The sequence below is a fragment of the Vicugna pacos genome, chromosome 31, assembly GCF_048564905.1.
Source record: "Vicugna pacos chromosome 31, VicPac4, whole genome shotgun sequence".
Lineage (NCBI taxonomy): Eukaryota > Metazoa > Chordata > Mammalia > Artiodactyla > Camelidae > Vicugna > Vicugna pacos.
The window spans coordinates 14,981,737-15,125,010 of NC_133017.1; the positions used below are offsets into that span (position 1 = coordinate 14,981,737).

A 143,274-nucleotide genomic window follows, 5' to 3' on the forward strand; every position below is an offset into this window, starting at 1 on the left:
TTCCCAGCTTTTTACATATACTGCCTCATTACTAGCTGTGGCAAGGCAAGCAAGTCACAATATCTCTGAATCTGTTCAGGTATGAAGTGGGATATCTATTTCCTGGAGGTATTATGGAAATAGTATTAAGCAAGACTTCTCCAACCCTCATGTGCATACGAGTCACCTGGGAATCTTGTTTAAATGCAGATTCTGACTCAGATGTGTAGCAGGGCCCAAGATTTTGCCTTTCCAACAAGCTCCCGACTGATGCTGCTGCTGGTCCAGGGACACAGGTGGAGCAGCAAGGACTTGGAGCATAGAGTTTGGCAGTTGGTGGGCACTTAATAAATATTCACTGAATGAATGTTTAACCTGGATATTAAATATGAAACTCATCAACTGTGAAGTGTGGTGCAGATGTATGCTGTCACCATTCTAAGGCCATAAAGCTGGGGAATCTGCCTGCAAAAGGGCAGACTCCCGGAAGAGCAGCTCTACAGAACAGCAGCGAAGAACACTATTCCTGTGTCAGACCACCTCAGTCCAAATCCCATCCCTCTGCAGGCAGAGCCTGAGCAAGTAATTTAATCTTTCTGGACCTCAGTTTCCTCATCTGCAAAATGCCTACCTCACGGGGCCATGGTGGCATTTACTGAGATGATTCATATAACTCATTTAGCGCTGGGCCTGGCCTGTAGCAGTATCTCCGTAAGTTTTACGTTTTAGTTATTTTCAGTTGCCCCCTGGACTGGGGGCGGCCCCAGAGCCCGCAGGAGCCTGGCCTCAGCACGATGGGGGTCAGCACCCAGTTTTCTAAGGGCCATGCAGCCAATTCCTCCTTCTACCTTTGTGCCCTGTGACTTCTCCAACAGGGTTAAAGTTATAATACACGTGAACATCGATTAAAATGCAGCTGTCTCAAGGACAGCAAGAAAGGGAGTGAAGGAGAAAAGCAGTGAGGTCGGGTGAGGAATCAAATTGCCAGTGAAAGAGCTCGGGGTCCTGGACCACACTGCGGGGGGGTTCATGTATCCCCGAGGCACCAGGGGAGCGTGGAGGGCTGAGAGGGAGGCTCCTGGGTCTATTCCAGGTGCCCCGTTTTGGACCTGTGACTGTGGACGGTAAGCCCTATTCTGCAGTGGTTCTAGGCCCTTCTTTCAATCATGTCTAAATTGGAGAATTTGAAACCAAGGATTCTCCCCAACTTCTAGAAAGACGTTTAAAGTCTTCATCTTGGAGTGGGATCTAGACCCAGGCTGGGCAGGGTTTCCAGCTTTTAGGTTTCCACGCTTTAGGAGAGGCAGGGATGGAGGGTAAAAGCCCAGATTCTGGAGTCAAATAGACATGGTTAAATCCTGGTTCTGCCTGTACTGGTTTCTGCAGCTTCAGCGAGTTATTTAAAACCCATGGGCTGTATCTTCTTGCCATGCATAATGAGGATATAGGAATGTTTTAAGTGAATATCTAAAACTACCAGCGCGTCTGACGTGCAGGAGTGCTCAGGACATGGTAGATACTTTTTTAAAGCATAATTTCTGGGCTGATTTCAGATTGAACGCTTGACAATCGGGCGGTTCCATTCTGGAGGCCACAAGGGAGAACACCGGCGCCCCCACATGGTGAGCGCGTTCACTGCAGGGACCGGACATTTTTGCCGACCTCCGCGCCCCAGAGAGGGTAGGTGCTCAGTAGGTGCCCCTCTTCCTCTCTCCAGCTCTGTGATCTTGGGCAAGTATCCTCAACGATGGTAGGACAAGAAGGTTTGGACCAGATGATCTCCAAGGCCCCTCATGATCTGTGAGTGAGTCAGGCATGGTCTCCCAATCCAGGCATCCTTTTCCATAGCGGGGTTCTTCCCATTCCATTGGCTCCAGCCAGCTACTGGGAAGAAAGCTCACCGATGCCACCCCCAGTCCTTAGCAGCTTGTGTCCCACAGGCCCTAGACTCATACCCTTCTCTAAGGAAGGGGCTACCAGGAATTCTTCAGCCCTGTCCTTGTGCAAACGGCTAGATTTTAGGCACAGGACCTCCTGGGGGACCCAGAACAGCTCCAGGGGTCTTGACAATTGCCCTGGGACCCTTTGACTGCTTGACTTTACAGCCAAACGGCAAGGTTTGCTGTGGCCAAGCCTGGAGTAGAATTCTGAGACCTCAGAATCCTGTTTTGGGGCTCCTACCTCACTTTTCAAGGAAGCAGAAGCTCGGGTAGATGTGGGTGTGTGACAGTGTCCCTTCCTAGAGCCCCTGGAACCCAGAGATGCAGCCAGTAGCACCCCATGAGCCATTTTTAAATAGTCAGAAAGGATTGCCCAGCTAGTCAGTTGGTAGAGCAAGAGACTCTTAGTCAAAAAGCCCCAAGGTAACCGTCTGTCTAGTAGCCGCACCAAGATTGCAGAACAACCAAAACCGAGTGTCTTGGCATTTGACAGGAATTCAGTCGGCTTAGTGTTATCAACTATCTGGTGGTACTTGTTAGCAGAGATTAGCAGTTATGCCTTTTGTTCTCTTTAAAATTGAAGAGCAATGTATATGTGGTTATGTTTTCAATCTATAGAAAATGAAGAAAAGCCCAAATCATTACATAAACATGACAATTTCAAACATGAGCACTATGGCAGGGGTGGGGTGTATAAAGGGGAACTTTGGCTGTGATAAGGCTGGAAGCCACATTAAGGAAATCTGCAAGGATGTGGTGGGGGTGAGGGGACAGGATGCCTTCCTGAAAGTGTTTCCAACGCCCAACCCTACAGCAAAGCCTGGGGGAGTCTTTGAATAACACTGCAATGACTTTACATCAAAAAGCACATTAGATGGCATCACTCATTACTTTGTTCAACAGAGTCCTGGTTGCGGGGGGGGGGGGCTATTTAGGATTCTGTTATTTCAGTCTTAACCACATTTGTCCCCAGCCCAGCCCAAAAGTCTCAGATAATCAAGAACCCTAGAAATAATGGATATTTTCAGCTTTTTATTTTCATGAGTTCTAAAGGAGAAGGACAGAGGAGTGATAAATCTAAATGTTTTACATCTCTAATTACAACCCATTTCATCTGAGTCACTCCGTCTTCAAGAAGAGGCAGCACGAGAGAGCACACTGTCTTCGTTGTAAGAGGGGTCGGTGGTATCCCTTCCTAGTACTGCGCTTCATCTGAATTAACTCCTTGCAATCAGAGAGCCACTGATTGGGAACCTGCAACTGCCCAGTGATTTGAGCTCTTAAGTGCATCTGATTAAAAGCCTCTGATAAACCGGGGGGGGGTGTCACATGTTAGTTTCTCAGGTGAAGCAGGGCCACCACAGCTGCGGGACAGAAGGCATCACTGCAGAGCCGGGAAGGAATGGAGTTGGGGGGGTTGGTGGCGGCAGGGGTCTCACATATCACCCTTGGCTCAAGAGGAGAAGCCCCTCACTGGGTCAGGCTGAAGATCTCCCCAGGGAGGACCTGCCACCACCGGGTGCCTCACAGGTTTTTTATAATCCAGCTCTTCCTGGTAACTCATAGCACAGCTGTGGGGTCGCCTCTCTCTGCAAAACCAAACCCATAATCTCCCAGCCGGAAGAATGAGCTAGCCACGCCCTGACCAAAATAAAACTGGACTTTGGGGAACTAGGTGCTTTTTAATGTCATCTTTGCTTAGATTATTTAGTTCTTGTTACTGAAATCTTTTTGCCAATGTCCCTGCCACAGCTCCCGGAGGGGACATAAAAAGTCACACGGGAGCCATGGTGGCAGAGAGCAGCAGTGCTCCCCTGGGAGGCTGTGGGAAAACACAGGTCCGGGACAGGGAGCCCTCGGGAGGACGGACTCCCCCGCCCAGCTAAGCCTGGAGGCTTTGAGGCTGGTCCTTGGTAACAAGAAGGCACATATTTGTGTTCTTAAGGGATGAAGGCAGTTTGTGTTCTAGCTTCAAGCAAGGCAAGGATACAGTTTGAAGAGTAATTTCCAATGTCAAAAATGATTTAAAAAACTGGAAGAAAACCAACCATCTCCACTACAAAAGCCGCTTTCCAAATGGCTGTTTTTCATGCAGCAGGAACCAGGTCAGTACGTCAAGTTCTGGGGGCTCGGAGTGGGGTGGCATCAAAGAACCCCCAGCCCAGCCCCATTTGGTGAGTGTTCAGTGACTACCAACTTATTTTCACAGCTACGTCTGCCACTACGGACCCCCTGTAGGTGCATGAGGGGGGCTTTCTTGGAAGAAAGCAATGTAAACAATGATTAAAACAGAACCTAGGTTTAAAGATACTCTCCAAAAGTCAAATATTAAGGATTAATGCTCTCCGACTGTTAAAATGATTTGACTTGTGCTTCAAAATTTTTGTCACAGCAAGAGGTGAGCCTCAAAGTGGACATGAAGGATTTCTGAGCCTGGACACATGCACACTGGCTGCTGCAATCACCCTCTTCGGCCACACATTGGCTCTAACGAGACCATCCCTGCTAGCCCACCTCCCCATCCTTCCTTCAGCCACTGCCCCACCATCTGGGAACTGCGTGCTTTTGAGGATCTTGATTGGGAGCAACTTGACCTCCTCCGAGGACACATCTGATTTGGGAAAACAACCAAGTCTGGTGAGCAGGGAGGCTGAATCAAGCTGGGTTTTAGCATCTGGGGTGAAGCATAAGTTATGACCATATAAGGAATGAGGCCAAGCTTCTGGTATTGTGTGTATGTATGTGTGTATATATATCTATCTATCTATCTCCATCTGAAAGCCATTCCTAAGGGGAAGAGGCAAAAATGTTTTCAGCAGACTTCACCCTCAGAAAACATGTATTCCCCAAGGCCAGCACAAATCCTAGGAGGTTTTATTTCTGTTTCTGACTCTCTTTGTTAGTCTTAGTTGCTAGAGTTATCTGTTACTCATCCTTCTGGATGGTAGCTGTTTCACAGGTTTGGCCACTGCTCAGCCAATTTGAAGTCTTTTCTGATCTTACATAGAAGAATGGTTGTTTTCATTTTTTTTTAACCTACTCAAAAATAACAAGGGTGTTATGGAAGGTCAAAGGTCACCAGTCCATCCCCCCCACCCCGGGGTTTGTGATAAGCCAGCCAAGAGGCAGGAAGCCACTGCGAACAGTTCTGAATGGGGGCAGATCTGCTCCTCTGGGTCCCCTTCCACAGGCCTCAGGACCACTCCCAGCGCCATCCCACCTTTAAGATGAAATAATTAAACAATTCTGTAGCCTACGAAGTTGAAGGCAACATAGACAAAGGAGAAGTTTTCACCTCCTCTCCCACTGGTCTCAGAGGCATCCCCAGCCCCTCTAGGGGCTTGTTTGGACCAAACCATAAAAGAGAAGACAGCAGAATGTGTGACCCTCCACGCTGGCGAGATCACTGCCTGGAGCTCTGCCTCATGTGCCAGCCCCTGATGTCCCCAAGCGGAGCTCTAAAATGCCCCCCTCCATCGGGCAGCAATTTCGGGGCCACAGGAACTTCAGTTAAGGGCTGGTCCATCCCTCTCCTGGGAAGCCAGACCTAGAGGTTACCTGTCAAGGTGGAACACTAGTCAGTAGCAGGGCCGGGCTGCGTGTCCTTGTCACTAGCCCCATCGCATACAGAGGAAGTCTCGGCCAACTGCCAAAAGGAATGGAAGGAGAAGTGACTCAGATGCAGCCCATGAGCAGATGGGCAGAGGGCCTCAGTGGCTCCAGACTGCCTTGCAGAGTGCAGCATCGACCTCCCAGGAAAGACCTCGGAGGGAGGAGAAGGGAAAGAGGAATACAGATAAATTTATTAGTTAAATACTGATTTTACAGCCATTTCACCTTAAGACAATGTTAGCAGGTTTGTGGGTTAGGGAAGGTACATGAGGGGGCTTTCTTGGAAGAAAGCAATGATGTAAATGATCATTAAAACAGAATCTGGGTGTAAAGATACTCTCTGCTACAGCCAGGAGGATTTGGGGGTGGGGGCTGGGTGGCTGGGGTGGCACTTGGGAAAGCCAGCTAGCTCCTCTCTGGTGGCAGCAAGGGCACAGAAGGCGGTGTCTTGGTCTTCGTGAGCCAGGTGCCTCCCGCAGGAACAGCACCGTGGAGAGGCGGCCAATTCCCTAACAGGGGGAGCGGGAGAGCCCTCGGCCCATCCTCAGCATCCGTCCTCTCTCATCATTCTTCCGTGAGTGCTGTTGCACTGTTTGTTTGTATTTATGGTGAGAAATCCTGAGCTCTTTGCCTCCTGGACAAAAGATTTCTGCTGGAGAAAGGATGTAGGTGCAGGTGCTTTGCGCCTGCCCCGTGGAAGGGCTCGGCCTGCTTTTTGGACAACAGGCTCTTCCCCGCAGAACAGCGAGTTCACCTCGGCCAGATCCAAGCGGAAAACCCCGCCCCCCGCAGTGCACCCAGCCCCGGGGATGGTGTCCCCCAGACCCCTCTCCAGAAGGATCTCAAGTCTCAGATGAATGCAGGTCAAACTTGCTTTGGCAGAACCTTTTTTGTTCTTACTCAGCACCCCCTGTGCATGATGGGGTGTAAGAAGGATCTGGGGGTCAGGCTTAGGGGAGCTCCTGTTTTGCTGAGGAAGAGACACTTTCAAGCTGCAGGCAGAGCTGAATCACAGAGCAGCAGAGGGAAATTCATTCAGAGGCCTTGGTGGGGTGGAGAGAAGGAGCGATTTTAGCCATAGAAGGAACTTGCGGAGAGGAGAGGCTACCCGGTGGAGAGTCTGCCAAAGCCACTCTGTGGCGGACGGAGCTGTCCCCTCTCCGTCTCCCCACGGAGCATCCGGGGACGCTGGCCCTACACCCAGGGTTTTTGGAGTCAAGAGTCAGTATTGGATCTGCAGGTGTGCTGAATGAGGGGGAGTGTTGGGAAAGGGCAGGAGCCACCCAAGGGGCCACCGCATCCAAACGCACCTCAGACAGATGCCCGGATTCAGGCCGGAGCTGGGGCCCCAGCACCCTGCCCTCTCCACCTGCCCTCAGGTCCCAGGTGCAAGGAACACCACGGAAGAACCACCGTCTCGGGCCACAGCGGTGGAAAGACGGGGAGAAGGACATCTTGTCTCTCGTCCGGGGTGGGGCGGGGCAGGAAAGGAGAAGGAACGCTCCAACTCCGCGGAAGGGTCTGAGGTGTGCTCCCAGTGAAGGGGGGCCTCTTCTGGATCAGAGTCTGGGCTCTTTCCAGCCCCCTACCTGGAAAGGTATCCGAGAAAATCCAGCACCCACTTCCCCTAACCAAATCATAGACTTCAAGTTTCTTCCCAGTTGTTGTCTGGAGTCATTCCCAGACAGAGCAGGCTGGCCCCTGGGAGCCCAGAGCCTCATCCCTGCTGTCCTCCGAGTCCCAAGTCCATGCAGGAATCTGAGGAGGGGAGGAGGTGACATTACGCAGTGATTATGTCCCCATGACTGTCAGCTAAGGCCAGGCTGTTCCAAGGGTCCTGCTTGGAGCTGGCCTGTGGTGACTGGCTGACAGAGGATGCGTAGCCTTGAGGGGAGAGCTTCAGGGCCGAGAGGACCGGGTGGATGGAGGGCCCGTGGCCAGACATCGCACTGACTGAGAACGTCTGAAAGCAAAGAGGACAAGATGCAGTCAGTGGAATCCCTCCTGGGGCTTGGGAGGGGGTCTGGGCTGGAGAGGGGAGCCCTATCCTACAGCTGTGCCCAGGCTGACTCCCACCCCAGAAAGGGGACGAGAGGAGAGGGTCAAAGGACAAGGGCAGGAAAGGCACTAAGCTGCACTTCTGTCCTCCTGACCCCTGTGCTGTGGGGGCAAGGGGTGTGTGTGACTCGTGAGCTCCTTCTGAGCACTGACCCAGTAGGTCTGGTTTCTCAGAAGCCTCTGATGGCTACATGAGACATTTTCTACAGTCTTATCGCCATCAACCTCCACCTTCAAACAGAAGCCAGCCTCCCTGCTTAGAAGGGGCTCCTGGCTCTCCTGGTCCTATGGGACCGGCTTCCCTTCACCCTGACAGGTGAAGGCTCATTAGGACACGCCTCCCTCAAGTACAGCCAGACAAGAGATCACAGGGAATGGGAGACCATGACCAAGCTTGGGGGCATCCTGAGCCCACACAGGGGGAACCACAGAGGGAACGGGGTGGATGGGCAGGGATGCCATCTTATCTGAAAGAGGGATGTGCGGGTACTGCTGGCCCATGTTTTGGACACACATATGAAGCTGGACCTGCAGCCCACCCTCATTAAAATGGCATCTTGCCTGTGACCTCTCCCCCTCATCCTGGACTCACCCACCCTGTCCTCTGCAGTTTCTACACTTTTGCCCAGGCCAGGAAGGACCTCCTCCTCTCCTTCCTCCTGTTAAAATCTACCACCCTCAAGGCCAAGGCCAAGTCACCCTCACTTAGGAGACCAAAAAAAGCCCCCGGTCTGCCTCCCCCAAGGCATGCAGTCTGACTCAGGTTGTAGTCATGCTGTGTCCCAGCCCTGAACTCCCCTCCCCTGTCTCCACAGGTCCTGGCACAGAGGAACTGCTCAACGTTTGTGTATCACAGTTGTGTGTCCAAATTGCTGTAGCTTGATCAGATGTGCTGGAACATTTCCTTGTGCAGACAGACCCTCACCTTGGGTGAGGGCCTGGCTGGAGTTCGTGCTCCAGCGCCGGCCTGGCCACCTGGCATTGGGGTGTGCTCCCCCATGGGCAGTACCTGGGACATGGAGCTGCCGTGCCCATAGTGGGACGACAGCCCAGGCTCTGTCTTGATGGGACGCATCTCTTCGCTGCTGCTGGTGGCGGCGCTGCTGGAGTTGCTGGAAGCACTGGTGGTGGGAGGAAGGCTCTCACTGCCCGAGGGACCTGGAACAAGGCAGAGTCAGGACACCCAGACCAAGGACAAACGGATGGCGGTCCTTTGAGACAGCCAGAGTAGATCCGAGCTAATGGCTTTATCTACGTTGGGTGGGGAGAGAAGCAGGGTCGTCCATCAGTGCAGGGCAACAGCTCTCACAATGAAGCAGAACTATCAGAATTTCAGGGGAACTTTTTCAAATGATGGGCTCTCCACCCCTTATCCCCAGATCCTTGAGGCCACAAGGGTCTCAGGACTCAAAACTTTCGGATTTTAAAAAGGGCAAAAACTTAATACTGTAGAAGACCCTCCAGCACGGTCTGGGACAACACTCTGTAATTAAATACATTAATCTTTCTACAGCAAAACACCTGAATATTCGCCTGTGGGGTAAATAAGACTATAAATAGCCTGTGGTTGTTCCGATTAGGTTTTGCTGCCAAATCTAGCTCCCTGGACTTTGAATTTCAGATAGGGGGTTGTACACCAGAACCCATCCCTGCTCTCCCTGTGACTCCAATACAAAAAGAGATGAAGTTCCCCAGGAGAAGGTGCTGTGCCGCTAAACAACGTAGAAGCAGGGGAGAAGGCTGAGGACCTGGTGCGAGACACTGGAAATTCTAAAAAGGCGTGACTGCCAGAAGGGGCGAGCCACTATTTAATCTGGAAAAGGAGAACTTTTTTTTTTTCTCAGCAGTGGAACAGGGAAATGTGTCTGTCTTTGTAATGCCTTAGATCAGAAGATAAACTTGCCATTATTTTCTCTGCAACTGCAGCATTGCCCAGGGAAACCTTTAAAGTGGTGGCAGTATCAAGGAGGGAGTGCTCTTGGGAGGGGACCCAAGTAGTCCTCATTCTTAAGTCTAGAAACTGAGAAGGCAGAGTGTATATTGAACAGAATATGGACCCTGAAGTATAAAAACTTGGGTTTTAATTCCAGATCTACCCATTCACAGCTGTCTGACCCCAGTTAAGTTATCCCATCTCCAAGCCTCAGTTTGCTCATTAGTAAGAGGAGGATAATAAATGGGGTCTCCTTGGGGTCTTTAAGGATCAGTGAGATGGTATTTGTCAAGGAGATTTCTAAAGCACAAAGTACTGTGTGATGCTACTTATACAATGACTTACACATCCATCTGTAATGAACATGACTAGTGGATAGACTTGTCCTGTCTTCTTAGATCCCAGAGAGAACTGAAAGGACTTAAGTCTTTGAGTGGCTGCAGCACCAAAGATGGGGGACTGAGTAATGTTCCTTTTCCTTCAGGCCCTCAACCAGTCCAGCTGACCCACTGCCATCTTTGCAACAAGCAAAAACTCAGGCCACAACTTGAGCTAAGCCTGCTTCAAAAGTCCCCAGTATGTTCCATGGTGATGAGACTCTTGTACTGGGTCATTTTTCCTGTCCTGAGTGGCCGGAGATGGATGACGCCACCATCATACCTCGGCAGCCTGGGCTGGCCCGCCTGAGAATACACGATTCGCACACACTCTGCGGGCTACTGAGTTACCACACGTGGGTCTCTTCCTCACCTGCTGGTGTCTTCGATTTGTTAAGGTTCTTGGGCTTCCGTTTTCTGGTTTGAATCCCCTCTTTCCGCATCGCAAGAGGCCTGGGAACCTACGGGGTCACAAGTCAATATACACGGTTTTCCATTTGTACATGATCTGCGACAGAATTTACAGACACAGACACAGACACACACACACACACACACACACACACACAGGGAAGGCACACGTACACAGGGGAGGCCAGATCTGTGCAATTCCTCTACAAGCTTTGGGGCTGAGACTAAGTAGATCAGGTCCAGAACTCCTGCTGAGCAAGAAATCAATTCTTCTAAAAATACATGTTGAGCTCCTATATTCAGTGCCAAGTATTCACTAGACCCTGGAGAAACAGACTTAAAGACACAGTTCCTTCCCTCCAGAGGTTCACAGTTTATGGGCAAAGACAAACAGAAAATAACCAGACTCATAGGTGATGTGGGAGAACAGAGAAGCAGCACTGAACTCTGTGCTGGGTTGGGGGAGGGAAAGTGGCACACGGGCACTTCAAGGAAGCCTTCCCTGAGGAGGTGACACCTGAGCTGTAGGAGGCTGTCGAGCAGACAAGGGATGAGCGTTTCAGGTAGCAAATGTGCCAAAGCCTTTAACTGATCAGCCACACCCGGACATTGTGAAACTGCAAGGGGGGCACTGTTAATAATTATGCGAAGCAATGGGCACAGTCTGGGACAGTCCCAGCGAGTGGAGAGTGAAGTCCCTCTGCTTGGAGCAGCCCTGCACTGTGCTCAGCCTGCGGGGGCAGGCAGTGGTTTCCATGGATGGTGGGAGCTGGAGAGGCTGCCTGGCGGCCAGGGCCTGAGAGGACCTGTCCATGGGCAGTATTTTATGGCATCTGACTTCTCACAGACCAGCAGTGACCGCCGGGCATCCCGCTCCTGAGCCACTCAAGTTCCCTGAACAAGGGTGGGGGAGCAGGCCTGCACAGTCATCTTTCTAGTATTTTAAAATAGTGTGCCTTCCCCACATCCGGTTTCTTTCAGGCCTGGCCAGCCGACCCTGTTAGCCCCCTGGTCTACGCTTGTCTCCCCTATGACACTAATAAAGGTCACAGCTGCAAATATGGAAGGAAAAGCAGTGACCACCTCTGAGATGTGAACACGGAATTGTTAAGGACAGCAGCGTACATGAACTTGGACTGTCTTCTAGTTAACCAAGAGATGAGACAGCATCCCCACCCCTTCCCTCTCCACTCCACCCTTCCTCTTCTTTTTCGGAGGGTTACTTATTTTTTAAATGATGGTACCAGGGATTGAACCCAGGACCTTGTACACGCTCTACCACTGAGTTATACCCTCCCCTCCTCAACTCAGGCCTTCTTGAAGACCATCCTGACTTCAGAAGACTCCTGCCCTCATGTTTCATAACCCCACCCAACTTAAAACTTTTTTGTTAATTGTGGTAAAGTGCACATAGCATAAATTTACCATCTTAACCATTTTTAAGTGTACAGTTCAGTAGTGTCAAGAATATTCACATTGCTATGCAACCATCGCCACCATCCATCTCTAGAATAATTTTCATCTTGCAAAACTGAACTCTGTGCCTCATTTCCCGCTCCCCTCAGCCCCTGGCAACCACTACTCTACTTTCTGTCTCTAGGAACTTGACTACTCTAGGACCTCCTGTAAGTGGGGTCATACAGTGTTCTTTTGTGACTGGCTTCTTCCACTTGGCATAAGGACTTCAAGATTCATCCATTCATGTTGTACCATGTGTCAGAATTTCCTTCCTCTTAAAGACCGAATAATATTCCACATGTTGCTTTTCCATCCATCCATTGATGGACATATGCATTGCTTCCATCTTTTAGCTGTTGTAAATAATGCTGCTATAAACACTGGTATACAAAATCTGTTTGGGATCTGCTTTTAATTCTTTTTGGATATATATCCAGAAATAAGGTTGCTGTATCATATGGTAATTCTATGCCTAATTTTATACAGATAGAATCTTTTTAATACCTGCATAATATTCCTCTATCAGTTTTGTTTATCATTCCCCTATTGAAGAACAACAGTTTCTTTAACCATTTTCCTCCCAAAGGTTTTTTCCCTCTATTTTCATTATTATGGTGATTCAACAAACATCCTTATACATACTTCTTGCAAAAAGAAGGGTCCAGTTGACCCTTGAACAACATGGTTTTGAACTACATGGATCCACTTATATGTGAATTTTTTTTTCAGTAGTAAATACTCCAGTACTACCTGATCGTGGTTGGTTCAGTTCACATATGCTGAACCCCAGATATAGGGAAATTGTGTGTACAAAGGGCTGACTATAGCTTATAAATGGATTTCTGACTGCACCCCATCCCCCACATTGTTCACAGGTCAATGGATTTCCTCATGAGTATTTGTAACTATATTTTAAGCCACTCATTAGCTCATTATAACAAGAAAACATGAAAAGATGCATGAGATTAACTTAACAACCCCTCCACCCCACTACCATCAATCTTGTTCCCACGAGGCAACTGGAGTAGCAGCCTGTTATGTTTCTTGCATTAAAAAAATTCTCAAACCTGTGCACATGTACGTATCCATACAGGCATATGTGTATGTATGTGTGTTGCATCCATCCAGAGGTGTTTTTTGCATATATGAGCAGCTACATATAAATGATGTTCGTCCTCTTTTTTTATAAAAATGGCGCCATGCTTGTCGAATGTTCTGCACTGACCTTTTTCTGAAGCACTACATAATGGAGATTGTTCTAAATGAGAAGATAAAGAGCTTTGTAGAAGCTCTGTGTATTCTGGAAATATTAACTAACCTGTTTGCTCATTTATGTGCATTTTGTTTTTTACTATCCTTGGGTATTTTTTTTTTGGAGGGGGGTATCTTTTTCCATATACTAACATGAAATGTTATACAAATCTAACTTTTCTTTTATGGCTTAAGAGTTTTGAAAACTTGCTTTAGAAGTCCTCCTCCCATCCCTCAGGTTGGATAAATCCACCCCCTCTAAATTTTCTTCTAATATTTTCATTGTCCCTAGTTTAGAATGTTTTACATTTCACATCTTTAATTCACCCAAGCTTTTTTTTGGCTTTGGTAGGAGACAGAGACCAAGCTTCGGTCGTCTTCCGGATTATGTCAACACAACCATCCTTTAAAAGCTGTCCTTCATCCACTGAACTGCTACCTTTGTTACCTGACCTACTCCCACACACATGGGCTATTCTGGAGTCTCCTCATCTGTCACATGGGAGCTGGACTTATATAGTGTTAAAGATGGAAGTGATGCTCCACAGCAGTGTCTCTGCTATGGTCTGAATGTCTGCATCCCCCCAAGATTCACATGTCCACAAACCTAACCTCCAACGTGATGGTGTCAGGAGGTAAGGCCTTTCCGAGGTGCTCAGTCATGAGCCGGGAGGCCCCCTAGCCACCTCTGCCCCTTCCCCCACATGGGGGCACAGCGAGCCTGCCAGGAACGGGAGCCCTCCCTGACCGCGCTGGCCCTGAGCTCGTCCTCCAGACTCTAGAACCTGGAGCTTAATTTTTGTTGTTTATCATTCTGTGATATTCTGTTACAGCAGCTCCAACAGACTAAGGCAGTTTGTAAGGTGCCTTCCAGATCCAAGTTATCTGTTAAGAAGGAAAGGATGGACTCTGCTCTGCAGGGAGGAGGGCGGACGAGCCCCGGGGGGAGGAGGGCGCGCAGGCGCCGCAGGGACCCTTACTCCGTGGAGCTTCATGTAGAGGCCGCAGGCGTTGCACACCGGCTCGCCCTCGGCGTTGCGGCGCCACAGCGTGGTGGTGGTGGTCTGGCAGTTGGCACAGGAGAGGCCCACCCGGCGGGATGCAGACTGCAACACAGGAGAACAGACACTCAGGTCCGTGGAGAGGGCAGGCGCGGGGCATCTGCTTCACCGGGAGTGAGCGCGGGGCTGGGCGGCGCGAGAACCGCGGACTGGCCACCGCATGGGATGCCCGGAACCTCGGCCACTCCTGGGTGCGGGGACTGAGGGCCGTGTGCCCGAGACAGTGCATCCTGGTCTTAACTGCGGCATCAGGGACATGATCCTCCCCTCAGACGAGAAGCCCGGCCAGCATGGGCACTGTGGGTGGAAAGCTCCTCCCCAGAGAAGAATTCACCTGGGCTTCAGGGGCCGGGCGAGTGGGGGTGAGGAATGACTGTATCTGAGTGTCATCAAAGACTGGCCTCCAGAAAGGGAAGCACCAGGGTTCATTCCCCCGTTCCTCGCTCCCTGATAACTGTGAAAGCTAGTCTGTATTGGTCAAAATCAAATTATAGTAGAAAAGACCACGGAACCAGGAGCCAAAAACTCGGTTCCAAACTCTCCCCCAGCCGCAGGGCCAGCACACACCACTTAATCTCCTTGGTCCTTGGGTTTTATCAACTGATCAACTGAAAACAGGGTAAGTCTGTTTTCATACGTGTAAAGGAAGCATTAACCTTTGTCGTGGGGCCACTGTGAACACTGGAGACACACCAGACAATGCTGGGTCTGGAAGCAGAAGTCTGGACTCTGGTGCCTGAGGGGTGTCTAAGTGACTATCAGCAAGGTCATGAGCTTTTCTGAGCCTCACTCTTCACTTCTGCATAATTGAAGGGTTGAACTAACTGGTCTGGAACATCCTTGGAGCTGCGCTGACTCTGGAGGTGTAAGAAATGACGACTTGCCACCCACCCAACTCTTCACCTGCACCTTCGTCGAAAGATGACTCGAAGCCCCAAATTCAGAACCAGGGATTTCCCTCCAAGACCAAGCCCTGAAGTGGGGTGCTGAGAGGGAAGAAGGATGCCCCCCACCCACACCAGGGCTGCTGGATGGTCGTACGCGCTTACCAGCCGGCGCTGAGGCTTGATGAGCGGCCGGTTGATGCCATTCATCTTGTGGTAGAGGCCGCAGGCGTTGCACAGATAGTGTCCCGTCCCGTCCCGCCGCCACAGTGGGGTGGACATGGCCCCACAGTTGACACACTCTCTGCCTTCCGAGAAGTCATCAAACATATCTACTGGGTGGGAAACAATACAGAGGGTTAATGCTCTGTCTATGCCCAGAAACCTCACATTGGAGAATCTGGAGACCAAAGAAATCCTGCCCTTTCTTTGCAAGGAGTGGATGAGGATCATGTGGGGCTGCCTGGCTCCTCCTCACCTTGACCTCAGCCCCTGGGGAATTAGCTTGGAGGGCTGTCCTGGGAGGTGGACAGGGTACTCCCGGCATCCCAGACACAGAGGGCTCTCCCCATCGTGAGAAAAGGGAGTCTGGCAGGGACCGCCATCGCCTGGAGTTAGCGCTTCCCTCTCCTGCAGAGCCTGCAGCCCTGAGGTCCTCACCTAACACTGGGTTCAGCCCCGACCTTCTTTCTCTTTTTCCCTTTCAAAATTGAGATTCCATTTCCCTTTGAATGAAAATATAATAAATATTTACTTTGGGAAAATTTAAAAAGCACTGAAATGTATAAAAAAATATAGAAACCGTACATAATCCTGTAATTCAAAGATCAACACATGTAACATTTTGTTTTATTATATACTTTGTGGTATTTATATGTTGACATATTTTGGCCTACTTGAGGTCAAGCTATATAATTTTGAGCCTGTTTTTTTTCACTTCATAGGAAAGCATTTTCCCATGTTAGAAATTCTTCATAAACTCGTTTTAGTGCAGTGTATCGTCCCATCACAGAATTGTGCCATCCTTTAAACAGTATCATTGAAATTTCACTTAGTCATTACCCAGCTTCTGACTTTTGTTTTTAAAATACTGTCATTTTATACAGTAGTCTTAGCATTTCTGGTTACTCCTTGGATACTCCCAAGGAATTACTGAGCCAAAGGGACTATCTTTTTTGAAAGTTCTTGAAATTTTTAAACTTTCCTACCAAAAAGGCTGTAATTCACTTTTCCCATTTCAACATATCTTTTTTTTTAACTTTCATTTTTTTCACTTAAGTACAGTTGATTTACAATGTTGCAGGTGTACAGTAAAGTGATTCAGTTATACATACATATGTATTATTTTTCAGATCCTTTTTCATTATAGGTTATTACAGGATATTGAATATAGCTCCCTGTATATCTACTTTATATGCAGCAGTGCATATGTTAATCCCAACTCCTAGTTTACCCCTCCCTCCTACTGTGTCTGACATTTTTTCTTGCTTACAGGAATATAAAATACAGGTGCATATTATGAGTAACAGGGCCTTAGAGTGGGACATGTCCACAGGATCATGACTGTCCTGGTCACTCTCCTGCACTCACTCACATGGCACCTCCATCACCCTTATCGTCCACATCTATAGAATTTGACAACTGACAAACTACACTCCATTCCAGTTGCCCTGCTGAGATATGCTGGGCCAGTTTCCTTATTCCCCGATCTACATAAAGCCTGGCTCAGAACTTCCAGAAGTCTGTCCAAGTATTCTGCTTCCTATTTTGAAATTTTAAAATATTCTTTCTAAATGGTCTGTCCCTAAGTACAGCCACGCTGGTGTCCAGATTGTCTGTCCTACCAGCAGAGGCAGGAGTTAAGAGGAGAGGGGAAAAGCTCTCCCTTCCGGGGATCTAGCCCCCTGTCCGCAGGACCTAGCCTTGAGGTTTAAGGTCACACATTCTGCTAGCTCTGTGGCCCCGCTACCGCTCTAAGGGAATGCGGGCTGGAGGAGAGGATGGTGGGGAGCCCTCCCCTCAACTCTGGGTACACAAACAGTCATTTGCACCTGCAAACAAGTAGCAGTGAGTCAACAGTGTGCAGGTGTGAGGGGCTGTTTGCTCAGGCCAGGGAGCGGAGCACACACTGGTCACGAGAGGCTATTTTTGCACCTGGGTCACACTGAGAGCCTTCCAGCAAGGTCACCTGCCTTCAGAGCCACACATGACCTGACAACGCCTGTTCTCGGCCTGTTTCCCTACACCCATGGTGGGGGGCGTGGTGGGAGCGACAACCGGCACCCCACCCTCAACCCATCCTCGCCACCTGCACCCCACCCCATCCTTGTCCGGGGCAGTCACCCTCATCCCATACCCTAGGAGTTCACAAAAGGACCTCAGACCCAAGGAGGGGCGCTTGCAAGGCCCTCATTTTGTTGGTGCTTGCAATCAACACTAGAGGGCACTGCAGCCTCAAAACCGACACACTGCCACAGCCAAAGAGAATGTGACAATGAATGTATGTGTGTTCTTGTACAAGTGAAAAATTGTGCTCTACACTGGAATTTGACAACATTGTAAAATGACTATAACTCAATAAAAAATGTTTATATAAAAAAAACAAACTGACACACTGCACTCTTGTCTCAATCATGGTGGAGCACTTTTTAGATCCCCTTTCCAGTCCACACTGAGCACAAGCCTCTTATTCTATATTTTTTAAAATCACATTAAATTTCAAACATATTTAAAAGTGGCCAGAATATCAAAATGAACTCTTATTTAATAGCCATCCAGCTTCCAACAACCGGTGCTCAATCCTGCCTGATACATACCTCTACCCACTTTCCCCATCCCAATTTTTTTTTTGAAGAAAATCTATACATGCTGTCATTTCATTCATAAATATTTTGGTATCTATGCGACTCTCACAAATAAAGATTCACATTCTCTTCCTTTTAAAGAGAAGCAAACCAACTTCTTTCATCACAAGAAGGCTCCGCAGACAAAGATCTCACGATCCATTCGTCTTTTTCTGGAGGGGAGGTTCATTCCCTTTTCTCCCACACTTAATTTACATCCAGGACATACTCTCACCCCAGGAGCTTCCCTAGCGGTCCTGTCTCTCTGCTGGGTACCGGCCTTACACTGCCTTGAGACCCCAACACAAGGCTTGCCTTAGAAACTCCTCACTTGCCGCACTGAATGGGCTACGCAGTCAAGCAGCTGACTGTGCAGGCCAGGGAAAGGCACTGGAGGTCGGCTAGTGTGTATTTTTCGCCGATAAATATTTACTGAGCACCTGCTGTTTAAGCACTTGGAGAGATGTCACAGGAGCTAGGTGAAGTCTTACTCTCAGAATGCTAATGACCTGCTTGGGCAGACCGGGCCAGAGTATCAGTCATGGGTAGCAACGTTACTCAGTTCACCTGGGGCACACATCTTAACCGAGCTGGGTATTCAAGTGGCAGGGACTTCTTGTCTAAGGTAGTAAGTGCAGAAGTCTGACCCAGATTGAAGGGCCGGGTGTTACAACAGCAGCTGAAGGAAGGATGGGGAGGGCAAGGCCATGCTTCCTAGGACACCCCTCAGACACGCCATGTTTCCCTAAAACCCACCCCCACCTCCAAATGGACAGCTTCCGTATTTTCTACCAGAATATCTGGCCATCCATCCCACTCGGTGAAACGTTACATAATTGTAAATGATTATGACACGGACAATGTAACAGCAGCGAAAAATGCTTACCTCTCAAGTTAAATGAAAAACACAACACACAGAACACCAGTGTAAATGGTGTTTACCCTGTGATGGCCGCTGAGCCCACCAGGAAGGGGCTTCTACCAGGCTAATCAAATTGTGTGGACTTTTCTTTTTTTAAAGACACCATTCTGTAATGTTATAATTGCCTATTTTAAAAAAACTCCGATAAAAAAGTAAAAACAAGGCAAAAAAAGTTTTGATCACCTCAAGCAACGCCCAGGACACTGCGGGGGGGGGGCTATTTTTCTCTCTTACACCTGATGCAAATATGTATTTTCCTCTTGGACTGAAGAAAGGGAGAAAGAAGGTCAAACCCTGCTGCTTAGCAGCCACTCTGGGGGAGTGAGAGGCGACAGGCTGGAGCCCCACACCGGCATCACACCTGGCACTCACACCTGGCGGTGTGAGCCTGGTAACAACCATCTCATTACCAGCATGCTGGGTCAAACTTCCTGGGCTGGTGGGCAGCAGCCTGAAGCCAGTTTCTAAGCTTGACTTCTAATGAGGAAGGGCCCCAGGATGCGGACGCCCTTGACCTATGAAAGTCCCGCCCGCCCAAGGCTGGGCATCGGGGAACTAGACCAACTACCTAGAAGGCAGTGGGAACACAGCTCTTGGAAGTGGGTCAGTGTTACCCCCACATTCAGAGGAAAGACTTGTAATAATAGTTGTAAAGTACTTTGCAAATAAGAGGAAAAACTCACAACAATGGCTGTAAAGTGCTTTGCAAACACCAAATGAGATAACAGTGATGGGTTATTGTTAGGGTTGGAGGGGTTGGGAGGGAGTAGGGAAGACCTGGGAGAACCTTGGTGGTGGGGGCGCAGGGATATGGAGGTGGGGGCAGAGATAAAAGAGCTAGGAGATTTGGGAACCTGACCTTCTCTCAGAATTGTGGATTGTGTCTCACTCTCAGACTTGGCCAAGTTTGAGACTTGTGGGCGGGGAGTGAACTGCGGATACTTACAAGGTCTCGGAGCTGCTGCTTATGGGAAATATTAATTCACACTCATTTTAGCAATCAAAGGCTCAAAGTGAACTGCACCCTCACCCCAAGAACGGGGATCTAGCTCCTCACTTCTACTCATGCACCACTTAAAACAATTTTTTAAAATTGTATTATTTAATTATTTTATTTTGGCAGGGGGGAGGTAATTAGGTTTATTTATTTTTGGAGGAGGTACTGGGGATTGAACCCAGGACCTCATGCATGCTAAGCATGCGCCCTACCACTTGAGATATAACCTCCCCTCTCCTAAAACAATTTTTCTTTTAAAGAGGGGAACAAACCCAGACTGATTTCTTCAGCATCCAATTTAGTTTGGATATTGCTAGGAACTAAAGCAGACTACTCCCACCCACGTGCCTGAAGAAAAATGTGGGCCAGGAGGTTGAAGGATCCCACCCTGACTTCCCCACGGAGAACTGACGCAATCACAGGCAGGGACCTGACCTCTCCTGACCACTCCATCCATCTCAGGGAACCCACCCACAGGCCGGCCAGCAAGTCAGGGCTGAGAGGAAGAGAGGGGAGGTGGAGTGGAGAAGGGAGAGGACTCAGAGGCCAGGAGGGATCATGGATGGCAACACGCTCTGGGCAAAGCTGGCTTGTCTCCTGACTGCTGGAGGGAGAGCCCTCGCTGCTGGACACTGTTCTGCGCGCGCCAACCCGCTAGGTCAGTGCCACAGAGCCTGACCGCCTACCATGCCTTCCACTTGCTAGGGAAGCTGGGTCCTGAGCCAGAGCCCTTGCTGGAGAGACCCTCCTCTCCTCAGCCCCCAGTGCAGAGCCCAGGTGGTGTCTGGGTTTCTGCAAGGTGGGGGCACTGGAGCTCAAACATTCACCGCGTGTCTGCTCTGCTTGCCTTCGCACCCAGTGCTGCACGTAGAGATACATTAGGCAAAACTGGGGCAAAATCCCTGCCTCAAGTCGTTTTGGTCTAGCCGGGAATACACAACTTAGAGCAAGCCATTACATCAAACGTGGCAAATTGCACTGGTGCCTGGGCTGCATCGCTACCCGCCCCCCCCCCCCCGCTTCCCTGCACCCCCCCCCCCGCTTCCTGGCCCCCTGCTGCACATCCTAGCTGTCCGACATCCCTTGGCAATCTATCTGGGGAGGGAGGACGGGTAAACACAATGGAAATTACCCCTGCCCAGGGCAGGGATTCCATGGTACAGAACCCAGGCCAGAAGGGATCTGGACTCGGGCAGAGAGAGGGGAGGGGCCGCCCGAGACCTCCCGGAGCCAAAGGGGCTTCAGGAACAAAGTCCCTGGCCCCACCCCGATGTCCCTTGCTGAACCCCAGCCCCGAGTCCCATCCAAAGTTCAGCAGAGATTGTGCTTGGATTTCCTGACAGGCCAGCTCTGTCCCCGGGGCTGGCGCCTGGGTCCGGGGCACGAGGGGAACAAACAAACGCGAGATTTTCGGGCAGCTCCGGAGCCTTCGGTCTTCTGGGCTTTGTCAGGCCCGGCCTGTGACAGGCGGCGCCCGCGGGGAGGGCGGACACAGATCAGGCAGCGGCCAGGCTGGCGGGATTGCAGCACCAATTTTGGAAGCTCCTGCTGAACAGAAGCGGCTCCCGCCAGGCCGGGCCAGAGCCGCCCCGCGGAGCCCGGGCCCTGCTTCTGAGCGCCCAGAGCAGAACGTGTGGTTCCTGCAGAGCACCCACTGCGTGCAGACCCTGGGCCCGCGGGGGCGGAGCTTCTTTAGAAATTTACAAACCAGGAAACTGAGAATAAGCCATATGAAACAGTTAGCACACCGCATTTCTGAATAGCCACCAAATTATAGGAGAGACCTTTAAACTTTTCTCCAGGTGAACATCGTAATTGTACTGGAGATAGATTTCCACCCCCTTCCCCAGCACACATGTTAACAATAACAAAAAATGCACAACCTAAAAGCTGAGAATTATGTTTTACCTGGCAGACATTCTGAGGGCTTCAAGCCCGGGAGACACTCTCAGATTGCTCTGAGGGACTGCTCTGAAGAGATAAGGGGGGAGCCCAGGATATAAAGGAGTTTTGAACAAAAACCAGGTAGTGGGAACATGAAAAGGTTACTGTTCATTAAAGAAAACCATACATCTCAAGTTAATGAATTTTGCGCTTTTCTATGTATGGGAAGATGCAAAAGTCTGGGCTCACTGAAATAAATCCTTTGATGTGCACCTTAGCTCCCTAGGGCTGGTATCCGGTATCCGGTGCTTTCCCGTCTTGAGTCTCCCCTGAGTCTCCCCCGGACACCACGGTGAGGAGGCTGAGGGCTTGATGGTGGGCATCCTGCTTCATCCTGAGCTCCCGCAGGGCTCATGGCGGGGTGGAGGGCAGCTATAAGATCCTTTGTTTACTGATGTGGCAGGCAACATCTTTTATTCACACACACAAACAAATAAGCAACACTTGGAGCCTGGCTTCAGGCTTGAGGTGAGAGTTAAAGATGGGTCGGGTCCAAAAAATAAAAAAAAATCACAAAGAAGCAAGGACATTCTGAAAGGAAAGAACAATAGCACCAAGAACACGGAGGGAGGGAGGGAGGGAGAGACAGAGAAAGAGGGAAAGGAAGGAAGGAGGAGAGAAGAGGGCAAAGAACTACCTCTTGTGACCACAGACTGGAGGAAAATATTTACAGCGTGTGGCCAAGAGTTAACACCCCTAACACGCTAAGAGCATGCAGAAAGCATGCACACATCACATGCAGAAAGATGAGAGGTAGACTCCACTGGGCAGCCAGTGCCAGTTGCCGCAGGAGCTGTGCAAAGAGCCAAGCCTCTGTCCTTCCGTTCTGTGGACGGACTGCTCCTCCCCTGAAGATCTACATGCCCCCAAGTATCCACCTCCATTCCTCCCTGGTCTGTGCTCACAGCAGGGGCAGAGTGGGAGGCTGGCTGGGAGGGCAGGTGGGAGGACTGCTAACCGGGTTCCAAGATGTGAAGTCTTGCCCAGCAAGCAGCGGAGCTGGGATCTGAACGCAGACGGACTGAGCAGTCTCTTAACCGTGGGCCCAGAGTTCCTCCGGCTCCTGCCTGCCGACCGATGGCTTGACCATCCTGTCGGGGACCCAGTCCTTTCCCCAGCGGCAGACAGTGTCAACAGGAACAGCTCAAAAATCAGTCCATGAGAGACAGTTTAGGGTCACAACACAACATGTTTGCGGCCAGGGCCATAAGAAGTCCAGGACCTGTGTAAACTCTGTTTACCCAGCTCATCTGACCACAAGAGCGTCTCAAGGCACATCTGTTTCCCCGCCCTTCAGCACGCCAGCTTGGGAAATGCCTCCAGCCTTCATCTCTGTGACCTTTAAGAAACCCCACATGTAGGGATAGAACTACAGCATGAAGACTTCCCTGTGATGCAAAGGGTCACTCACTAGCCCAGGAGAAATTTCTCTGCGCTTTCTTAATTCAAAGTCAGTGATGATGTCCTGAGCCTTCTGCACGGAGCAAAGTCAAGTCCGTGAAGGGTGGAGAAACCACACAGCTATTAAGGTTCCATGATGTTAGGTTCGTTGCTGTTCTGCAACCCTCCCTAATTTGGAGCTTTGTCCTTCTAACAACAGGTGTTTTCACAAACACTGTTCTCCTCAGCCTCTCTGGGCTTCCCTGCCCCTGCCTCCTGTCCATTAACCCCCCTAGTGACTGAGCTGTCCCAGGTCTTCCCTGAGGGGCCTGGGGACCAGCCCTGCAGAGCGCAAGCCAGTGCACAGAGCCTGGGTCTCTCAGGCTGCGGCGTCCAGCAGGCACCCTGCCCTGCAGTCCCCTCCCTCCTAAACCTGGAGCCACCGGCTACCCTCTTGTCTGCCACCCCTCGGGGCTGACGAGGATGCCACATAACCCGTCATGCAGAATGGGACACTGTTGAGGGAATGGGTGCTTATTACTAATTATTCTGGGACAACAGGCTTAAAATCAGATGTATGGCCGCTCCTGGCGGAACTCCAGGTATGAGACCTATAACCCCGACACATTTACACCCTCCCACCTTGGTCCCCTGCGCACCTGATTCTCCCGTGTCACCATCTGACCTACAACTGGGCTGAGTCACCACCTCCCAGACAAGATGCAGGCAGAATGCAAGGAAACAGGTGCCTAAAATCGCTTTCAGTGTTGGGTTCCCAAAGTGCCCCGACCTCTCCGTGCTCCCTAGGGTCCAGCTGGGCTCGGCCTGAGCTCAGCTGCAGCCACGGGAGCCCTGACTGGGCACCAGCAACTGTTTGCTCCTCTCTGGACTCCGGGTACTGAGCCCAAACTGTACCCTTTCGTCTTTTTTTTTTAAGTATATAAATTTTATAACACTCACTCACCAGGATTTTTCAAAGTGCATCATTTTAGCTTTTCCAATAGTGTAGAGATTTTTTTTTACATATATCTTTTTTCAGATTCTTTTCCATTACAGCACATTACAAGAAACTGAATGTAGCTCCCTGTGTTGTACAGTAGGTCCTTCTTGTCTCTATTCATCCCGCACTCCTAACTAATCTATCCCTCCAGCCCATTTTCCCCCTTGGTAACCACGGTTTGTTTTCTACGTCTGTGAGTCTATTTCTGCAAACTGCACCCTTTCTTCTCTGGACCTGGTCAGCTTGCAACAACCCCACGCCATCGGTCCTGCTGTGCTGGCTCTAAGGCTCCCAGAGGGCAGGCAGCACACAGTCCTGAACACTGGAAGGGGTGTTTGGGTGACTCTGTGAACATTCAGTGGAAGAAAACCAAGGTCCAGAGAAGGTGGGTGACTCACCTAAGTTTCCAGAACATTTCGTGACTTGATCTTCGCCCTCCCCGGTACCACGCTGCTCTCAGGCTGGGTCACTCCATCAGCAGCGCTCCGCACACAGCAGAAACTCAGTGCACCCTGGCCAATCAGATTTCAACAGAATCCAGGGCCCTAAAGCGTCTAATGAGGCAGCAGCCATGCCAGCAGGTTGGTGTAAATCGAAAGGATCTGCTCCCAGCCTGCTCGACCGCCTGGCCACTGAGATGCACGCTTCTGGGCAGGCACTACAACTCAGCTGCGAGAATTATCTACACGGGGCCAGAGGTTTCCCTATGTGTATAATATGTGCACAGAAAGTTACATACACAGATGGATAGATAAATGGATGTGGAAAAGTACCCCATGATGCATTAAAAACCATCCACTCTCACTAGTGATAAAACTGCTCTAATTCTCCATCAGAATACATCAGAAGGACACCCCCACCCCAGGCCAAAAAAAGAGAGAGAAAAAGAAATGTTCATTTTTAAGCTGTTCATGGCAAAATACTAGAAAGAACCCAAATATCCACTGATGGGGGAATGGAAAAGAAAACTAAGCCGCAGTGAAAATACACAAAAATATGAGTTGATTTTTTTATATGACAATTATATGGACTATGTTAAGATTTTCTTTCCCTGTAACACAGTTCAAATTCATTATGTAAGTAGTTAAACAAGCATCTCTGGATCTGGGGAACAGGGCTGGAGGCAGAGGTCACAGCAGTGCCCTGAGCTCGGGGGGAAACAAACAGTTAAAAATAACATGATGTACTGTGAAAAGCAGCTGGTCACGAAAGACCACTGAGTGTGTGGTTCCATTTCTATGAAATGTCCAGAACGGGCAAATCCACGAGACAGAAACCAGGTCCCTGGTTGCCAGAGGTGGAGGGAGAGGGAACAGGAGTGACTGGCCATGGGGACAGGGTTCTCCTCGGAGTGATGGAAATGTTCTCAAGTTGACTGTGAGGTGGATGCACAACTCGGTGAACGTACTAAAATCCTCTGAATTGTACACCTTCAATGAGTGGACTTTACAGAATGTAAATTACACATTCATAAGGCTGTTTCTAAATAACTAGTAAAATTTTTAATTTAATTTTAAAAAGCATCTCTGCCTAGCAGTCAGAGGATTGGAGATGTCTACTTTATTTCTTGTTTCCTGGGAGCCTCTCATCCCGCTGACAAAGTGCCTTCTTCACTGCGGGCCCAGGTGCCTCCCCTCCCACGGGGGTGGCCGTCTCCGGGCTCAGGCAGCCACCATGGCACTGACTAGTGGTCCCACCCCACGGGAGGAAAGAGGAAGGTCCTTTCCACAGGGGGCAGGACGGCAAGTGTGGGCATGTGCGTGACAAGCTAAGCAAAAGCCGCCTGCCAGTCTCACCGTGGACAAAGTCCGGCGCTGGGCCCGGCTCCTGCAAGTCCAGGCCTCCTGCCAGCCTGCCTCAGCCATCTAGGGATGCCCTGGCGGGGGGCGTGGGGAGACCCCAGCCGGGACATCCATGGAGAGCACGACACGGTCCTGCCTGGGGTGGGGGTGGGCAACAGGACAACGTCTTAGCAAAAGTACAAACACGCGCACTCGATCCAGGAATTCCACTCCCAGGAATTTCTCCCGCGGACCCACTGGCCCTCGCGTAAAAGGGCTCACGCACAAGGAGAGTCAGTGTGGCACTTTTCCTGCAGTAGCAGAGGACTGGGGAAAACAACTCACAGGTTCATCAGTGTGGAACTGCTGTTCACTCGGAGCACACTGTGTAGCCACAAAGAATGAAAATCTTTTATGCACTGATATGGAACCCTCCCTGAAACATGCTGTGAAATATCAGAGTACAGGACACTGCATGTGACCCTCTCTTAAAAAAGAAGGGGAGAAGAGGCTACACACAGACTCGCTTGCATACATAGTGTGTGTGTGTGTGTGTGTGTGTGTGTGTGTGTGTGTGTGTGTGTGTACCATCCATATGTTTACACAGGAGGACAGACAAGTAACTGAAAACAGTGACTGCTTTGAGGGAGGCTGAACCTGGCGGCTCAGGAATACCTTTCACTGTATGCTCCTTTTGAAAACTGAACTATATTAACTATTTCCTAATTATAGTAAATAACACTTCTTTCATAGGTTAAATAAAGTAATAAAGCAAATTAATATGGCCTGCCTAGCATCACCACTGTTTCATGCAGTAACAGTTTTAATTCAGAGCAGGGGAGGTCCCACTTTTCTGACCTCCTGACTTCCCATAAAAGCATCTCATCCCCCACCACTTTTCAGGCGGGGTCTCAGCCTGGCCGACCAGCTGCCCCCTCTCTCAGCGCCCTGGTCCTGCTGGGTCTGGCTGGGCTTCTCATGCTCAGTTCTACCTGTGCACACGGCCTGTTTAGATGGGGTTCCTTCTACGAACTAGGAAGCTTGAGGGGGAGTTGCGGTCGGGCCCTTTTATGAGAGCCATTGGAGGAGACTCACACCAAGGCAGTCGGAGCCCATCTGACTCTGCAGGCCCTCTCCAGCTTGTGACTAGCTGGCAGGAGGGAAAGGAAACACTGAACAAATTGCCAGACCAACTCCCTCAGGGATCGAGACAATGGGTCTGGAGGGAAAAGGCTTTTCCTTCCAGCCCAGCGGCCGTCAGAAGGAAACAACTTCCCTTTCACCCCTGGAATGGCAGCAGCCAGCCAGCCAGCTGGGAGATTTATGGAGATATAAGGTGACCTCTTTATTGCTCTGCATGCTAGGGAGGCATTTCAGGGGAGATTTACGCCTTCCAGAAGGGGAGGGGGGCCAAGGTGTAGAACCATATACAAGAACCTGTATTTCCCTCTGGGGGTTTCTTGGGGGTTATTTAATCAAACCCAGGTTAAACGCCATCACCAGCACTTTCTTTCTTTTTCTCCTGCTGACCCACCTAGCCACCCTACAAGCTCTTTGAACGAAATGTGGATTCTAAGGAGAGTCAGGAGGGCTTTTTTAGCTTTTAAGTTTAGCTAACATAAAACAAAACAAAAAATAAGGATGAAGATCACGGTCAGCAGGGCCAGGAGACTGTGCCTCCCTGGCGCTGGAGCCGAGAGGTGCACGTTTTACTTGCCTAAAAATGAAGGTGTTAGACCAGATGATCTCAGTCCTTTCTCGTTTGAAAATTATCCAGATTAACAGCCGATCAAGTGTATAAATTACTCTGCACCAGTGATTTTTCTGTCACTTGTTTTGTCCTGTTTTGTTTTAAGCTGCAGAACCCCTTCTTCAAAGAAAATCTTATTTAGGAAGCTTAACATAAAAAGACAGAGAAGTACAGCTGATTGGGAGAAAGGATGGCCCAGACTCCACCCAAATCCCCCTCTGTGCATCTACACCACACAGTGATCGCGAGGAGGGTCCTCCAACCACGAGAGGGCGCCAGAGTGCAGAGTGCAGGAGTGTGACTCAGGACTCTACTAATAACGTGAAAGGGGTCCAGCCTCTGCTTCAGTTGTCAAAAACTACATTGACCAAACTAGGTGGGAGCAATGAGAAGCAATTCTAGAAACAGTCAGAGGCCAAAATGTTCACCCACAGTAATTTCACCTCCCTTGCTCTGGTCTCCACAACTCAAAATATGAAATATTTGGAAAAGCTGATTTCTAGCTCCCTTCTTTTTGAATCATCTAACCTGGCACTACAGTATCACTCTTGTTATTCACATATATAATGAGATTATGTATAAAATTTCCCCCTAATTTGTGTTTAAATTGTATAAATCATAGTTGCTATAAGAATTCAAACAGTACAGAAAGAGGTCACATGAAACATAAAAGTCTTCACCGTTACCATTACCCAACTCTGCCGAGGAAATGGTGGCTAACAATTTTTCTACTTCCAGATATTTTCTATGTTACTATAATTTTTATTTTTAGAAATGTATAAGTTACAGAAACATACCAAAAATAATATAACAATCTCTTTTATTCCCTATCACCACCTCTTATCCAACCACTATTTTGAATTTAGTATATAGCCTTCCAATTCATTTTTATACTCTTATACATATATGCACCTCTGAACATGATAAGTATGGCTTTGTGTAAATTAAATGTTTAATTTACATGAATGTCTTCACACTGTACATCATATCACATTCACAAACTTTTTTTTTAATATGAAATATTTCAAGAACTGAGGGAGAAGAATATAAAAGCACCCCTGAAGCTGCCACCGAGCTTTGTTAAATCTTAACATTTTACCATATTTGCTTCAGATTTTCTAAAGAACTGAAACCCTGCAGATACAGTAGATTCCTGTGTATTCATCCATTATCGCTGTCTCCTCCTTTCCTCAGCAGGAAAAAACCTCTGTCTTGAATGTGATGTTTGATTCATGTGAATGATTTTAGTCTTGTAATATATGTGCATACTTTTTCAAAACAATACATAATATTTTTGCATGTTTTAAACTTCACAGAAATAACACAATTTGTATCCACCTGTGTTCTATTTTTGCCTATTAATATGTTTTTGAGTTTTAATTATGTTGATACATGTGGAGCTACTTTATTTGAGTTGCTTTATAGTTTTTTCACTATAGTAACACATCATATTTAATTTGTCCATTTCCTTTTTGATGTATATTCAGGTTGTTTTCAATTTTTGCTGTAAAAAATGCTGCAACAGGCATCCTTGTGCATATCTCTGGGATATATTAGGCATGCTACAGACATGATCAAAATTTAAAAAAAAACACTTATGTTTGGTTTTGGTGCTGTTTAACAATGTATCAGTCAGCTTTTGTTAGGTTATGCTGTGACAAAAAAAAACCCAGAATCTCAGTGGCTTACTATACTAAGGATTTGTTTTCTTCCATCACATTACATGTCAGTTGCAAGTTGGCTGAAGTTTACGTGTGTTATTCACTCTGGGATCCAGGCTGAAGGTGCAACCTCTATCTGGGTCACGCCAGCCTCTTGGCAGGGGGCTAAAAGTGATGTCACAATCACATAACGCTCTTAAAGCCTGTGCATGGAAGTTGCACAAGTGACTTCTAGTCCCATGTCACTGATCGAAGCAAGTCTCACAGGCAAGCCTATGTTATTGGAGGTGGGGATATAATTCTCCCCCAGGGAGGGGCACCTGGAAGAACAGTGCCACCTGCCCTGAACACAAATGGGATCACACCGTGCAGACTCTTCTGCAGCTTGGTTTCTTCGTGGAAGCACACACATTTGGACATTTTCCCATATCAGCACAGATCTACCTCACTCTTTTAAGATGATTTATTAGTTTTACATTGTAAAGAACGTTTACGTTCCAATCCATAATCCCCACAGTCGTTAAGCTCTACTTAGATACTGGAAAGAATCCACTGCTTAATGCCCGTCTTTTGATACGATGGCTTCCCCTTTCCTAATGCCTTGGCTGTATTTCAGCAAGTAATTGTTCACTACTACACACAGCAGGGCTGTAATGAACATCACTGCATTAATTTCTGTGCCAGTACCTGTTTATTTTCATTTGTTATGGATTTCTGATAGGACAAGTTCTCCCTTCTTAAGCCTTCTTTATAAAAATTATCTTGGCTATTCTTGTACAATAACTCTTCCATATAAACTCTATAATCAGCTTGACAAGTTGCATTTAACAAATCCTGTTGGGATGTTTCCTGGGACTGCATTAAATTTATACGTTTGGGGGTGCTGGGAAGAAAGAATACTGTTCAGTTTTCCAATCCAAGAACATAGTGTCTTTTCCCATTTATTCATGTCTTCTTTTATGTCTCTAAGTTTTATAGCTTTCTCCATAGTGACCTTACGTATTTGTTTACCAAAGGTGACCACTCTTTCATCTGCAAATAATGAAAACATTGCCTCTTCCTTTCCAATCTCATTTACTTTATTACCAGGTAAATTTACACTCAGCTGGAGATCTGACAGGTATGGGCAGCCCTCAAAGTCTTTCCTTCACTGTCCTTTGTATTTCCATTCTGTTTGAGACTATTTCTGCAGTTAGGGGAATGAGTTTTTCCCTAAGTTTCACTGGAGATGAAACTTTTATTTTATTTTGAGGGTTCTTTTCATCTGATTTGTGGCTGCTGAGGGAGGAAGGAGAGAAAGCACACCTTACTCTTTCACAGAAAGTCTCCACCTGCTTCTTTGCAATACATGCGGCCCCTTCGCATCTTATCACCTGTCCTTCCTAACACTAGCCTTCCTGGACTAACTGACGTTTCCATGGGTTTATCTGGCCATTAACCACATTGATCTTGAGTTACCTGTTTTTCCCCTTGTCTTGAAGTGTCCTTTAGAATTTTTGGTGTTAATTCATTCTTTTCTCCCAAACTATATTTGTTCCTAAGCCAAGTTATAAACAAATGGAGGGCAGGGTATATGTCATGCCTTGTTTATTGGGTTAGTTTTACTTTCTTTCTCCTTTTTTCAGTCTAGCCTCAGAACTCTGAGACCTAGCAGACATTTGTATACAAAGGAGCCGAGTTTTGTGGGGCAGGTTAACAGCTCAGTGGTAGAGCACGCGCTTAGCATGCACAAGGTCCTGGGTTCCATCCCCACTACCTCCATTAAAATAAAAAAAAAAAAAGAGAGGCGGAGCTTCTCCACAGTGGGGGCTGCTGCGGGCCCAGCTCTCAGCCTCCTTCTCCCATGTGAAGTGCAGCAGCCAGGATTCCTGGACCATATTTGATGACAAAGGTCTAGTAGCTCAGTCCACCCTTTTAGAACTTTCACGTGATTGGCTGATATCTTTGGAAAAGTGTGAAGCTGCTACAGAAAAGTCACCTTATAAAGCAAATTTAGGAGGGAGAGTACCCCCAACTCGTACGTGAATGCTGCTTAGACCTCTGGGTGGGGGGGGACAGAATGCAGCGTGGTGAAAGGGTTTTTACAGTTTACTTTCTACTTAATAAGTTTTTGCTTTGTTTCCCTCTCTTTTTTTTTTCTAATTTTTATTACTGGTAAAATACATATAACATAAAATTACCATTTAAATCTTACGGTTACAGGGCAAAGGGGGTGGGAAGGGATGAATTTAGGACTTTGAGATTTGCAAATGTTGACCACTATATGTAAAAATAAATAAGAAACAAATTTCTTCTCTAGAGCATAGAGAACTACATTCAACATCTTGTAATAATCTTTCATGAACAGTATGAAAAAGAATATATGTATGTATATGCATGACTGGGACATTGTGCTGCACACCAGAAACTGACACACTGTAACGGCCTGTCCTTCAATTAAAAATAAATAAATAAATATACAAATAAAAATGGAATAACATAAAATTACTGTTGAACCGTTTTTGAGTGTACAGTTCAGTAGGGTTAAGCATATTCATATAGAACTCCTCTTCTTGCTAAACTGAGACTCTGCTCTCATAAAACACCAACTCCCCTCTCCCCGCAGCCCCTCACAGCCACCATTCTCCTTTCTGTCTCTATGAGTTTGACTCCTCTAGGCACCTCACGTAAATGGAATTACAGTGTTTTTTGGTGACTGGCTTATTTCACTGAGCATAATGTCCTCAAGGTTCACCCACAATTTAGCACATGTCAGAATTTCCACATTTTGTGTATGTATATGTATATATATACACACACACATATGCTCTGTTTATCCACTCATCTGTCTTTGGACACTCGGGTTGCTTCCACCTTCTGGTCATTGTGTCTCTCTTTCTTAAATCAGTAATGTATTCATCGTCACAGAAAGACTAAAAATCAGCAGCAAATGCAGAGCTGTGCACTGAACAGCCAGATAAATCCATGAGACCTTGACCACTAGGACTCCCGTTTGCTGACCCAGCTGGGGAGACTCCTCATGGGTCTTCCTTAAACTTGTTCTTCCAGAAAGAAACTCAGGGTATTGAGGTAGCTTCCGAAAGGCCAGGACAAAAAGAAAAGCCCGTGGCAGCAAGATTCCAAGGGGAGGAGGAGTGTGCAAGCAGTCCAGCCCCGATGGAGGTGGCCAGGCACACGTGTGGCGGCCTCAGCTCACACAAATCTCTGAGATGGGAGGGTGTATGCCACCCACACTGGCGACCCAGGGGCAGAAAGGGCCCGGGAAGTCAGGATGACCTGAGTCCCTAGACATCCTGCAGCTTCGGTTTCTTCACCTGCCAATGGACACTGTCCTGCCCACAAGACAGTTTTTTTTGATAAATAAAACAAGGCCAGAGGAGCATGGGGAGTGCTGGAAGCTCTCAGAGCCAGGCCTCGGGGCTGCGGCAGAGTGCCACGTTCCTCCAATGGCTCATCAGCTGGGCAGGGTGGTTGTGGCCTAGGACGGGGACCCAGGTTCCATCCTCCTCTTTGCTGCCTGGACCTCTGCCCAGTTGCTGTCCGTCCTCACATCCTAGGGGAGGAGCGAGACAAAGGCCCAAGCTCCGGACAGTAAGTGCACACACCATCCATCTCAAGTTCCTATTTTCCACCTTCTATTCCTGTTTGTGGTGGAGTCATTAAAATCCCCCCCTACACACACACACCCCAGGTCTCCATCCTCATGGACTCTCAGGTGGTCAGAGCCGGAAGGGCCCACGGAAATTAGAGGCACCTGGTTCCAATTCACCGGTTTTTACAAAGGTGTCAGAAGCTGAGGAACGCCCATATGGATGGCGCAGTTTCCACTAATACTCCTTGAAGACGGCTTGAGCACCTCCTGAGGTGGACACCACGCCGTTCCTGGTGTGCACATCATTCCTGCAGTAGAGACGGAGGCATGGGGAACCCTGGACCCTGACTCCAGCCCACAAAACCACAGAACCAGTCAGATGTGGGGATGCTCAGGAGGGCGCATCTATCGGGTTATTTAAGTAAATCAAAAAAACCCTAATAAGCAGCTTCTCTTTTTCATATTCTTCTCCAAACCTGCTGAGAATCCAGTGGCCACCAAGGGCTGGACTCAGTTCCTGGCAGAAACCCACCATTTGGCAGCCTGCCCCCTGCTTTAAGGCACACGCGATTTAGCATCGTGTTAATGTTAACCAAGTGATGTTGGATTTGGACCCAGGGAAAGACTCTACTGAAGCAACTCAAGGTGGAAGGGGCCTCCCTTACTCCCAGGTTCCCAGAGACAGAGGCTGCCAGGCCCTCTCAGGACACACACCCTCCACAGCCGCACCACACGAGCCTTCTTCCTTCTGATGCAACCCAAGTGGTTTCTTTGTTTTTTCCCTTTGGTTCTCCTCCCGCTGCAGGCAGGCACTGGCTCCAACCCCCTTAGAAGGATTTTTTAAATATTCTAAAGTGATAACAAAAGTCACTCTTCAAGTACCCACAACCCCCATGAGCCTCCACTTGTGTAAATGTGCCCCCATATGAAGAAGAGATTACAGACATCAAGTTGGATTATGGGGTCTGAGTCCCCAAAAGTAGACTAATACTGAGCACGAAGGTGACCTCTAACAACAAAACCCTCGTTTAATTCAACTTGGCAACCTAACTTTTCATCGGTGGAACTGAAAAATCCTGTTTAAAGTAGTATCTGCTGGGGGTGAGGAGGGTACAGCTCAAGTGGTAGAGCGTATGCTTAGCAGGCACGAGGTCCTGGGTTCAATCCCCAGTACCTCCTCCAAAAAGAAATAAATAAACATAATTACCCTCCGCAAAAAAAGTAGAAATAAATTAAAAAAAAACATGCTTTTCAGCAACAGCAATTGTGTACTAACAGTTGACTACTGACACTTAAGGACACTTACTATGCCAGTACTGCGCTCCATGAATGTCATTTCCTGTTACTCACAAAAACCCTGTGAAGTTGCTTCTATTCAATTTTTCTGGACGTGAAAACTGGGGACTCAGTCGCAGAGCTGAATTTTAAATCAGGTGTCTGACTCCAGACCCGCTCCCTTAACCACAAGCCTCTTCTGCTTCTCCTTTGTCAGCTGCCGAACAGTGAAAAGATGGAGGTCCCAAGCAGACATATAAGCCAGAGTTCTGAAAACGACGGGAAGAAGTCTGGCCAGCGGGCTCCGCCTCCCCCGGGCACAGCCGGCTGGATGGGGCGCCCGGCCAGCTCTCCTGCCCGCAGACCCGCCTTCCCGGTCCTTTGCCCACATTGCCCTTTCTGCCTCGTCTCGGGAAAAGGGTCCCCGTTATTAATGCCGTTCCCGGAGATGTGTTTACACAGAGCAGGAAACTTAATATCAACATTCCCTGAGGAGAGTGTCTTGTCACTTCTGTGAAGCACTTTAGGCAGGCAGAGACCAGCCTCCCAAATCAACAGGCACTTACGCCCTCTAAACAGTCTGACGGAGAGCTTGTTTCTACAGATGATCTCTGAGTTCCTGAGCCAGTCTGTTATGATGAGGCTGAGAGGCGGTTACCCGTATACACAAAACTCTCCCTGGTGCCTTAAGAGGCTCGCCAAGAAGGATCTCAAGGAATATGTGCACGGCGAGAAGGAGGGAAAACAGTGGATTCAGGCACTCAACGGGTTGGAAAGGACAAACTTGATGAGCAACATTCTGCAAGTCTCCACACAAACTGGCCAGGGAAGGTTATAACGATCTGGCTTCAAAGCCAGAACTCTGACAGCATGTGAAGACTCTGGGGGCCTCAGGAAGCCCAAGGGGCACCGTCAGGGCCCAGCAGAGCATCACAGGATCAAGGGATGATCTCAGGTAGATATTACAAGGTGAAAGTGGAGGACACCTAACTATGGATTTTTCAGCATCCTTTCTGGGCTCTTCTTACCAAACATCTCTCTTACTTGTACCCCCTCCCACCTTCACTAGAGGCCAATGCTGCAGCGTCTCCCCACTACCCTAGGGGATCTCTCCTGTTCTCAAGGCTTCAAGAGTGATGATCCCAGACTCCACCCCACACCACCCACCTCCTGGACATCTCACCTGCGTCTCCCTTCCCCATGCCTCCAACCCACCATAGCCAATATGTTGGCGGGTGCCCTGTTTCCTTGTTGTCACCTTTGACAATACAGCTCTGGAGTTATCTAAGCTCTCCTCTTTCCTTCTCGCCCTCTAGGTTTGGGCTGCCAGTGCAAGATTCTTACAGCTCTTCAATCTCCTCACCCTCCAGTTCCCTCTCCTTGTAAAGCTCATCATGGGTGGTTCCTTTCACAAGGATTATCCTTCCAGTCAAGGTCGCGAACCAAAGGGCCCAAGTGAATTCCAGATTTTATCTTTTCAGACAATGAACGTTTACTTAGTGTTTACGGTGTAATTGTACCAAGGACCACCCCCACCCCCAAGTGAATAAGATTTAATTCTTGCCCTGGAAACACTTCCAGTCTGGTAGAACTATAATCCAAGGAAAGGAATAGCCCCACAGGAACGGTGAGAGTGAGGGCTGTGCACGGTTCCCGGGAACTCTGCCTGCAGACGAGCCCACGCAGAGCCTCCCGCCCCAGACCCCACCCCCGCTCTCACGCACCCACGACAAGATCCACTCCTGCTCCTTCTTGGCTGCGGAGAGGAGAGGCCGTGTGAAACTGTCCTCTTTGGTTTTCCTTGTTTGCTTCTGGTTCTTCAGCAGTCAGGTGAGTGAGAATAAGAGACAAACACTGTCTGCATTAAAAGACACTGTGGAATTATTAGAGTAGAAGGAAAAATGAGACCATAGGATAGCAGACAGCTTGGCGTCTGGCTAGCCGAAGTGCGGAGTTAATATCCGCTGACACCCCCACGTGCGTCCTCGCTCATCACCACGACGGACCACGGCAAGCCTGCCCCTCTGGACCATGGCAAGCCTGCCCCTCTGGAGTGCAGAGCTAAGCTCAGAAGCCCCGAACCATCATTCCCGCCTTGCCAGGACTCACCAGGTCTAAGCAGTAAAACCCGAGGGGCTCCCGAGAAATATGGTGGAATTCACACTTCTCTCCACAGGAAAGCAAATGACAGCCTCCTGGGTCTTGCCCGGGGCTCCCCCGGGACACGCCATTTCGTTCCCAGGCTGTCTCAGCAGCCCGAGGCTGCCTAGCAGAGGGGGGCGTGATTAATCCGACTCCCCAGGCCTTAAATGGGTAAGAAATTCTACTCAACAATTTACTCAACTCCGGATTTAAAAGTTCATTTAGACCTTATCAATCTGGCAAATGAGGGTACTGGGGAGATGGGTGTGAGTCCCTGAGGTGGAACCCCAGAGAAGGGAAGAAAAGATGCTAGCCTGGTTCACGTGATGGGCCAGCGACGCAAAGCCTCAAATCCAGGATTCCTGCCTGTCCCATTTGCCACCACGGGCCCCCTCTTTCTCACCCCCACCCCCACCGGGGGCTACCAGCCAAGCAGGAGGGCTGCACAGAGGAAGGGGGGCTCCCCGTGACCATGTGGAAGAACAGCACAGATTCCCAGAGAAGTACAGCCAACTCAAGCGCCACCACTGGGATGACCCACCCTCTAGCCCAGGTAAACCGGGGGACGCACAGTGCATGGAGGTCGTCTTGCACATACCCTCTGCAGCTCTTCCTCCTCCGACTGCAGCTGCAGGGACTCAAGACAAAGAGCATGGTGGATAATGACCACTGTCTTCACCCATGCCCTTCCCGGGCCAGTGTGGCCTGGTGACTTCCCATGTCCTCTGCCACTACTCATCGAATGCTCCAAGCTAGACAGAGCCTCTGACGGCCTCTCACTGAACCACATGCCTTCTGTCTCCACACCAGCGTCTCCCTCCCTCCCTCTCTCTGTCCCTCTCTCTCTTTCACACACACACACACACACACACACACACCACAAACCCCTCTGTGCGTACACTTCCCAATTTACCAGTTTACTGCTCCAATCACGTCTGCCTTCTATTCATAAAGCCCCAAACTCCTCCTCCTGATTTTCAAGGTCCTCCACATCTGGCCCCACCTGTGCCAACCGTGCCAATCCCTAAAGGAGAAGCAGGCACCTGGGGCACTAGGACAAGGTCCAAGATGCCCAAGGTGGCATCTGGGGTTGGGGTGGGCACTGCATCAGGGAGCGAGAGGCGGGGGGAGTCGCCATGAGCAACCAGCTCGTGTAGCAGCAGGGGAGCTCAAAGCCAAGAGTGGAAACACTGAGGCAAACCCGAAGTCAGGAGGCAAGGACTGACCGCAGACAGGCGGTAATGCTGGCACTGCTTTTCTCCGCCTCTGTGGGTGTTACAGCATAAAGCTGTTGAGAATGAGATATTTGGTGTGGACGAAAAAATTTAAAGATGCGTGAAAGATGTAAAATGGTGCAGTGGCCGTGGAAAACAGTATGGTGGTTCCTCAAAACCGCACAAAATGACCACATGATCCAGCAAGTCCACTGCTGGGTATATTCCCAAAAGGAATGAAAGCAGGGACTCGAACAGACATTTGTAGACGTGTGTACAAACAGCATTATTCACAATAGCCAAAAGCAACCCAAGTGCCCATCAACAGATAAGTGGATACACAAAAATGTGATTTATCCATACAGCGGAATATTATTTAGCCTTTAAAAGGATGGGAATTCTGACAAATTCTACAAGATGGATGAACCTGGAGAACACTGTGCTCAATGAAATAAGCCAGACACAAAAGGACAGACACTGTATGATTCCACTTCCATGAGGTAACCAGAATAGTCAAATTCCTAGAGACAAGGGAGAAGGGTGGTTGCCAGGGGCTGGGGAGAGGAGGAAATGGATACAGAATTTCATTTGGGAGAGATGAAAACGTTCTGGAGATGGATGGTGGTGACAGACATACAAAAATGTAGATGTACTTAATGCTGCTGAAATAACATGTAAAAATTCCTTAAAATTGTCAATTTTATGTTGTGTATATTTTACAACAGTTTAAAAAAAAAAAAGATGCACGAGGGGAAGTGAAAGCCTTTTAGTCCTAAATTTGAATTGCAAGTATTGGTATCAACAGATGATGTATTTCATCTTATCTTCAGGTGGGACAGGAGAAGTATTTCCTAACTCTCTACATTGAACAACTAACTCAATAGCAAACAGGACAGCCAGCAGAGACGGCTCTAAGAGTGGTGTCCAAATACCATTTCTCACTAAAAGGAGTCAGGGCTTTTTGGAGAGATAGCCAAACCCAGGTCTGGGAGGAGAAAGTGCACGAGGAGAGCTTGGAACGTCTTGCAGTGTGGAAAGCAGGAAAGGATCAAACTAAGGTTTTTGTCAGAAGACCTCAGGAGCCAATTTGAACAAGTTCCCACTGGCAAAGCTGAGACAGTGTGAGCGTCAGTTAGGATAATAAGGACATGGGATAAAACACATCCTATCTGTTTAAATCCATGAGTTCTTAATGATACTAAAGAACATTGATTTCATTAGTAATCCTGGAAGGACGCTAGGGAACTCATTCATTATGTTGAACACTGAAAAGAGGCCAATGAGAGAAGCAAGCATTCATCCTGCCTTTCCTAACAAACTGTATCTCAGGGTAACCAAATATTTGATAAACTAATTTTTTTTTACTGTTACAGATGTATTTCAGCTAATAAATGAAGAAGGAACGAGAACATTAGAACATCACCATGTGCATCCTCTGATGAAATAATGGATCCAGGCAGTGGTCATTCATGACGCTGAACACGATGGAGCCTATTCTTCCAACCACAGATTTACACGAAAAACAGGGGACAGAGGAACATGTTAAATGAAGGAAATGCAATCAACAGAGTCCAGGCTGTGGGAAACCCACAGGAAACGGTTTACCCCGCTCCAGCTCTCCATACACTGGGGCTCCCTCTTTTTACCTCCCCAGCCAGACCGTGAGCTGCTCGGAAGCAGGAACCACCTTGTTCATTTTCAATCTCCAAAGCCTAACAGGTGCTCAGCTCACCAGAAGCAGGAAAAAATATTTGTTGGCTTGGTTGGCTGATGAGGCAAATGATGCGTCTGGTACTGGTGTCTGGTTTGGTTTGGACAACAACAAGACCAAGTTGTCCGAAGTCACACAGCAGGAAAATGAGAGCAGAATCTCAGCGACCCTCGGGGCCAGACGGAGGCTCTCTCACCGCCTGGATCTCCCCTGCTAAAAAGTGGGTTGAAAGCTACCTGCTTACATTTCCCAGCAAACTGGAGCCTCACAAATGAACACATCCTGCAGCTGGTCACCTCACTTCAAGGGGGCAACCACTTGAAACTTACAAACATGCTCTAGCTTTAACATGGCTGTATACAATATGAGATTGGAAAACGTTTTTACACACAACTCTCCCATTTGATTGGCTATTTATTGATGGCAGTTTTTTCCGACAAGTTTCTCATTTTTGCTCTGTTTAAGGGATCAGTCTTTAGGAGCCAGTCTGGGTCACTAATCTTATAAAAAAAAAAACTTTCCTCCATGCTGAAATAACTAAACAGTAACTTTTATGACTGTTTAAATATATAGAGATACACATACCTCATGCCTGCACACGTATGGTAACTAAGAAGTCAAGGATTAATGCCTAACAGTGGTTATCTTTGGATGGTAAGATTACAAACTCTGTGCATTGGTTTATATGAGTTTTCATTTCTCTATAGTAAATACACATTGAGTTTAATAAAAGAAAAATAATTAAGTTTTACTGATACTATTTGGGGGAAAAAAACAATTTGTTTGTTTTTCTGAAGCCATCTTTCACCTGGAAAGCATTTTCTTTCTTTCACATAAGCAGTATTTTCCTATTAAGTGTCTCATGCTTCGTGAGACCCACATTCCTTATTTAGGGTCAAGTTAAGTTCTCGCCACACGCTGGAGAAAGGTTTTATTTGTTGTTTGTCTTCCCCCGCCCACTCGAATTTGATGGGTAACCTGTATTATTGCCTCTCTTTACCTGGTTTGATTTATGATCTTGGAGTCAGGTCATTCTCTGTCAGGTCGAAGAAAGAAAGGGAAGAAAAATGGTTTCCCCACCTAATACCTGATAAAATATCTGAAAAGGTCACTGCAGACCTTGACAGAAACACATACAATTTCAACCCAATCTGATAAAACAGCAGCTAGAAACTTTTATCAGAAGAAAATGTAACTTGCCATTTCCCAGCTCAATTGACTAAACTTTTTTTTTTATCTGTAATGACAGACATCATAAGATAGGAAAAGCTGTAGATAAGAAACCAAATTGAGTTGTCTTGAATCAGATCCGATTGTCTGCCCGGGGGTTCAAACTCCCACACCTGCTCTGGATGTGTCAATGAGAGTCTCTTGGCATGGTCTCCGAGGGGTTTGGAAACATTGCAAAAGTGGTGAACTTTGAGACTGCAGCGTTTATTCTGCGATTATAATTAACCTGCTCACCAGTTGCTATCGATCGATGCTGAATGGAGGTGATAAAGTCTGACCGGATTTCTAAAAGTAGAAATGGAGATTTTAACTGGGAAGAAGAAAGGAAGATACAAAAAATACTTGAAGGACCAAATTCAGTTTTAAGAAGCAAAACTGGATCTGTGACTGGGGAATCCCAAAGCACGTGGCCATCAAATTCTGGTGGTAACGCCTTGATTTCTTTTCCTCCGAAATAAAGTACACCTGCAACTCCACACAGGGTGGAAGACAACCCCATATTCAGTCTGCTCACAGAGGCTGAAACACACGCAATGGCTCACCTGTCTGGATTGTGGCCCTCCTTTGGGGGGAAAAAGGTATTTAAAGACAAGAAGGCAACCTGGGGTCTCCTGCAAAGTGCCAAAGGCTAGAAAAACCAAATTCCCTTCATTCAGATAAGAGGCTTGAATATCCTGGCTCAGTTCTGATTACAGAGCAGTAACAGATAAAACCACAGGCCCCCTGCCAGAAATGAGAAAGCTTCCTCCGCTGGCTTCTGTGATCAGCTCAGGCCAACTCCCCGGGGCTCTCCTGGGATGGGGCTTTCTTCACTGTCATGATCCATGCCCCTGTTCTCATTTTCACTAAATAACATAATTACTGTGACTTCTCCTCCTTTCTCAGCTTCAACTTCAGAGAAAATGGAATACAGAGAAGATGGTTCTAGTTTTCTTTAAGGAAAAGGATTTTGAGAGCCGTATGGTGTGTTTGTTTGTTTGTTTGTTTGTTGTTTGTTTTTAATGGAGGTTCTGAGGATCGCACCCAGGACCTCGTGCTAAGCATGCACTCTACCACTGAGCTATATATACTCCCCCCTACCCGGACGGCCATATGGTTCTGCTCTTCTGTGCAGCCAGCAGTCCCCTCAGAGTAAGAAGCCTCTACTTTGGAGGGTCTGAATGCTGGAAAATCTCTAAGTCTCCGCACACCCGTATCAGGATGCTGAGAGGAAGTTTGTGTGAGGGAGAGATCCCCGACACTGGGCTCCCCATTCTGCTGGAAGGTTACTTGGTAAGACATGGAACCTGGAGGGACACTGGTGGGAAACGGGGAATCATGAAGAGAAGCTACATCAGGGACAGGGAGCAGGTGGAGAGCAAAGTAGAAGTTTCTCAAGTTTTCTTGAGTCCCTCAACCACGCTCACCTTCTGGATGGGAAGGGATAAATGCCCTCAGATTTGGCAAATGCAAAGTGTGGTAAGAGGGGAGAAAGCCTGGTCCTGAAGTGGGACTTATCCGGGTTCTAAGACAGACCTGCTGTTCACTACCGGCGGGAACTGGGGCGATCATTTCATCTGAGCGTCAGTTTCCTTTCCTGCAAAATGCAGATCCTAGTATCTACTTCTCACGAAGGACTTTTTAGTCCCTGTCACCTGACAACTTCCTCATCGCCCCTTGAGAAAGAATCCAACTTACTTGCATATATACCTAGTGCACAGCACAAGAATATACACATACATATGTACACACACAGTGCAAGGCACAGGCGACTAGCCCTAAACTGTTGTTAACTAGTTTCCAAACATTAATGTACCCAAACTCATAATTCATTGTGTATAAATTACAACAGATCAGAGGTTATTCCTATTATAACTCCACTGATGTTATCTTCCCATACCTTCTTAGAAGGAGACAAAGGAATAGCTCTGTAGTAGCCAATAAAATGTTTAAATAATCCTTCACGGAGTATGTTACGTGAGATCATGTCATGGGCCACAGAAGGTCAATGTAACAGGGTGATACACATTCCCAGGCCACGAGAGAGCCTTGTCACCTGCACCTTACTCAGGACTGCAGGTCAGAGAAGTCATCTGCACACAAATGCTTGCAGATGTCAAAAAGGCCCTTTTAAGCTCTTAAAACAGCAGCATCCCCTGGCCTGCAAGAACCGCCCACTTCTAAAGCAAGGCAATGTTAAACCAGTCCTTCTCTTCTGCAAACAGAAGCAGCGCTGCTTGCAACCTGCTTCAGCTCTAAATTCAGTACAACACAAAGGTCTTAAAAGGACAGGCTGAAAAGAATTGGTTAAAAGACTCACCCTGCCCTGGAGGGAGGGAATAGGATTTCTAACACAACCCCCTCACTGCGCTAGGTTAGCGGGTTTCCGGTGCTGGCCCCAGTACAACCTGAGGGAGAAAGGCCCACACCAGGGAAGGTCGCAGTGCGTGTGCTCACGAGGGCACGTTAGGAAGCCACTTCAGTGAGAGGGGTGGGCACCTGACAACTGGTGACTCAGATCTGCTACCAGATAACATAACTGAGAGTAGGATAAGGGTTTTTGGTCCCCTCAGTAAAGCAATCTCCAGCTGGATAAGCAAAAATCAAAAGCCAAATTCAATAAACAACAATTCATGTTTTAAATTACCTTTCCTGTGCATCCATAAACTCTAAATATAGAAACTTATTTTTTTTTAAAAAGGAGGGAGACTTTCAGGAAATTAATTCATGAATAGTTATGTCTCTTTAAATATTTAATTGGTGTAATATTTTAAAATTGGTAATATATTCACATGGTTCAAAATTCAAAAGATTCCATTTGCATACCCATGTCCACAGCAGCCTTATTCACAAGTCATCAGGTGGAAACAACTCAAATGTCCATGATGGATGAATAAACAAAATGCAGAATACACATACAATGGAATATTATTCAGCATTTAAAACAGGAAGGAAATCAGATCATAGGCTACCACATGGATGAACCCCGAGGACATGATGCTAAGTGAAACCAGCCAGTCACAGAAAGATGAACACTGTATGATTGCCACTTACATGAGCTTATATGTGAGTTGTCAGATTCACAGAGAACAGTGGTTACCCAGGGCTGGGCAGAGGGTGAAATCAGGAGTTGTTGTTTAATGGGTGTAGAGGTCCAGTTTTACAAGACAAAAACGTTCCGAAAATCTGTTTTCCAACATTGTGAATATACTTAACGTTGCTGAACTGGACACTTAAAAATGGTTAAGATGGTTAAAAAAATAAAGTAAATCTTAACTTTAACCTTCCAGTATTTTAAATGTATTTTCTTGTCATTTAATGGATTAATAAGGAAGCATGGGAAGGACTATGAAAAATGGTTAAGATGGTTAAAAATTCAAAAAATTCCGAGGCATACATGGTAAAAAGTCCTTTATCCCTCACCTCTCCAGTTATTTCCAATGGGCAATCAATGTTAAAAAGTTCTTGCTAATATTTCCAGAGAGAAATTAAGTATTTTCAAATGCACATCATCTTCTCTTTTTTTAAACACAATTATCATGCTACACACACACATCTTGCAGTTATAAATGTCTCAGAGAGGATTCCATCCCATTACATAAGAAATTTCCTAATATTTCATGCCCACATGATGTCCTGTTGTTTGCATGCACCACAAGTATACAAGCAGTCCCTTAATAATGCACATTTAGATTATTTCTAATTTTTGTTGGAATAATTATTTTCAGTTACAAACAGTGCTGCAACTAATACGTGCCAGTATATTTGTAGAATAAATTCCTAGAAGTTGAATTTCTGGGTCAAGGGTATCTCCTGTGTAATTTGCCAGATATCACAAAGGGCTCTCCACAAAAGTTGTACCAATTTACACTCCCACCCACAGGTATCAGACTTCCTGTTTCCCCACACCCCAGAGTATGTTTGTTTTCTTAGCTCATTTAAGTAAAAAAAAAAAAAAATAGGGAGGGATACCGAAGAAAGTGTTATCTAAAACTGTCTCCTGTGCATCACTCCACCTGAGTGCTTAGAAAGTTCCTTGCAAATGTGGCTTGACCTTTCGATGGGACACAATTGGGCAGGTGACAGATCTCACTAGAAGCAGTGACACACCCCTGGCTACCCCCACACACCTTCCCCATTTAATTGGTTCTCAACTTAGCACCACAGACCAGCCCCAAATCCAACTGACTTGCTCAGGGTGGTAACCGGAAAGTTAAACAAGTTGGTTTTCTCAAAGAATCATTCTCTAGCCAAACAAGCTACTTAAGAGTTGATCTCACAAGGTTCCCTACAGAAATGAACTGGCTTTGAAAGCAACCAGCTTAATTGATAAGCAGTCCCCTAAAGATCCAGAAAACACTTCAGAGTTTTCCACCGACCTGCACCATAAACAAAGTCTTAGAACATCGTGAATGAGGCAAAGCTTTCAAAGAAAACATCTGGTCAACCCTGAGAGTGATATACATACATTTCATTGTGTCATTATTTTTTTAATTAATATTTAAAATGATTCAAAATTTTTGAGATCCTTTGAAAATATAATTGCTGGCTTTTCTACTATACAAAAGAATAGTTATTCCAAAATAAAATGTATTTTCATAGCTTTTCCAATAACATCCACCATGATGCTATTTAAGGCACAGTCACATATAATTTCGAGTTTCCTTTTCAGCCTTAAGTATTTGCAAGCATTAATTGGTACAAAAATCCACTTTATTGTGGTGTAATGTACACACAATGAAATATTCCCATTTTAATCATACATTTCCACGAGCTCTGACAAACCCATATGGCTGTGCAACACTCGTGACTGGGTTCCTTAGCAGGAAACAGCTGTGTTAACCTGCCACGGCTGTCTCATGTGCACAGGAAGCAACGGGACCCTCATCCTTGAAATGCAAGAATCCCCTGCCCCGCTCCACTGGCATCTCCGGAGGTGCTCTCAGTGCCCAGGGGCTTAGTGAGACAAGCCAGACCCCGTATTCCATTTCAACAATGGCCACCCCGTGTGTGAAAGGGCTCTTCTCAAACCCAGCCTCTGCTCACCTGGAGAAACACAAAAGGGCCATAGACTTTTGCCTTTAGCTATCTGTACCCATCTCTCACCCACCCTGCGGCTTCTCCAACCAAAACTGTTTCAGTGGTTTCCCAAGGTTTCCAGAATCCTCTCCCACCTGGCTCACCCTCCCCCGAGGTCCTCCAGTTGACCTCTTGAGCAGCCGTGGTGTGTGTCCCACCCAGGCGGGCAGAGGACTGCGGTAACACCCTCCTGGATCTCTGCTAAAATATTTGCTAAGTGCCCAGTGTGTGCCAGGCACTTAAGTGAGTGAGATTCTGTACCTGCCCCAGTAAGGTCACAAAATTCCATTAGTGAGGCCTAATTAGCAAATTCAACATTGTTTCAGGGCTCATATTGAACTTGGAATGAATTGAAGTTTATATACATTGCAGTCAAAGCAGAGTAATTCCTCCCAACCTAAGTGCAGAGCTTGACAGACACCCCTGCTCACTTTTATTACTTTGATTTTTGCCTTATTTCAATAACCAACAAAAGAACTCTGACAAGATGTTAAGTATTATTAATACCAACAGTGAATGCTTCATAGAAAAATAAAGGTGTTCTTATTTCTCGTCATTAAAGCTAAAAATAGTTTCTAAGTTTAGGGTGAGTTAGTCTGTGTTGTTTTACCTGCGGTGACAAATACATTATTTAGATAAAAGCCATGCTGTGTTGTATTATTTCATGGGACCAGAGAATAAATGAAGGCACAAGTTTTCTTTTCCTTTTTTTTTTCAAATTGTAGGTACTTTTCCTGGCAAACTTCTACTCACCCTTCAAGACCAAATAAATGCAGAGGCACCACTGAGGCAACGACCTCCAGATTCCTGCCAAGGGGAGGAAGCACCACCTCTGGGTGCTCTCAGACCATCTCTGCAGCACACTGCGGGCTCACGGACACATCTTCGTGTCTGTTCAGGGTGCCCCACCATCCCCGTTTGTGGGGGACTGTCCTAGGTTTAGCCCTAAAACCCTCAAATCCTAAAAAGCTCCTCAGTCTTGAGAAAATCAGAAAAATTGGTCACTCTGCATGGTGACTCCTTAAAAAGATACCATTACTTATGAGGTGCCAGAGCCAAGCACTTGACAAATATTACTTCATGTTTCTAATTTAAGGCACTAAAGGCAGTTATGACAATCCCATTTTATAGAAAGAGAGGAGACTGAAAAAGATAAGTAACTTGCCCAAGATCACAAGGGCACCTGGAATTGAATCTAGGTTTGCCCACGTCACACCCCCACATTGTACTGCCATTGTAGGGCCGGGTGGCAGCTCCACACAGCAAGCTCTCAGAAAATATCATGGAAACAGTCATCACTTATCAGCATCCTTCTATCACTCAGCATCAGTGAATGTGGCTGCGATGGTCCTCCAGGAAGCTACCAGGCATTCACAGGAGTGTCCATGTGACAGGAGCAACATATAAAAAGCATGCTTATATGCACAGCTCTCAACTTGCCTTTATGTAACTGACACCTGCAGAACGTGCTGGAAGTGCGAACGCCAACAAATTCCACCTGCCTCCTGTCCCCTTACATAGGTCACATGGAATAACTTTCATAACTGGACCATTTAAAACACCTGGCTGTGTACAGAAGAGAAAATCCAACTGTTCGGCCGGAGCCAAGGGCTGTCTTCAGGTGGGACTTCCTGCTCGAGTGGGACACAGCACAGAGCACCCAAAAGACAGACCATACTTGCCATTTGTTGACACTGGCATGTGGGAAACACCCTCCTTCCTGGTATGGGTTACATCTGAGAATTTAAATACTGTGTGGACTCCTCACACAGTATCTTTCTTTTTACATTGTTGCGGCTGTAACTCTGGTGACCCCAAAGTATCCCCCATCTTTGGATTCTGAACTTCTCTTTTTTCCCTAACCAAACACCAAATTCTCAGCCCAGGATTATACGGGTTAGGAAGCAACCTCCCCACCCCATCTCCAAGTTAAAAGAAATGGAAGTATATGGACCATTCCTCCTTCTGTTAAAACAGAAATTCAGGAGAGTTCGAAGAATGCGGGGGCCGGAGCGCCCCACCCCCAACACGCCCACCTCCAGCTGCCATTGTATGGAGATGCTGCCTGCGCTATCTCTCCCAGGTCCTCCCGAGGTGCTCCGGAGTCGGGGCCCCTCCTCCCCCGTGGGTGCCGTCTGGCTCCCCCGTGATGGGGAGAGGGAAACTGGGAGCCCTAGCCCCAGCCCCAGCCCCGGCGCCACATCCACGGTTAATCAGTTTACCTGAGATGTGTATTTGGCTGGACACCCCTGGGGAGCTTCCCTGGCCACCCAGGGTCAGGGGATAATTTAAAAGCTCTTCAAAGCCCTGACCGTTCTCGGAGTCAGCCCAAGAATGGAAACCTGGGAGGCATAGGCTTTACTCTTCAAAGTGAGAACAAATGCGAAAGGATTTAGCACTTAGTAGGTAGTCAATAAATGTTAACTTTGTTTCTCCAGTCTGGGCTTCCCCTCCCCCACAAGAGCAGTCTCACCGTCCAAACCCGATCCGTCCCTTCCTGAAATTCCACAGGACCAGAGGGCGTTTGCATTTTGAACTAGTGCTGCCACTTCCCTTTCTCTCTCAGCACGAGGCTCAGAAGCCCTTCTTCGGACTTCATTTGGTTCATGTGTTAATCGAGGAAGGGGCACACGTTTGCCTTGCCCAGCATCTCGGGTCTGGCATTCAAAGGAGACACACCATTGTGCCCATTACGATTGTTACTTCTAACCCTAGCCCTCGGGAAGAGAGGGGGCTCGACACATGGACCTGCAGCAAAGTCTCGATTTCAGTAGAGCATTATAAAGAAGCACCTCTGGGCTTCGAGTAGTCTCGGACACCCCCCAGGGGGGCCATACCAACGCAGCCCTGCCCGCCAATTCAGCACGAGGTCACAACATGCCCTGGCCCTGAGGCACCCGCCTGGTGCCGACCCCAGTTCAACTCATCTCCATTAGCTGGGGTCCCTCGTTTGTTCCCGATGTGAAATCTCCGACAGGAAAATCTTCTGCCACCTCGAGGGATCCTCCAACTGGGCCGCCAAATGGCCCAGAAAGCCTTGGGCCCAAGTCATGTAATCAGTTCCCCGCGGAGGACTGAGCGAGGGCTGGGAGGAAGCGGCAGCAGGAGCCCAGTGGTCCCAGCTCCCGGGGCGCCGCCGGCCTCGGCGGTCCCCTGCAGCTGGGCGCTGCCCGGGCGCACGGCGGCTCACTCAGACCCCGCCACCCCGCCGTCTTCTCTCTCTTTCATAAAAGGATCTAGAGGGCTGGTTCGCCCCGATGTAACAGAATCTGGGCTCCTTGGGGCTGTGAACTTTACCGCCACCATCACCCCGGCCTCCAGGTTCTGTCTTCCAGTTGGCTTTCCTTGGAAACTCACATACCCCCTCCGTCCCCCTCCGTCCCCCTCCCACCCCACCCCGCCCCCGCATACTTGTGAGAAATTAAACGTCCCAACGGGGCTCAGGACAGCCTCCGTTCCGACCCTGCCCCGCCCCGGGACTCGCGCTCAGCACTCACCGAGGTTGGGGTGTCGGGCGGCGGGGTTGGCCCGGCCGGGCAGGCTGTGCAGGACCGGGCTGTCGAAGGGGCCCGCGGAGGCGGCGGCGGCCGCAGCCCAGGACGCGCCCACGTCGGCCATGTAGGCGGGGTAGGGGCTGGAGTAGGACCCCGCGAAGCCGGCTCGCCCATACTGCTCGCGGCCGGCCAGGCCCGCGCCCGCCGCCCCGCCGCTGCTGCTGTAGGCCGCGGCTTCCCGGGCGGCGGCGGCCGCGGCGGCGGCGGCCAGGGACCCGGTGGTGCCCGGGAAGGAGAAGCGCGGCGACACGGGCGGCGGGGTGTAGGCGGCTCCCTCGGCTCCCGCCTGGCTCCAGCCGGGGCTGGCCTGCTGGGTCCCGGGCCCCGCGGCCGACGGCGCCGCACCCGCCGTGCCGCCCGAGGCGGCTCCGGACGCGGCGCCCCCGCCTCCGCCCTGGAGGTAGGACAGGCCGAGCACCGAGGACGGCACGCGCGGCGTGGGCACGTAGACCGGCGAGGACGCGGCGCCTGCGCCGTGCATGAAGGCGCCCGGGCCGCCCGCCTCGTAGGGCCCGGGAGGGGGGCCGTGGTTGGCGGCCATGGCCAGGCTCTGGTACATCGCCCCGCGCGCTCGCAGCCTCCGAGTCCTCGGGCCAAGAAGCAGTGCGGGGCGAGGCAATAACAACAGTACAAAAATAAAAATACCAATAATGCAGAGTGAGGGGCTGTCACAAAAAACGAAGATCAAAAGTCAAAGGTTAAAAAAAAAGCCAGATCCTTCAAAAACATGCACTGATTAAATCCAGCATTGAGCAAAAGACTCTATGCTCTGCTCTGGTTTACTCAGGAAAATTCCAAATTGAATTTGTGGTTGTTCCCAGAGGTGGTGGAGGAGGGGCCAAATCCACTGCAGGGCCTGGCGTCCCGAAGACGAGGGGGCGCGCCTGGGCCGGGGCCTGGGGCTCCGTGTCTTCAGGACACCTCGGCCTGGGGCGCAGGGCGCGGCAGTCTGACTCCAAGGCCGAGGGCCGGGCAGGCTCCCTTCCTCCGTGATGCAGCCGCGGTAGGTCCTAAAGGGGGAACGACAAAGGGGGGAAAAAGTTCATCCGGAGTTTTCAGAGCCCACTTTCCCATAGCTTGGTTGCTTGTCCCGCCCTGCAAACAAAATCGCTACTCTTGGGGCCCACGGATGCCACGCGGTTCCACGGGAAACTGCTCTGCAGAGGCCGTGGGGTCTGGCTGCCGGAGGGAAGCCTCGAGGAGGAGCGCCTTAGAGGAGTGGGGCTTCCCGGTTACTGGACATGTAATTAATTACTGGTTGTGATCTTGGTCAATTTTTTTGGTTTTGCTTGTCAGAAAGGACTTTAATTTTACCGTACTTCTAGAATATTCTTGTCACAATGTTTTAAAAATCCAAGGGTTTCGGGTTTCCGTGCAGTGCCTAGGACCCAAGAAATCTCACCCTCATCTTCTCTGTTCCCCTACCTATTTCCAACTCATCCTAGCCATGAAAAAACTTTAGATTGCCCATGGAAAACAAAGACAAACTTTATAAAATACCAGCAAACTAAGAGATTTTTGTTTGCAATTTTTTAAAACTATTGGCAGAGTCTAAATATTTATAAATGAGCACAGTGTCTGCTAAATCTCAGTGAAAAGGTTTGTGGAAGCTCTTACCCATACGCTAGACTGTGTGGACATCAAATCAGACAAGATATACATTTCTTGCAAATAGTTTTATTTTGGAGAGTTTGCAGATTGGATATTAAGATGAGAAACGTCAGGGGAATGTACGAAGTCACTTTACAGAACTACAGGACTCACTGGACCATTCCAATTCGTTTAATGGATTTTTCATAGGAGTCACTAGTCCACCCTTGGATAGAATCAGAACACCAATGACACTGCTAGGGGGAAGAACAGTTTGTAGGACTTGATTATATCCTTGTATCCCGTGTTTTGATTTCACCAGGCAATTTCTCTGATAAAACTAAGAGCTCCATGTCCTGAAGAACAGAATACCTGCTCTGTTCCAGGTAATTTTCTTCACACCTCCACTAAGTAAAAGTGTCTCTCTTCACTTTACAAAAGAGGGAACTGAAGCATTGGAAAGTTTTGAAACTCCTCTAAGATCGAAGTACAATTCAAGGGAGTGGGAGACAGGATCTGTAGGACTGCAGGGGTTTAAGTATGTCCAGTCCATGCCCACTTTTCTCCTTAAGAAAAAGCAGCTGCTCTTAACAGTGGTTTCTTTTTGATTAATAGTAGAATTACAGAGCTATTAACTGAACTATGTACTAAATTCAGGCTCTGCCACTTACTGAATGAATGACTTTAGACACATTACTTAACCCTCTCTGGGCCTCACTTTCCTCATTTATAAAAATTCAAATATTAAAGGTAACTATCTTGTAGGATCATTGTCAGGATAATAAATTGATATCTGTAAAGCACTTACAACAGGGTCTTATAAAACTTTTATAACAGGCACAAGAAAGTTCTACATAATTGTTGGCTATTACTGTTATTACATATTTCTAAGGTATCATAAGAAAGCACTTCAGATGTATTATGTACTCTAATAAATGGTCATCTTCATTCATGTAAAAAATTCTGGAAATGGAATCTCTAATACACACTATATCATGCTTTTCACCATTTTTGCAACATCACTAATAATAATGAATTAATAACACTATATTATATAGTCATATGTTAACTTTTAAATGGCTTATTACTTATTTTCAAAACTATACAATAAAGTATTGGTTTGGTAAACATTTCTTTCCAATAAGAAGTCTGATTAGAGGGTAGATATAAAAAATATTTGACCCGAGATCACCAACTTTCCCCTTGAGAATGAAGACAAAATACTTATACCTATAGGAATCTCTGGGCTTCAATAAACAAATACATAGGTTTACCTTAATAAAACATTCAGTATTTAATTTTAAAGTCAAATAATTGACCTATTTCATTGTATTTTCTTGTATACTCCTGCAGTGCTAAAACAAATATTGTAAGTTTCTTTTCTCACATAGCTGCAGGAAAGGAAGATTTATAATTCTGTAATTCAACTTCCAATACACTTACAGATGATAACTTAACAATCTTTAAAAATGTAAATACTAAAAATGCCATAAACTTAACATTTGTCTCTATTACAGCCTCTGCCTTTTAAAATGACTGTTACATTACCTGGAATTGGATTACTGAACAATAGAAGGTGGAGAAAATACCACTCTATACCTTTCTGTTAAGATGCAAAATTAACTACTCCCTTTAAAGGACTCTCACTTGTTTCTGTAATTAAGCCTCCAGGCAGATCACCTCAGAGGGAGCAGAGCGAGCTCCTGAGAATGATGGAAGAGGTCTGGCCTCTCTATGGGACCCAGGCTTGTGCCCCAGTCTTCCCTCCCTTCCTGATCACTCACACCAGTTCACTCACCCCAAATTCACAGGCTAGCCATCATGCTTTCTTCCCTCCTGACTTAGCCCTTTTCTGAACTATTTCTGAGAAAGCACGCCCTGAAGTTCCCGTCCATTTACAGGTCACTCCTGCTCTTTCGGCTCAGCTAGCGCCTTCGCCCTCGGCCTGCTGCATAGAAAACTGTCACCCACGAATGCGCACACTAGCCAGCAATAATGAAGCTGGCTGCTTCCGGGGATGTGGAGATTCAGAAGTGTGTGTGTCTGCATCACCCCGTCGCCCCAATGCAACCTTTCGCTCTTTAAAAGCCTGAAACCTGCTCTTGCCTGCAGTTCCTTTTCTGAGAAACACAGGAAACACTTCCCCGAGGCGCTTCCCCAACCTTACCGGCAGCGCCGGCTCGGGCTCCCACCGGCCCTGGGTCCCTCACACCCCCTTCCCCCCAATCTCTAGGCCCCTCATTCTCTCAACCTGGTGGCAGTTCACCGCCTGGACATCCTCCTCTCCCCTGGGTCACCTTCCAGCCCAAAGCCAAGCGACATATTTAGTGTACCGGGGTAGCTCCCGTGGCCAGCGGAGGGACCACGCTGCTCTCCACCGGGTTCCTGCACTCAGTTAATTTCACCCAAAGCAGGGTGGGTGGCTGGGATCGCTAGCTTAGTGAGGGGAAGACTGAAAAGCCGGCCAGAAAGATATAAAAAGTGCCGGCGCTCAGCAGACATTCCCGACTTCGGAGCGCCTCCCGGGGCCCAAGGCCCAGTTGCGCCGCCTCCCGCCGCCACTCTGTGGCCCACGGACGACACTCCTCCGTCTGAGTCCCTGCGTGTTCGAGCCGCGGCGCGGCCTGTCTCGGGTCAGTTGATCCGGGTGACTACTCACGGCCATCATCATCACCCAGGCCCTGGCCTGTTAGGTGCAAACAAGGGCTGGGGAATCTGCACGCGAGGGCAGCGATTAGAAACGTTCAAATTCACACAAAAAGAATTCAGAAGCACTTCTAATATCTCTCTTCGCTTCCCCGCCCCCCAAATCTTCCTTTGCTTTAAAGAAGCTGCTCAGACAAAGTAGAATAGGCAATGGCCAAGGTTAGGGAGGGGGGAGTGACCAATGTCTCTTTTCCACCCGCTAGTTACCTCTCTACTCCTGGGCAAACAAACGCAGAGGAGATCAGGGCTCCGCTGCTAGTGGGAAGGAGAAAGGAGAGGGATGAAAAACGCCATACCTGCCGAGGCTCGAGCTTCCTGGAGGCCGGCGCGCGTTCCCCCGGCGCGGCGGGAGCTTTGGCGGCGGCGGCGCCTCTCGCAGCCTCCCGGCCGGCCGCCTCGGAGTCCCCCAGCTCACCGCGCGGATCCCCTGGCCCCTGAGCTCCCGCTCGCGGGCGCTGACTGGCCGGAGGGAGTCACGTGCAAGGGTAGGGGGCGGGGGCGCGCCGCAGCCGCTGCACCTCCGCCGGGCGCCGGGCTGCGGGGCTGTTCAAAAAACTCCCCTAGCAGGCAAAGTCCAGGCGCAGGGATCTCCTCGGAACAGGCCACAGTGCTACCGCTGGGGCGCGGGGCTTCACCCACCGAGATCAATTCGGTTTGCGGTTTGCCCAGGGGCAACTTTATTAATGAATCCTCTCTCTCCCGCCGCCTTCTCTTCTTTTCCACCTCCTCCCTCCCCCTCCCGCCTCCTGGTGGTCGGTACCTTCCGCGGCCCAGGACGCGGTGGGCGAGGGGCGGGGCTGATAGAGGGGAAGGTGACCTCTTGGGCGCGACCCCGGATCCGGAGTGGAGCAGTGAGTCACCAGGGGTGCCCGGCTGGCTGCAGGCCTCCGGGTGACAGTGAGTAGTGGGTAGTGGGGATCCTCCTAGCCCCGGACTCTGGGAAGAGACGCCAAATTTGGGATTTGCCCCCCCCCCCCCCCCGTCAGAGCTCAGAGACCGAAACCTCCCTTTCACCTTCGCAGCAGCCCAGGGAGTCCGCAAGGCGCCGGCTCCTGCCCACAGTTTTATATATTCATGTATAATGTGCACCCTTCCATGGCGAAGCTTCCCAGTTCCTGCGGCCTCCTCCCTTCAGATCTTTCCGTTTTCTCTGCAGCCTGTGGCGCCGCCGCACCAATCCAAGGGACTTGGCGAGGGCGTAGGGAGCTCGGCAGCCCAGCGGGGCTTCTCGGCCCAGAAGGCTCCTCCAGTGGCCTCAAGCCCCCCCTCCCTAGAGCGACGGCGGGGAGGGTGGCAGGTCTGAGTTTGGAGTCGGCGTCAGTGCCTAGAGGCCCCAGCGCAGCGGGGCTTCGAGCCGGAGAGTCCCTCAGACAGGTCTAAAGGTTAATAGAGCAATCACAGGGCCCTATTACCGCGTAAAAATAACCCATCGATTACCGCAGCCTTCAGCTCCAGATAACAGCCGGCCGGTGGCTCTCAAGCTTTCGGTTCAGTTCCCCCCAACCCCCCCGCCCCCGCCCCAGGCAGTGTTTCTCTCCCTAGCCCAGGCTTCTCACAGCAGATTGGAGGGGTAGGGAGGGGGCCGGGATACCACCCTGCAAGAAACCTGTGCGCCTCCGAAGTAAGGGTAGGGGCGACACCCGCTTCCGCAGTCGGTAACCGGTCGTGGATTCCCGGCCTGCGCGAGGGCAATCCGGGCGCTGAGGACGAGGCTAGGACGCGGGGCTGATTGGAAGGAAACCCCCAAAGGGATCGTGGCCAATTCGTGGGGATTCTCAGGAAAATCCCGGAGGAAGGACTGAGCGCGGCTGCGCGGGGAATTCTCTTCCCTGAGCTAAAGGTGCGGAGGTCCAGATGGGCCCAAGCCGTGGAGAGAAAACTGAGGTGCCTGGCAGAGCGGCGGAAGGGCTGCGCACGGGCTGGACGCGCGGACCGCGCTCCCCAGGCCGCTGCCCGCCTGGGCCCCTTCGCGCCCCAGAAGCTGAGGGCGGAGTGCTTGGGGTCCCTTCTCCAACTTCCCCCAACTCTGCAGAACTTGGCGCTGCAGATCCTAGCCCTGGGATCTCAAGAGGGACGAGGTCCTGAGAATCCCGGAGGCTGGTCCCGGGGAAAGGCGGTTTCTTTGGGACACTCTGATCGGTGCACTTTCAGATGCAGCCTAGAAGGGGACGGGACCCCTGCGCTGTTTGAAACCGGTCCTCATTCGCTTTGGGGCGAACGAGACAGAGCCAGGAAGCCAAAGGTCTGCTCAGGGACCTACGAGGGCTTTCTGAAGGCTTGAAAGGCAGAGCTTGGAGGAGCTGGAAGCTGCCCAGCCATCTCTCTTCTCCCTGGGAATTTATGGCTACAGCGATGCCCCACATCTCAGAGCTGCCTCCCACGCGCGACCTCCAGAGGGCAAAAAGTGCTGAACCTGGGCACCGGGCCTTGGGGCTTAGCACGGGGGAAGGGAGAGGCCATCTGAGCGTCCTCACCAAAGCTAAGGACACAGGCTGCTCCCACGCTAGCTACCTCGGTAGTGCCTGGTTGGCCGCAGCGCGAGTATTGAGGGTCGCATTAACCGAGTGACAAGGGGCGAGCTTCGCCCTACTCCCCGCACCTCCTACCCCCAGTCTTCACCTCCTACCCTCAGACTTCAGTTTCCTCCTCTGTACAGTGGTGGGGGTCCTGGTCTATGTGAATGTTGTGAGACCCCCGATGGAAGGGCCTGCCTTTTCTAAGCGCTGGCTGGCAAGGAACCCCGGATTTGCTGGGGGGCGGCTCCTGCCCAGGATTGTGACAGAGCTCATTTACCCCACTCCTGTCTCCTGGTGGGCTGAAGCCTGGGAGCCCGTGACAGATCCGTTGCTTCTGGGAAGGCGCTTGGAACCGAGAACTTTGTGTCTTGTTTCCCCGTGTGTTTTTCCCCCTGTGGGCCAGCGCCCCAACTTTCTCCCCAAAGGGCTCAGCTCAAGGACCGTCCAGGGGGTGGTTGGTGAGCAGCCTGCTCTTTTAGGGTGTTTCGTTTGTCCTCGCCCCCTCCCTCCCTTGGGCGAGGCGGGAGCCGCCGTGGCGGCCCCGCCGCCGCCGCCGTTGCCAGGAGCAGAGAGCATTTCAAGGCCTCGCTGGCCCGCCGGCTGGAGGAGGTTTATCGGCTGCCGCTGAATTCCCAGGCTTCTCCCTCGCTCAGGAGGCAGCTGGGAAGGGGTGGGGGGTGCTTTGAGGTTCGGACTGCTGGCTATTTTTAAGGAGATGTCTCTGGGCTGGCCTGAGATGTGGCCCAACCCCATTCACATTTTTCCGCTTTTCTTTCCCATAATCTACAAGGAAAATTTAATACTGTGAGTCTTTGTCCTCTTTTTGCTAATGGCCTGGATCTAATGAGTCAAGATGTGAGATTATAGACAAATAAGAATTATTAAGATGTACTATAAGCTTTAAAAAAAACTCTCCAGAACACAAAGATGAGTTGCCTTTTCTTGCTCCATTAAGGCCTCTGGGACTTGAGTATGTCCCTCCTTCAGTAAGAGACGCATTTGTAGGCAGAACATGGTGTACAGAGGAATCTGAACTCTAGTTTCTGGGGAAAAAAGAAGTTAATAAACAGTGGAAGATGGAATTCACAGTGACACCAGCGAGGGTCTCCCTGTGCGGGGTTCCCTGTATTTCCTGGCGGGACCCAGAGCGCAGCAAAGGTGCCACATTGTCCATTCCGGCTGGTGCGGCCGCTGGGCATTCTGCGGAAATCAGCCTTGCCGGCCGCGGGCCCAGAACACCAGCGACGCCTGAAAGGACGCCAGGCCCCCAAGGTCTTACCATCGGGAACAAAAAACCTGCAGTTAGAATTAGGGAGGGGAGTAGGGAAGTCACCCCTCGCCCTGTGTAACGAATTCCTCCGAGATGTAGGTGCTTCTCGGCGGCTCTGTGCACAAGGGCTCCGGGACAGACAAAGGGACCCGCGCGGAACGTTTGCCGGCTTCTGTCCCCACACGGCCCTCAATTCCCCCGCCGGGCCTGGCGCCGCCAGTGCGATTCCTCCTCTCTCGGCCACACTCGGTCTCCGCTCGCGGGGCCCGCACTGAGCCCTGCACAACCCGCAGCGCGGGTCCCCGCCGACGGAAAAATGGAGAACGAAATAAGCTGTGCCGCTCTGAAAACTTCCTTCCCTCCGTGAGCCCCGTGCCTTGGCACCGGGAATTCTTTGGTGGAGGAGGAGGAGTATAGAGACCCCCGCCCTGTTCGCCCGGGAACCGAGCTCTGCACCCCAGGAAGCGACTATCAGCCTCCGGCCCGGCCCGCAGTGAGGCGAGCGGGCAGCTATCCTTTTCAATTCTGGATTGCTTGTAAAAATACTACTTGGTGTTGCAAAGCACAGCCATGATCTCGCTCACAGACCACAAACGCTTCCTGCTGCTTCCGGCCCTGAGGACCGGTTTTTGGCACACTATTTTATAGCCATTTCCAGATTACAGAACACTTTCAAATTCCCTTTTTCTCTAGGAAACAACAACATTGCTGCGGTAGAGGGAGGGAGAGAAGGGGTTCCCATCCTCATACAAACTGGAGCTGGGAGACCCAGAGAGGTTAAGACACTTGTCAGAGGTGGCAAAGCCCGTGCGTTCCGTGATAAGTCTCAAAACTAGATTTGAGTCTTAGTCCTCTGATCATTCTATTTATTATCGAGTTTCTATAATGGTATGCTTTTTAAAACCCTTGTTTTGCTTTTCGAGTATTTCTAAATTTCCTTTAATGAGTACGTCTGACATTTAAAAATTAAAATCAATTAAAAATAAAACAGTTCGAAAAAAATAAAAATAAAACAGTTCGTGTCGCATAATCTAAGAGCCTGTGGGAAGGGAAAGAAAACCGAAAAGGAATCTCCACGTTTTCATTAAGTTCGGGAAGAACGCCAGAAGCTTTTTGAATGGGGAGGGCGCTCCTCAGGTCCCGGGGCAGCGGAGGCCAGAACTGAAAGCCGGTCCCGGCGCCCGGGAGTCCGGGCACTGCCGCCAGCGGGTCGCGGGGAGAGAAGCACCCGGAGCGCTGCGGCCAGGCTGACGCCCTCGCGTGCGTGCGCCCCTCTTCCTGCCCCCCTCCCCAGCCTGGCCTCCTCTCCTCCTCCTCCTCATCTGAGGACCTCAGCAAGCGGGAGCTTCTGGCACTCACTGCCCAGGCTGCACAGAGACCATCTCTGGCCCTGTAGCATCTTTGGGCTGTCTGGAGGGGCCCTACTCTTCAGGACCGAAGCTGCCGCCTCCGGGATCTCCCTTGATGATATAGGCCCCACTTTTTTTCCACTTGTGGGTCCTCCTTCCTTCCTCCTCTGTCAGGGAATTTTGAAGCTGCACCACTGGTGTGGTCCAGTACAGAGCAACAACACGATAAATATTCTTGGAATACATAAAATGTGAATTTGCTTAATTCCTGGGTCTTATGTTCTCCAGACTTATAAATTAGTTTATCTGTGGTTCCCCTTTCCTCTCCCCCACCCACACACACCCCAGAAGATAAGCTCTTTGAGGACAGCTGCCTGGGCTGGCACATAGTACATGCCCAGTACTTGCTGAATGATTACAATTACAAAAGTAATTGTTAATAGCATCTCTTAGGGCTGCTGGGAGATGGAGAATACAACGCTCTCCTCAAAGGAGAATGTGTCCCCTGGCACACAGTAGGTGCCCAGAGTCACCATCATTTCTCAAAGTAGGATGCAGAAGTCCAGGCTAGATTTGGAGAGAGGCCCAGTCTGGGTGGCTGGGGAGCATTTACCTGCCTGGCCACCTACAAATCTCCTGCCCAAATCTAGGCTGCCTCTAAGGAGACCGTGGAGTCCCTGGACTCTGGGGTCTGCAGGAAGAAGGGGTTTCCAGGGGTCACAGTAAGGATTTTGGAAGTGGAGTTCAGCTAGGGAAACTGCCTGGGCACTGAAGCTGCGGCGGTTGGTGAGGGAGGCTGCCGGGCTTCCTGGGACAAAGAATGGACAAAGATGCCCAGGGTACTGACTTCCTGCCGAGGGCGCAGGTCCGTACATTTTTTAAAGATAGAGAGATCTTGTCAAACACCAGGATCGAGAGAATAATGAGGGAAGGATAGATAGACACAGAAACAAGAGAAAGGAGAGGAAAAGGGGAGAGACAGGAAGGCAGACAGAAAGGACAAAGAAAAGACTGGCCTGAGAACCCGGAGGGATGGGATTCGTTCATTAATTAATTAACGTGTTCACGCAGTCATTCAGTCCATTTTTTATTGAGCACCTACTCGGTGCCAGGAACTGGGATTCAGCATAGAACAAAATAGAAAAAAAATCTGTTTCAGGGACCTTAGAACATTCTATAAGAGGAAGACGGAGAATAAGTCAACTGTTAGATGGTGTAAAGTGTCATGGATAAAACGGAGCAGAGAAAGGACAGAGAGAACAGAGACCAGAGAAAAGAGAGTGAAGGGACGACAGGAGAGGGAAACACAGATCCATAGAAAGAGGACGAGATTGGAGTCAAGAGACCAGGTGATAGAAATAGACATGGAGACCCCCCGGGAGAGGGGAAGCTAGCAGAGAGCTGGGAAGGAAAAGGCCGCCCAATGGAGGAGGGGGACCAGACAGAGCGAGGACCCTCCCGAGTCGCCCGGGAGGGCAGCAGTGGTGACGGAGATACCAGCGGCTGGAGCGCTGCCAGTCCAAGACCCCGACGCACATCTCGGGGACTTGCGGGGTCACCGAAGACGCGGTGTTCCCAGCGCCAGCCTGGGCCGGTTTCCGCACGGGCGGCCCCGGCACCCTTCCCCTGGCCGCCGGGCCCGCGGTGACCCGGAGTTGGAGAAGACGCCCAGGCAGGCGCCGCGACCTGGCGCGGCGAGCGAGAGACAGGAAAGTGTCAAGGAAGCGCGAAGCCCAAGTGCTAAAACAGCATCATCCGCCGCCGCCGCCACCCCCACCCCGCCACCCACCGCAAGCAGCGCCGCCGCCCTGAGCAGCGCCCAAAGCCCGGCTGCGGGAACGGCGGTGAGATGGGGGAGGGCTGATGGGGGGCTGGCGGCTGGGACCCCCTTGGCACAGGCCTGGGATTCCCTGTAACCGACAGTCATGTTGCCAACAGGCCACCACCCCTCAGGGGCAGCAGGTGCCCAAAGAGAGTGGGCTAGTCTCTCTCTCTCACACCCCTGGGCGCTTGGAAGCATTTATTCATTATTTGGAAATTAATGGTTTCTTGAGACATCAGAAGGAGAAAATGGGAGGCATGATGCTTCCAAGAGCTGCACCTACCTATTTCTCTCAAAAGGGTAGCTACTGCATTTTGACCTGAGTGCAGAAGGACTGGCAGGTCCCTGGCGTGCCATTTCTCTGGGCGACTTTCAATGTCTCCCTACATTCTGGATCAGCGAGCTTGACTGAAGGACGAGGATGCTCTGCCTTTAAAGTCTGCTTCTTCCACAGCCCCAGGCCCTCTTCAGCAGAGATGCTAATTGACAGCAAATTGCCGAAGTGTGAGGAACTAAAGGGGGCAAAACCAAGAATTGAAGGGTTTGAGGGAAAGAGAACACCTAGTCAGGGAAGGTCTGGCGGGTTTCACCGACTGGGGTGCAGAGCTAATCCAGGAGCTTCTGCAAACTGCGCCCGCCCTGCCCCCACATCTCACACCACCTCTCACAGGGATGGGGACCTTTCCCCTGTCAGGGGAAGAATCCTTGCATCCTCCACCCCAGGAGGTCTCTGGAGAGGCCAGTTTCCATAGCCCACACCCTGCCTGGGGTTGGGGTAGGGATTGAGTGGAGAGCTCAGAGCACAGAGAATGAGACGCAGATTTATCAGTCCAGAGTGATCAATTTCCCAATCACTGTGTAAGAAGTTTGTCTCTATTCCACTTCAAAAGCCAAGAATTCTCATCTCTCTCCCCCTCTCTTCCTTCTCCCCCACCCCACTCCTCCACACCCTATGTTTTTCAGGGACTGTGACATCCTCTCTACAAACTCTGAACATATTTGCTTCAGCAGATGAATTGTGCTTTGCCTCAGGATAAGAAAAGCTAAATGTAAGTTATGTTTTAACCTATAAAAGAGCATTGCTGGTATCTTCAAAACTTACAGTTTTATTCATAATTGACCCAAACCACTCAAATGATCCTTGACTGGGAAACAGATGGAGGGACATGCAGACACAGGACTACTACTCAGGAACAAAAAAGAATGAACTACAAAGACACCCAACACCAAGAATGGATCTCACGTGCCCTAGGGCCGCATGAAAGAGGCCGGACTCAAAAGACTAAAGGAACAAATTTATATGACGTTTTCACAAAACCAGAGGGAGAGAAAACAGAGGTTGCCAGGGACAGGGGTTTAGGGGAGAGGTGACTACAAAGGGGATGGAGGGAATCTGGGAGAGTGCTGGAACTATTCTGTATCTTGATTATGGTGGTGGTTACACCATTTGTGTGTTTGTCAAAACTCACAGAACTATACACAAAAAGGGTGAATTTACTGTATGTAAATTCCATAAATCAGACTTTTTAAAAAGTGCGGTGATAAGACAGATTGCTGGGGCAGGAAAAGATTCTTCAATCCCTATTCTCTTTCTCTCTGCCTCTCTCCACACACACACACACACACACACACACACACACACACACACACCCAGTCCTCAGTCTTTAGTGAGATTTCACATCCCGGGCACATGTTCCACTCCCACCTAAAATACTTCAGAAATGTAATTTGCATACAAAAGAAAGCCTTACATCTCTTTTAAAAGGATCCAGCACTCAAGGTTGGCCCTCCCTATTGCAGGGAGGGTGACATGCCAGAAGGGTGACTCTTCTCTCATCCTGAGAGTCCTAGAACCAGGTGGCAGAAGCTCAGAAATTTCTAAGTCATTTTCAACCACACTGCTGCTCCCCAAGGCAACCCGCTGGCAGGGAATGGAGAGTGGCCAGCTGGCCAGAACCTAGTCAGTTGGGAGAGACTGGGTTTATTCCCGCTAGTCCCATGAGGCAATAGAAAGCCAGGCCCTGGCCTTGAAGGAATGAGTTTGCCCCTGAGAGTAGAACTGCATTTCACTTAGCCCATTTAGTAAAACACGGCCTTTCCTGTACATGACTGTATTCAACCTTCACAACAGTTCTGCAGGACAACTTGTTTTAACTCTGATTCTTACATCGATTTTCATTACACTCAGTCACAGTTCATGATGTGCACATGGATGGGTGGATTGTAACCCGGAAAAAGTGTGTCTTGCGCCAGATAAAACCACACTTTGTACCTGTGTTTACAGAAGTCTCAGTCTAATGGACATCACAAGGGAGCCCAAAGCCACTGACGACCTGGGCCATAGGATGGCTCTGCTATCTTTTCTATGCAATAAAAGTGGGGTGTGTGTGTTCATTTCTACCCTTTCCAAGAGTTGTGGATAATATTGTTTCTAACTCCCGTCACAGCACTGTGGTAATGGAGGGAAAACGAATGTTAAGGTTAACAGACACTCATTGGTCATTGGCTTTTATCTCATCCTGTTCACTTGAATTTAAAAACCAACATTACCAACAATCACAAGACACCACCATCAACAACAACAACAAAAAAACCAGAACAAAACCCTACAAAATACTGTTTCCTGTTAGAAATAAAGCAAACAGATTGGCTTCATCAATTGATTTCCCTGTTACTCTCCTCCTCATCCTTGGAGAGCTTGCTAATTAAGTAGGGGAAGAACCAAAAGGTGGGAAGGAAAGGAAAAAAGTAAAAAGTATGCAGGAATCCACAACTGGGAGTTTGTGGCAGGCATCCTTCTAGGGGGAAAAGGAGGGCACCCGGGAGGCCAGGAGGGGTCTGACCTTACCCCCTGGGAGGCCTGGGGTAAATCAAGGGTCCGGCTCTCTCTGATGAAATGAGACTGGACACCAGGATCTGAGAGTCGTTGCAGCCGCAGTGTCCTCTGAACCTGAATAATTTAAATTCCCTTACAAATATTGTAATTCATATAGCAAACATTTATTGAAAGCTTACTATGTGCTAAGCACCACCCAAATTTTGGAGATCTAAGGATGAACACAAGTCCCTACTTCCGAACTGGTTCAAACCAACGAGGAAAAGAGTCCTTTAAACAGGCAACAGAGAGAAAGTGCTGGAACCAATAAGTTAGAAGAAAAACCATATTAACTTCTTGGGCGGGGGAGTAGGTGGCAAGAGGAAGTAAATGAATTCTTCAAGGAACTGTATTATTTGTATATGTAGGTGCCCCCCCCCATACTTTCGCCTCATTTACTGTTCTCTTTCGGGACCTGAGCACGCGCGCTCGGGCGCCCGCGCGCGCACACCGAGGCGGCGACCTGACTTAGGGGCAGGAATTGTGCGGACTCCGAGGGCCCACAACATGCAGGTCCATTTCACATATTTGATGCCAAACACGCATGTGAGTCAGGCGTCCTGCAGGATGCCAGAGTGGCCGGCGCAGGAGCTCGGAATCAGGAGTCAGGAGACGCGGACTCTCGTTTTCCCTCGCCACCTGGATGTGCGACCTCAGGCAGGCCCAGCCCCGACTCTGTCTCAGTTTCCTCATCCGTGAAATGTGGGGGTTGTGCTCGATCATGTCTGAGCTCCCTTACAGCTCTTTAAAAGCAAATGAACACATCCTTACAAGACACTGGGATTAAGAGGTGGAATAAAGTCAAATATTTGTTGATCGATAGAAAACGCTGCCCCTGAGACGCGCGGGTCTGTTTTCGGGCTTAGGTGCAGTCGCCCCGGCTCCCCGTGGCCACGGGTCCGGCTCTCTCGAGGCCCGCCGGCTCCCGGGCCCGCGCCCGCCCCCCGCGCGGGATGCCCCGCGCCTCCGGCCGCGCGGGCGGGTGATGGATGGCCGCGGAGCCGGCGGCCTGTCAGGCCTTATTGATGAGGTGCGCGCCGACGGCCGCCGCGTCACCCGAGGCGGCGGGCGGCGAGCGCGGGGCGGCGGGCGGGCGCAGACTCGGCGGCGCTCGGGGTCAGCCCCCGGCCGGCCGCCCCCGCCCCCAGCCCCGGCGCTCCCCGGCCCGGCCCCGCGGAGGGGGCCGCGGGCGCGGAAGCGCCTCCCGGCCTGGCGCCCGGTGCGCGGCCCCGCTTCCTCCCCTGGCCGCCCGGGCTTCCCGTCCCCGCTCGCCCGCGCCGCTTCCCTCCGGGCAGCAGCCTGGCCCTGGCGCCGGCGGCTCCCCTGCGGAGCCCCCGCGCCCGCTCGGCCCGGGCCCGGACCTCCGCTCTTACCCGGCGGCCACAGTCTGTGCCGGCGTCCGAGGCCGGGGCGGCCGCCCTCCCGCCGCTCGCCTGGGAGAGGAGCGCCTTCCCCGAGCCGAGGGGCCGCGCCCTGCGAGGCGGGACTGGGCCGCCGCCCGCGGCACCTAATGCAACCCAGTCGAGGAGGGGAGTCGTCAGTTGCATGGGCATCCGTTCCACCGGCATCACTCACGCAAAACCGGGCCTCCGCTGAACATTATATTTGAGTTCATTCGAATTTTTATATAGTGATAGAAAAGCAGACAGGTTACAAGCACCTACATGTAAAGTTGGTAAAGTTTCAGAGTGAAGTGCCCTCCCTCCCCACCCCCCCCACCCCCCATTTTTGTGTATTCCTAATGTTCCAATTGCGCTTCTACAATAGTGAAAGCACATGACTTGCTCTGCTTGAAAAGATGCGATCCAGCTTAGCTCATGCTCAGCCTCCCTGCTTTCTCCCAATTCCACCCTCCTCCATCTTGCTTTTGCCTCGTCTTTCTTCCCATCGCCCTTTCAGAACAACAGAGCGGCTGCCCCATGCTATGTGAGCGCCAGATAGAGCCAGGGCAGCTTGCCTTAGCTCCTCTGCCTTTCTAGGGAAAGCCCCCAGGGCCAGCTTCTGTGTTGGTGACACTCATATGAGGATCACGAATATAAGACCTGCAAAGCACTTTCGATTAGTGAGAGAGTGAGTCGGCTCTGGAGACAACTTAACACGGAGTGCTAAAGGGCCCAGATTTTTACTTTTCTTTTTTCCCCCCACTTGGAGTCAAGAACTAGCCCTTAGATGTGACCTAAGAACTGGAAAACAGGTAATCTTTTCTCTGGGGCACAGTCCAGTGAGTGGAGGGAGGGGTCCCAGGTAGGTGTGGCCCAAGAGACTCACTGCGGAAGGCAGCTCAGGCCCAGGGTCGGGATCTAGGGAGCAGGGGTCGTGTTGGAAGCTCTACTGATCTGGGAGTCAAGAGTCTTGAGTTCTAGTCCTGACTCTGCCACCTGGTGAGTGGCATCACCACAGGCAAATTCCTTAACTTCTCTGCGCTTCAGTTTCCTGTCTGTAAGAGGAAGAGACTGGACACTTTCCTACACCAATGTTTTGTGACTTAAAATCTCCCCAAATGGATATAACCAAACCATGCCATTTTGTGCCTTAGAAGGTCCTATAACAGGGGGCTCATTGCTGGTCCAGCACAGTGGCAGGGTGGGAGTATCAGATGCCTACATCTGAACTCAGTCTTAGCCACAGATGATGAGTGTGTTCAGTGAAGAACCCAAAACTTGAGGCCCTTCTGCATGTATATGATAAAACGCTCGGATTGCAGATAAAACTTCACTTCATTCAGTTCATAGGCAAACGTTTATTCAGTAACAGCTGCCCCTGGGCATTCACTCTAACTCTATGGCCAGACACAGAGCCAAGTACGTTGCATGGATTATCTCATTTATCTACATAATCACTCTAGCCCCCCATTTCACAGACTAAGCAACTGAGGCACAGAGCTATTAAGTGACTTGCACTGCTTAATAGGTGGCAGAGCCAAGATTTAGAGGTAAGGCGTTTGATTCTAGAACCCAAATACTGCCACTATGAGCAAAGCATTGTTACCGTGACAGATATAAAAGCAAAAAGCCAAGGGCTTTTTTTCTTATATATTCTGCTTTAATTTAAAAAATTCTTAAACTTTAACTCCCGAAATCAATTCCTGTCCCCCATCTTTTCCACAGGCTTTAACACATTGTATTTCACTTTAATCTCTCCACCTGTCTGCCTGTCTACATAGCCCTCTCTCCCAAATTTCAGTCTTTCTGTTTTTAGTTCTTTTAAATTGAAATGTAGTTGATCTACAATGTTAGTTTCAGGTGTACAGCAGAGATTCAGTTGTACATATACAAACTCACATACATACATATATTTTCAGATTCTTTCCCATTATACGTTATTACAAGAAATTGAATATAGTTCCCTGGGCTCTGTAGTAGGTTTCAGTCTTCTTAAGGGCAGAAATCTTGTTTGATAGGTTTACATTTTCTGTAGTTTCTAACATGTAGTTGATGTTTAAAAAAGTTAATTGAGTTGAATTCAGAAAAGTGGAGTTTTCAGCTTGTCCTTGCAGTCTGAGTCTGTCCTTTACAACTGAAGATGTCGTATCAGGGATGCGGCCAAAACACATGTGCCGTGGTCCCTTCCACCGTGCAAACACAGAGAAGCTCACGTGCCAAAGACGCCACGTGACTCCTCACCAGCACCTTAGCCCTAGTGCCCCTTCTTGGGGGGATGACTGTGGCCCCAGGTACCTTTGGCCTCTCTCTAACACTGGGGCTGATATGGAAAGCTGGAGTTGCAAGGGGCCTTGGGGATTCTGGTCCAAATCCACTTATTTAGTAGATGAGGCAACGTGGACCCAGCACGGGCTGCAGACTTAACCAGAGTCACACAGCTATTTAATGGCAGGCCCAGGAGTAGGTGCCTGGAGACCTGGCCATACCTTGTTCTTCAGATTCAATATGCTGCTGTAGCAACTGCTATCTCCCCTCTATAAATCTGAATCCCAAGGCCAAGCTTTCCTCACCCCGCTGCAATCGCCAGGGTGAGAGGATTAGCGATAAGGCACACTGAGCGCTGGGGGAGCCAGGGAACCTGGTCAGCGCTGCTGCCCTCGCCCTTTGCAGCGACCTGACTCAGCCCTGATGGGGGTAGGTGGGGGGCTGGAGGCTGCGGTCCAGGGTCTGGAAGAGTCATAGACATTCAAAACTATAAGCATTCTATGTCCCTCCTAGATGGGGGATAAACCAAGCCAAAAGGGGCCCTCGGTACACAAGGTACATAATACACTTCTAGACAATACCTTTCAGCTCCCCTGTGGACTTATAAATATTTCAGGCTTCAAAATAAAGAAAATAAGGCAGCACAGTTGTGTAGGGGGAGGAGAGGGCTGATGGACAGGGTTCTGGGCTTGGGCCTTGTTCTGACCCTCCTTGTTTCCCGGGGTGATCCTGTGTCCACGTTGATGCCCCGTGTCCAGTGTAATTATTCATAGAACAGACATTCACTGATAATTTCATATAAACTTAAAGGCCACTCTTTGTCACTTGGACTCTCCAACCTTTGGTTTCCCCATCTACAAAGTAAAGGCTTTTGAATAAATATCTTGGAAAATGCTTCAATTTTATGAACGTTGGGTTCCTATGGGAGCCTCACAGAGTCTTTTGTCCCAGCAGCTGAGAGCTGATGTCACTATGAATTTGTAACTGCCCTGTTATTGACATTGAACTTTGGGCCTCGGGTTCACCATTGAGAAAACAGAGATTGATTTTTTAAAAGCAATAATAATAAAATAAACCAGCCCTTCTGAATAACACATGAGAATTCATTAGAGCTCACCTCCCAAAAAGTCAATCAACCATTGATGTTAGTCATTTTCAGCACCTGTTACAAGTATCCTAACTGCTGCTCCCACCCTGTCAGTCCCCCTCCCGCCCCTCCACCAGTTTGTTTGTATTCAACATGTAGTGAAGTGCAGGAAATGAGATTTTTGGATTTGGCTCTTAATTGGAGCCGTCAATGCACTGTCTTTTTCTCCCCTGCCTGTGACGTTTCCCAGCCTCGTTTTCATGATAAAGACATGTTGGGGACAAGAATGAGGCCAGGCCGCCTCCTCAGTGAGCTCCTTGCTGTGGCTGCCCAGGCAGTCAGGCAGCCGCCTTCAACTCTGTTCCCACGCACACACTCCCTTTACACTAACTCTGCGAGGTTCAAGTGTATGTGTGTGTGTGTGCACACGCACGCGTGCACCCTTGCTTGATTTTGTCACTTCATTAAGCTTCAAGAGTCCTTGCTGGCTGGAAGAGTACTTAATCATTCTCCAAATCACCCACAGTGCCCTGCACACAGTAGGTGTTCGATACACACTCAAAAGAATGAATTCATGGTGGAATAAATCTGGAGGTCAAATATGGCGTTCTGCATAAGGAAAGTGACTCTTTGTGAAATGCACATCTTTCTTTCTTTTTTTCACATATCAGGAGACCTGGGGGCCCAGCCACCTTGTAAGTGTATGGCTCTGTAAACCACTTTATTTTCACTGTTTTGATCTCACATGTGTGGGGGCTCTTAAACTGCAATTTGCTTCACTTTATAACGTGCACCTTGGAGAGGCTGGATGATAAATGAGAGATGAATAATTCCTTATTGCTACTTATCTGTCGAATCTATAAACTGGTGTCAGCATTACTCAGTTGGGTTTAAAGCTGCGCCTGGTATACTTATTAACCTGCTTAAAATAAGCCATAAAAATGGGCTTGGTAGGCAATTGTTTTAACTAATTTTTTAAAATGACACTGGTCATTTCCCACTAACTTGTGGGGTGACCTTTGGCAAATCACTTAACCTCCCTGGGCCTCACCTGCGAAATGAAAGGTTGAGGGGGCTTAGATCAGCTAGCTTTAAGAGCCTTGCAGCTCTGTCATTCCTTGATCTCAAGATTTTCAGATGAGTAAATTAAGGGATCCTGATAAAACCTATTAGAGCAATTACGAATCAGTTCGTATAGACCATCTCAGGAATCCTTGGCGTGTTCCTGGAGGGTGGTGGAGACAGTGCTTACTAGTTAGAGGAGGCATTTTGAGTTTTATTCTGTTACTTATTAGTGGCTTGACCTTTGGCAGTGCAACACCTCCAAGTCTCAGTTTCCTCATCTATAAAACGGGCATAAATACTCTAATAATATCCACACTGACTGCCCCAGAGAGCAATCAAATGTGAGTATCAAATATGATATGTATGTGAAAGCACTCTGATAAACGTTATTCCTTGTCCCCAATTTACAGACGAGGCGATTGATCGAGTGGGTGGTTAATTAGTTTGTAGCAGGGCCGAGGGAAGGATTGTTTGACCTCTCTAATTCTATTCTGATTATGCATGGACATTATTTTTAAATTAACAAAGGTTGAGCACTGAGGATGTGTGTGTTGAAGACAATTCCACCCCGATGAGACATTTTGGGGAACATTAAACGTGATAAGAAAACCAGCCAGTATGTCCTGGCCCACAGACCTAGGAACTCCTAGCTAGTAGGAAATAAAGCATTTTTTAGGCAGGAGAAGGCTTTGGAATTATGCACCCTTCTCAGCACTGGTTGTCCTCACTTCTCATATGCTTGCTTTGGGATGCCTCCTGGCCTTGTCAAGGATACATGTGGTCCGCCCACGGCTTTAGGTTTGTTCCCCTCAGAGACAAGTGCAGTTGTCTGCTGAGGATTTTGGCTGTGGAGAGGTCAGTCAGCAGAGATGTCTAGCACATGCTCCTGTGAGATCATTCTTCAAGACATTACCTACCGCCATGCTGCACAGGGCAGGGGATTGGCAAATGTGCCATGAAGATAAACATGGTGACTGACTGGGCCCTGCTCCCCTTGTAAATGGGGAAGGGCAGAGAGAAACTGACTCCGGGTCTACAAAAACTCAAATTCTCCTGTTCTACCAAAGTTCTATTCATATTTCTTTACCACCAACCAATAAACCAAACAACCAAACAACCAAACAACCGCTGACCTCAAAGTTAAAAAAAAAAATACAGAGCTTAGAGAGAGAGGATAGGAGTGGTATTTTAAGTCTATATCCCTTACTGTACTCAGACTACAATATTTTTTAATTGCTCAATGTTTATTTGCTAATTAGAATCAATGAAACCGGTTTTCAGCTCAATGCTACTTTTATCTTCTGTTGACCAAATGTGTTACATTAAATTAAAAAAATCTCAGTACAAGATCTTTGGAAGTTTCCCTAAGTCTTTGGTGGGATTTCGTTTCTCTTTCTTTGTGTTACCACCCTCCCTCCAAACCCATTCCACACTCCAGGTATAAAGTGGGAGGAAGGCAGCCTTCATCTTTATAAACTGCTACTATTCCTCTACAAGTGAAAACTGTTTCTGTTTCAAAAATGGTGATTGACATTCATTAATATTCATCTCATAATTCATTTGGTCCTCAGTCCTGTTCTCAGTAGTTAGCTTTCTCCCTTTCATGAAGGTCTTCCTTTCCCTTCTGAATGCCCTCTCTAGCTTTTTGGCCACCACTAAAGGTCTGTGGTCCCTCCCCTGCCCAAGTCCCCCTCCTCTTCTGCTGAGGTCAGAATAATCAGCTTTTATTTGCAGCTGGACCAGCACCTGGCCTTACATTCCACCACATCTTTCTGCCAGCAAAGGGAGTTTTGAGAGGAAGAAAAAGTTACAAGAACTGAGATTATTGTTTTCAATTTCAGAAACACTCAAGGTTGCAAGTGGAGTTCTGAGACAATCTGACGGCTGTGAAAACATTTTCCAAAGGGGGAAGGGGAATCTCTTTGTGGAAAAATCACTCCCACCGAATGTCAGTGTCTCTGGAGTTCAGGACTGTTTTTGAGTCCATTGAATTTGGGGGACTTTAAAGCTGAATTCCTTAAAATGAATGCGTTTGTCATAAGCACAGAGTCATGAGATCTTAGGAAGCAATCTTGGATTTGATAAATCACCCCCACCCCTCTCAAAATATTTCTTTTTCTAATTTCTAATTTCAAAAGAAGGAACCCATTGTAGTTCATTTGGAAAATACAGGTAAGTCTAACAAGGAAAACACAATCTGTCCTTAACCGCATCACCCAGAAAGAACCATGGAGAACACTGGCGCTCTCTCTGTCTCCCTGTCTCCCTCTCCCCACCCTAATCCCTGCCAGTTTCACGCTGTAGGAAACAGTTTGATGGCTACATGACGGTTTCTATAAATTTCTATTGTTCAGCATTTACATTATTTTCTATTCTTCACTAAGACAAATAAATATTTGACGTATCCTTATCAAACCCCCATAAGTTGTGCTAAGTAAAGCATCTTGTAAATCTCTGATTATTTCATTGGGATAAATTGCCATTACTGGGGAAAGCAAAGTTCTGGGAGTTGCCAGAATGTTCTTTGTGATGAGCTTATTGCCCAGAAGTTGCCTTTTGTAGCTTTCAAATTTTTAAACAGCAAATAAGAGTAATCTCAGATTGTTAACACAGGGGAATTTCATCTTTGAAGAAGGTGGCGTCCTTAACTACGAGGAAGCACAGTCGTGCATCTTATTTCTAGAAAATGCCGGAAATAGAAGGGGAGTAACTTGCTCCGGGTCACCCAGCTTGTAGGTGGCTGTGTTGGGACCAGAATCCAGACCTTGGAGGTCCTTTGGTTACTGCCTGTACTGTGACCTGGCAGCAGATATCCCCTATGGGCAGGCGAGGAAGGCCAGCTTGACTAAGGTCCACAGCACCTTTCTGTACCTGGAAATTCCATTCCCAGGGGAAGTCTGAAGGAGAGGTGGCCCAGACGAGTTAGCGGGGTCTCTGGGGGTCACAGCAGCATGAGGGGCTTAGCATCCTGAGCTCAGGTGTGGGCAGGCGGAGACCGAGTTCTCCCAGGGAAAGACTTGCCAGCCCTCTGAGCCAGGTTCAAGCGGGAAGCCCAGTCCAGCCTCCTCTTGGCCGGCCTTCTGGGGAGGGGATTCCTGCATTGAATGGAAGGCTGGACCAGATAACCTCGGAGGCCCTTCCAACTCCCAACGTCTCCGATTTGTATGTCTTGGGGGAAAGAAGTGAGCAGTCACCAGGCTGGAATAGTTGATTTAGGGTCCCGCCCCCGTCGCCAGCGTAGTCCTCATCTTGCGCAAATAATTTAACCTGTCAGTACAAGGCACAATGCCGGCGGAGAAAAGCTTTGTAAATGTTTGCCAAATGAATGAATGAAAGAATGGGTGGATGGTTAAGTCTCCCAAGTCCTAAGGACTACTGGTGAAAATTGGAATCTTCCAGCGCCCTTCGGTTGGTGTGTTGTTCAAATGAGACGATGTAAAATATATAGTGAACTTCTTAAAAGAAAATGTGATGCTCCAACCCAAAAGGACTCTAATTCGCCCCTGTGCCAACAATGGTAGAATGATAATTCACCAGCATCAGTAAGCGTACCACGCAGTGGTGAGTGTGATTCTACACAAAACTCTGTTTCATTAGTCCCCCCACCCCCACCCCACCCCCGCCTACAGGCCCGCTCAGCGCCTCCCGGGCCCGGGTGGGGCACGCCAGCCCCCGTCCCTCCCTCCTCCCCCGCCCCGGATAAATGCCGAGGTCTAATGGATTGTTCATGCTGCTGTCCAGATTAGATAGCGAGCCCCTCCGTTATCGCAGCTGGAGCAAACCCGAGCGGCCACCACGCTGAGAGCTTTGAGGCAGCCTCGCGCCAAGCCTGGGGAGCCCTAGAGGGCTCGGGAGAGCTGACAAATCCTGGGGCGCCCAGGCTGTTTCCTCTTAGCGCCTCATCACAGGACTTGCCCTGAACCCTAAATCCTGCCCCTACTCCTATAGCATTTAAGGTATCTGATGTGGTCGGTAGCTACTATCCGCTTAATTTTAGGGAGTAGTTCTAGGACTCATAGTATCTGCTTGTCAACTTTTCAGAAGCCAGGAACACTTTGAACAGCCGCCCCCACCCCCACCCCCATTAATACCAGAGAGATGCTTTTGCATAAACAGGGACTACTACATCTGACCAGTAGGGTAGAACCATTCCTGATTTTTTGTTGTTTCTGAATCATTGCAGAGGGGCATAGCTAACTTTCTGAACTCCGTTCTGAATTTCCCATGGCCGAATTTTTTTTATCTGTTACTAATCTTGTTTCTCTCTTTTTAAAAAAATTATTTTTTTCAATTGAGGGATAATTGACATAACATTCGTTTCAGGTATACAACATAATGATTCGATAGTTGTATATACTGCAAAATGAATGATCTTGTTCCTTAAAGAAAAGTTTCTTTTTAAAAGTTTCTCAAAGAAAGAAATATTAACAAATTTCATTTTCCTTATGAGCTAATTTTTTTGTCTCCATTCATTTTCCGAAAGCAGTATTATAGGAAACAAGATTTCCATGTATGCTCTAACAACAAGTTCCACAGAAAAGAAATAATAAATGCTCAAAATAATGATTTCTCTGCAAGGAGAGACTGATTGTTCTATCATTATTACATGAGAACTAGTCTGATATAACAGAAAGCAAATAAAATCTTAGCTGACGAACAACTGAAAGTTATCTATTTATACCATGTCAATTTCCGGCTGAATCTGAGGAGTTAGTGGAAAGCCATAATAAATGGTGTGGCAGGACAAATCATCTGGCTCAGTATTAAATGTTTCCACAACATAAAAAAAAAAACCCAACAACAACCCTGCATCATGATTTTGAGTGAATCAATCTTGTTAGACACCCATGTAGCAGCTGGAAAATAATTTTGTCGGATGCTGTTTATTCAGAGGTGGAAATTTGAGAAATTTCTTAAGGGCAGGCAAAACAGCTACCATGCAGTTTAACATTCAGAGATTAAAATAACTCGCCAACAGGAAGGTTTCTGATTCATCCAACAACACATCCTCAGATAACTTTTGAGTGCAAACTGTAAAACCAAGTTAATAAAAACCAATTTATTATGAGGGGTAAGGGTCCTGGATTGGGATGAGTAAAGATCAAGCCAGACGCAGAGGAAAATTTAAAGGGATAGCGTGTTAGTTAAGAAGACGCTAACAAAGGAATAAAGAAAATCTTTTAAGAACGGCTAGTGGATGGAGGTGGATGAGGAAGAAAACACCTTTCAATACCTAAAGAAAAAGCCGCAGCCATTCCAATCCCCCACCCCCACCTCCAACGCCAAACTCCTGCCAACGCCACGCTGGCACCTGGACATCGGCCCCCTGGTGCGGGCATCTGCGTGGGAATTGAAGCTGCTACACCCGTGCTTAGCGATGTGTGGTCTTGGAAGGGTCTGCCAGGAGGTTTTCCAAGACAAGGAGGAGGCTTGCTGGGGAACAGTCTAGTTTGGGGCGCGGGCCGAGAAGTGATTAAAAGACAGTCCTCAGCGTGCTGAGGCCTGGGGATCCTTGCTCCTTTATAATCCCCAAGCCCAGAAGCTGCGCGAAATCTCTACCTCCAACCTGTGCGCGGGTGGACGAGCCTCAAACACTAAGCCTCTTGGAGCCACGCTAAGGGAGACTCCCTGAATCCGTTGTCCGTGGCCACTAAGGCTGCAAGCCCGGAGTGCCACTCATGCCCCTCGATGACCCTCTAAACTCGGCCCAGGAAAGGACTGATCCCATGCCTTTCGGACTGGAGTCTGCGAAGGTTCGCTGCGACCTCGACTCTGCGGGAAGGGGCTCTCTGCACGGGGATACTGAGATGCAGAACAGCCTAACTGGGATGGTGTGAGTGTGAGTGTGAGTGTATGTATGTGTAAGAATAACTGTTTTGATGAAACTCCACTGTGATTCTTGTCTTGTTTAGGGACTTCACGTCGTGCAGATCCCAGGGCACAGGGCTTCGCTACACTCCCCGTTGCCCAGACCATGGGGGGACGTCAGGGCCAGTGGGTCCGGGGGCCGCCAGTGCTCTGCACACGGAGAGGGGCACGCAGAGCCCACCTTTTACTCCCTTCAACCCTGCCCCACCCTACCATCAGTGCGTCCATCATCCCACGGGCTCTGAGCTCCCCAAAGGGGTCTCCTGCGCAGTGAGCTATCCGAGTCGCGTTCTGATGAGCGCCAGGCCCAGGCCCGAGGTGGCACGACTGACGGCGCCCAGACCTCGCTGCCTGCAGCCTAGGCTTCGCTCCCCATCAGCCCTGCGCTCAGGACGTTGGTTTGCGCCGGGACCCTGGGGCCGGGGACGCAAACCTGGAGACTCGGGCGCGACTCCCATCCGGGGTGACCTGGCCTACGTGGCGCCATAGTAGTTGAAATGCATTCAAACCCATCTAGCGTCGGCCCCGCCAGGAATAGAAATAAGAGGGAGCTCGGCGGCCTCGGGGGCAGGGCGCGGGAGAGTGGAAAGAACTCCAGGGCACTGGGGTATATTTGCAAAGATCCGCCGGTTCTGGGGCGCTGGTGTCGTGTGCGCCAGCAGCGATCCTTTGAGGAGCCCCCTTCCCACCACCACCTGGTCCCCCACCCACGCTCGAGCTTTGCACTAGACTGCTCAGCTGGAAGGACCCGACTCGGGGTGCTAAACAGCCCCACAGCGCTCTTGCAGGCTTCCGTCCACTGGTTTTCTGCGGGGCTGCTTACTTCTCACCCGGGTTCTCTCCTGGGAAGCTGTCTCTGGTGAAGAGTCATTTATCAACGGGTCCGAACCCCTTTGCGGGGGACCCTGGAGACGTGCTGCAACTTTGGGCAGCGTAACTTCTCCCAGTCTTTTCTTCTCGCCAGGCGAGGAGTGGGAGGAACAAGACCTCTATGTAAAAGGAATTTGTAAACTTTTAAGCGCCATACAAAAGGGATTTAAAATGATTGCTAATGATTAATACTGTCATCCCTTTCTTAGTTTTTCTTATTTGGGGACAATTTTCTGGCTGTTTGAGGGATCCCAGAAGTTTTAGTGAATGTTCTTATCATTTGAGAGTCTCCATCTCCCCCCTCCTCCGTTCCTTAATTTTTTTAAAAATAACTTTTCGTTCTCTTCTTCAAACTCTCGGTGGAGTTAGGACTGTTCGTTCGCCCCGGACCAGGACACTGTCAAGGTCGCCGTCACTCCCTCGGGCCGCGCCGCGGGGACCCCACCCAGCCCGCCCGCTCCGCTCCGCTCCCTCCCGCGGGATGCGCGCCCCGCCCCGGGGCCCAGGCTCGGCCCCGCGTCCCCGCCGCCGGCGCCCGGGCTGGGACCTCCTCGGCCCTCCGTTCCTTTTCCTTTTGCCGACAGCCTTAAGATCGCTCTCTTCCCCTCCCGCCCCTGTCCTTTCCGACCCTCCGCCGGAGCCTGACGCCGCCTGGTTTATTGACCTTAGATCGGCTTCGGGGCTTTATCAGGCCCCGCGGGGGGCATCCCGCGGCGCAGGCCCCCCTCTCCCGGTGGCGCGGCGGGAGCTCCTTTTAAGCTTTTCTAGAAATCTCTCTTTCCTTTCCCATCCCCAACTCTGCTCCTAGAACCTAGAGAAAAATCTGCCAAATTCGCGTGATCGTGGAGGAAGCCTAGATAGGGCCTTCTGGGCCACGGACATTTTCCCGTGTCGCCCTTTTATCTAAATGATTCAGGTGAAAGTGTCCCCCCCCCCCCGCCCCCGAATTATTCGGATAATTGTCTCCACTCCCAACTTGGCGCTGTATTTAGACAGTTGGAGATTGATAGCTTGAATTTCTTCGGTCTGCCCCAGCCCTAAACCCCCTCCTCCCTGCTGTCCCCAGCCCTAAAACATCTCTGGACTTACACATGCTGAACTATAATTTTCCGTCCCATAAATCACTTGGCAAATATAACAAGGCATTAGAAAGTCGTTTGAAATGGATATTTTATTGGGCTTGAGAAATAGAACAGGGATAAAGAGCAACTTACTAATATTTCCTCAGTACCAACCACACAAAACTGTCTGAGATTCCCCCCTCCTGCCAATTGAGTTCGCAAATGCAAAATCACTTTCAGAGACAAATTTTTTAGACGAAAGAGGAAACGTCTATTTGCCTAAAAATAAACTCTAATGAGTACTGTAAAAAAAAAGTGTTCATAAAATGAAACTTTGAAATAGCCTTTTACTCTAGGCTGATTTATTCAAGTAAGACTAACAGAAACAAACAAACAAACAAAAACACAACACATTGCTACTACTAAAAAAAAACCAAACCAATTTTGTGATGATAAATCATGAGATTCTAGTCGTCTTTCACAGTAAGGTCTTCCTTCAGTTCTGAGAGGTACTTCCCTGATGTTGCCCAGCTAAAGACCTCTCAGATTCCCTCAGCTTTGAAGAACACGCGGAGGAATGAAAATATAAGCCCTGGGGGTAGGGGGGAAATGGGGAGGGGACGGATAAGTAAGGCAGATGAGGGTGAGTTTTGAGACATCTTTTGAATCACCCCACAGGAAGCCGGTGAGAGGGAAACAGACCTGAAGGAACAAGTTTCCATCCTCTGCTCTGCACAGCTAATATTTGTAGTAAGTCTCAGACACCAAGAGAACTTGCACTAAATCCTACCCAATTCCAGATGAGCACTTGCTTAGTTCTCCTAAGGCTACAGAGTTACAATACGCCATTGTCTGGTTTCAACCTTTGCACGAGGAGAAAGCTCAGACAACCTACTGGGTTTCAAACCCTCCCAGAGCCTTCTTGGTTAAGTATCGCTTCACTCTGAACTCGGGGCCGCCTCGGTCTCTTCCCACGGTCTCTCAAAGCTGCCCCTCTTTCTTTCCCTCTGTATCTCCTTTTCTTTTGGACTCAGCCCTTTTTTCAGCTACAAAGAAGAATCAAAGTTCATTTGCCCAAGCTGTGGATTTATAGGGAGCAGTGGTACTTCTGAACTGTTTGCAAAAGTACATGCAACCAAGCTCTTCACAGTGCGACGTGGGCTGGGGAAGAGAGCCGCCGTTGCTGCGGTACACCTGCAAGACCCGCCTCCCCCTCCCTTCCCATCACGTGTCTGGCTCCAGAATTAACGAAAAATCCAACCCAACACCAAGCCTGGCTGACCCTTGGCCTGCGAATAGGCAGAGAAAAGTAGCAGATCCTGGGGACTGTCAGGCCTAGTCACTAACTCACCAATGAAGCTATCCAAAAAAAAAAAAAAAAAAAAGAAAGAAAGAAACGCCAGTGAGATTTTTCTGCCCCTGAAAGCGTACCAGGGAGTGTTCCCAAGACAGAGCCTCCGCAGCAGGGACCCCAGGGGAAAGCCAGGTGACCTGGGTGTGTTGTGAGCCAGGAAAGGCAAGAGGGCCCGGGGCACCTGGTCAAACCATTTGATTTTTTCGTGGGATGGGTATTTATTTGTCTGCTTGTTTGTTTTGAGAGACTGCCCATCCCCATCAATTTCTGACTGGACCAGCTTGAGTGGGAAGCTGAACCAGGAAATAGAGAAACTAAAGTGTCACCCGATTGTAAGAAAGAGAAACAGAGAACATGAACCAGAGAGAGAAAGTGGAGGAGGGCCTGCCTCGGTGGCTTGGCCTGCAAAGAATCTCATCCTTCTTCCAGTCCCCCAGGCCGCAGATCCTCTGCACACCCTCAGTCCACACTGGCTGGTCCTCTCCCTTCCCTCTTTCCCCCCAGGGCCCTTCTCCCCTCCCCACTGTTTGGTATTCAGCGCGCTGCCCTGCCCCCCACCTCCAGCCCCCCAGCTCCTGGCCCTCCTGCCGGTCTCCCCAGCTCCCTCAGTGCATCTCCCTCCTGCCCTGATGGAGGGGTCACCAGGAAGGCCAGGAGGGGACTCACCCGAGCCGAGCCGGGTCCCTGCGGCTCCTCGCAACCTGGAGGGAGGCGGACTCTCAGGGACAGCTCAGTCCCGGGGACTCCAGGCGGTCCTCAGCCGGCGGAGGGAGGCGTTGTGAGCTGTCTCCCAGCTCCCTCAGAGCTCCCAGCTTTCCCCTCGGAATTAGATAACAGGAAAAATAGATAAGAGAAGTGGTTCATTAATTCAGCAAGACTTTTTTTTTTTTTGGTATGTGTACAAGGGGAAGGAAACACTGCTGGGGAGTGAAGCCCTGGTTGGACATTAAAAAAAAAGTCAGTGTTCACAAGGTTCCAGAGATGCTTCTGAAAGGTCACTTGGAAGGACCTGAGATCAACAGGAAAGAAACTTAAGGAATCACATTTGTGGGAAAAAATGCTGACTTCACAGAGTGTGGCTTCTTCACCCCAAATCGCTCTCAGACACTGGTCCTGCCCTTCTGACGAGAGGGGAGGCTGCCATGCAGTATCTGCTAGGGCCCTGCAGTCATCCCCTGAGGGTGGGAATAATAATACCAGCAATACTATTCTTCCTAGTATCTCAGGTTTGCAAAGCACTTGCTCACATAGTGTTTCCCAGGCTCCTCGGGACAGGAGCAGGCAGGTGGATTAATAAGAGATAATTGAGAAAATTGAGCTCAGAGAGTCCAGTCACACAACAAGGAAGGGGATGGAGCCAATCAGTTGATTCCCAATCCAGTAATAAAGAAATTGATGGCTGTAGACCTGAAACTAACACAACATAGCAAATCAACTCTACTTCAATAAAAAGAAAGAAATCAATGGAGTTTTAGAGCTGGGAGAGACCCCAGAATACCAGTCTCCTGCCCGAAGCAGGAGTTCCCTGTGAGGTGGTTATCCGTGCGCTGCTTGAATGCTCCTGGTGTTGGGGAGCTCACCACTTTGCATTGCATGGACGCTCAGCTCTACTGCCCACCACACTTCCATGTCTCCCAAATGACCCAGGATTGTGGGGCTGTGCCAGGCACCCCAAAAGAAACAGGAGGCAGCGGGTGTGGCGTGATTTGAGGACCCAAGTGGCCTGGATTGCTCTTGATCGGCCTGTTGCAGGATTCTCTCCTGTCACACTTGGCATCGTATAGGGTAAATCTCACCTGCAGAGTCAGTATCTCCCAAAGGCAGTTCTTAATCATCATAAGAGTAAACAAACACAATGCCTTTATATTTGAACATATTTCCCTCTTCCCAGTTTCCAGATTCTTCCAAAAGTCTTTGCAAGGGAAGGAAAGAATGCACACATTGTCACTTATTTCCAAAACTAGGCCAGGAACCCGAAACAGAAAAGGTAAATGAATCGCCAGAAATCCGAGAGGAAATGTGTACCAGAAAAGGCACTAGAGAGATGAAGGCCTAGGAGAAACGGGAAAACAGGGGAAAATGAGTATTTTCTCCTGCTGAGAATTTTTAGTTACGAATATTTTTGGAAGTGATAAATAAGGTGCCTGTTATGGCTATCTGTCTTTACACTCTTCCCTTGCCAAATAACTTGTAGAAACTATGCCACAGGAAGATTTTAGTGTAAAACTCCCTGTGGTGTCAGATCATTAAAATTCCTAAGGCGTGGGTTGAGTCGGAGGACGAGCGGTACATGCGGAAACCAGGCCACGCCTGCTTTCTCCAGGGGCCTTAGTCCCACCTGAGGACTGCCTGCTCCCTGGTAGCTTCCCTTCATGGAGTTGAAAACATTATTGTGGTAAAAATACATAACGTAAAATTTACCATCTTTATTTTTAAGCGTTCAGTTCAGCGACACAAAGTGTATTCACACTGCTGCACAGCTGTCACCACCATCCAGCTCCAGAACGTCGTCTTCCCGGACTGAAACTCCATCCCCATTAAGTAGCAACTCCCCGTTCCGTCCTCCCTGCAGCCCCGGCGCCCAGCGTTCTACTTCCTGTCTCTGTGATCTTGACGATTAGGAGCACCACATAAAAGTGGAATCTGCAGTATTTGTCCCTTTGTGCCTGGCTTATTTCACTTGGCACAGGGTCTTTGTGGCTCCTCCGTGGTGTAGCCTTCCTTTTGGCAGCTGAGTAGTATTCCATCGCACATTAACTCACACTTGTATACCCATCCTCCGCGGGTGGCCATCCTGGCCGCCGCGAGTGACGCTGCTGTGAACTCAGGTGGGCAAACATCTCTTCTTCCTGCTTTCAGTTCTCTCGGGGGTACTTCCCCAGGTGCAGAAATCCTGGATCACGCAGGGCAGTCTGTGTTTTATTTTTGGAGGAGCTGCCACCCCGTTTTTTCCACCCCTTGGTGGAGTTCTGATCTGAAATGCAGAGAGAAGGTCTCCCTCCCCTGAAGGCGCAAAGAGCTGGGACAGAAACACACAGGAACTCCAGCTGGGGCTCTCTCCGGGCAGAAGCTCTGAACTTCGGCTCCATCTTCCTGTCTCCGTCTTCTCCACGTGACCACAAGTCGGGGGCCAGCAGTGTCAAGGACAGTACAAGTTGTGGATGGCACATGTTTGTGTGCAGAAATTTAAGAAGGAAAAATGACCATGGGAGCATTCAGGAAACTTCACATATTTTTGTTTCTCTCTGTATTTCTGAACTGTTTTGTGAGGTGGAAGGAAGCCCATTTTTGTCCCCTGTGGTTTCAAACTTTCCAGACGTTCTGCATATTTTGGGGAACCTGAAACTCCATCATCCTGAGGCCTACCTTGGGGCTGTGTTGATCCAGCCCAGGCCAGCACCAGCCTGGGAGGGCTGGGAGCCCTCGGGCGCTCACTGGGCAGGGGTCGGGGGTCGCTGCGAGGAGCCCAGGAACCAGGTGAGGGGCGAGGTAGGGAAGCCACTTGCCAGCTGCTCCTTAGTGGGCTGGCCCCGCAAAGGGCTTTTTCAGGTACACTCCCGTCTTTGTCCTATTCAGTGAGAGGATAAACCCCAGAGATGATGAAGATGATGTAACTACTTACAAAACCGGCCAGAACTCTCTGAAAACTGCTCAGAGCCCGCCCCAAGGGAGGGCCGGAGAGACTTTCAGAGGAACACCCGCTTCAAGTCTGCCGTCCTGTCTTCAGATACACACACACACACAATTTTTATTAGTTTTTATTATCAAAGTGTTGCATATTCACAGCTAAAATTAAAAGAACTGTAGAAGGTAGAAAGTGAGGGTCTTTCTCACCACCAGCCCCTCCCCCTTCACCCGATAACTCAGAAATTCTGACATGCTGCTGAAGACTGTCCTGTCTCTGGGATTTTTGACATGGAACGTATGACCAAGAGACCGCCTCCAGAAATTGCATGTCTTACTCCTGTGCGAGCAAATTAATGTGCCTCTTTTGGCCTCGGTTTTCAAATCTGTAAAATGGGTGTAATGATAATTCTTATCTCATGGGGTTCCCGTGGAGGTTGGATGAGATGGGAATCAATGTGCTGCCTGGCACATAAGCAAATAAATAAGTGATATTCGTATTATCAGCTGTGGGTGGACAAAGAACCTTGCATTCAGCCCAGTGACCCTATTCTCGCTACCTGTGCCTACCTGTGTCCTGGCGGGAGATCCGTGGACAGCTACCTATTAAGTGTTGGCTGGCCGGCCAGGAACCCTCCAGGCCCAGGAGCTCTTGGTGTGCCCTGTTTGGCAGATGGCTCCCCCATTGTGGTGACATTACTGTTGGACCAGGAGGTGACTAACTACTGATCAGGGTGGGCACTTTATTTGGGCCTGAGTCTTCAGAAGAGCTCACGGACTGTAGGATTACCTGACATCCCTGCAGCGTGGGCAGAGGTGTGGACAGTTTGAAGACAAGAGGCCTCAGGGCCAGGCTCTGATTGACTCTGTGTGCCCCCCCTGTGTTTGAACATTTGTAAACAAAGTATAATGACAACTGTTATTGCATACTGTACACATAAATAAATTTTAGTTGGATCAAATGTATAATTAAAAAATTAAAAAAATAAAACCACAAAAATTGTAGAAAAAAATATACTGAACATTTATATACTCTCAGGGTAAGAAAGTCCATATTACACATGACATCAAAGGTAGAAACTATAAAGGAAAGTATTTATAGGTTTAAATACATAAAAATTAAAAACTCTGTGTGGCAGAATATTCCTATGAGACATAGGAAGAAGTTATTTTCAACTTACCTGTCAGAAAAGGGTCAACATTAAAAAAAAGTTTTATTTATTATTGTATTATTTAATTAGTTTATTTTAGCAAGGGGAGATAATTAGGTTTACTTATTTTTAGAGGACGTACTGGGGCTTGAACGCAGGACCTCCTGCATGCTAAGCATGTGCTCTACCACTGAGCTACACCCTCCCACCTTGGGTCAACATTTTTAATATAGAAAAAGCTCTTACAAATCAATAAGAGCAAGAAAAAGCTTCAACAGAAAATTAGGTGAAAGATATGAATAGACATTTCACACACAAAAAATAAAAATTACCAGTTTCCATGTGAAGAAAGTTAAGCTTCGCTAATAATTTATATACATGCACATTAAAACATGAATGAGATACCGTTTTTTGCTCATTGGATTAAGAAAGATGAAAGATGGTCAGTGTGGCTGGAGAGCATAGTAAGGTGGGGAGGGGTTGGACCAAGATGAGCTTGGAGAGATAGGCTTGGCAAGGATTCTGGGTTTTATCTCTAGAGAGAAAGGAAAAGGAACTCTTTGAAGAGTTTGAATCAGAAGAATTACATGATCAGGTAGATATTTTGAAAGGCTCACTTTGGTGAGGTGTACTGAATATAGAGGCTGCAGAAAGAGACCAGTTATATATCTACATATCTCTTTTTCCTCTGTCTACACATGTATTTATATAGATACGTGGATCTATGTATCTGCCTACCTGTGTCATCTACCTGTGTTGGAAAATACCTGGAAGGGGATGCAGTTAATTCTCCACTGGTTGTTTTTGGTGATGACACATCTGGTGATTTACATTTCTTCTTTTTCCATATTTTCCAGTTCTTCTGCAAAGATTATGTATTGCTAACCCACTTTTCAAAAATCAGGGATGTGCAGAGATGAAAAAGAACAGGATTTAGAATCAGGAGACCCTGGTTGAAGACCTGTTTTTCTCACTGACTCATTGTGCTTCTGTCTCACAGGATCCTTAATTCCTCAGAATTTTGGGGAATGTCCCTGTGAGTAAAAGTACAAATAAAAATAAAGTAAAGTTTTCCCACTTAAAATGGTGATGATAATAAATGCCTACCTTTCAGGGTTTTCATAAAGATTGTATTCAATTGCACAACATAATTAGAAAGTATTTTATTTTTTTTTAACATTTTTTATTGATTTATAATCATTTTACAATGTTGTGTCAAATCCTAGTGTTCAGCACAATTTTTCAGTCATTCATGGACATATACACACTCATTGTCACATTTTTTTCTCTGTGATTTATCATAACATTTTGTGTATATTTCCCTGTGCTATACAGTGTAATCTTGTTTATCTATTCTACAATTTTGAAATCCCAGTCTATCCCTTCCCACCCTCTACCCCCCTGGTAACCACAAGTCTGTATTCTCTGTCCATGAGTCTATTTCTGTCCTGTATTTATGCTTTGTTTTTGTTTGTTTGTTTTTGTTTATGTTTTTTAGATTCCACATATGAGCCATCTCATATGGTATTTTTCTTTCTCTTTCTGGCTTACTTCACTTAGAATGACATTCTCTAGGAGCATCCATGTTGCTGCAAATGGCGTTATGTTGTCGGTTTTTATGGCTGAGTAGTATTCCATTGTATAAATATACCACCTCTTCTTTATCCAGTCACCTGTTGATGGACATTTAGGCTGTTTCCATGTTTTGGCTATTGTAAATAGTGCTGCTATGAACATTGGGGTGCAGGTGTCATCCTGAAGTAGATTTCCTTCTGGATACAAGCCCAGGAGTGGGATTCCTGGGTCATATGGTAAGTCTATTCCTAGATTCATGGCATTGTGGTCAGTAAAGATGCTTGAGATAATTTCTATCTTCTTAAAATTGTTGAGGTTTCTTTTGTGCCCAAGTACATGATCGATCCTGGAAAATGTTCCATGTGCACTTGAAAAGAATGTATATCCTATTTTGGGGGGGTATAATGCTCTGAAAATATCCACCAAATCTAGTTTTTCTATTGTAGTATTTAATTTCTCTGTTTATTTTCTGTCTGGAAGATCTGTCTAGTGATGTTAATGCAGTGTTAAAATCTCCAACTATGATTGTATTCCCATCAGTATCCCCCTTTATCTCTGTTAGTAATTCTTGTATGTACTTAGGTGCTCCTATATTGGGTGCATATATATTAACGAGTGTAATATCTTCATCTTGTATCACTCCTTTAATCATTATAAAATGTCCTTCTTTATGGCCTTTGTTTTAAAGTCTATTTTGTCTGAAAAGAAAGTATTTTATGAACTACAAACTATGTAAAAGTTAGCTGAGATGACGAAGACGGCGTTATCTACAGTTATACATGTTTGAGATGTCTAAACAGAGATATATTAAGATATCTGTGTAATTTATTTCAAGAACTAAATGAGGTATTACAGCATCTTTCTGGCTAAATGTGCAAAGGAATTATTTTGAGCATGTACATTTTGACAAGAATTTACTGGATGCTTTGGGAGAAGTGGGTAGTGTCAAGATTATAATGAATTTTTGGCAGTTTCAAAAATGATTGTTTGTTATTTGTAGCAAGTATTCCTGAGGAAGCTTCCATCTCTGAGTTGGCAAATAAAATTATCAGATAAAATTATCAACTAATGTGGACAGTGGAGAGTATAGCATTTGGATACAGTTGCCAGAAAAAAATCAGGATACCCAGTTAAATCTGAATTTCAGGTAAACAAGAAGCATATTTTCGTCCAAGTATGTCCCGTGCAATATCTGGATATACTCAGACTAAAACCTGATTTGTTGTTTGTCTGAAATTCGGATTTAACTGGATACCCTGTGTTTTCATTTGCTAAATGTGGCACCTCTAAATATGGACAATCTGCATCAAGTGGTTTGGGGTCAACGGATGGGGGTGTTTGTGGGTGGGGGTGGCGTGGGATTAGGGGGTCCTTATCCTTGGGGGCACCACGTTATGAAAACACCCTGTTTCAAGGTTTGGATTGGCACGTTATGAGCCCCCAGAGTTGAGAATAAGCAAATATTTCATGAAGATGCTGTTTGAACTGGATTCTGAAAGATGGTGGATTTCCCAGGAATATTGTCCACCTGTGTATAATATGCTGGACAGAGTGCTGCCTGCCCCACCTGCTGTCCCCACAGTTCTTGTTTTATGATTTGTTTTCCTCATCACTCACGCACACTGATTCACTGATGTCTCAGCCCTTCCCTCCCTCAAGCTGGCCTCTGACTCAGCCGGCGGTGATGGCACTGGTGGCGGTGGTGGTGATGGTGGTGATGGCTGAGTCCACAGGCCAACACACTTGAGTGCTTTGGGGCTGGAAGGGGAAGGAGCAGAGCCAGGAGGAGCCAGGCTGAGTCAGTGTTTTTCTGGGAGTAAAGTCTCCCCTTAAGAAGGTGAATGAACTGTCCTCGCCTGGCCCCACAGTCACATTTTTCCTGGTCTCTGGGTGGGGAGTGCAGCCCACCCCACCCCAACCCCTCTGTTTCCCTAGGACAGGTTGTTCCTGGGGAACTACTCCTGTGGAGTAGTGAGACCTGAGAGGAACCTTTTCAATGGAAAAAAAAAAAAAACACAGCAGTACAAACATTTAGGGTCAGGTTTGTATCTCAGACAGGTCTGGAAAGACACTGTCGGTTTAAAGCTAGTTCCCCGGGGAGAACGACGGCATTAGGAGATTGGGGGGTCAGGGCTGGGGGCTCTTTTACATTGTTTACACTTCTGTATATAAAAAAAAAACTTCTACAAAGAGAGTGTCACAATTTGTTGAGACCAGTAACAAAGCAATAGCATGAGAGACTAAATTTTAAACTAAAATCCACTCCCAAACACAACTACATTCATTCGTCTGGGAACGTCGCGTCTCCCGTGCCGCACCCCACAGAGGTGCTGCCTTGGATGTGCACTGTTTTGCGTTCTGCCGGGTTGCTTAACATTTTATCACAGCTATTTCTCGGTGTTGCTAAAAATTCCAAGTGTCACTCTTCAGGGTAGAAGGGTGGACTTTGAGCTACCAGTGACTTGTGGTGCAAACTTGTCTTCCCCGGGCGACTGACCTGACCAGCTGAGGAAAGGGGTGGGGGCGGTGTCCCCCTTTTTTTCCATCTGGAAATGGAGACGCTGGAAGCAGGTTCTCTCTGGGGCCACTTCCAGGCATGATCCCTCCCCGTCACAAAGCACATCATACATAATGATCATTTGGACATAATTCTTTGTAAATCTTTATTTAATCCACCAGCCTTCCTGTTTTAAAATCACTTGGCGTAATGCAGCTCATTTATCATGACAGATACGTGGTGGTAGATACAATTTTCCCTTTCATAGATGGAGAAACTGAGTCCGGAGGTGTGGGGTGATTTACCACAGCGGCGGTCTCTTATCAGGGCAGCCCTGGGTTTTGGCTTCCCCGGGTTACGGGTGATGGATTACAGAGATCTCCGCAGAGCAGACAATACGGGGAGGCTTATGTATGAGTATTGAAGAAATCCATCATCTTCCTGCCACCTCCCTCTTTTTCCTCTTTGGATTCCAAGTCACTATTTCTCCGGGGCATTTCTTTGGGGCATATTCATGAATGGGCCCCTGGGAACACACACACACACACACACACACACACACACACACGATAATTTGGTCGCACCTACGAGGCAGATAAAGCTGAAGGGAGCCTGCAAAAGAATCTGGAGATAAAAAGTCTGGTATCTGGGCAGGTAACACCCAATTACAACAGAGCCGTGTTGACTTACACTTTTCCTTATCGGGGGAATCAGGGATTCGTGTAAATCAGAATAGGAATTGATGGATGCTCCTTCATTGGAGTTTCTAGCCGGAGGACAGGTCTGGTTAAACAAAATATATATACTCCTTATCTACAGTGGCAACTCTCATGCAACTCCCCGCCTCCCTTCTACTCCTCGAGCCTTATAAAGACCAGGGCCTTATCTAGAGCTTGTAAGAGCCTACTGTCTAGCAGGGTCTGTGCTAAAATCACTCTGACAACGCCACAACTCAGGCCCAGCCCAAGCCATTTGGGCAGACAGACGATCTTTCCTTATCTCCGATTGTCTAGGCAATAAATGTCTTTTTCTTCAGATGCGTGTTTAGACTAGCCCGGGGGAGAGGAGCAGGTACCATCTCGCTTGGTGGGAGAAGTCTTTAAGATTTGAGGGACTTAAGAACTGGCCCACTTGCTCCACGAGGCTCAAGGGCCTCGGTGGGAAAGAATAGACTCAGAGAGAGGGGAAGCTGCTGGGTCACGTGGGCAGCAAACCTGTGCAGAAAAGAGAACACCTGGACCAGTCAGGAGAGATGGGAGCCTGGGGTGGAGCGGGGAGTCCGAGTTTTGGTAATAAAGAAATAGGGGTGGGGACTGGCGCAGAGAGGTGAGGAGGGTTGAAGGAGGGAGACTGGCTTGAACTAGACGCAAGGAAGTGGCTGAGATTTTGGTGGCCTCTCAAGACCGTTGGTGTCAGAGGGCTGGGGGTGGAGAGTGGACACTGGGCGGTGGAGTCAGAGACCTGGGCGAGGCTCTGCCGCTCACCTGCTGGGAGGCCTCCCCAAGCCCCGCCCCCTCAACTCCGGAGCTGGTCCTCGGGGAGCGCGGTGGCGACTGCGCCTGTGCCTGCGCCTGCATGGGCCGGGGGCTGGGCGAACACAGCCCCCTTGAGACTTTCCACCCGTCTAACCGGGATGTGCCTTTCCTCACGCTCTTGGGTTTTCAGGTGCAAGTAATGATCTGGTCAGAGTGAAGATCCCGGGGGTGGCCCCGTGTCACCCAGGCCAACATCCAATGAGAACCTGCACATCCTCCCCAATTCCCTCCCCCCTCCGCCCCCTACCTTTGCCTCCCTTCGCAAGAAGAGTGTCTAATCTCATCCTTCAAACACCCCAACGAAACAGACGCCTCACGTTTCCTGGATAAACCGCTTCAGAATTGCAGGGCCTGTCCGCCTCTCCTCTCCCCTCATGCAGCCTAAATTTATTCCCCTTTCTTAGTTTTTACTGGCATTTCCCTAACGATTGGTGACGTGGGGCACCTTTCCTGTACTTACTGGCCCTTCATGCCTCTTTGGAGAACCATCTTTTCAAGTCCTTGGCTCGTTTTTAATGGGGTTGTTTGGTTTTGATGTTGTTGAGTTGCACAAGTTCTTGATGCAGTCTGGAAGTTAACCCCTTGTCAGATGTACGATTTGCAAATATTTTCTGCCATTCTGTAGGACGCCTTTTCACCCTGTTGACTGTGTCCTTGGGTGCATCTAAGTTTGAAATGGTCCAACTGATTTTTCCTTTTGTTGTCTGTGTTTCAGTGTCATCCTGTCTTAGTTTTAACCCGTTCTTTTATTTTAATTTTATTTTTTATTAAAGTGTAGTTGATTCACAATGTTAGTTTCAGGCGTACAGCAATTGTTAACCCATTCTTGTTGGTCTATAAGGTAAACGGGGCTTGGAGCATTGGCCCAGCGTGGAGAGAGGCCTCCTGTGAGGTATCTTTGTGACATTTACTGCAGTGTACATGCCGGGACCAGATGGTGACAACCTCGAAGGCCAGGACTGCCCTCTCTCAGCAGCCATGGGCAAAATTGAGGCTCCTTCTTGGCCTTCGTTTCTTCTTGGCCTTATTTCAATGGTATGCTGGTGTCTTTCTTCGCAAGGCCACAATTTTCTAGATTGTGGGACTTCTTGCCTCCCTGAGAGGCACACAGTACGAAGACCACACTTGTGGACAACTTCAGGGTCTTTATGGTGTCGGCTGGACAGACTGTGAGATGTGAGCTGGTCTTGGAGAGCCAGGAGCACGGGATTCCCATGAATCCTGTCCTCTCTGTGGCCCTACACCCCGTGGGGTGTGTGTATGTGTGTGTGTGTGTGTGTGTGTGTAGAGAGAGAGATACTGAGAGAGAGAGAGGTTTGTGGCTACGCAGCCCTTTCCCCTGGGGAGGAGGCGAGCCCCTCTGTCCACATCTGGGTCAGAACCCGCCTTTTCCCTGCAGGGCCGACTCTGGTGCAGACTCTCCTAACTTGTTTTCCAAGGTGACCATTTTGTTCTACTTCAGATACCAGCTTGTAATTCATTTTATTTTTATTATGAAAAATTCTATTTTAACTATGAATTTTACTCACACTCTCTGGCTAAATTTTGGAAAACATAAACATATGCAAAGAAGAGAACAGGAGGCCCCCCCCACCCCCATAGAACATTTGTTCAGACATAGCCTCTCCGGGCTCGGTAGAGGGCGAGGGGCTGGAATGTAGACAGTCAGACAGGGACGCAGAGCTACATGTAGGGATGTGTATGTTCATAGTTGATGTCATCCTGTATTTCATTCCCTGGATCTCCAACCCCACCCCCTCCTCTGTCTCAGCTTCTTATGTCGCTGAGAAAACAGAAGCCACCTGCATCTGTCTCTGAGCCTGTCTGCCCCTCCTTCCTGCCTGGGCACGACTGTGCTGTCCTGGCTGTCATAGGAGGCCACTCCCTTCTCTCCCCTGGACTGGACCCCATTCCTTCCTGATGCTCAGGGCGTGGCTCCAGCAGACCTCCCCTCTCTCCTTTGACTCATGTGTTCTTTCTCTCCTGGGTCACTCCCACCATCCCCAGACGCAGTATGATAGCTCCCTTCTTGAGAAACCAAATTCTCCCTTACTTAATTCCACATTCCCTTGAATGAAGGAAAGACCATCCCCATTCTCGGAGGGATAAGTGGGTGCTCTCGGCCGGAGCAGCAGGTACTTACACTGAGGTCACAGAGGCAGTTCTGGGAGAGGTGCCTGGGGTCAGAGTGTTCAGGGCTTTGAGCGTGTCATTCCGTGTGAGAGAGGGAATCACTCTGGGTTTCTGGGGAATGGGGCCACGGGGGCTCCTGGGGTTTCCTGGCTCAGGTTACTCTGGTAGCAGTGAGGAGAAGTTGGGGAGAGCTGTTGGGAGGCCGGTGTCCCAGCCCAGTTGGGAGGGGACACTGGCAGTGTGTCTGAATGTCTATGAAAGGGGGGTTCCCTCACTCTTTGTAAGTGGCCTGAAGAGGAAGACGAAAGGCAAGTAGTTTCTACAATGCGGAGGTGGGAAGGTGTATTGGAAGCGAGGCTTCCAGCAGGGACGGTGGTGGTGAGGTTTGTCACCTGGCTCTTTCAGGGTCTTGGCCAGGACAACTGATGGCAGGTGGTCCTCAGTGCCCCCGTGCTTGGAAGGCGGTAAGGAGGATGCTCATGGGGAAGGGCCTTTGGTTTTATTTGCCATCATTCACTAGTAAGATGAGAGGGGCCCCAAGTGTGGAGGGGATTCCTTGGGAAAGCAGGAAAGGGTTTTGGTGAGAGGAGGGCCTCGGCAGTCTGGGATCTGGGGAGGAGAACGGTGGGCGGTGAAGCCGCAGGGGGAATGGGGACATCTCTGGGCAGCTCCGAGTAACAGGGCAGCCGGGAGCTGGAAGGTGGAAGACGAGCAGGAGATGCCAAGGGGTCCTGAAGGTGATTCCGCCTGGGGAGGAAGTCTTTTCGGGAGCAGACAGGGCTGGGCTCAGAGAGGAGCCTGTCGAGCCCCGCAAGGCCACCTGGGCTCCTCTTCTTATTCAGGTGAAAGGTGACATTTTCACTTCTGAACTTGGAAAGTGGGACCCTCCCAACCTCTCCCTTGTAAAGGGAGCGCCAACGGCCAATTGGTTATTTATTTCTTTCTAATCCTGTAGTTTTATGGGGCCGTAAACGAGGACAGCAGGGAATTAATGAAAAAGGTGTAGCCAAGACAAACAGCAGAGTCCTTGCCCATGTGGCACTCACAGTCTAAAGGTGTGCGTGATGCAATCCCGGGCCCTGAGCTCCCAGGAGGCCAGGGTGGAGCTGCCGGGCCGGCTGGGCTGCCGGGAGGTGGGTGGGAGTGGCTTTGACCCTCAAGGAGTGACTGACAGAGGGTCTTCCCCAGAGCAAGAGATGGACACTGGCAGGGAGCAGGCGGTGGGGCCACTGGAGTGAGGCAGCATGGGGAGGGACCCAGAGCTCATCTTCATCTCGGAGAAGTCAAGGGAGGGTTTTGTAGCTGAATGGATGGGGAAGTGGGCAGCAGACTAGAATAAGGTCAGCTGGTGCCGGCTCTACAGCAGAAGCGACCAAGAACCTCCGGAGCCGGCGGCAGGTGCTGATTCCAGGTGCCTGCCCTGAGGGAGCCACCTGGCGTGGCTGGGGATGTGTTTAATCCTGATGCGAGTAGGGGGCCTGTGTGGCTCTCCTTCACGAGTTCATGAACAGTAATCTGGACATCTGGAGAATTTAGCAAGTTCTGGACGTGTGCAGTAGTGAGGAGATGGGCTGTCCTCATGACACAGCTTCACTGGATGCATGGTCCATGGGGAGAGGCTGGCATGGGTTCGTCGGTGGTTATCTAGTGAAATCCCTCAGCAGAGAAGGGAGACTCACCAGGATGCAACACTTTGTGCAAAGGATTCTTAAAATTCCTAAATTCAACCTTGATGACGTTAAGTGAAATAAGCCAGTCACCAAAGGACAAATGTATGATTCCTCTTATGTGAGGTTCCCGGAGTAGTCAGATTCAAAGAGACAGAAAGGAGGATGATGGTGGCCACAGCCTGGGAGTGGGGAGGGGGAGTCCAGGTTTAATGGGAATAGAGCTTCCGTTGAAGATGAAGAAGTTCTGGAGATTGGATAGTAGTGATGGTTGCACCAAAAAAACATGATCATATTTAATACCATTGACATCTGCACTTGAAAATAGTCATGATGGAGTGACATTTCTGACTCATTGGTTGTGGGCTGGGGCTGTGTGAGCGGCTGATCCTGGGCCGAGATGCTTCAAAGCCTCATTAAGAATGTTTGGATCCCCATGAAGCCCTACTATACCCAAGTTTACTGGAGATTTGGGTGGGAATGGGGTTGATGGACTTCATCTTTTATAAAATCAGGAGTGCAGATAAAAGTGCAGATACAAGAAGTAAAGGCTTGAAATCTTCCAGCCCTATGCCTGCTCATGGTCACCACTAACCAGCTTTACGTGGACGGAACGTCAGTCTGGCTGTGTTGGATGGGAACCTGGGACGTTGTGTTGGCTTATAGGAGTGCTGCTGCCTCTGCGTATATTAAAAAAAATTAGTTATGATGGTACAGATTATGTGTATTTTTTTACAGTTAAAAAATCCATTAAAAAACCCCAAATTTCACTTTGAATGGACTTCCTGCGTAGCAAACTGGCTCGCACCTTGACTTAGCTTCCTGAGCCAGTAGACAGTGGCTGACTGAGAGCGAGGCACCCTGTCACCATCTGGTCATAATAAATGGACAAACACCACCCTGACCTCAAGTCAGTCTCCTCTGAGTGGTGGCCAGACCCTCAGAGCTTGCTCACTTCTGGGGGAAAGTGAACATCCAAACGTCCAGCCCTGAGCCGGCAAAGAAGAGGCCCAGGGTCTGAAGCCCCAGCACCCAGCTACCCCTGTCCTCTCCCCCAGCCACAGCAGAGAGGCCAGGAAACAGAAATGGAACGTATTGGTTGGCAGCAGCCAGCTGTTTGGAAGAAGCGTGATTTTTAGAGGCTGATACATCTGGACTTACATCACGATCATGAATGAGCAAGTTGCTAACCGCCCCTTCCATAAGCTGTAGCTTCCAAATCTGTAAAATGGGTTCAATATTACTTATCACTTAGGATCGGGGGAGTAGCTATTCAGCTTACCTTCCATAGTCCCCCACCCCCCAACACTTTTCTTTTTTTAGTGATATGTGTCTTAGTGCGTTCAGGTGCTATGACAGAATCCCATAGACTGGGCTAGGGGGACTCAAACAACAGACATTTATTTCTCACTGTCCTGGAGGCTGAGACGTCTGAGATCACGGTGCCAGCAGGCTCGGCATCTGGTGAGAGCCCCTCCTGGAGGCTGTGTCCTCATGTGGCTGGAGGGATCAGGCAGTTCTGTTGAGTCTTTTATAAGGAACCGAATCCCATTCATGAAGACTCCATCCTCACGACCTAATCACCTCCAAAGGCCCCAGCTCCCAATACCATCACTTTGGGGGTGAAGACATCCACATAGGAATTTTAGCAGGGAGCACAAACTTTCAGGCCGTAGCAGTGTAATTTCAGAAATACACAGCAAGCTCTTTCCTTTCCATTGAGATTTGTAAGAAAAGGGCAGATGCTCTTCTGCTATGGAGTTTTGGAGGCAGAGCAGAGACATAAAATGTTCTGAGATTCCTTTGACCCTAAAATCCTGCGTTAAAGGGGTGACCCTTCTATGTGTGGTGGTTTCTTTGGGACTGTCTTTTTCTGATTAAGTTTGTGAATATCTCAGTGAAAACCCCACATTCCACCAATGAGCGGAGAGTTTTTTTAAGAAAGCTAATGAGGAGCAGAGGTGAAGATGTCTTAATGGCCTTCAGCTCACAGCCAGCCCTTTGCAGAGTCGAGGCCCAGAGTCGGTGGCCATCGGGACAGGTGCCCAGACCCACCCACATGGAGGTCAAAGTGACCTCCTTCCAGCTCCCGACCAGAGCCAAACAATATGAGGCAGGAAGTGTTGTCATCTGGATTTTAAAATATAAAGTCAAACATCTGAGCATTAGGAGCCCTCCAGAAACTGGGAGTTCTGGAGGAAAAATATATTGGAAGAGTGAACATTTCATCCTTTCACTGGCAGTAAGCAGACAGAGGCTGAGAGCTGTCATGAGGGAAAAAGAGCTGAGGAAACGGGAAGTAACAATGTGGGTGAGGATGTGGAGAGACTAGAACCCTCGGCACTGCTGGTGCGAACGTGAAATGGGGCAGCCATGTGGCCAACAGTGTGGCGGTGCCTCAAAAAATTAAACATAGAATTGCCAGAGGACCCAGTAATTCCGGTTTTGAATATGAACCCCAAAGAACTGAAAGCAGGGTTTCAGAAAAATATTTGTACGCCCACATTAATAGCAGCATTAATTACAGAAACCAAAAGGTGGAAATATGCCAAGTGTCCATCCATGGCTGAGTGGATCAACAGACTGTCTTTCCACACAACGGAGTGTTATTAAATCTTGAAAAGGAAGGAAATTCGGGCACCTGCTACAACGTGGAGGAACCTGGAGGACCTTATGCAAATGAAGGAAGCCAGACCCAAAAGGACAAATGCTGCAGACTCCACTGACGTGAAGGACCCAGAGTAGTCAGACTCTCAGGGACAGAAAGTAGAATGGGGCTGCCAGGGGTGAAAGGAGGGGAAATCGGGAGCTGTTGCTAAATGTGTAGAGGCTTTCAGTTTTGGTTACCGCAGTTAATCAGAAAAGAGAGCTGAGGACACGGATCCAGACGGAATGGACTCAGGGGATCGGGAGGGATGTGTGGCCCCTGCTCTCAAGGGATGACTGATGGGAGGGTCTGCTCTCAGAACCGCCGGACGCTACTCCTCTTCCTTGGCATCCTGAAGCCCCAAGGACGAACCACCTGTGTGTGAGGCCGACGTTTACTGAAGGCCTGGGTGACTGAGAGGGGACAGCCCTCCCTGTCTGTGCCAGCAGTGCCGTCCTGAGGGGGGACATTGCCTCCCACCCCCGGTAAGTCCAAGAGGGAGACCCCAAATCTGAATTTAAAGCCAGCATCGCGGGTTACTCTGATCTGAGGGAGCAACAGTCCATGTTCTGAGAAATGCTAAAATAGAGAGTGAATCGCAAAGCACTGGAGGTCCTTAATCTTTCCTCCTTTGGTCCCAACCATGCTAACAGTAATACCCCAGATACAGTGGTGGGGCCACAGCTGTGTGATGAGACAGGACCGGCTGACCCCAGTCTTGGGAAGTCTTGTAGGAGCGGCAGCAGCAGTCGTTGTGCTAACGGTGTTAACGGTGGTGAGAGCCGAGGCAATACTCATGGTAGTGACAGTAGCGGTAATAGTGATGGTGGCGATAGTTTGGCAGACCTGCCTCCTGCGGGCTTAGGACAGAAGGTCCCGGTGCGTGTGTGCGTGTGCCTGACTATGCGTGTACACCCCCGAGTGCGTGTGTCTGTCTGTATGGGGGGCGGCCGGAGGTGGGAGTGTGCAGGGGATGGGGTTCGGTGCTGCGAGTTGCACCCCTCGGGGACAAGGGACAATAAAGAATCATCACCATGTTTGTAGGCGGCAGCCTCCGTTTGGCCTTGGCTGCACACTGGGGAACCTTATGCGGATACTGGAGCCTGAGTCCCAGCCCCGCGACTCTCATTTCTGGGCACCAGGATTTCCAAAGCTCCCCACGGGGGTTTACTGAACAGCTGGGCTGGGAGCTGCTGCTCCCCCAGGGCCAAATAGAGGAGGCCCCGGCCCAGACTTGCCAGAGCTGGGCTCGGTCCAAGGACTGAGGGAGCTGTGTGCTGTGTGAGGGAGGCTACCTGTAAGCTATTTATGACCTGCTTGAATTACTGGGTAAATATTTACCCGAGACTCCGATGTCCCGGGAGCTACCTGTTGTTCCCACGGGCACAGCTCTGGTGAAGTGGGGGCACCTTTGTCTGGTCTGGGCTCTCCCAGCCAAGAGATGGGTGACCCAGCGGCAAAAGTTCCCCCTAAGGGACATGGTGCCAGGTTCCTGAGCAGAGACTGGCCTTGGCGATGTGTGGAAGGAGGCCTGAGCGCAATCGGGCTAACTTGCTCCTGGGAGTTAGGAGAGCTTGGCCATGTGTTTTAAGCTCCCTGGACCTCGGTCTCCTAATCTGTACAAGGATGCCTGCCTCCTACTTGAGGATGAAACGGCACACCACAGGGAACCTTCCCGTCTCACAGCAGCTGCTCAGTCAACAGGCGTTTCTGTCTTTCCCTGGACTCGAACACCTGCCGGCTGCCTGGTCCGTGGGATGCTGCTTCACTCTTCTTGATGTCGCATCAGCGTGCGTTAACCAGTGAGACTCTGATGGGGACCGGCCGGAGGAGAGGGCTCGTCTCCTCCCTGTTAGGGGCTGAAGTCTGCCCTGCCCCCAGGTTTTGTGTTGAAGTCCTAGCTCCCAGGACCTCAGAACGTGAAGAAGAATGTGAACGTATGTGAAGATCTGGTCTTTAAAGAGGTACCTGGGGTTGGCCCGGTTCCGGTATAAGAAGAGAAATTAGGATACAGACACACAGAGAGGGAAGACCCTGTGAGGACGCAGAGAAGACGTCTTGGCCTTCTACAAGCCAAGGAGAGAAGCCTCAGAAGAAACTGACCCTGCTGACACATGGATCACAGATTTCTGGCCTCCAGAGCTGGGAGAGGGTTCATTTCTGTTGTGTAAGCCCCCAGTTGTAGTGCCACGGCGACCCGAGCAGAGTGGTCCACGTCCCCATAGTAAACCCGCTCCAGACCCTCCCTGAACATCAGCCACCTTGACCTCATATTACTCAGCCATAACAAAGAATGAAATAGTGCCATTTGCAGCAAACTGGATGGACCTGGAGATGATCATATTAAGTGAAGTGAGTCAGACAGAGAAAGATAAATGTCATGTGATATCACTTATATGTGGAACCTAAAGAAAAATGATACAAATTCTATTTACAAACCAAAAACAGACTCACGGACTTAAAAAGTAACTATGGCTACCAAAGGGGGAAGGGCGGGGGAGGGGTAAATTAGGAGTTGGGAACTAACAGATACACATACTGTATATAAAAGAGATAAACAACAAGGACCTGTGGTAGAGCACAGGGAACTATATTCGAGTTCTTGTAATAACATATAATGGAAAAGAATCTGAAAAGAAAATATATACATGTATAACTGAATCATTTTGCTGTACACCTGAAACTAACACTGTAAATCAATTGTACCTCAATAAAAAATAAAATTAAAAAATATAGTCCAACCAAAAAAAAAAATCCCTGACTTCCTACTTTGCCTCCTCCAACCCTATAGGATCAATCACGACATCCTAAAATGTCCCAGCTTTTCCTGTCACTGTCACAACCCCTCAGCCAACTTCATCCTTTGCTTTTTCACCACTGCATCCTCCCTCACTGTCTCCCAGCACCAGACCATGCCCCAGTTCATTTTCAAGTTCAAATGTGATCACAGACTGGTTTCCTCTTCACCTGCCTGGTCCCTCCCATCTCCTTCACGGCAGGCTGTACTCCAGCCACACAGACCCTTCATGGTTTCTGGAATATTCTGGGTTAACTGTCACACCCCTTGGGCCTTTGAGCTTCTGGCGCACCCTTCTTTGGCTTCCCTGCCATCCAACTCCTATTCATTCTTCACAGCCCTTTTTAAGTGTTCCCTTCTTGGAAGCCCTCCTGGACCCCCTGAGAGCAGGGTTGCCCATTCTTCTTCTCCCAACCTGTGTGCACGTGTGCACAGCCCCCATGACATGCAGTTCTGAGATGCTCTGTCTCCGTGTCTTCCTTCCCACTCAGAGTGTGAGCGGGTTAAGATCAAGCACCAGGCCTGATTATCTTACAGTCCAAGCATCTAGTTCAGAGTCTGGTGTGGTTGGTGCCCAATGGCTGCTTCTCGAAGGAAGGGGTGGGGTGGCAGTTTGGGCCAGGCTCGGGGGTGCCTTGCACCTTGTAGCGTACTTAGCATCCTCCCGGGCCTCTGCCCACTGGGGGAGTAGCCCCACCCCCTCTCAGGTTGTTACAGCCCACGTGTCTCGAGACACTGCCAAATGTCTCCGGGCACAGAATCGCCCCAGTTGAGAACCACCGTTAGGCCTGCAGAGGTCTCTGAACCTCTTGAGAGAAACACTGTGGGCACATTCAAGGTTGGAAAGAAGCTGACGCTGATTGTTTTAAAAATAAATTTTATTTTATTTTTTAATAGAGAGACTAGGGATTGAACCCAGGACCACGTGCATGCTAAGCATGCGCTCTCCCAGTGAGCTGTATCCTCCCCCTGACGCTGATTCTGTTAGAGCATGAATCAGAGATAAACAGCAATTTTGGAGGCTTTGTGCTGCAGGGGGTCCTATGAGAAAGTGGCGGCCTGGCAGGGGATTCTCTCCTAGTAATACAGATGAAGGGACTCTTTTTTCCTGAAATTTTGACTTGAGTTTCCTACTGAACTGGGTACAAGCCCAGGGGGAGAGGATTCACTTTCAGCAAGTGGAGGCCCTGGCAGCATCGGGGTTATGATTTTCAGAAACTGGATTGGCAGCGGCTCCACCTCCCTCCAAATTCAGTCCCCTCTTTTCCTTTAGTGATTTTCTCCAAAATCACTTTGGCCCTGAAGCATCATCAGCGCCCCACCCCCAGTAAGTATCAGTGTCCTCTGAGCACCTTGCGTAGACCTCATTTTATTAGATTTGTCTACTAAGCATCCGGGCATCTCTCTGCGTCCCTGTCATCCACCTCTGTCCCTCTCGGGCCCAGCTTGGTGGCTTGAGGAAAAGTATGCTCCCTCCTGAGTGGACCCTGACCTGCTCTGGGGGCTTCTTTCTGGGGGGGAGAACTGTGGCTTCAGTTTCCTCTTTTGTGAAAATGGTGTCATATTATCGACCTTACAGTGCACATGAAGTGTCAGGCGCTCACTGATGTCAGCTCTTCTCGGTCCTACAAGCCAAGGCACAGAGCTGCAGGGCAGGTGACAGTTGGGCAGGCTGCTCTTTCTGAATCAAAGGAAACTCTTGGGCAAGAAATTCCTCTTACCTGGCAAACCAGTGCAAGCCCGCAGCAACCACATCATTGTCCACTCTTGTCTTTTTAAAAATCAAATTCACCTAAAAGGTAGCATGTGGGGCCTTTCCAAGTAGAGATGCAAGATAAAATACAGGACACCCCATTAAATACGAATTTCAGATTAACAATGAACAGCTTTCAGCCTGCGTGTGCTCCGAGTACAGCACAGAACGTACCTACACAGAAATTTATTCATTGCTCATCTGAAATTCAAATTTCACTAGGTGGTCTGCGTTTTTGCATGCTCAGTCTGGCACCCCTGCCTACCAGCCTCCACGTCTTGGGTAAACTCATTTGTTAGGCTGTTTTGAGAAAGCTGGTTTGGAGAGAACGGGAATGTATATCTCGTGGAACTCTTTCTTGGTGGTAACCAGTGACAAAGACTTACTTGATCAAACATTAGTCAGGCTTCTAATCTTTTCCCAGGCTCCTCTGTGTACTGGCTCGTAAAACCTAGCTTTTGCAAGAACCCTATCGAGTCAGTTTAACCAGATGCCCCCACCCTCAGTATCTGATCAAGTTCCTCGTCCCCCAATGCCCCCCAGATGATGTCTGATTGCCCACCTTGCCTTCATCCAGAATTCTGTTACGTCAGTTTAGCCAGAACCTCCCTCAGCCCTGGTACTTCCTCCCTGTAATTTTCCATCCATTGACCCCCACCGGGTTCCTTGGCTAGAAATCCCCTTGCTGCTGTGCTCAGCGCTGAGCCCACCTCTCTCTCCCATTGTGAAATCCCCTTGCAGCGGTCCTTACACCTGCTGTGATCATCCTGAGTAAAATCTCCAGCCCCCCATCTTTCTGAAGGGCCGTGGGTTATTTTTTTTTCTTTAACAGCAGGACGGTAGCCCTGATGGGTCATTGCATTTGGATCGGTTCACCAGCTGAGTTTTATCTGTCATGAAACAGCTTAAAAAAACAAGGAAGCCTCGTTCCCACTGATCTTGTGGCTTTCACATGAAACATGCATGTAAGGCTTCTGTGCTGGCCCCTTTGCTCAAAATTTTTTGGCAAAGATGACCAAAAAATAGCTTCTGGAGAAATTATTTATTTAGTATTAATGGGGCAAAGTTAGATCTTGGCTAGACATTTCAAGTAAACAGGATCACTCCACATGGGGTTGTTTGAAACCAGAGATTTCCTGTGACCCCCAGTTTTAACAAGCGCCAGAGAAGTTGTATTTATAGAAACCACGTTAATTTTACTCCCCCCCTCACATTTAATCCCAAATACAACAAATCCCGGAACGTCTGCAGACAGCGGCCTGTTTGATGGATGAGGCCAGAAGGTGATCCCTCGATGTGGCTGTGTTGATGAATGGAGCTGTGGGTTGAGGTTGTCACAGCGAAACTGGGGCAGATGCCAGTGGGTAGACAATATTTTCAAGAAGTTGCAAACACAACCAATTAATAAAAACATTAACCCCCCAGCACGCAGTATCTTTCAGTCAAGTTTCTCGGAGGGCTTTGCAAACCGCTCTTGACCTCGACAGCTTTAAGAGTTCCCAGGCAGAGCCGGAAGCACTGTGACTTTCCCATATTTCTTTCCTGAGCACGCTACCATCTCTGTCTAAACCCTCCACGTTTGCTGGCACACTTTCTGGAAGCCCCTGTCGGAGGAGCTCCCCATAGGATGGACCGCTGTTAAGACTGCAGGAAATTTCTCCTACGCAGGGTCTCCCTAGTCCAGTCAGAGCTCGAGAACTAGAAAAGATCTCCAAAGGGAGAGAGAGGATTCCCCTAGTTCTAAAAGAAGATGGTAGAAAGAATGGTGGAAAGACTATCAGAAGGCCCGGGTCTCAGCCCTGGCTGTGGGTGACGTGGGGCAAGTCACCCAACTAGGCTGACTTACTTTTCTCATCGGTTAAACGAGGAAATGACATCACCTGTCCTGTCGGGCTGTTCTGAGCGATTTCTAGGAAAAAACGCATGGAAGTGAAGTGTAAGTGGTTGTTATTGTAGTCAGCAGCTGAATGGGCACCCGAGCTGAGGCGTGTCTTTGGACCTAGAGCTGTGGGATGACCCTTGGAGGCTATGGGGACGTCATTGGGCCATCATTCCAGCCACACCTGGGGGCACAGCCTCGCTGGTGACCTGCCACCTCTTCCATGGCCCCTCAGGTGGCCACTGCCCTCTCTTCAGCCAGTGTTTGTCTGATTACCAGTAGCATTTCTTTTCAATGATAGAGAAACGGAAAGATGAGACAGGAAGAGAAAATACCAGAATGCATTGCAAGCAGTCAGGGCGAGTATCAGTTTGTGATGCTTTCATTTAGGAAATTTTATACACATCTATATGTGTGTATATTGGACTGCAATTAAAAAGACATTTCTTACCATGAGTTGTGTTTAAAAAAAAAATCAGAAGTGCTGCTTAAGGCAGAGACAAATATGATTTCATCACTTGGGCAGCTTTAGGTCCAAAATCCAGCCGAGGATGTGAGTGCTGACAGCGTCCCCAAGGCGAGGAGCCCAGAAATGCCTTCTTGATTTGAGTCACAGGACTGGTGTCGTGACACTACCATTGTGCCACCAGACAGGTTCTAATCCCAGCTGTCAACTTAGTAGCTGGGAGCCTCTCTGAGCCTTACTTTCTAATGCTCAACACAGGGGGCTGGCTTCCCTGCGCCCCAAGGCTGCTCCCAGTGCTAACATTCTGGGGTGTGTGAACTCTGGCTGTTCTTAGGGAACTGTTTGGGCTTCCTCAGTGGGGGAGGAGCTGAGCCTAAGGCCATGCTTGTCTTCTCGCACTTTAGGACCACAGCTCTGGGGGGAACCGCGGCCACATCACCATCCTCCCTCCTCCTGGGCTCTCCACAGCACCTCCAACATGCTCGGCGTGTGCAGACATGGAGGTGTTTTCCAGGCATTTCCCCTCAAGATTCTCCCTTGATGCTGACAGTTTTCACCCATTCGGATAACGTGGAGGACACTTGGGTGGCACTCTTTGGCAGCAAGATTGGCAATCCCAGGCGTCTCTCGGCTTTGTCCTCCAGAGAGGTTCTCTAGCCACCGTGTCACCAGTCCTTCTGTCACCTGGAGGCAAAGCACCCCAGTTCACCCACTCCCAGCACCGAGCAGAAGCTCCTCCCCAACTCCCTCCTTCTCTGTCTTCCTCTCTCACTTTCCTTCCTCCTCTTCCCTTCCCTTTTCATTTAAATCACACTATCTCTGAAGCAGCTTCCTAGTTTGTAAACAGATTTAGCTGGTATGTTTTTACTTCAGAGAAAATGTTTGCGGAGACGTAAGGAAAGGCAGCCTGCAAACGGTATCGCTTTGACAATTGCATGTTGTAAATGCTGTGTGATTGTTGGAACAGAGGCTACGCCAACCTGATGTTCTGACACCGTGTTTTCTGGTTCCTTATGATCCTTGAATCTGAGGCTTATTCATTTGGAACAGCTTATCTCTTCTTCAGCAGAGAAGGGTAAGGGTGATGCTTTCCTTAGAAATTACCTTTAGTAACTGTCTACAAAACATCTGAGGACGCAGCCCCTAAGAAGCACAAAAGTGACAACCACTTCAGAAGGTAGTGATCAGAAATCCACAACTTGGTGGGTTTTTTCTTAGAGCGAACACTTTACCATCCCTTCTTATACTCCCAGTTAAGATTCTATTTCTAAAATTTTGCATTTTATTAACAAAATGGTATAAAAATATCCCCCTCCCCCAAGCCTGCCCCCCGGCCCTCCCCTCCTTCAGTATCACGTGGGGTTGGCATCTCTGAGGTGGCATCGGGGGGAAAGGATTCCTGAAGCTGAGTGGGATGTGCCGGAGCCCCCGGGTTAGCCCTGATGCTCCGAGAAGCAGATGCGAAAAAGGGATTAAGGCCTGTGGGAGAGAAAGTGGGGAGGCGCTGGGAAAGCTGGGAGGGGTGTCAGTCTGCGGGTCTTGCTGTAGTGGAGGAGAGGAGAGAGCTTGGGTGGGAGTTTCTAGACTCAGAGGCCATTGAAGGCAAGTTTAGAGGAGCATAGAGGGGTCTTCGAGCTCCACTGACCATCAGAGGCATCTGGGTGTCCCAGGGACATTGCCTGGTGCTCCGCATCATTCAGCCAGCGACTGGAAGCAGCCCCTGACAAGTGGGAAGCATAGCCTTCTCAGAAACATCTCAGAAACGTTGCCAAGGATTTCAGAGTCTGGCGCTGGGGCCCCTGGTCCATCAAGCCCTCTGTAGTTGGGGGTCTGCAAGGCTCATTCTCGTGGCCACACTGGCCGATCTGTCCATTTTTGTACCTACCTGTTGAGATTCTCCTGCCCTCTTTACACCCTCTTTCCTTAAAGATGCTTTTGCAGTGGGAGGACCTTTCTGTTCTGTTGCTGGTTACTCGCTGCATAACCCACAGCTCAATTGTGCTGCTTACAGCTCAGCAAATGGACCTCCCCCAGTTTGGTTCCCAGGTTCTGATAGCTGGGGAAGCAAACAGCGCCGGGAGTGGCTGTGTGCGACTAGGGCATTATCGAGTTCCGATGGGGTGACTCGCAGGTGCCCCATTTATCGTCCTGATGCCATTCTGGGGCGTATCTGCTCAAGGGGCAGGTCGGGTCTCCTCCCTTGCAAGGACTGAGTGCACATTTTGTGCCCCACGGTGCCTGAGAGGACAGCCCAGCACTTGGGAACTCTCTGCCCCTTGGCCATTTAGATGACTTTGGTTCCAGTCCTGTTTCCTAGGCTGGGTGAGGCCTCCTGGGTGTTCTGTGACTGGCCAGCCCCACTTCCTTATGGCTCTCATCTCTGCCCTGAATCCAGTGTCTGCTCCGTTCCCCCTCCTGCCAGCTGGCACCGCCTGGGACCCATCCCTTAACCAAAAAATCTAATCACACTTGTATTTCATAAGGTTAGTAAATTGATGGAGGCTTCAGGTTTCGCTGGTCAGGCTCACCACAGAGACATCCTTTCACCCCCCGGCTTCCCCTCCCCCTAGGCTCCCTGTCCTTTACCCAAACCTGTGTTCTCTGCAGTATCCGGTCCGCAGCTCACACTCAGGCCCTCTGGGTGGGGCGGGTAGCCTCTGTGCTCTGAGTGTTCCTCTCCCAGGTGCCTCCCCACCCTAACGCTGCCTTCTCCTGGCCCCTGGATTCTGGGAAGGGCGATTCTCCATCTCCATATAATCATTTTCTGCAGACCTTTTTTTTTCCTTCTCAAAATTATGCCAAAGTTATAAAAGAGTTGCAAAAATGGCCAAAAACTACATACCCAGATCCCCCAAATGTGAGCATCTTACAGAACCACAGTCCGATGATCAAAAGGAAGAAAAGGACACTGATGTGCTTTATTATCTAATCAGCAGGTCTGATTCAGATTTTCCAACTGTTCCACTGACACCCTTCTTCTGGTCCAAGATCCAGTTCAAGTCAGGCCCACAGGCTATATTTAGTGGCCATGTGGCCTTAGTCTCTTTTAATCCAGATTCAAGATTAGGGATCAGCAAACTTTTTTGCAAAGAAACAGAGAGTAGACATTTTAGTCTTTGCAGAATGTATGGCCTGTCTTAACAATAATTTTTATTTGTTCTAAGGGAATACCTGCCAAATCTAGGCCAGTGGATTCTGCAGATGGGAATAAATCGTCCCCCCAGTACATTTCCCCATTCACAGTGCCTGACAACCCTCTGCATTTATTCAGTGTATTTTAAGCAAACGTCTCCTGCTTACGACATGTCTGTAGGCGATGGCTGAGTGTTCGCCATCCTTGTATTGGGCCAGGAGGAGCAAATGCTTTCTGAGCCTGACAGCCTAGGCAGTGGGGCAGGTGCTGAGTCTGGGCTGTCTGCTCTCGGCATCATTTAGACGCATGCTCTGTCCCCAGATGCCCGGTGTTCCCTCCCCTCTCCTCCCCCACAATCAGAACGCCCCGGGAAACAAGCTGTTCTTCATATTTCCTCTTCCTCCAAGTGGGACCCTTGGAATCCCAGACAGGCCGAGTCAGCTGAGGACCTGGGAGAGGGCGAGGGGGTGCGGGAGAGGAATGGAGGGGCGGCCCTGCGTCTCCTTAGCCATCAAAGCCAGCATTGTTCTCAAAGAGTTAAACTGCATACCAGGCTTGCAATTAGCAAGGAATAATGGGGTGTGATGGGTGTAGAACAGCGGCTGGAACTGATTTTCAGCCCTGCAGTGAGAAACCGCCCTGCTGATTCCCCTTCCTTATTTCCTGGTAACTTGCAGGCGGCGGGCTCAGCAGAGCAGAAATCCTTGGGGTGGGGGAGGGGAGGGCCGGGGAGCAATCTGTCTTTGAATAATTTAAACAATGCAGCCCAGCCAAGCTAAATGGAGCTTATCAAATGTTACACCTCTTAAAGCTGCAACCAGAGGCGGCAGGATATTAACTGTAAAGCCCTCCTTCTGCTCAGAGGGAAACCAAGGAATAGACCTGCTACGCACTGGAAAGAAAGGGGAGTTTGAGGGGCGGCAGGAGAGAGGATTTGAAGGTCAGATCAGTAGCTGGAAGGAAGAGGAGGATATCCCAGGACAGGACAGGGACGGCGTTCACAGGGCATCTGACACGGGGCTATTTCCCTCCCCTGCTAAGACTCACTCACTTCTAATGCTAGAAGACCCTGACTCCAGCTGGCCTGAGCAAAGGGTTTTTTCCCTCGTGCAGCGAAAGTGTCTAACAGAGCAGCTTGATTCAGGGCTCAAATACTGTCCCCGTTTCTCTCCATCTGAGCTGTGGATCAAGTGATGATGCTGTTGCTCTGTGGCCTTGAATCTCTCCTGTGCTATGAAGTTGGATCTCATAATGACAGTGATAATTATGACGGGGATGATGATAACACAGTCACTGATCACATATGATGTGAGAAAATACACAATCTTTCATTTTACCCTTGTGGCAACCCTGTGAAATCTGTCATTATCCTCACATTACAGATGAGGTACCAGGCACGTGAAGCCTGTTTGTCGCATGAAAGTGTAGCTGGGACAAATATTGTGGGGGATCCAATTTGATTGTATGAATTCACATTATTTTATGAGAAACTGAGACCCTGGACTCTGGACATAATTCGGGTTAGAGGAGTGAGACTCAGGGGATAGCCCTGCTTCCATTGCTCAGTTAACTTGTGTACATGGCAAATCTATCTCTGGCCATCGTGTCTCCTTCCTATGAGAATATGGGAACAAATTATTTTCTAAGAGCCCTCCCAGTGTGAACATTTGAACCGTCTGTGTTGTTCTCATCACTTTCTCCCTGGGGCCCATATCACTTGAGTGAGAGGTGTCTCCTGTGTGGTGCGGAAACCCAGAGACAAGTTTCCTAGCGAGGGCCACACGAGAATCGTTATGATGTTGGAGATTTTGTCAGCTATCTATAAATACCTACATTGCCAAACATTTGAGGTAGCAGGTAATAGTTCTGTTGGATGACTATTGGGATGGGAAGGGGACACACAGCTAAATCAGGTGACAGATGATGAAGAATTGTTGGCTGAAGATTCAAAAGAGGCACAACCCTGAACTCAGGGCATCTGAAGGGCTGCTATGGAGGAGGACTTTGCAGAGGACACCTTTAATGCTGCGAGATCAGGACTCTGTTTTTCTGTGCATCTGGAACTGTGACCTTGGGAGCACAGGGCAGCCATCTTTCCCACCCCATCCTTCTTTGGGACATTATAGCCCAGCAGGTGCTTTGCTGAGAAAGAAGAATGAATTGGACTCATCCAGAAAAGCTCAGTGGTAAGATGGACCGAGCCCCAGGCCCTCTCTTAAGCTTGGCTTTGTTTTCTCTGCATTTCTGCCCTGAGATCCTGGGAGAGACTCTGCACCCTTATCTTAAATTCTCCTTATGGCATAAGATAACTGCAGCTGATTTCTGTAACATGCAACCTAAAGTTCTAATTTTCTCAGGAGTCAAGCTAGAAGTACAGGTGGGTGTCCAGGAAGATGCATCACATCATAACCTAGGGAAGAAATGTTAAAGGCGGCATTGCAAATCTGGACAGGACTGATTTCAGAGGGGACGAGTCCTTCCAGGTGTTTGGGGTGGCAGGATGGACAAAAAGCTCATTCAGTAAAATGGGACAGATGGCATCCTGTCTTCCCCCACTCCTTATTCTAAGAATAACACAAAAAATACACACATATGTTCTTTGCAAGAAAAAGATATTTCAGTCCATTCACACAATTCATTTTTCAATTGTGTCTTAGTGGCTCTTTTGGATGCCAACTAAATACACCTCTAAGGGCAGGAGCAGTCGTTAATTTTTGGTAATGGTCAAGAGCACTTCATCACGCTTTCCCTGGTTTTCTTTGTAACCCAAGAACTGCCAATTTTTTGAAATGTAGGAAAATAAACAAGTTGTATATATTTTAACAGCTTTGATTTACCCTGGGAATGAACTCGTACAAGCTATTCTGATATACAGTCACCTTCTCTTATGTGGCATTTATTTGTACATGAGATCTTTGTAGCACTAATATCAGTGCCACTTCTTGAAAGCACAACTTTAAAACAGACTCTCCCTCCTCTGCACTTCTGCTTACGCTGTTCCTCACCCTGGAATGCCAGCCCCGACTTCTCTGTCCCTCCAGGACCTGCCTACCCTTCAAGGCTCAGGTCCTATCCAGCTTCCTTTGGGAAGACCCCCGTCCTGTCCAGCCAAAACCATTTCGTCCTCTCTGATGGGGGGTGGGCAGGGGTATGGTCTGTTTCTCCCAATAGTGGAAGATCAAGTCTACATTTTTTATTTGTCCACTTTCTCTCCCACACATTTGCGATGTCTCCCCAACCTCATTAACCCGTTCAGGGTTAGATACTGTATCTTCTATCTTTTTTTCACACCCCCCAAACTACTTCGCTCAGGCAGGACCTGATGCCCAGTAGGTGTTCTAACCATGGAGGAAAATCTGCAAGAGAGACAGTGAGGCCATAGCGCTGGTTTCCAGGGCCTCAAATGCACCGCTTTCCGACTCCCTTCTCAAACACCAACGGCAGGAGACCTGGGGTCAGGCCAGGTCCCGCACCAGCCTCAGACCGAGCTGCACAGACCTGGAGGCCTGGCCATCAGGCTTCATTGCCAACCAGAGAGCAGGGCATGGGCTTCAAGGAGGAGCCTGGCTTTCCCCAGGGAGGAGCAGGCCCCATGCTCAGCGCCGTCATAACTGCCCCCGGGTTTGAGTGCCTGAGCGGGTAGCGAAGTCTCAGGAGTTGGGGGCTGTTAGTTGCTGATTCCAGAATCAGTATGAGCTGGTGGTTAAAGCAGGAGGGACTTCATTAAAGGCTGTGGGCGAGCTCCAGGCTTCAGGTCAGCCTTCTAGGAATGACTCTCAGGGCCACGCAGAACTGGTCAGGGCAGGCCCCACCCGCCCCACCCAGACTGCTTCCCCATCAACACCTCGAAGCCTCCTGCAGGCACAACGCTGGGTGAAGTCTCAGGGCCCTCGAAGTAGGGAAGGCTGGCAAACAGCTTCGTTGTTTCTGTTCTGCTTTTTAATTCTACAATGGCAAAGTGGATTTACGATGCGGGGAACTACAGAAACGTAGAGAGGGGCACACGTGTGATTGTACATTCAGACTGTTCTCAGATTTGACCTTTGAGAGGCTAACTCACCTGGGTCACAGAGCTGGTGATGAGACAGCGGGGATTCAGAACTGTCAACATTACTTTCCACTCCTTCCCAGTGGCTTTGAGGATTAGACCCTCAGAACCGGAAGGTGATGGCACCTCTGACAGCCACAGGGGAGCAGAAGTGTCTGTGACGGATGAAGATGGTTCATGGTTACAGATTTCAAAGGGGCTGAGGGGATTGCCAGTGGCCACATCCAACAAGCAAGTTAGAGATTGAGGACTGGAACCACTTTATCCTGTCTTTCCAGCCTGGGAGAGGGTTCTGGACAAAATGCTTCTACAAATCCAGACTTGCAATCAAAGCAAAATCTTCTCTATACCCTTACCAGCACATATGCACATACACACATGCATGCATGTTAACACAAGCACAAGACACACATTGGCACATGCACACACAAGCAAACACATTGACACACACGCACACACACCCATCAACACACACCAGAGCCCTCGTGCCGGTAACATCCACGCCTGGGGCTGCGGACGTGCCTCCAGGAGCCTTTCTTTCTCGTCCTTGCCTGGAGTTTACACCACTTGGAAAATGTCAAATGTGGGAGGCCTTTTAGTCTTGGGTTAGGTTAAAACTCCCTCTACATATTTGGAGGGCGTCCAGGCCCGGCCAGCGCGCTCTCGGAGCAGATAACAGTGACCTTGCTGGTGAGGGAGGACAGCCTAGCTGAGGCCAAGGAGCCGTGCTGGCTGAGCTGAGGCCACTTCCCCTCCCCCGCTGCACCTGGGCTGGCTCTGATGGCAAAGACCCCGGGGAAGACATCGCTCTGCTCCCCAGGAGGGGCTGAGAGCCCAGCACTGGCCCTGCGGGTCCCTCCCTCCCCTGGGGGCCGGCAGGTTGATGGTGGAACTTCAACCTCCTTGCTTTCCCAAAGGCACCCAGCAGGGCTCTCCGGAATGGTGACAGGCTCCCTGCCCTGGTGGGGCCAAGTCCCGGCTGGGCCATACTAGGGACGGCTGAAGTCTCAGCATGATTGGTGTGTAGCTGAAGGTCATGGAGGTCATCTCGTCCAAACGGAATCCTCTCTATGGCCACTCCCTTCAAGGAGCCAGCCTGTACCATTCAGTGACCTCATGTGACAGGGACCTCACTGCCTGTGGGAGCAGCCCACGGCAGAGGGGAGCCCTGCCCTGTTCCCACCCCTCTGTCATACCCACTCACTCGTCCTGACGGTGCCACTCAGTTAGGGATAACCCTCCTTCCGCGTGACAGCCTTTCAGTATTTGAGAACAGCTGGCACTCATGCATTCGGCCAACGCTGAAGCTAGGTGCCAGGCCCAGGGCTGGGAGCTGAGGGCAGGCACGTGCTTGGCCGCAACGGGCTGGTGGTCTGGTGGAGAGACAGACAGGAGAGGAAAGCAGACCCCGCAGGGTGACGGCCTACAGGCTGGAGGCGGGGGCTGGGGGGCTGCCCCGCCCAGAGGAAAGGACTGCAAGCCACCTGCTGGAGGGTTACTCAAGAAGGGGGTGCCGGGGTCTGTATGCACCCTGGACAGAGGGGATGGGATGTGTGCAGGCCAGGGGCGCAGCCTGGCGCCTGCACCGCAGGTGATCCGGGATGTGCGGGTCACACACAGCTTATCCTGGCCGGGGCATCAGCTGGCCTTCATCCTGAGGCCCTGGCAGGGGCAAAAGTGGGAGCAGACTACAGAGTTTTAAGCCGGGAAAGGCAAGATCAGGTATGAATTTTAGCGAGGCCAGGGCAGTTGCCAGGAGGAGAAGGCAGCTCCAGGGCATCTGCTGGCTGGAGGCAAGTCCAGGAGGTGCTGCTGGAGGTGGCTTGGCCAGAGGCTGGGGGTGCCTGGGCTAAGGCGGTGGCCATGGGTGGAGGGTCCAAGGGCAGATGGCAAATGTCTCTGGAGGAGCATCTCCAGAGTCTGCACGTACTTCTCAGTGGGCATAACTTCGTAGCACTTCACTGGCCAGCCTACCCTCTTGGGCTGGACTCCTGTTTACAACTTAGGGTAGCTTCAGGTGCGGGGCCCCAGGTGCAGCACAGTGTTTCAGATAATGTCTGGGCAAGTGTGGAGCATCTTGCCCTTTACATCCCTCCTCATCTCTACCCTTTCTGCCACCAAGGTTGACCTCGGAGATCTGGTATCCGCAGCCCACAACTGCTCGCAGAAACTCACACTGCCTTCTCAAGGCCATGAGCCTTCACCCTGGACGTCTCAAAGCTCTGAGCCCCTATTTGGAACTTGGGCAGCTGGTTTGCAGAACGTATTAACAGGAACTCAAATTTATTATTTTTATTTACATTTATTCCTAAGACATTCGATTTTCTTAGATTCAGTGCCCCCAGCTCCAGGCAGGACCACTGGGTTAGAAGCCACGAGGTTGGGCTTCTGGGTTGATATGTGGCGTTCCACTGTAGTTTCATCTGCTGTGTAAGAAAAAATTTATGTTTTTTTTTTAAAAGGTTTTCTGTATAAAGCATTGCTGTTTGTACAAAGGAAAGAGGCAGCAGGGCAGAGGGCTGGCTTCTCTTCACAGAGCCCACCTGCCTCTGGTCGGCCCCGCAGGCAAACTAGGGGAAAGACACAGCTTGCGGGCCAGCCCGCTCTTCAAATACCTCCACCTGGGCCTGACTCAGCTGCCAGCTGGGCTTGTCCCTCCAAAAGGCTGTCTAAAAGTGCAATGGGAGTGTATGTGTGTGTGTGCTTGCGGGTGTGTGTGTGTGGAGTGGGGGCCAGGTTATTGGGGTGGAGGGAAGGGAACTGTTTGATTAATGGGTGTCCTGTGAGCCTGCACATTTGCCCAAGGCTGCATTCCTGGGCTTTCAAACCCAGGGCAGTTTGATAAGCTGAGACCAAAGTCCTCTTTCCTCCCAGCAGTGAGAGCAAACAGGGCCACTCACTAATCCCAGCCCTGGCCTCTGGGGCCGTCTCTGGGCAACCAGCCCACCAAGTGGCCTTTCACAGGCCAATCAATGGGGCAGCCCCGGGACCTGGGAGGCCCAACAGACAGCTTGCCTGAGCCGGGTGGGAGGGAGGCTGTGGCCCACGCCTGGCCAGCAGCGAGACCCACCATAGTGACAGCTCCTGCTGACTGGCCCTCCCTCCCCTTCTCCCTGCCACCCCCTCCCCCGGTCCTCATTCCCACCTGGGCAGCTTACTGGGCTTTTTCCATTCCTCTGGTGCTTGCCTAGAAGGTTCTCCCCAGCGCCCCACCCCACCCCATCTTCAAATGCCTGCCCCGGTTCCTCCTCCAGGAAGCTCTCTCTGATCACTTCCAGCCGACGTGGAACTCTCCCATCTCTGGATCCTTGAAGGCCTCAGCATCACGGCTCATGGCTTAGTACTGGACACTTCTCCAATCAGTGTGTACATCTTGTCTTGCCGTCACCACCAGCTAGATCATCAGCACCCCAAGGGGAGGGCTCATTTTGGGACCACCCCTACCCCCCAGGGCAGGGCACACTGGTAGCTTTGGGAGGATCATACCAGTGGGGAGGGCTTGAGGGAAAAGGAACAGATCGGGGGTAGAGGTGAGAAGCTCTGAGGCTGAAGGACTCAATCCCAGGAAGACGTGCAGGGAAGGCTCTTTGAGAGGAAAGGCAGTGGTGGAGTTAGGGCTGGGAGGATGCTTATTTCTAGGGAGCCAAAGCATCTATCTAGGGGCTGCCTGCTGGGGCTGTCCCCGACTCCACCCTTCTCTCTGAGAGCTGTTTCTTTTCTTGGCAGGAGCTGAGGTGATGGAGCTGCACCCGCATTTGCATGACTGTATCCCTCACTCCTAACTGGTGAGGGTTAGAGTTGCTATGAAGCCTGGAGGACCCTCCAGATTGTCTTCTCTGGAGACCTGGATTTAGGACTGAGAGAGACTAACTCCATCTCCACGGTGTTACCTCTGAGAAGATGTAAACCGGCTATGAGCTGGCTCTATGCAGAGGGGAAGGTGGGCTGCGAGAGAGAAGGAAGGGAGAGGCCAGGACTGGGGACACGTGTCAGGTCCTTGCTGCCTGCACCATCCGTCAGGGATCCCTGTCCTCCCGAGAGCAGGTACCATGGGTATCCTCTTACTGATGGGGAGAGTCAGGCCTGGAGACCCAGTAACTCCCCAGACACACTCAGCCAGCAAGGGGTGCGCTTGTGCCCGGTCCTGCCAGGTTACCGGGTCCCAGTGAAACCATCTAGCTGCCTTTATTCTAAACAGCCTCGCAGATCCAGGCCCTGTCCTTTGTGAGACTCTGCTCCGTATCCTACACTTCAGGTCCAAGAGATACCAGAAGAACTGTGATCAAAACTGTAACAAGGTTTTGCTCTATCATTCATCTGTCTATCTACCTGGCCATCTATCCATCACCTCTCCATCCATTCACCTATCTATCTATCACAGTTTATTGGGGCCTGCCACGCATCATGCACAATGACAGCATAGTCATTATAGTCTGATCATAATGCCTTTCACTCCTGCTAGTTTAGCACAGACGATCAGAGATGGCAGATAATTAGGTATCAAACTGTGTGTCTTAAGATTCCCCCATAGGGATCCTTACGAATGCAGATTCCCTGGCACGGCTCAGGGATTCTAGTTCAGAATGGGGGAGGGGCTCAGGGATCTGCTTTTCCAAGTTCCCCAAGGAAGTCTGACGTAGGTGACCCTCAGGTCGCACCCTGGAAACCAGCTGTCTGGGGAGTGTTGTTCAGAAGAAAGGAGGGTCAGTGAGGCCTGAGATGGTCAGGGAAGGCCACCTAGGGCAGACGCCAGGCACTCTGACACTCCCTGAGAGGGCCTGAGGAACCTCAGGAGATGTGGTGGGATGGTGGGCAGCCCCGGAGAGGACCCAGCACCTTCTCATGATAGGACCCCATTTCCAGCATGTCCACGGGGGGTGGGGGGTCTTTGCAGAAAGTAAGGTGGCAGGAAAACAGGGTGGTTAGCTCATTAACAGTAACGTCACCATAGCAACAACAACTATGTGTCACCTCCTTTGCTTCAGTGGAAGTGGATAACCCCGGGCATTCATTCCTAGGGGCTAAATGGACCTTGTGGTGAAGAGGGAGGAGGTGGTATCTGGTATCTAACACCTGATCCAGGAGAGAGAAACAAAGAAAACTCAAGTGCAGTTAGGACCAGGGTGGAGACTAGAGAAGGCGCGAATCTGGAGGCCTCATATTGGAGGACTGAGAGAGCATCCCCACCATCACTAGCACAATCTGTTGTCTGCGTGCTGTGCTGTATGCTTTCCTCGAAATGCGCGCTATTCAGTCCTCAAGCCGCCGCACGTCACCGCCGCCACTGAGACAGCGAGCCACCAGGTAACATCCTACGGCAGGAGTGGAGCGCGCATGCGCTCAGGCTGCCCCGGGCCTTGGCTTCTCCCTGCGGCAGCGGCAGCGGCAGCCTTGAAACATCGGGGGGGGGGGGCACTTGTCTTCTTCCCCAGCCTCCCTCACAGCACTGCCCGCTGCAATGGCCTCGAGGACCAGGACGTGTCCTGAGCTCGCTCTCTCGGGATGCGTTTGGGTCCCTCTCACTGTACAGCCAGTTTTTCCTGCCAAGCAGCGTTCAGCCAGACGATATCTGGGCACGCGCTCCTGCAGCCTCGGCTCCCAGGTCCAGAGTGGGCGCTCACCCCGCGGCCGCTCCCCGCCTCCCTCAGTCCTCAGCAGAACCCCAGCGCCCTGCCTCTGCCTGTCCAGCCTGCCCTTGGGGGGCCCAGTTTCTCCCACTCCTTCCTTATTAGTGAGGAAAAAGAAAAGGAATTCCTTTTGCCATGTATCCTTGGAACAGCCTCGGAAAGGAGTTGAAGGACACGCTGCGAAGTGTGAAAAAAACAAGGCCGGAGCTTGCCAAGCGGGCCAAGTGGTTATTTTAATCATGTGGAACAGCCCCCTTTTCATGGAGAATTTTCTACTCCAACACCTGTGGCCATTAAAGGACCCCTCACTCTCTTCTACTCTGGGGTCCCTGGGGGTCACCCTCCAGCCGGCGGCTGCCAGCTAGAGTAATTATTCCTGCCGCCAGCCCTTCCTCATCCCTGCGCAGTCGCAGGGGAGGCAGGGGAGCGGGTCTGCGCCTTCTGGGGAGAATTAACCGGCAAGATCAGGACGCACCCCCTCTCCCCCCAGCCCCCACCCCTCGGCCCTGCCTCTGCCTTCCTCTCACCCTCTCCGCCCCCTTCCTGCCTCTTCCTTGTGCAGGCTCCACCCGCTAGACCCTGAAGGTAGACCAGTGCCCCCCATTCCCTAAAGTGCTCCTTGCCTCTCTTAAGGAAAGTGAGCTCCCCAGAGGAAGGACGCCACTCAGCTCTCTTTTGGTTCATTGTCCTCACACGTGCTCTGTTTTCTTTTTCGGGTTGTATATATTGACTTTGATGCAGAAGATTATGCATGGGCTTCTTTGGGGAATAAAGCCCAGAGAGGTAAGGAAGTTTTTCTAAAGTTACACAGCACTCAGCAAGGATGGGGAAGAGTTCGAATAGACTCTTGGGAAGGTTTGGAGCTGCCTCAACTTTCTCCACTTCCTCACTTGCTCTGAGGTCCACTGCAACCTTGCCTCCCCCATCACACCACTGGGACAGCTCTAAGGTCACGAAAGACCTCAGTGTCACTAAATCTGATGGACATTTTCTCTCTTCATCTTGACCTCTCAGCAGCATTTGACATTGTTGACAATTCCCTTTTCCACTTTGAAGCACTCTCTTCCTTTGCGTCTGTGCTTCCTTGCCATAAAGCAAAGTGGTGTCCTGTTCATCTCCCCAAACCTAGTCCTCTTCGTGCTCTGGAACTCAGTGAATAGGGCCAACTAAATGGTGTTGCCAGCCAGAAATCTAGGAGTCATTCATGATACCTCTTTCTCTCTCTCCCCTGCCATATGCAATCCATCAATGGATCCACTACCTTGAACGAGCCACCATCATCTCTGCAGTAGCCTGTTGATGATCTGTCCACACTCCAACGTTAGAACATGAGATAGAGGACAGTGAATGCAGAAATGGGGACAAGAGGTCAGATGCAGACTGACTATTGAGATGATGGCACATGTTCTGCAATTTGGACTATATCTGCAAGAAGATAATTCTGCAAAATGACATCAAGTTAAGAAAGCCAACTGTGGTAGCCAGTGTGTGCTGATTTTAGCCATATAACACACACTGCACTAAATTGCTTGGTATGATTCCATTTATATGAAATAACCAGAATAGGTAAATCTCTACAGACAGAAAGCAGGTTGGTTGCCAGGGACTTAGGCAGAGGAGTGGGGAGTGACTGCTTAATGGGTATGGGATTTTCTTTCAGGGAGATGGAAGCGTTTTGGAACTTGATAGTGGTGATAGTTGTGGTTGCAGAACATTGTGAATGTACACTTTAAAATGGTTAATTTTATGTTATGAGAATTTCACCCCAATTTAAAAAAAGAGTCAATTCACTCAGAGAGTCATTAGGAAAGGAAAATACTGAAGCCTGCTGTGTGCTTCTTGTGGAGCAAATAACTGTTTGATTGACAACTTTGCACATGCTAGCCAGTGTGGGAAAAGAAAAACCACACATATTTTCTGGAGCATGCAGAGTTATGAAGCACATGTACTGAATAAACTGAAATTATGAACTGATTGAACCCAAGAGGCCAGTCTAGCTAGCTGGCTGAGATTTTCCCTGCTAACCAGATGTGTCCCTGCCGCCAAGCAGCATTGTCCCTTTCCAACTAGCCACACCCACTTTCCCTCTTTTCTGGAAGATCAACTTCCAGTGGGATCCTGGACTGGGGGTTTGGTAGGATTAATGGGGGGATACTCTAGAAGACTGAGCTTCTGAATGTTGCAGGATGTCTGTGATTGGAGAGCTAGTTCTTGTCAACTGACTGAGGACCGGTTGGAAGTCCAGGGGTAAGAGGCTAAAGCATTTTGTTGAAGAGACCATTAGAACAAAGCCTGGGGCCAAATCGGACCTAAAGCTTGTCACCACTCAGATGCCTGAATGAAGCTCTGGAATCAGAGGTAGAAATGGCTGTGATGATGGTGCCAGGAAGTAGGTGACCATCGGCTGGACCAGCCTGGCGGATGATGAAGGGAGGCATCAGGGTCCAGACGTGAGCTGAGTGGTTCAGGACAGGATGCTGAGTGGAAGAAGACTGGGAGGCTAGACCTGAAAGAAAACAGCCCCATGGGTGCTTGGAAGGACCGCAGGAAGTCCTGCCCATGCACCCAGCCAGCTCTGGGTAAACAGGGCTGATGCTCCCTCCCCTTGGTGGTTCCATCCAATGAACCTCCAAGTTCATGGGATTGTTCTTCTGCACCATGGGTGAGCCCTCAGGTATCTCTCTTCTATGGCCTCTAAGAGCACTCTGTGCCTTTAGGGCCCAACTGCATTTTCTTTTTTTTTCTTTTTTTTTACTTTTTTTTTTTTCTTAATAGAGGTACTAGGCATTGGGGGATTGATCCCAGGCCCTCATGCCTGCTAAGCATGTGCTCTACCATTGAGCTATACCCCCACACCCCTCCCCCAACTGCATTTGGCTACAGATATTTATGGACATAACTAAATCTCTTACTGGCTCTAAGCAAGCCCCTTTTGGTCAGATGAGTCTGACTTATTTTTGTGTTCCTCTACAAAACCTAATATAGTGCTTCATTCTGAGAGGGCACTCATGAGGTGGCTATTGTGTGGATGACTAGAGGGGACACGTTTTATGTGACAGCAAGCTTTCGCTGGGGAAAGCACCACGTGAACCTTCTCTGGATCTGATGGAGAATCAAACACAGAGGCCTCAGGGATGGCCTACGACTGGGCTGGTCCAGTTCTAAGTGTTTACTCCCCTCCCCAGAGTGATTGGCTCAGATGTGCAACCGCAGCAGAACCAATCAGAATCCTCTCATGAGATCTGACACATGGACTCCAGAAGAGTCTTCTTCCTTTAGGATCATGAGCTGTGAGGACATGAGAGGAGAGGGCGCTGAGGATGCCTCACAGGCTTTGAACTTACTGACTGAGAGAACCCGGTCTGGAGACTGCAGAGAGTGCAGGAATGGGGCAGGGGCTGAGAAGAACCATCAGACCCACACCAGCACCTTCCCCTGCCTCAATCCTAGAATGCAGGGGCCCTATGCTGGCCCCCGAGACCAGAGCTGCGGAAACCAACCAGTCCAAGCAAATAACCAAATTTTCCCCCAAGTCACCTCGGTGAAGCCCCACTGGGCACAAGCCCCTTGTGCACACAGAACTCCCAGTGGACCCTTTAGTGACATGGCCAAAAGGTCACCAGGCATTTGAGGAAAATACATCAAAGAGAAACCAAAACAAACAGATAAAAGGAACCTGAAGGTAACAAACCATTTGAGGAGCAGAAGAAAACTTAAAAATAATTCATTATAATTCACATATTTTGGATGATAAGATTTTTCCTTAATGGAATAAGACTAGAAGTTATGAAAAAGCAATAATCAAAGAACAAGAACTATATCTTGGAAATTAAAATAGAGCAGAAAAAAAGGACTTTATAGGAAGGTGTGAAGATAAAGTTGAAAATGTCTTCCCAAAAGTAGAACAAGAAGATCAAGAAATAGCAAATTGGAGATAAAAGATAAGACATTTAAACTATCAATTTAGGATGTCTAATATCCAATTAACAAGTTTTAAAAGGAAGGAATAGAGCAAATGGGAAAGGGTAGAAATTTGCCAAGAAATAAGACACAATTTTTCCCCAGAATTAAAGAGATGAATTTACAGGTTGACAGCCCATTGATTGATTGTCCAAAACAAGGAATGAAAAGACGTATTAAGAAATATCACCATGAGTGGGGAGGGTATAGCTCAGTGGTAGAGCGTGTGCTTAGCATCCATGAGGTCCTGGGTTCAGTCCCCAGTATGGTCATTTAAAAAATAAATGAACAAATAAATAAATAAACCTAATTACCTTCCTCTACCCAAACAAAATCAACCCCCTCTCCAAAAAAAAAAAGAAATTTTACAATGAAACCTTCTCCAGATATGGAGAGAAATTCCTTAGATCACCCAGAGAAAAAGCAAGACAAGGTCCTATACAAAGACTCAGGAATCAGAATGGTGTTTTGACAAGCCTGGCAGCTTCTATAAACTAGAAGACAAAAGGAGCAATCCTTTAAAAAATACTTTAAAAATTCTTGTAAAATCCTTAAAAAATGACTTCCCATCTAGAATTTAAGACCTTACCAAATAAAAAATGTTCCCTTTCTCCAGAAGGTACTGAAGGAGGTGCTCCAGCAAGACAAAGGAGTAAATCAAGAAAATGGAGGACACAAGATCTAGGAAACAAGGTTACAGCAATATTTTTTTTGTCAGAATATTCACTGATTATTATTTAACTCAAACATTATAATTATATTGGAAATATGAGAAAGAAACAGTAAAAGGGGGAGCCGTAAAGTTACTAAGTTCTTATTTGCCACATGAAGAAGTCATTAGATGATGTCTAAAGTTGATAAACAAAAACATAATACCATAAGCACATTATTCAGAAACAGAGAGGAGAAAGCCAGAAGCAGCACCAGGAGGTGACAGTGGTTTGGTTGCCCCTGGGGAGCAGAAGTGGGCAGGGGCCAAGGATGGGAAGAGGGCTGGGGAGGCTGACTGCAGCAAACCTGTGAGGTTGCTGCTTCTAAACATTCTTTTATTACTGATTGATTTAAAATATAAAGCCTGCACATATTACTTTAATACAATTAAAAAAAATTCAGACTCCAAGAATCAACGTCACGTGTGAGCAGTGAACACAGTCAAGCATCATGGTCCAAGGGGCCTGGAGAGAAGGGTGGGACTTCTGTTTCCGCCCAGACCGCGGGTTTCTCTGGCTGCTGCAGGCCCCAGGCTTGGGAACAGGAGGCTGCACGTCGTCGGTGTCGCAGGCTTCTAGGAACGAGGCAGGGCGAGGGAGACACTTTCACCAGCAGACTAGCAGGGGGCAGAGGTGGCCTTCCTGTATTTGCCACGCCCAGAGCACCCTCTGCGTTCAGTCTGGGAGCCTCCGAACATTGTCAGCACCCAGCCCCGCATCTCCCCCTCCCCCTACACCCCGCCGTCTCTCCTCCCCCCCACCTCGCCCCACCGGCGGCCGCCCCTCCCCCGGCTGCTGCCTGTGGCCGCTGGAATCCCTGTCGCCCCGGGGACTCAGCTGACAGCGAACAGACAATGGTATTTCCCATCAGCCGGGGTATCAGGAGCCGGCCTTATCCAGCGGTGTTTTTCTATTAGTCTAACACCCCATTGTCCACCCCTTATCGCTGAAACGTTGATGTCATGCCTGGCTTGGAAGTGGTTTCTGCCTCTCCGCGCTCGCACAGCTTCGCTTTAATTGGGGGAGGGGGAGGGGCGGAGGGGCACATTTATCAGAATTCTCACGAGAATTCACCCCTTTCCTCCTTTCAGTGGGGCCGCCGGGGGCGCCACGGTGGGGTGGGTCCCCAGCCACCATGCCTGGCCTTTCTCTCTGCCCCGCTGTGCTGCGGGCGGTGGGCTTTTAGAGACGTGTTCTCCGTCTGCTGAGCCGCGGGTGGGGAGGGGCCAGCTCTTCCTTCTCCGGATCTCCTGCAGCCCCGGGCGGCCCGCCAGAGCCTGTTCTTGGTAGGATCTCCGACAGTAGATGCGGGGTGAACCCACAGGGCAGCCAGCTGGGAGGGTCCAGCCCGAGAGCAGACAGAAGGCTCGGGACCTGCCTTCACCTCTGTCACATCTCACCCTGCCTCCCCTCCTCGCAGCTGTGCCAACTCCGAAAGAACTCCGAAAGAAAGTCTTAAACATATGGTCTGTGCTCTCCCCTCCGTGCTCAGTCCTCCCCTGATCCTGTTTGTTCATAGTGGAGGTCTGAGCACTGGAGACTCTGCGTGTGTGTGCGCGCGCGCGCGCGCGTGCATGTTGCTACTTCGTTGTTATAAAGCCCCTCAGAGAATCTGATTAAGAGAAAAAGTGATGCGTTGCCCTGATGCTTGGGTGAATTACTAACCTTTCCAAGACGCAGCGTCCATTAAACAGGCCCAATAAGGGAGCTTCTCAAGGGACTGTGCTGAGGCCAGGATTGAAAACAAGTTGCTCGACTGGATGAGTGACTTACAGTCACACGCGGTGAGTGCGGGCTACCGTGCCTGCAGCTGTTGGCAGAGGCTTTGGCCCAAAGCTGGGTGGGGGCATCTAGTGAGCAGGGCAGAGGAGAGGAGCTAGCGGGGGTCACAGGTCATCCTCCTGGCCTCTCCTTGGGGGACCTGGGCAGAGAGGAGGAGGTGGGCCGTGGGGGGCCAGGCCAGCCTGTGCTGGGCTATCAGGAGAAATGAGGTCATTGGGCCTCAAGTTTTGGCCGCTACATTAAAAAGAAAATCAATGCATATTGGAAGCATTTGGAGATTTCTTCTCTATGGAGGCAAAATGTGTGCACGGTGGGTCTGTTTTCAAGTGCACCTGGGGAATTTAATTTGGAACACGGTTGGCAAGCTCTGTTTGAAGGCAGTTTTTGCCTGTGCAAATTAACATGTGAACCTAACTGAACACACACACACACACATATCCCCAGCAGGGTCAATTCCTGCAGGGGTGTGAGGGGCTGGAGGTGCGCTGCTGATACCCGGACGGAGCAGAGCCACTGGGCACCGAGAGTCCAGCCCCCTCACCATGGCTCACAACTCTCGAGACCCTTCCCATCCATCAGCCCCCTCCACAGGGCTCTGGACCCCCAGAGCTCATAATAAGCCTAAAGGCCTGGAATCCAGGCGGCAGCTCCATTCCATTGGGTTCTCATCAGCCTGGACCCTGATCAGCACGCTGGGCATCTCCGTACCCATGTTAGACTAAGGGCACTGGGCTCACACAGAGCGGGAAGTCAAACCTGGGGCTTCTGAGTCCACATTCAGGCCTTTTTTCCAGGACATTAAGTGGAAGCAGATAAAGCACTTGGCTTTGTCTCTTAAACATACATTCCTGGGACGGAAAGAGGCTTAGAAAACAGGAGCAGGGACTGTCTCCTTTGTCATTGTGTTTACTGGGTGATCTTCATTCATCAGGGGCTTGCCACATTCTCTGCTGTCCCTGAGGATCTTGGCCCAGAGGCCAATGCTTAGAGGACTAAGGAGACCAGAAGTCCCGATAGACTGCCTTGGCCCCAGCTCCAGGCCACGTGGGATCCACTTTCTTCCCGACAGGATTTTCTTTTCAAAGTTCCAAAAGTTGAATACTAGAATGAGACAGAGGCAGAAATAATGGGCCGTGTAGATAGGAGATGGTGTTTTCAAGGGCAGTTTTGGGCAAAGTAAATTTTCTTCCCCTGAGGGATTTGAAGGGTTCCTATAGGTCTCAAATCTCTCCTCAATGGACTGGGTAAAATTCCACCAAGGAACCTTCCATGTGTCCTATTTAAGGTGCAGATATTTCCCGGTAGGCCACACGTAAGTCATGAGCACTTTAGTATGAATGAGTAACTCACATGCTCTCTTCTGAGGATGCTGGGTGCTCATGGAAATACCGAGGGGGGAAGGGCTGGTACAAGAGGAAAGGGGCATAGAAACAGAAAACAGGCATCTGCTGCATACTTTGTCCAGACCTCCCCCACCCCGCCCCCACAGGGTGGGATATTCTTTCCTGTCCAGTTTCATGTGTTCGTTCAGTTCCTTTGGCTCAAAGCAGCATTTCCTGGGTGTCCCTTTGCTCAGCCTAGCACTTACGCTCCTTAACCTTTGATGATCTCAGAGGATAATTTTCAAGAAGTTAGAGGGTCTAGTTAGGTTCCTTGGAAGATTCTTACTTACACTGAAGTGCCTCCTCCCTGCCCAGGTCAACAATTGAGTTTGGCCAGTTATCAGAGCCTCACAGATACCGTGTTAGCACACAATGCCCAACCCATCTCTCTAAGCTAGTCCCTTTCTCCTCTCTGCCTTCTGCCTCTGTCCTTCACCTTTCACCTGTCTCTCCTTTCTCCCGTGTGATCTGCAAGTTTGCTTCTGAAATACAGACTCCCTGCAAGGAGTCTATGGCCTCGGTGAGGAAGTGATATATTTCTCCTTGAAAAGTACCCCCTCCCCAATTTTTATCTCTCCCAGAATCCTAAACAGCACTTACTGAGCTTTATAATGATCATTCATTCATTTCTTGTCATCACCTGTCAATCAAGAGGCCATCAGGGCGGGAACAGGTCGCCTTGTCCCCACCGTGTCCCCACATCTCAGCTGGGGACTGGCACACAGAAGGTGTTGAGAAAATATGGGCTGAGTGAGTAAATGAGTTGATGAAGAACCAGGGGGGCTGTGCAGAGAGCAGGGATTCTGGGGGTGGGGGTGGGTGGACTGCATCCTGAGTCTTTAAGGCAGGTTTCATGGAGGAGAAGACACAGAGCTTGAATCCAAGCTGAGAGGCCACATGGGTTTGTGACAGCAAGGCCACCCTACACCCCAGCCTCCTGGAACAGGGGCCAGAAGAGATGACGGAGACTGAGGACAGAGCAGGAAGCTGAGGTTCAGAGAGAAGATGACCGTCCAGGGTCAGACGCGGGGACAGGGGCGGATGCCTCGGGCTCTTCCTGACGCCGACTCGGCGCTGTCTCTGGGGTCTGCGCCTCGCCTGTGAGGAAGCTGCGGCGAGAGTGTCACACTGCAGGGGGACCGGGTCAGAAAGCCCAGGTGTCTACACAGTGCCTGTGTCCTGGGTGGACATCAGGGCCAGACTGCTTCTCAGGAGGGAGAGCAGAGAAGGGAGTGGGGTACACAGAGCTGTGGACACACACAGAAGTGATGTTTGCACAGGCTCCCTAGCTCCCCTCTGATGCCCGGAGCCAAGGGGGTACCAAGAACCTCCTTGGTGGAGTAGCTACTGCTCTGGTCACCAGAGACCCCACGTGGCTGCTCCAGAGGTGAGGGGGCAGGGGTCACAGGGAGGAAATGAAGCCTTCCTGGAGCCACTTTCAGGGAAGAAGAGGAATCAGCCCTTTCATTGAGCTCCCCACCCACCCCCTCGCCCCGTTCCAGCCACTCAGCCTGCAGCAGACACCCGGGGGGAGCTAGGTTTCTAACAACCCACCATCCACAGCCCCCACACTCAGGACAGTTAGGAATCCCTGGAGAAACTGGGGTTTGTCCTGGGCTGGAGCAATAGCCAGCATCTGATCCCCGGACAGAGGTCCCAGCCAGGTTGGCAGCTTCTGGTCCGTCTGTCTTGGTGAGGTCTTCCTCCCGCTCCACTGGTGCTTCCTCCGAGCGCCCTCACCCTCTTCCTCTCCCCTCCGGTGCTCCTCCCTGGCTCCGAAGATCTGCTGCCTGTGCGCCGCCCCTTTATCTTGTCTCCCCATTTCCACCGCTATCAGCCACTATCTAGCGCCATCCCGGCCGCCCCGGGCAGGGCAGGAAGCCAGCGGACTCTCCTCTTTGCTCTCCATCCTCTTCCTTCTCCAGAGACAAAAGCAAAAACAGCCTGTTAACAGATCTGCCATTTCCCTCGGCTCCTTGACTTCATTTCCCACTCGTTTTTTCACAGCCTCCACTTTCCACCGCAGACCCAGGGCCGTCACTTCCTCCCAGCCTGGTCTGCCAGGGGGCGGCACTGCAGGCCCAAGGCTGTCCCCTCCGCCAAGCTGCCTGTCTGCTCCCTCTTATCCTTTCTGAGATCAGCCCGCCCCAAATGTCCCAAATGGCCATCTGGACTCTGCAAGGATGGGGCGGGACTGCGTGCTGCCTTCCTCACCGTGTGGGGAAGGGATTGCGTGGCTGTGGGTCTGATTGTAGACACAGGAGGATGGGTTTGGGTTCTTGGGTTTTGGTTTTTTTCTTTTTTTCAGTCAAAGAGCATCAAGAATCCATTTATGATGTCATCGTTCACTCAGACATCTGCTGCGCACTTCCTATGCTGCTGGACACCCGGAGAGAAGCAAGGTGCGACCTCTGTCCTCAGACTGTCCCTCATGGGTGTGGGGAGGTTGCTGGACTGAATTAAAGTGCTCGGTCCAATGCCTGGTAGAAGTTGCTGAGTGTAGCCAAGTGCTCGGCGAGTTCAGAGGGGAGAGATGGACGCAGACTAGGAGAGCTGGTGCTTGTCAGCGCTTCATCTGCGCCAGGCACTTGCTAAGCACTTGCCTTGTTTCCTCATTGCGTCCTTGTCCTCATGGCAAATCCTTGGGCAGATGTGATTGTTACCCCCAATTTGCAGATGGAGAGACTGAGGCTTACAGATCTAAGTTATGGCTCATGAGGCCAACACCTGGGTTCGTAGCTAGAAGTCCATTTTCCTTGAAGACCCATGTCAGTGCCCCCTTCATACTGTCATCTTGGTCTACAGCACGTGCTCCTGGGACAGTGAGCGCTGGAGAAGTCTCTGGCTCAAGATACTTATTTGCATTGAGCCTCAGTTTTCCTCATCTGGAAAAGGGATGGTAACAGTACCTAGTTCCTAGGTTTGTTGTGGGTTTTAGAGGAATATTGTGAATAGGGTGTTCATTATAAGGACTGACACAGGGTTTATACTTGGTAAATATTAGCCATGAGTATTTTTGTAATTCTTATTGCTGGTACAGAAAATGTACCGGGGGAGGTGCTTTGCAGGAGACTGACGTAGAAAGTGGACTGTCAAGGTTGATAGAAATTGTGCTTATTTTCCAGGGAGAGTGCGACACTTGCCCTGGGCATCGTCATCTCAGACAGAGAGGATCTGGACTAGACGGTGCCCCAGAGTTTGTGTTCCCATTTTCTCTCAAGTTTACCCTAAGTGTCCCAGTGCTCAAACAACCTGTTAATTTCAGTCACCTGGGTCCTGCAGAAGCCTGAGCTCCTTTTCTTGTGTTTTGTGAGCTTCCTTTTTTTTTCCTTTTTTTATTCTGGTAAAATATACATAACATAAAATTTACCATTTTATTTTATTTTATTATTTTTTTTTTAGATGGCTGGTGGAACAGGTAGATTCAAGGTGGATCTTTTCTTTTTTTTTTAAACATTTTTTGTTGATTTATAATCATTTTACAATGTTGTGTCAAATTTCAGTGTTCAGCACCAGTTTTAAGTGTACAATTTAGTGACATACGTACATTCACATTGCACAACGACACCATCCATTTCCAGAACTTTTTCATCATCATTAACTGAAACTCTGTCCTCATGAAATAATAACTCCTGATTCCCCCCTCCCCCCACCAGCCCTTGGCCACCGCCGTTCTCCTTTCAGTCTCTCTGAATCTGACTCCTCTAGGGGTCCCATGTAAGTGGAATCACACAGCGTTTGTCCTTCTGTGACTGGCCTATTTCACTCAGCATAGTGTCTTCACGGTTCATTCATGTTGCAGCATGTCAGAATTCCCTTCCTTTTAAAGACGGAGTAATATTCCCTTGCACGTATAGACCACACTTTGATTATCCATTCAGCTGTGTATGTACACAAGGGTTGTTGTCACCATTTGGCTACTGTGAACGATGCTGCTGTGAACACAGGTGTACAAGTGTCTGTTGGAATCTCTGCTTTCAGTTCTCTGGTGCATGTACTTTGCAATGGAATTGATGGATCAAGTAGTAATTTTATGTCTAATTTTTTGAGGAACCACCATAGTGTCTCCCACAGACGCTGCACCGTTTTACACTCTACAGCAACGCACAGGGTCCTGATTTCTCCACGTCCTCGCCAACCACCTCAGGAAAGAGTTTATTCTTTATGAGCAGGGGTGTGAATCTGTTGGAAAGTTCTTTGCATCCTGAGTTAAATCCTCTAGAACCCTTTACAGCTATCCAGGGCTAGCCCTGGGGACCAGCCAGTCTAAGTCTGCTCCTTGTTGTCCTGGGTGTCCCTTGAACAGCCTGGGGCAGCCCCTGCGCGGTGCGCAGTATGCAGGAACCCCCTACTCCGACCCCGGCCCATGCTGCTGGCCCCACCCCACCCTGCAGGATGTTAATGCAGGTTTCCTTGCCTCTCCCGAGCAGGCACAGACGCCGCCCAACAAGGACAGAGGGACGCCACTCCCTTTCTCAAGGAGAGTGAGTTATTGGAGGGAACCCTGGCTCCCTGAGGAGTTAAATCATCCCTTGACTCAGACAACAGCCCTTTGCCCCACGGGAGCGCATCACTCATCCCGGCACCCGCGGGACCAGGCTCTATGTCAGGGGAAAGTGCGGCTCCCATTCCCCTTGCCCAGAAACTCATTAATCACCCCTATTACAATTTCCACTCCTCAGATTAGACATGGAACAGCTGGCCAAGCCAGGTCTCCCGAGGGCTCCAGCAGTTTGTTCTAGGGAGCAAGAGGAGATGCTTCAGAGGACAGGGGACCCTGGACTTGGCGCGGACTTCCCTCTAGGCCAGCAACTCCCCTACCGCTTGTCCCTGTGAGACAGGAGGACTTCAGGTCCGGTGTCCTCCAGGACTCGAATGACTGTGGAGGGGCACCTGGGGAGCCCAAGGATGGGCTGTGGCCACCATGGGCTGTTTGTGGTGTCCGCCTACCCCTAGATCAGCGCTTGGCCATGCCTGGGCTCAGTATTTCTTGGACAAATGTTGTTGCAAAACACTGCCCTAAAGTAGCATGGTTCTGTTCCCCAACTTCCTCATCTGTAAAATGGTCCAGCTTGGGCCATCTCTGCAGCTCCTTCTGGCGCTAACATCCTGTGACACTAACATACCATGCTCCACCCGGATTGGCCACAAGTCGGAGTCAGCTGGTGCTGAGGTTGGTTTGGCTGTTTCAGCCGGAGTGGTGGATTGGACTGGCCATTCTGAAACGCCTGTAAACCGTGAAGGTGGCACCGGATGCATGAACAGTTGCATTCAAGAAGTAGCCTGATGTATTTTCTTAGAGAAGCACAGCTGATTCACAGACAGTTCAGAACCTTTTCCTGACAGTGGGGGTGTGTGTTGCTTCTATTTAGAGGCCCCTGAGTTCCTGACAGGAGATGTAGCCCAGTGTTGACACCGTCACATACTAGGAGGCTGAAAACAGGACTTTCCCACCTACCTTGTGGACAGCTGGGTGGTCCCTGGGGAGTATTAAGGATTCCCCAGACTAGAGTCTTGACCCTGCCTGCAGGTTGATCTGATGATCACATATTCTGGTTGGCTGGCCCCCAAATGTGAGCTGTGGGCCCCCATATTTCCTAAAGGATTGAAGTAGCACAAATCCATTCCCACCACTGGATAAATGAGGTCCACCATTGAGTCCAGGAATGTGAGATGATGGAGGGAGAAAAAACACTGGATTAGGAATCAGAACACTTGAGTGCTCACCCTAGCAGTGCCGCCAGTCACTGGGTGACTTGGCAGATGGAGTGGATAGAGGGGTGTTCTCAGCCCAGCGTCCTCCCAGGAGGTCCTGTATCACCCACCTCATCACATGCTTAGCCAAGCATTGGCCTCCATCCCCTGATGCAGTGGTGGTAGATGATGCACAGAGAACTGCTCATGTACACGCCGGGATGTTTAGGGGCTACAGGGAGACAGAAATTCTGGAGATTGCTGAACTGACCTTCAAAGTTTGGAGCTGTTTTCATCCCCGTTCCCCCTTGAATGGAGAAAGTTTGCCAGCTGTAGAGACAATGAGGGCAAACTTCAAGCAGAATGAGAACTAAGACGTGGTGAAGGAGAGAGAGCAGATCTGATAACGTTCTTTGAGTCTTGGGACCCAGGAGCATCTGATGTCCCAAACATTTCCCTTTATTCAACCTGGTCTGAGTTGGATTTTGGTCATTTGCTACTAAAGGAATTGCAGTAGAGAAGGCCACTTCACCTCGAGGGCCTCATTTACTCACGAAAATAAAGATATTGAAATAGTGATTGCTATCTACAGATTTAATGTAATCCCTATCAAATTATCCAGGGCATATTTCACAGAACTAGAACAAATCATAATAAAATTTATATGGAACCACAAAAGACCTAGAATTGCCAGAGCATTACTGAAGAGAAAGAAAGAGGCTGGAGGAATAACTCTCTCAGACTTCAGACAATACTATATAGATCTACAGTCATCAAGACAGCATGGTATTGGTACAAAAACAGACATATCGACCAATGGAACAGAATAGAGAGCCCAGAAATGAACCCACAAACTTTTGGTCAACTAATCTTCGACAAAGGAGGCAAGAATATACAATGGAATAAAGACAGTCTCTTCAGCAAATGGTATTAGGAAAACTGGACAGCAGCATGTAAATCAATGAAGCTAGAACACTCCCTTACACCATATACAAAAATCAACTCAAAATGGATCAAAGACTTAAACATAAGACAAGATACAGTAAACCTCCTATAAGAAAATATAGGCAAAACATTATCTCACATACATCTCAGAAATACTCTCCTACGGCAGTCTACCCAAGCAATAGAAATAAAAGCAAGAATAAATAAATGGGACCCAATTAAATTACAAGCTTCTGCACAGCAAAGGAAACCATAAGTAAAACAAAACGACAACCTATGGAATGGGAGAAAATTTTTGTTGAAGAAACCGACAAAGGCTTGATCTCCAGAATATGACTTAATAAGAAAAAAACAAACAACCCAATCCAAAAATGGGTGGAAGACCTAAACAAGCAATTCTCCAAGGAAGACATACAAATGCTCAATAGGCACATGAAAAAATACTCAATTATCACAAATTATCAGAGAAATGTAAATCAAAACTGCAATGAGGTATCACTTCACACCAGTCAGAATGGCCATCATTCAAAAATCCACAAATGAGAAATGCAGGAGAGGCAGTGTAGAAAACTACACTGCTGGTGGGAATGCAGTTTGGTGCAGCCACTGTGGAAAACAGTATGGAGATTCCTCAAAAGACTAGGAATAGACTTACCATGTGACCCAGAAATCCTGCTCCTGGGCATATATCCAGAAGGAACCCTACTTCAGAAAGACTCCTGCATCCCAATATTCACAGCAGCACTATTTACAATAGCCAAGACATGGAAGCAGCCTAGATGTCCATCAACAGATGACTGGATAAAGAAGTTGTGGTATACTGATACAATGGAATACTATTCAGCCATAAAAATCGACAACATAATGTCATTTGAAGCAACTTGGATGTTCCTGGAGAATGTCATTCTGAGTGAAGTAAGCCAGAAAGAGAAAGAAAAATACCATATGAGATCGCACATATGTGGAATCTAAAAATAAATAAATAAATACAAAACAGAAACAGACTCATAGACATAGAATACAACTTGTGGTTGTCAGGGGGATGGAGGGGTGGGAAGGGACTGGGATCTCAAAATGTAGAATAGATAAACAAGATTGTACTGTGTGGCACAGGGAAATATATACAGGATCTTGTTTGTGGTGGCTCACAGTGAAAGAGAATGTGACAATGAATGTATGTACGTTCATGTGTAACTGAAAAATTGTGCTCTGCACTGGAATTTGACACAACATTGTAAAATGACTATAACTCAATAAGAAAAATGTTAAAAAAAAAAAAAAAAGAAACAGTGATTGCTAAAGCTCTCCCAGCTCTGGGGTTGTCCTGCCTGTGAGAAGCAAGGAGACATGATGCAGCTCACTTAGAAAGTTTGCAACAATCAAAAAACATTTTTAAAATAAATAATTTAAATATTAAAGGGAAAAAAGAAAGCTTACAATAAAACCTAAAATCTAACCTTCTTTCCCCTTCAAAATCTTGATATTCACTCCTGTGGGAGGAAGGTTGACAGCTTACTCTCTGTCAGGAAATGTAGGCATACTTTCTCATTTATTTTTTTTTTCTTTTTCTTTCTTCCTGTTTTTGATGGAGGTGCTGGGGATTGAACCCAGGACCTCATACATGTTGAGCATGCACTCTACCACTGAGCTCAATCCTCCACCCTTCTCATTAACTTTTCACCAGTTCTTTGAGGGAGGTGTGAGCCCCCCGTTTCACAGATGAGTAAACCAAGGCTCGTGAGGCTTTGTAACTTGTTCAAAGCCACAGAGTTAGTGAGAGCAGAGTCAGGGTTTGATTCCAGATCTGTATGATCCAGCACTCTGATGTCTCTTCCTTGTCCCAGACAATCCTGCCAGCATTTTTATGTTGGTCAGAAGTGGGGGCCCAGAGCACTGGCCTGATCCTGGGAGCGGAAAGTCTGACCCTGCTGTGCTGACACCACATTCATCCTCAGCCCTTCTCCAGTCTGTGCAGTCCAGAAATGTGACGTTCTATTAGTGTGGCTGGCAGTTCTTGAGCTGCTGAGTTCTTCTTCCACTGGCTTTTGAAAATCCTTCTCCAAACTCCTGGCTGTCTGTTTCTACCATGTCTTGAGATCTTGCCTGGACTCAAGCTTCACAGGTGGGTGGGATGTGGCAGGGGATAAAAACTCTGGGGTGAGGGGCAATGCCACCTCTGAGGGGTGTCACTAGACACCTCCCCTCCTTCAGTGTGACCTTAAGGAGAACTGGAAGTCTTCTTAATCCCAACAACAGCTATCACTCAGGGAACATCTGCTGTGTGCAGGTGCTTTGTGTAGTTCAAATAATCCTTTCAATTTTCCTGAAAGCTATTCTCACCCCTGCTTTACAGGTGACAAAGTAGAGACTCAAAGAAGTGAAATAAGTTGTTCTAAGGCTAAATGCTTCCAAAGTGAGAGCTCATTCTGACACATGCCAGATGCTCTGGCACAGCCTGGAGATGCCTGGGGATTCCCACATAGGTGAAGATGACCCCTTGCCCAAGACACAGCCAGGGTCCACCATCTGGAGCAGACAAGCCAGGCCAAGGGTGGGGTCTGCACCACTAGGGGTGGGGGATCTGGAACACAGTTAAGACCCCTCCTTTGACCACTGATCTCTTGGGCAAGCCACTGTTGGTGGCTTTGACAACCATCAGTCAGGTCAAAATAACAGCTTAAACATGCTTAAACATAAAGTCACTGCTTTTGGGATGTGTACTCAGAGCATAGAAGCCCTTCTGCTCCTCACAACAACCATGACTGTACCAGGTCCTTTAGACTTCAGAGTGTCGTCTGAGAGGTGGATCCAGTCCTTCACCCTTGGGACTCAGAGCCTGAAAGACCCTCAGTCCCCTCAGCAGAGCCTCCCGTGGAGCTATCCAAGGTCCTGCAAGTGCTTTGACCTCTGCTCCTTGTAATCAACTGACCTCCATCTTTCTACCTGTGTCTTGGCCTTCTGGCTTTTCCTGATTTTGGACCCCATGCAACATGGCCCGTCTGACTTGCAGTACTAAGTACTACTGACCTGAGCTCACTGGACCTACTCCATGACAGCCATGAGGCCCAGCCTCCAAGTCAGTCCAGGTCTCCCTCTTAACTACCGTTGTCCCTGCTGATAATCACCTGGTCCAACTGTCCAGCACTGCGTGTCACTCTGTCCCCCACCTCCTCCCATAGCCACCTGGTTTCTTGGGTGGTTATTCCTTGGAATCTGGTCAACTTCCAAGAGACCCCCAATTCGTTGATTTTGGCCGTTCTTCTTTCTTGGCCCGTAACCAGCCCTCTATGAGCTGTTTCCTGGAATTAGAGCCATGGGGACAGTCCCTGGAACCCTGTGGTTCTGTCCTCTCATGTGGCTACATCTACTGTGTGTATCTCAATACAGCACATTGATTCTTTAAAAAGAACTGACTAGAAAATGAGCTTCCATTGAAATGTGCCACTTTGCTTTCTCATGAGAACCGAAGCTCTGGTGTTCTCAGCTCGGCAGAGCCCCTGACCAGGTGTGTGACCTCGGGCAAGTCATTTAAGCCATACATCCCTTGCCCTTCATGTCTCCTGTCATTCACTTTCTTCCTCATCAAACATTCACTCTTCATGCACCATGCACTTGGCGAGGTGCTGGGGATGCTACAGAGAGAAAGATACCACTTCCATCTTTAAGGAACTCACGGTCTAATCCAGAGGACCAGTATGCATATGGCTAAAATAAAATAGTGTAGAAAATTATTATGACAGTAAGAACAAAGTGCCAAGGGTACACAGAGGCCAGATCTGCCCTTGATCTTCCCTCTGCTTGGAAGCCTTTTCCCCCAGACGCTTGTGTGACTCACATCCTCATTTCTGCAGTTCTTTGGTCAATGTCGTGTTATCAGGGAGGCCTTCCCTGACCACCCTATTTGAAATAGGAACCCCGCCCCTGGCCTGGCACCTCCCCGCGTCTCTCTTCTGCTTTGTGTTTTTTCGCATAGCACTTATCATCCCTGCTAGGGAGAATACTTTCATCTGTGAAGTGGTGGAGGGAGCTAATGATCCCAGTGGGTTGAATGGTGGCCCCCAAACATATGTTCATGTCCCAGCCCCAGAACCTCCAGATGGACTTAAGTTAAGGATCTTGAGACGAGGTCATCCTGGATTACCTGGGTGGACTCTAAAGTTAATGACAGGTGTCCTTAGAAGAGACAGAAGAGAAGACAGACGCACAGAGAAGAGGGCCACTTGAAGACAGAGGCAAAGACTGGAGAGATGCAGACACCAGCCAAGGAAGCCAGAGGATTCTCTTCTAGAGACTGCGGGTGGAGCATAGCCCTGCTGACATCTTGATTTCAGGCCCCTGGCCTCCACAACCATGAGAGAATAATTTTCTGTTGCTTTAAGCCCCCCAGGTTTGTGATCATTTGTTACGGCAGCCACAGCACACGAGGCATCTCTCTATTTTTCCTACGGGCATCTTCAGGCCAAAGAGTCGGAAACCTAAGTAAGAGTTAGGGCTGAGAGCATCACTCAACTGATGTCAGTATTTTCAGAGTCACCAGCTGTATTCATGGAAGGAGACACAACCTAGGGGGAACGTTGGCTGGTCCCTTGTTCACCTTGCTGGGCAGACGTGCAGAGCAAGGGTGGGCTCCAGAAAGAAAAGGAAGACACATGGTCACTTGGCTCCCGGCAGGGACACGGACACTCACCATCCTTGCCTACAAAATAAAAGAAGGGGCATATTTTAGCTACAGCATGGTTTGTAACAGAAAGTAAAAAATGAGAACAGACCCAAATTTCTGTAAGTAAATAGTTGTAGAAAGCACAGCACATCCTTACTGTAGAAACCCTGTGTAAAGGCCCCTAGTCTACCTCTAGGACATAAGGGGGTCGCACCAGCCCATCTGGTGTGTTAGGGTATCAGAAGATACGCTGTTTCTACATGTGCCCACAGAAGCAGGCTGACCCGCTGAAAAGGCCTCTCAGGGCACATGCTCAGAGAAGGCAGCGGTTACCTGCAGGGAGGGGCCGGAACTGAGCAGTGCTCCAGGGGACTTCACTGCACCTGCTCCTTTCGATCTTTTTACAAGGACTTGAGCCATGAAAGAAGGTCTTTTACTTAAATTTAAAAAGATGAAAAAAAAGAAGCTCAGCTGAGAACATGACGATGTGGTTACTCACAGCCTTGTTTCCAGCTGGGTTGGGGGTGGAGGGGGCGGGTGGAAGAGGGGATGGAGGAGGAGGGTGAAGGTGGGTGGAGAGGGGGGTGGGAGGTGGGATCTGCGGTTCTCTGATGCTCCTGGCTCGTAAACACTGCTTCTTCTTCGAGTTCTTCACTGATTCTTCATCATCCAGACAGGGCCTTAATGTGAAATGTGTGACCAGACACAGTCCTAAAACCTAGTGTTCCAGGCAGAGAGCGCTGTGCTCGTAAACCAGTGGGACATGTCCCTGCATCACCACTCCCGCTGCCCAGAGGCAGGGCCTGCAGTGTCTTCCTCCAGCCTGTCCATGAGGACGGCCCGTAACAGCCCACCAGGCCACCCCACCTCCGAGGCCACCCAGGTTCAGAGAGGAAGTATCTCTTCCAACTGACCTTATGGTGTTGGATGTGGACCCAGTGGCCACCGCCGAGGTCCTGGGAGAGAATGGACACCATCAGGCATGCACTGCCCTTGTCCCCGCCCCCACCCCCAGTCCCCAGGGCTCAGAAAAGGAGAGACAAGGGTGTGAGGACTTAGGTGGTCCCAAGAGCGCAGGGCACTCGGGACCAACCAAGGGCCACTGGGAAGGGGAAAAGGACTTGCTGGGGCTGTCACACAGGGGCAGATCCTAAATTTGTGTGTTTACTAATGTGAATTATTATTTTTTGAGTACAAAGAATAAAATGAGCTGAGACCATAACAAACACAGGCTCTTTAGGGCTCCTTCAGGGAACAGACACGTCTCATTTGTAACTAGTGTATGTTGTTGATAAACCAAATGACATGATGCTGGAAAAAAAATCACATTTTTCTCAGAAAATCCTGCAACTGCTTCCCTCACTTCCTACTTCTGTGCATTAGTACTTTTCCTAGCAAATGCTGCATCTTCAGAATAAAGAAATGAGGCCACAACTGTCACAGCTAAGAGGATCCTCAGGAAACTTGATGACTTATGGTCATGTGGCAGCTTGGATGGGATCCTGGAACAGAAGAAGGACATTTGGTGAAAATTAAGGAAATCTGAATAAACTGTGCACTTGAGTGGATAATAATGTACCAGTGTTTGTTCTTCACTTGTACCAAGTGTATCATATTAATGTCAAATGTTAACAAGAGGGGCAACTGGGACGGGGTATGTGGGAACTCTGTACTCTCTTTGTAACTTTTCTGCAAAACCAAATCTATTCTAAAATATTGATTTTTTTAAAATCAGGCCTGGCCTGGTATAATTGGTGCTCATGCCAAATGAAGGTTACAGGTGGTAGAGGAGTTGAGTAGAACCCCAAATTTAGAGGGTTCATGATGAGTTTATTTTGACTTGTAAGTGCTTTGCCATAAACATTTCCCTACTATTACAAGTGACCCAAATGCATGAGATATTATTTATTCCCATTTCACAGAGGGAGAGGCCAAGGTCAGAGAGGTTACGTGACTTCCCAGCACCTGGCCCAGCTTGCACTTCGTTGGCGCCTATAATCTGGATAATTTCCCAAACTTGCCTTGTCTCTTTGTGTGTCAGTATCTCTGCCAGGCACTCACTCTTCCTCTCCTCCTTCTTTTCTTCCTGGTAAACTTCCTAGCCTCTTCCATCCTTTTAAAATGTTCTCAGATTTCACCTTCTCTGAGAAGTCTCCCTGGATGTTTCCACATAAGGAGTCACTCCTTCTGTGCTCAGTGCTCTTTCTTACCCCCTCCCCGAAATGGATTCTCCCCCGGACTTATCTGACCTGCAGTGGACCACGAGCAAGCTGAGGGCTGGGACTGTGTCTTTTTCCTCTTTGAATCTGCAGTCTGGCCACGTGCCTGGCCGGCCCCGGCTGGGCGATCCCTTGGATTGAACTGAAGCTGACATGAAACGCTGTTAGTCTGCTCGGGCTGCCGGAACAAGGTAGCACCGACCAGGGGCTTCAACAGCAGGAACGTGTCCTCTCACAGAATGGAGCCTGGGAGCCCGAGGTCAAGGTGTCGGCGGGGCTGCTTCCTCCTGAGGCCTCTCTCCTTGGCTTGTAGCTGGCCAGCTTCTCCCCAGGTCTTCACCTGGCCTTTCCTCTGTGTGTGACTGTGTCCTAATCTCCTCTCCTTTTAAGGACACCAGTCATTTCGGATCAGGGCCCACCCTAAGGACCTCATTTAACTTAATTACCTCTCTAAAGACACTGTCTCCAGATACAGTCATATTCTGGGGCCCTGAGGGTTAGGACTTCAACAGGGAACTTGGAAGGGACACAACTCAGACCATAAAAAAGCCGGGGCAGCGGGGGGGGGGGTGGTGGTGGTGGGAACCACCACAAGCGTCTACCATCTAAAAGATGCAGGTGTCATGTGGGCAAAGGCCCGAATGTTTCTAGACTGGAGGCACGAGGGCATCGCGGCTGCTCCAGGACGACGGATGCAAGAGGGACTCATCTTTGGAAAATGGCCTGAGGTCGTGAGAGGAAGGAGCTACAGAGATGCTCATTTTTACTTATCACCGCTCACAACTGCTCCAGCCAGAAGAGGCTCCCGCACGCCTTCGCTCTGCGCTGTGCTTTCTGGCCTTGACCCCGCTATCACTACGCTCACGGTCTCCCTCTCGCTCCTTTTTCCCTCACGCTGTTACTTTCGCCTGGTCCAGCCCACACAGCACGCAGCGTCTTCAAGGCCTTGCGCTTGGGCCAGGGGGAGGCCAGGAATGGAATTTCAGACTAAACTTGCACTAACAAGCTACCTTCTCAAGGGCATGGCGATGTCTCAGGCAGCAGCTGCCGCTGCCCAGGGAGAGCCAGGAAGCTGCTGCTTGTGCACTGAAGGGGGTGGTCCTGACCAGCAGCCCACTCTGGGGAAGGGCCTGGGAGCCCCGCTCGCGAGGGCGCAGTCGTCTAGGACCTGGGAAGCACAAGTCCAGGGGCAGCTGGCAGCGTCTCCCACCTGCTGGTTTTGCGCCAGCCACGTTGCTGCCTGGGGAATGATGTTTGTTTGGTCAGGAGGCGGCTAGTTACTGAGCGTGTGGGAAATGCCGCCTGCGCCTCGCGTAACAGTCGACAGAGTGGCCGCACAGACGGCTCTCCATTTGATCTGCACGGATCTGACTGACCATGGCCCCATCTTGCAAGAGAGGAAACTGAGGCCCAGCAAAGAGAAATGACTCGCCCAGCTGATAGGGGGTGGTGTTCACATCTGGAACAAGCCCCTTGGCTTCTGGGACTGGGCTCTACATCTGCGTGAGCTCATTTGTCCCCTCAACCACCCTGACAGGAGGGGCTGGGGCACCTCATTTTCCAGGTGGAAATGATGTGGGGAGGGGGGTCCTCAAGTGCCCGAGGACACGGAGCCAGTACCAGCTCTGATGCTTCTGATCCCGGGCGCTTTCTTCTCCACTACGCCCCCAGACCTGGCCAGGTGGGACCCGGTGAGTTCAGGACCGAGCCCCGCCCTCCGTGTTATTAGGAGCGTAACGTCCATGAGTTTCCTTTCCTGACTGACTTCAAGGTCCTGTTTAAAACATGACTCTTTCCTACGTGGGGTCCTGGTTGTCTTCTGAGTCAAAGAGGGGCTTGGGCTGGCTCATCTCTGAATTGCTTTTTAGTGCCGTCACTCGCAGACCCCAGCGACTCCGTGCCGTGGCTGAGACAAACATTACCTGAAATGCTCATCTCCAGAGAGTCGGCTGCAGAGGGGGGCAGAAGGAATTCAGCTCCTCCCTGGCCCCTGACTCCCAGGGACCTTTGGGATGTGGCTCCAGACTCTGCGGGCGGTGGTTAGAAGGGCCCCCCTGCCCAAGCCTGCACAGGCAGCCCTCAGCCCAGGGCCCAGCCTGGTGGTGCAAGCCTCTCCACCTCGGAAGCAGAGTCTGGGGAAACTGTCGTACTGAGCGAGCTGTTGCGCCTGCTGGTGTGGCCGTGAAACAGGGCACTCGGAGCTGCTCAGACCTAAGGAGCAACGGACCTTGACTGCCCAAAGGGCCTGTGAACAGGCCTTAGTCATCTTCCCAGAGCAGAGAAACATGAAAAATGAAGCTGGAGAAGAGAATGAACATCTGCCAGGTTTCCACTCTGTCGGCACCATGCAGTGTCTCCGGATATAAAGAAGAGGAAGACGAGGCGCCCACTGTGTAGGAGATAGAAAACTTGCTTATTTTTTAGAATTTTTAAAAGTATCTATTTCCTCTAACTTGAATATAAGCTGCAAGACAACAGGGATCTCCTTCATCCTGGAACTGGCAGTGTGCCTCACACGTGGCAGACATGCAAATATTCATGAACTTAGTGGAACAATTACAATATTTCAGAGTAAGAATGGAAGTGTGAGCCAGGTACTGGGAGAATGGTGGAGAAAGTAAAAGCCAGAGAGGTGACAATTGGACTGGGTTTTGAAGGATGAATAGGAGTTCATCAGAGAGTGATGGTATCAAAGCTTTTTTTTCCCCCTTCCTCCTCTTTTCAGTTAGGTTTCAGGATAAACTTTCTATTGATGATACTTATGAGACCTTTAAATAAGCTATGATAGCAGGGGAAGGTGCAAGCCATAGAGAAATTAGAATAAATGTCTTGAGGTTGCCACACGGGTAAGAGAATTAATAGATATTAATGGCATGCCTTGTATGTGCCTGTGCTGTGCCAGGCACTCAATGCATATCTTACTTATTCCTTCTAGCCCTCCCATGAGACAGGCGTTTGACAAATGCACGTGCAGGCTTAGAGGACTTCAGTAACTTGCTCTGGGTCTCAGAGCTCAGGATCGGAGGCTGGAGTAGATCTAGGGTTTTCTGCCTCCAAAGTTCCCATCTTTTCTGGGCAGGCTGGCCTCCTTCAAGGAAGGGGACTCGGTCATCTTAACCACAGAGTGAATGAACTGAATGCCCCTCCAGAAGTAGAACCTTCTGTTACAGCTCTAGATCCCAAGACCAGAGCTTGAAAATTAGCTCTAAGGCTTTTTAATCCAAAACCAATTTTTTTTCTGAGCCTGTGGCACTTCTGCTTAATTCTCCCAGTCCATTCCTGTGCCCCCACTCTCCATCCTCCAGCCCGAGGACTCTGGGACACTCAGAAGCTCCATCCTTCAAGACCTTGAAAGGCTCAGAGCAGGTTTGCGAGGGTGGGAGAGAGGGTCTGGGGAGCCTTCTGGTTGTTCCAGAAGGGAATCACAGCCCGGAGGTCCCTAGCCCCGTTCCCTGGAAGGGAGGGGGCTGTCGGGGGCGGGAAGGGATGGAGGGGCAGAGGAGTAAGGAAGATAAGCCAGTAGTCATTTGTCTTTTTAATTGGCTCAAATGCTCGAAGGAGAGCGGCGTTGTTATCCTGGCTCTGGGGCTGGACCGGGTCCAAGCTCCGGGCCATGGAGCCTCACGGTGTGGGGCTGCAGAGGGAGGCTCTGCTCTGCCCTTCACCCGGGAGGGGCCCCCTCGGGAGACAGGCGGGGAGACAGCAGCACGTGGTCAGGGTGGCTTTTGCTTCCCCGGCATTTCAGAAATTTAGAACAGTAATTCAGTGACTGAAACAGACATATTTTAAAGAATCTGTGGCATCTGAAGGCCCCTCCTAATTCATTCCTGGGCCTGTGGATGGAGCCGGTCGACCAGCTAGGCCAAGAGGTTTCTACAGGGAGGGAGGGGTTGGGGGTGTTTGTCTGGAACTTGAACTTCCCTTCACTGAGGGCAGGACAGACACGGCTAAAGCCCCGGGATCACGGCGGACTGCTCTCCCACCTGCCAGCCCTTTTGTAACCAGCAGTGCCCTGCTGCACTCAGTATCCCGTTTGGGTCTCTGGAACAATCTGGTGGAAAAGGCAAGGCAGCCCCACGTTTCCCCATCACAGGTCACTGCAGTCTGAACGGCTGGTGACGTGTGCAAGGACCCCACCTCTGCAGCTGGGACTCACATCCAGGCCTCCTAACTCTGCCTCCATGCACTGGCCCCCAAACCCGTCCATCCCACAGAGGAGCCACACAGGCGAAGGCCTGGTATGCCTGGTGGTCCTCAGCGGTGGTCGTTGGTGCAGTGTCCAGGGGACAGACAGCTGGGTTCAGCAGCTCACCTGGAGCACATCTCAGCCTGGAGCACATCTCAGCCTGGAGAACCACTGTGGGGGAAGGGTGCTCCTGGTGCACAGAGAGGAGAGGCTCCTGGGAGCATGGCTGGTCCAGACAGGGAATGGTGAGCGCAGGGAGGGGAGGGGAAGATGGGGTGGTCCCCGTTAGCACAGGGGTATCCAGGCAGCCAGGAAAGCAATTCATCCAGGAACGAGCCAGTGTTTGTGGGTGAGTGTCCTTGGGATGCTGAAGGCTGCCTGGAGTACCTGGTCCTCCAAGATCTTTCTTCAAAGAGATTCTATCCCATCTCCAAAGAAAATGGAGATCCATTGCCTCCACAGTTAAGGTCAATGTGCCCAGTTTAAATCGCTGAACCCAAAGCAAAGGAAGACACTTTTCCTTTGCTTACGTGAAGCTCCCAGGCCCTTGTGAGGACACAGCTCAGGCTCAGAAGCCTCCAGCTGGTAAACAGGCAGCTCTGACCACTGGGAGGCCTGTGCCTTGCCCTCTGGCCCCAGGCCCTGCTTGCCTTTCCTCACCCCAGCCGTTCCCTCCCCCGGAGTCCCCCAAGTTCTTCCTGCAAGCTCAGCTCAAACGTCACCTCCTGGATCATGGCTCAACCTTTCGAAACTGCCTGACTTCCGTTTCCTTACCTGTCCACTGGCTTCCCCCTCCACCCTCACCCTGCAGAACCCCAGTGTGGGGAAAGAGGAGGCAGATGCCATCAGAGGGGCATAGGACCCAGTGGAGCGTCCTGGTCAAACAGAGAGGAAGCAGGTGCCCTCCGCTCCTCTGGCTCCGGAGGATGGAAGGAAGGAGAGCGACGGGAGGAGGATGGTGAGATGGTGAGAGGTGTGTTCCAGCCTCTTCTCCCCGAGGCGGCTCCTGGAGGGGCTGACAAGCGGGCAGGTAGAAGGGACCAGAGGCGTCCTGATGGCCTGACTCCACCTCCCTGTGGTGCTGTGGGACAGACTGCCGCTCTCAGTGACCCAGGAGCCAGGTGGGGAAGCCGCATCAGAGAAAAGCTGGCAGCAGCCAGGATGGCTAGCTGGAGAGAGGCTCTGGGGGTTCTGTGTGGGATGGAAACGACCCAGAGCCGGGGGTCTGCTGGGAGTCCTGCTCAGTGAGCCTGTCAGGGAGGTGGCCAGGCCTAGGCTGAAGGTGAAGTGGCCCATGTGGTGGATCACCTGGGCGGGACCGAACGGGAGTCAGACTCCCAGCTGGGGCTGAGGTGGGGGCCACATCAGGCTCTGACCGAGCCCAACAACTGACCGCAAGTTCGTCAGCCCGGGGTGGGGCCAGACTCATGCACTCTTACCCTCCTGGCCCCTAACCCTGAGGACTTAGTAAGGACCAGGGTAGAGATAGAGGACCTGGGGCTACCAGCCCCCAACACAGGCTCAGGGGCCCAGCGTTGTCTCTCAGACTCACCTGCGAGACACCTGCCCGGGTCTCCAGCCCCTCCCCCTCCACCCGGCCACCCCAGGAGCTGACCCCCGTGGACATCGGGCTTCCTGGGCTCTCGGGCTTCTGGTGGGGTCCGGCCCATGTCAAGCAAGGCTGTTTGAGAGTGAAATACTTGTGCAAGAATGAAGGATGTAGAAGGCGCTAAACAGGCCACTTTTCAGTCCTTGTTTAAGTCTTGTTTGCCCTCAGACCTGAGCCTTTGCTACCTCGGGACAGGCCCACCCCAGGTCCCACTTCCTCTGCATCACTCCTGTCAGCTTTAGGACAATCAGAGATGCCAAAGATTTATGGTAGTGAGGTCCTTGTCGCCAGAAGTATTCAAGCTTGGGCAGACGATTCTTTCTGATATTATGGGAGATCCCCAAACACTAGATGAGGCTGGGTTAGGCAGCCTTTCCAACCCAGAGGGCCCTTCCTGTTCTTTTACTGGGTGGAGAATGATAAGCTCCTGGACTCACTGATGGAGGCCACACGTCTTATTTACCAGTGACTCACCTGTCCCTACAACACACAGGCGCATGTGATAAATGTGTCGGTAGACATGGGAGTCCTGTTCAACAAATGGGGGTCAGGGACTCGGGATCAGGGCTGAGTAACTTACAAGGCCCCCACACCTGGATGATGGCCACCTCCCTGATGGTTATCGTCTGCCCACCACCACTCTCTCTGCTGGTGGCCAGGCCTGTGCTGCCATCTTGAAACTTCAGGTGGGCGTTCAAAGATCCCCACCTCCCAACACCGGCCCTCGGCATCCCCCGGGCACAAGGAGGTGAGGACTACAGCCACCAGACTCCCTCCCACTCTCCCTCTCCCTCTCCGGAGGAGGAGCAAGGCTGGAGTGACCCTGTGTCTTCATAACCACCTGGGGAGCTGGCCGCAATCCAGTCGAGGACTCCAAGTGTCCTAAAAATATATCGGTCCCCACCCCAGGGTCTTCTCCCAACCCGCACGTCCAGAAATCCCTGACAGTAACCATATGCCACCCCCAAGTCAGTCCAGGCAGCCTTGGCAATCGTCAGTCACAGTTGCTTGTAAACTTCAGGGAGGTAGGGCGGTGCCAGAAGTGACCGGTTTCTTTATCCACATCACCCAGATATAAACAATATTGGGGAGTCGTGACAGGGAACGCCTTCGAGGCCAGTCGCCCTGAACCATTTCTCCCTGAGTGAAGTTACCCTCAAGCCCGGGGCCCTAATGGCTCCCGGGATTTCGGCTTATTACTCTTATCTGCTGCAGGCGAAAGCACCTCAGGGAAAGACATTTTTGGTGCCCTGTTCTGGATGGCTCGGTAATCCTCTCATTTACGTACGCAGACAAGGAGATCAAAGGCTCTGGGGACGCATAAAACATGTCAGGGCTGGGACTTGGACATCCATTAGAGCTGACAAATGCTCTGTGCCGCCAACGGACGGTCAGATAGCCACCCTGGGGACAGGAGAGCTGCGAGGCAGAGGAGGGCGGCCCTGTGCAGGGATGGAGGCCGGGAGGCAGGGCTGGGAGCAGAGCAAGAGCTAGACC

At 49.6% G+C, this 143,274-nt stretch overlaps 1 protein-coding gene and 1 pseudogene across 4 annotated transcripts; one reads left to right on the plus strand and one right to left on the minus strand.

The window, feature by feature from the left end:
• Window positions 1-5,700: 5,700 nt before the first annotated feature.
• Window positions 5,701-78,847, minus strand: GATA4 (GATA binding protein 4). 4 transcript variants are annotated; one of them, XM_072952620.1, is made up of 7 exons: window positions 78,765-78,847; window positions 48,962-50,028; window positions 15,130-15,299; window positions 14,000-14,125; window positions 10,273-10,360; window positions 8,599-8,747; window positions 5,701-7,494 (listed from the first exon to the last, which is right to left on the minus strand). In XM_072952620.1, exons 2-7 carry the CDS (start codon window positions 49,575-49,577, stop codon window positions 7,312-7,314), a joined length of 1,332 nt encoding a protein of 443 aa, XP_072808721.1. In that variant the 5' UTR covers window positions 49,578-50,028; window positions 78,765-78,847; the 3' UTR covers window positions 5,701-7,311. The 4 variants fall into 4 exon arrangements, with proteins under 4 accessions (XP_072808721.1, XP_072808722.1, XP_072808723.1 ...); XM_072952621.1 differs by lacking the exon at window positions 78,765-78,847 and adding an exon at window positions 54,329-54,389; XM_072952622.1 differs by lacking the exon at window positions 78,765-78,847 and adding an exon at window positions 53,611-53,701 and having other exon boundaries at window positions 15,130-15,296.
• A 13,833-nt stretch (window positions 78,848-92,680) lies between these two features.
• Window positions 92,681-92,874, plus strand: LOC102529294 (ATP synthase subunit ATP5MJ, mitochondrial pseudogene; annotated as a pseudogene).
• Window positions 92,875-143,274: the final 50,400 nt, after the last annotated feature.

What these genes read in the sequence shown, in the direction of transcription:
- GATA4 (XM_072952620.1), bottom strand. Translation starts at nt 49,577, where the DNA reads ATGTACCAGAGCCTGGCCATGGCCGCCAACCACGGCCCCCCTCCCGGG. An exon ending in TCAAGCCTCAGCGCCGGCTG is followed by an intron (nt 14,126 to 15,129) that starts GTAAGCGCGTAC and finishes CCTGTGTTGCAG; the next exon opens with TCTGCATCCCGCCGGGTGGG. An exon ending in TCTACATGAAGCTCCACGGA is followed by an intron (nt 10,361 to 13,999) that starts GTAAGGGTCCCT and finishes GTGACCCCGTAG; the next exon opens with GTTCCCAGGCCTCTTGCGAT.